Here is a 108,678-nt window from a genome sequence, read left to right as displayed (position 1 = left end):
ATGGCACTAATACTGTAGTGACTTTTATTCCGAAACGCTCGGGCAAAGTTCTCAGTATCTTTTTAATGAGTATTGCATCCGAAATCTTCTTCGCGAGACTTACCATGAAATTTTTAAGGTCGCTGATCTTGGTGTAAAACTCATTAAAAGGTTCATCATCTTGCATCTTTATTCATTCAAACTGAAAAACTAACATTTGAAGCTTGGCAGATTTGACAATTTTTGTGCCTTTATATGTAGTTTCCAGTATTGCCCATGCTTCTTGAGCAATTTCACAATGTGAAATTCGTGAGAATTCAGATGGTGAAAGAACTTGACAAAGAGTATTTAAGGCTTTATCATTGGAAAGACGAGTACGTGTTTCAACGGTAGTCCATTCTGCAATTGCTGTAGTCGGTGGGATCCACCCAAACTCAACAATGTGCCAGACGTCTATTGATTTAAAAAAGAATCTCATTCTCGCTTTCCGATAACTATAATTCGAGCCATCAAAGGCAGGAATAGAATTAAGATTAAGAGACATGATATAAAAACAAATAGGAGTCTACGATCCACTCAGGAATTTAATCCAAAAATGAGTGAACCTGCTCTGATACCAATTAAAAAATAAATTTGACTCCTAATGTGTGTGTGTGTGTGTGATCACAACCAAACATGCAACCAAAATGTGTGAAGTAGTAAAGCAATGAAGACAGATATCCTGGTGACGAAGTGGAAACTCTTTGGACAAAAAGAAAAACAACTTCGGGGCAGCCAAACCTAGGAAATCAACTATTCAGAAGAAAAAGCTAGTTACAAAGCAGTCGTACTCACATAACCTAATGCAGTAGTCGTACCTTTAACTCTGACATTTACCTTTACGTGAACGCCTCCCAACCAGACTGCCTGTCTGAAGGGTTCTTCAATGGATTATTTCAACTTAGGGCTCCTCCTTAAGTTGGGCTGTAATGATTGATCAAATCACACAAATACTCTAAGAGAGTTAGCACATCTAACAATTTCTGCCTAAACACTCTCTCTTAACATAATGGAATTCTATATAGATTCCTTACAAATAAGCAACCTAGAAGCCCCTTTAAACAGGCATAAAAAAACCTAGTTCTACTCAAACTCGGATTTCATAGGTGGCGTCTGGACCTTTTTGTAGACTTTTGTTCTCTCTAGCACGTGTTTGCTAGGCCGTCTAGACCTTCATAGGACTTTTGCTCTTGGTGGCTCCTGTCTGCTGAGCCGCTTGGACCTTCTTAAAACTTCTGCTCTCGGTGGCTTGCGTCCAGACTCTGGCATCTGGGAGTCCAAACGGGCTCTAGGGAAAACTGACTTTCTTAGCTGTAAAGTCTCCAGAATATTTCCTTCAACAAGAACATGCCTTCTTTAGAGATATTCTGTGCAGATTCAAGTCTTGATCAGTCCATTCTATATTGGAATTAATATTCTACAATATTCTTTTGGAAGATTCTGGAAATGCGGTGTCCCTCTTATAGCAATTCCTGGTATGAAAGCATTTTTGTCAACCAGAATGTAGCCAATAAAAATAAATCAACAAACTCCCCATTTGGCCATTCTGGGACAAAAACGACTTATACCAAAAATTAAAATTACTCATCGTTTTTGTCTCAGCAGGACAAAGGGTAAACAAAATAATAAAATAAATCACAATGGTTTAAACTCCTTCGTGGTCTGAGCCCTAATGTTGTTGATATGCCCTCATATTGATGTTGATTCGCTCCACCTTGGCATCTAGCACTTGGAATTGCTCTTCAACAAACTGTAAATGCTCAGTCAAACGGGTGTCCATAGACTAGAACTGAGCTTGCATAGACTGCAGCTGGCTCGTGATATGCTCCAGTGCACTCAATACCACATCACCGGAAGGTGGCCCCTGAGAGGAGAAGTTGCTGACGGCTCTGGATGGGCACGTGGAGCTGGATGATCTTGCTCTTCTGGATCCATATGCCTCTGTAGTTGAGCATTGGACTTCATCATTGTATGATTCTCAAAAGATCCGTCTGGTTTGACATTAGGCTCATATGCAGGAATGTCCTTGACAAACTTCAAGCAAATCCTTGTCACCAGGCAACCATAAGGTAATCACAACTTATGTTCCTCCAGCATCTCTATCATAGTTTGAACTATGTGCTTACAAAGACAAAAGGGAACACGTCTGATGATGGCATATAAAAATCTGGCCCTACGAATGGTGATATTGCTGTTTCTGGAGAGGGGCCATAAATTCTGAATCATGATACGAGCCAGGAGCCGGTGAGGAGATTGCAGCCATCCAATGGGAACGTTCCTCATCTCTTCATGCCACTCTTCAACCCGTTGAGGATCAAATAACATCCTCAAGTCTTCAATGGAGGGGGTTCTGTGATGTCCCGAATATAATTTATCATTTAAGAGTAAAATTTAGAGGATAAACGACTAAAGTTAATTAGATGACTAAAAAATGCAATAGGATGTGCATTGAATATTTTTAGAGTTCAAGAATTAAAGAAAAATAAATGAATAATATGTGGCGCGTTCGGGCAGCCTTAAATGGTCGCGCGTTCGGACGCCAAACCTGATGCGTCCGAACGGCACTTGAGGCCCGTCCGAACGGGACCTGATTTAAAGAGGCAGGTCGCCTCTTTTCTTCTCGGCAGAACCGAAAATTTCTCCCCGTCTCTCGGTTTTTTCACCTAAAAACAGTGATTTCTTGAAATCCAGCTGTCCAATCTTAGATCCGACTTCGGTAACGTAATCCTCAAAGCCGGATCTACTTTTTGACCGAACATTTTGAGGTAAATCGCTAAACTCACATTTTGGAGATTTTAATAAATCTTGTAGAAATGAGTTTAACTTAGTTTTTTCTTTAGATTTTGTGTGGTTTGGAGTTGCAAGGAGGTTCCCGAGCATTGGGTGTTGGCTTGGCGAACTTTTGGTATGTTTTTGATAAACCCTAACTCAAAGGTATTTTGTTAAAGTGTTATTTTTGTGTGTTTAATCCTAAGTAATGCTTATGAGTTTACAACATTGTGTTTAAGAAGTGATTAGAAATTATGAAAAAATATTTAGAAATTTTAGGGTTTAATGGGTAATTTATAACGTAGCTTTGAGCGATTCAAAATGCTACCTAGTGTGGTTATTAGTTAGAATACTAAATAATACAATGTGTTGTTTTTTAGCGGCATTTTGCGATTGAACTTAGAGTCGTTTGGAGTTGGGAGTACAAGTGATCTAAGGTGAATATTTTACTCACTGAGAAACTACTATTTTTATATGTTATGGATTTGTAAAATATATATTGTTTTATAATTCCGAATCGACTATATGATGAAATATATGTTTTGGATCATTTGAATAGTTTTGATTATGTTCAAATTATATCAATGATGTTTAGGAAATGATGCATGAGTGAAGTGTGTTGAATTGATTTAAAGTGTTTGAGTTTGTGCTGCGTTTGAGATTTAAATTATACAAATTGTTTGAGAACATGTCATGTTGAACTGTTTATGTTTTATGAAGAAAGCATGATTTGAATGATTTCAAAGTGTTTTGATGAAATGCTGGATTGTTTAGTTTTAAGAGAATATGGTTTAGCAAAGCATGATTTTTTAGCATGATATAGTAGTGAAACATATACTGATCAAGCACAGAGCATAGAGTATAGAGCATACATACAACAACAACTTAACAACAGAAGAACGCAGTAAACTCAGTAAAACAACAACAAACGCAATAAACAGTAAAACAACAGCTTAACAATAGCAGGGGGACCCAAACAACTCAAGAGAAGAATGAGGTGCGGTGGCTGGGAGAGAAAGTGATAGGTTTTAAAAACCTAGGTCATGTGCCCGAACGGTCAAGATGCCTGTTTGGATGGGCCAAGTTGATTAATTCACTGATCAACGTGTCCGGACTCTAGCAACCGAGGTCCGGACTCTCCACAAAAAAAAAAAAAAAAAAACTAAAAGTTGAGAAAAATAGCTGACAACGGAATTTTTTTAATGTTAGCTTCAGAACACGCATGTATTTAAAACTGATAATACAGTTAAATAGCAAATAAAAAAATGCAAATATATAATTGAGAGTCAAGTAATTAATGAGCCAAAGAATCTCTGCAGATGAATTTTTTTGAAATATTTTACTCTACTCTTTCTATGCGTGTCGTGTGTGGAAGCTTTCTCAACAAGGCATATGTTCACTGATAAAGTTGAAAACACAGAATTTTCTATAAGGAAAACATATATTTTTTGATTAGTCGAAATCCAAAACTTATCTTACTAGGGTTTAGTCACCCTCATCTGAGACACTCCCCTAAGTTATAGCCCGTTTTCTTTAACTTAGTCCATTAGTGATCGTTTCTTTCTGCAATGATTTGATCACTGACTCTTTCTATAGGGACAAGTATATGAACAGATTTATCAGCACAATAAAGCAGTGGATCTTTTTTATTTATCCATATTTTTTGAAAATTTAATGCTTTTTATCACTTGGTGTTGTAACCAAGAAAAAATGCCAGAATTTTTTGGTTCTAGGTTCAACTAGCGAGTTGGTCAATTTGACTATCTAGGCAAAAATTATCTCTTAATAAAATCTTCAGTGTCAAAAACCAGAGATAAGAGAATTTACCTTAAGGGAGCTTTGGATAGTGCACAAATTCATCGCATGAGAGGAATAAACTATCCAACTTTTTAGATGCAGTAGAGAAACTCAATAGATATCAGACTATAGATATCAATCAATTATATGTAAGCATAAATCATTAAGATATCTGAAAAGTTAAAACAAAAGAAAAAAACTTTTGAACTGCATCTTCCCCACCATTTTTTTATTCTTATTATTATTATTATTAATTTAATTTAACAAAAAAAAAAAAATTAAAACACACTAAAACATGCTTTTCAGAGAAGAAGATAAAATCTAATTCTAGCATGTAAGGTAAAAGCAAACCTATTCTCATAGAGATGTTTGAAATTAACAAGACAGAAAAGCAGCCACCAGACGTGTCTTTTTTGTCATCCTTATAAATACCTACAGAAGATTCTCTAAAAGAAAAATAGAGAATAAACAGGATAAAATAGTTCGAACCAAGAATGCAAACATAGTAAAAATATCAATGTTAAAATGATGCAATGCATAAAACTGGTCATAAATACCTAGGCATGCCATGTACTCACCTACTAGGTGAGTCCACTCTCCCTTAGAGGGTGAATTGTCTCATCCTTTCTTACCCATACCTTCTTGACCCTAGGAGCAAGGTTGAAGGCCTTGTCTAATATGTCCAATTTGCTCAGGGCACTCTGCATCATGCTTAATAAACCTTCATAGAGATGGTTATTGTTGGGCTCATGCGGCTTTAGCTTGAAGTACCTGGATTTGTTTTGTAAAATCTTGCCAAACTGTCTATTGGCAGGAATAAATCTTTGTTGTTGTTTCTGATGCCGAGGAGCTTGATGTGCCTTGGGTGGTTGAATGCTTGATTTAGCTTTCCTGAATTCTTCCTTCTTGACATTCGGCTTATGAGCACGAAGCTGTGGACAGTTGGGTCGGATGTGACCGCCGATGCCACAATGATAGCATGTGGGCAGGCTTTTTTTGTTGAGGGAACTTTTAACTGGTTCAACAGATACATTAATCTCTCCCCCAGTTATACCCTTGTTCTTATCCACATAGGCAATCTGGGGCTCTGGAACTGTAGGCTTTACAAACACAGTTTTAGAAGTAGAGGCAATATCAAAACTAGAAGCTACATACACGAGGCAAGTTTTGTCAGATGAGCTATTATGTACTGACAGCATCTGGGTTAGTTTGTTATTATTGATCCTTTCTAACTTCAACTATGCTTCTATCAACTCATCCTCCAAGTTCTTGTTCTTCTAAAGCAATGTGCTTTTTTCAGTCTTCAATTCATTTAGCTCCAGCTATTTTGTTGACTTGTCTCTCTCAGCTTCATGCACTTGACATATAGGATTTTGTAAGCCTCCTTGAGTTCTTCCTCATCACTACTAGTCTCAGAGTAAAAAGATTGAGACTCCTTAGGATCAGCATGGGGAGCAATAAAGGCCATAAGTTTTTGCTCTTTAACTGAAGTCCCTTATTCCTCTAAATCATCGCTGAGAGTAGTGTTGAGAACCTTTCCCTTTGCCTGCTTGAGATTCCCACAATCTGCCCGTATATGACCAATGTTTGAACGCTTATAGCATCTGGGACCTCTTGGATCCTTCTTGTCAGCTTCATCTTGTTCAGCTCCCTTGGGGTCATTCTTGAATTTTTCAGAAAACTTGTTTTTGAATTTCTGATTCTTCATCAGTTTTCTTAAATTCCTTGCAAGCATGGTGATTCCTTAATAGTTTTAAGTGCAATAGAATCACCTTCTTGACAGGGGGTAGGAAAAACTCATAGGTTTGAAAAGATCCTATAAGTTATCGCATCAAGATCCTTGCTATCTTCAATAGTAGTGACTTTTATTCTGAAACGCTCGAGCAAAGATCTTAGTATCATTTTAATGAGTTTTGCATCCGAGATCTTTTTCCCGAGACTCCCAATGGAATTTCTCAAGTCGTTGATCTTTGTGTAAAACTCACTGAAAGGTGCATGCTCTTACATCTTTATTCCTTCAAACTGAAAAACTAACATTTGAAGCTTGGCAGATTTTACAATTTTTGTGCCTTCATATGTAGTTTCCAAAATTGTCCATGCTTCTTGAGCAGTTTCACATTGTGAAACTGGTTAGAATTCAGATGGTGAAAGAGCTTGACAAAGAGAATTTAAGGCTTTATCATTCGAAAGACGAGTACGTGTTTCAACGGTTGTCCATTCAACCACTGCTGTAGTCGGTGGGGTCCACCCAGCCTCAACAATATGCTAAACGTCTATTGATTTTAAAAAGAATCTCATTTTCGCTTTTCAAGAACTATAATTTGTGCCATATTAGGTAGGAACGAAATTAAGATTAAGAGACTTGATATAAAAATAAATATGAGTCTAGGATCCACTCAGGCATTTAATCCAAAAACGAGTGAACCTGCTCTGATGCCAATTGAAAAATAAATATGACTCCTAATGTATGTGTGTGTGTGTGATCACAACCAAACATGCAACCAAAATATGCAAAGCAGTAAAGCAATTAACACTGATATTTTGGTTACGAAGTGGAAACTCTTTAGACAAAGTGAAAAATCACTCCGGGACAACCAAACCCGAAAAATCCACTATTCAGAAGAAAAAGCTAGTTACAAAGAATTCGTACTCACATAACCTAATGTAGTAGTTATACTTTTAACTCTAACACGTACCTATAAGTGAACGCCTCCCAACCAGACTGCCTGTCTAAAGGGTATTTCAATAGACTCCTTTACTTTAGGGCTCCTCCCTAAGCTAGACTTCAATGGTACGTTGATCAAATCACACAAATACTCCAAGAAAGCTAGCATATCTAACAATCTGCCTAAATACCCGTTCTTAGTACAATAGAATTCTATACATATTTCTTACAAATAAGCAACCTAGAAGCCCCTTTAAATAGGCTTAAGAAAACCTAGTTCTACTCAAACTCGAATTTCACAGGCGGTGTCTGAACCTGGCCTCTGACGTCCAGACCTGCAACTTAAAACTTCGAGTAATCACCGAAGCGCGTCCAGTCTTGCAAGACTAGCGTCCAGACGGTTGTATAAACTACATCCACAGTCCACAGTCTTCGCATTAGCGTCTGGACCTTCTTGTAGACTTTTGCTCTCTGTGGCTTGCATTTCCTGTGCCGTTTGGATCTTCATAGGACTTTTGCCCTTGGGGGCTCTCGTCCAAACGGGCTACAGGGAAAACCGACTTTCTGAGCTGTAAAGTCTCCATAATATTTCTTTGAACAAGAACTTGTCTTCTTTAGAGGTATTATGTGCATATTCATGTCTTGATCAGTCCATTATATATTGGAATTAATATTCTAGAATATTCTTTTGGAAGATTCTAGAAATACAGTCTCCCTGTTATAGCAATCCTTGATATGGAAGTGTTTTTGTCAACCATAATGTAGCCAATAACAATAAACCAACATTCGGGATACAATGACAGAAGTCTATTGCGACTGTTGTAGGTGTTGGACTAGTGGATAGTCTGTATTTTGAGTAGATATTTTATATGTATGGCTCGCATCGTATGTGACACGAATTTTGTACAACCATTCTTTTGCGCAACTAATATTTTAATTAAGCTTTAAACAGATAGACAATGTATTGGCTCTGTTGATATATCTACACTTGTTCGTCTATGAGATTTAATTCCCACTGCATAGTTGTTATACTACGATATATCAGGTACATGTGACGGGATGTGTACTATGAGTTGGTAATAATCGCTATCGTGTTTGGGATTGCGATTTCGTAGACAATAAGTGCGATTTTAAACCAAATCGCAGAACATAAATCGTTTGCGAACTGCATTTTTAAAAATTTGCGATTTGAAAACGCAGAAAATATGTTTTTTTAAATCGCAGGTAAGATGGTGCTTTTTTGAAAACGCAGAATTTTAAAGGCTAATTTGCGATTTTAAATGCAAAACTGCGATTTTGCCAAAAGCTTAACTGCGTGTTTAAAAATTACTTTTTTCAAATCGCACATTTTAAAATCGTGATTTTAAATCGTACTTTTTGAAATCACAAACCCAAACGGACCCTAACAAATAAAAAGGTTAGCCGAAACAGATCGAGAAGGAAAAATATTTTTCATATAAAATTTGGAGAATTTATTAGCAAGATAATAGGAACCAATATTTGAAATTACAAAACCAGCAGTACCATTTCATACTCCAACATGATCCTTGACATAATTTTCATGATGAATAGCCACTACACTATAGAATCGAATCCCTTCATTCACGGGATATGTTTTCTACCGTTACTATATATATAAAGCTCGACTTAAGTGATAGAATTCTTTATATGTAAAATTTTTACCATCATAGATGATACTGTGAACTACAATTCAAAAATCATGGAGGACATTGTAGGTCTTCCCGAACATCTATTCAAACCTCTTTAGGCCTGATAGGTTAGCAAGTTGGTATTTTCAGATATAAAGACTAATTAATAATGTTTTTTTTTTTATTATTGATAATGCCTCAATATAACTTAGTTAGATTTAAAAGAAAATATGAGCAAAGATTTATTGTTGATTTAAAGATATATTTATTTGTTGTTTGAGTTTTATTTTTTTAAAAGAGATATCTCAAACATTGTGGATTCAAAATGTAGTTAACTTTAATGATGCACTTGTTCTAACTCCAGTATCACTCGGTGATAAAAAATAAAATAAAAAAACGAGAGAGAGACAGAGAGAGAGAGAGAGCGTATATAAGAAAGAATTTTATTTCATTGAAGTTATTGATATGTTGTTACAACAAGGGAATAATGCATGGCAAGCACCATTCGAACCATCTAATGATTCATTATTGGCAATTACAAATATTGCTATAATTATTTTTCCATTAGAACTTTTTCTGAAGATAATTAATCACATTTCTGTCTAGTTGGAAGGCTTTGGCGAGAACATCAGCATTGATCGGAGGATTAGATCCAAAGACTGCATTTGCTATGGTGATGAGCCCAGGATTCTGGCTGCTAAGACTGGCAAAGGCTACGGCATTAGTATCCCCAGCATTAAACTGGAAGTGAATGAGACCAATTGGGAAGACAAAGACATCTCCTGCGTTAAGAACTTTGGTGAAAAGACGGTTATCTGTGTTGGATGTGACAAAGCCAACTAATAGAGTACCCTCTAGGACTACAAGAATCTCGGTTCCACGAGGGTGAATGTGGGGAGGATTTAGGCCGTATGGTGCAAAGTCAATGCGAGCCAAGGATATGCCTAAAGTGTTGAGGCCTAGTATTTTGTCCACATTCAGGAGAGTGACAGTCGATCCAAGTGGATTTGATGTGTCTCTGGGACTGTTTAGTCCGGAGAAGAAGAAATCATTGGCAGAGACAAGCTTGGGGTCCTTGCAGAACTTTCCATTCACGAATACTGCATGGAGAAGGAAAAGCTTGTTATATAAAAAGAACCGAGAATAAATATATTTGTATATGTAGAGTACTAACAAGAGGGGCAGGGTAAAAAAACAAAAATACAAGATTACAGATAGATGCTTCAAATGACTTCATACCTCCATAAGCAGAATCGTTGGTTGAAACGCAGAAATCTTGAAGAGGACTGGGGTCATATGCAGAGGCAAGGGAGCATGCCAAAGCCAAGACGAGCATGGTTACCAGATACCTAGGAACGCCTTTCATCATTTTTGAGGTTATCTCCACCTTCGAGTAGGCTGTGTATTCTTGCTTAATTATTGGGTGAGGGGTGAGAAATGTTGCATTGGAAGGCACGTATTTATGGATTAGAGTCACTGAACAGGTCTACGTTTTAACTTCCACGGAGAAGAGATATTAGACTTGGCAAGTCTTCAATGGTTATCAATTTTTTATTTAATGGGGGAACAATTCTTTAACAACTACGTACGTAATGAACGCATATATATAGAACATGCATGCAGCCAAATTTGACGGTTTTTGTTAATGGAATAGTTCAGTTCTACTACTGTTGCTTTGGTCAATTCCTCATTAGTGAATTTTGCATTGATCGATGTGTATATATGGAGTTGACCCTGTCCCGGCCCTCATGATTGATCGAGAGAATGTGATGTAAAAACAAAAATGAGTTGAACACGTATCCTAGAGACAACATGTCCTCTATATGTCTCTCGTTTGACCAAATCAACATTAACGTACGTGTATTGGAACATCCCATAACTCCGTGTCTTTTGCATATCGATCTGTTGTTATTTTGATTGTTTTGTTCCAGTGATGGAGTTGAAATGAGAAACAAATTAATCATTTTCTTCTCTTGCATTGAATCGTCCCAACACAATTAGTTATGATTGCGATTTCGTATGCCCAAGTGATTCTGTATGCACTTTATCACTACATAATTAATTATGATTGTTATTATTATTGTTTTTTCTTTTGATAAAAAAGGCTACACAAAGCCGCTAATAAAAAACCACTTTTACCTGTGTTTATTTTACGGTCGCTAACGAAAAACTTGATGAAAATATCAACCGGGCTGAACGAATAAACAAAGGATTTGGCAAAAGGTTTAAGTAAAGTTCTGTAAAGCGACGACATAAATAAATGGTCGATAAGCGGAATAATCGCATATTCCACCCGGCACTACTACAATATTGACTTTTATTTTGAAACGTTTAGGCAAAGATCTTAATATCTTTTTAATGAATTTTGCATCCGAGATCTTTTTTGCGAGACTTACTATGAAATTTCTCAGGTCGTTGATCTTGGTGTAAAACTACAAAGATTGTTATATTTATGAACATAAAGATTGAAGTTTAGTAGTGGATGATTATGAAAATAAAGATTGTTAGATTTTATGAACATGAAATGATGTTGTATATGGATGCTTGAATGTGATTGAGCTATTAATGAGAAATGAAAATGAAATAAGAATGTTGAGGTAAGAATGAGTAATGGACGTTGACCGACAAGGAGGGAATTTGTTTGCGGGAGTGATGCCCCCTTGTTAGCGAGAAGCTGGGGGAGTGAGGCCCCCAGTGCCGATCGATAAAGAAGAAAGTTCCTGGTGAGAGTAATGCCCAATTGTCAACATAAGGAAGATGTAAAAAGGAAATGGATAAGAAAGAATGCATTACATGAGTATTTATGAGATTTCTATTGATGTTTATGAGATGTTTTCTTGCTTAGAGATGCTCATATGTATGTGTTTATATATATATATATATGTGTGTGTGTGTGTATCTGGGTCATATGATATAAAAGATTAGTTAAGGAAAGTCAAGAGATATTTTCTTTTATGTGTTTTAAACTCCTCTACAGTGTTTATTTCGTTGTTTATGGATTTATGTGATAAACACTACCTTTTTGGAAAATCTATTGTAGCTAATGTTATAAACTCATGGTAGAAATATATAGCGTATAAAAAATGGCCCGGTGTTAAAGTTAGTGATTATTATATTTACCGAGAGTGTTAACTCACATTTTTGCCTATGTTATTGCATTAACCCCACAATTGCATAGAAATTGTTGTTGCATGTGTTGAGGACGAAGATGATGACCAGGTGGTTGGTAGCCATGTACTTGGGCCATTATGGTTGAGGTTAGGGCTGTAAACGAGCCGATCCTGAGCGGGTATTGCCTGTCCGGGATCGGCTCGTTTAATGAATAGTGAAGCTCGAGCTCGAGCTCGAGCTCGACACGAGCTTGGAAATGTTGTGCGAGACCGACTCGTTTAAAAAATATGGTGTCCGAGCTCGAGCTCGAACTCGACAATTTTAGTCGATTTCGAGCTCGAGTACTCGGCCCGAGCTCGGCTCATTTCATAATTGAAAATTATTCACTTTAACATAAATAAAATAAAATCACGAAATTTCAAATGGTCAAATTGCACTATCAGAAATCCAGCATTTTGCATTGAGCAATTGCCAATTAATCTAGAAAGACTAAAATCAATACAATTAACAACTAAAGAAATAAAATAAAATTACTTTCAAACAATTACAATTAGAAATATAAGAAATTACAATTATGAATTACAAATTTTCAACTACAAAAATAAAATAAAATTACACTTAAAACAAATACAAACATAAATATAAGAAATTACAATTAGAACTGTAATTTGATAGGTATAATAATAATGTTTAATTCTTTTGTGTGCTCTCCGATAAAACCTGTTGTAACACACTAAAAAAAAAATTAGTTAATTTTAACTCCCTTGCATTAATTACACAAGTTTTATGTACTTGGTAAAAATGTCAAGAGAGGTTAAATAACACAAATTAATGTGCATAAATCATTAAATAAAAAAGTATTCATTACCTTAAATCTGCTCTCAAATAAAATATGGAAACTGCAACACACTAAAAAAAATTAGATTAAATTTAACTCCCTTACATTACTTACACAAGTTCTATATACTTGGTAAAAATGCCAAGAGAGGTTAAATATATCACAAGTTAATGTGCATAAATCATTAAATAATAAATCACACATTACCTTAAGTCTTCATGTCTTGATGAAAATAATATTATACAAAATTTAAACAAAATAACATAGTCCACCTATCCCACATAGTCCTCAAACCAAATATATAGTTATATAACTTACATGACAACACTTCAAAAAATAAAAAGAGGCAAAGAACACTAACAATCAAATTGCCTCTGGCAAAGTTATCTCCACCTCCCCTTCATTTTGATCATCCTAAGATTAAAAAAAAAATTAACTATATAAGTAATTAGTATTTAGTACAATATAAAAGTAAAACTAAATTAACAAACACCATTAGAATATATAAAAATAAAACAAAAACATACCCCACACTTCTTTTTAAGCCCATACAATGATCTGACCCAATCAGCCCCACATAACAACTTCTGAACTGTCTCAGTTGATAATGATGCTCGATGTGGATCAATAACCCTTCCTCCGGCACTAAATGTAGACTCTGAAGTTACAGTTGTAATCGGTGTTGACAAAATATCTTTGGCCACTTTAGACAAAACATTATACTTCAGAGTATTCGCTTTCCACCAATCCAAGGCATTAAATTCGATGTTCTTGTTAGGTATATATACACCCTCCTCAAGATACATTTCTAATTCAGATTTCATAGGTTGAAGCACAGTTTCAGCACTTTTGAGAAATGACTCCCAAATTTCCACACCACCCTCCTCATCATGAACTGCAAAGACTGAACGATTACTTGAAGAGCTTTCTTGAACTTTGCTTGCAAGATCCTGTTCCTTGAGATTTAAATTATGTTCATGAAGATACACATCATATATCTCTTTCAAAATTCTTTGAACATATTCAATATTCTTCGTAGCTTCAGCCTCTTGATAAATCTTCGGAAAGCAGAATCGTATGAACACCAACTTAAACCTCGGATCCAAAATTGCCGCAATTGCCATCAATAAATTGCACTCGCCCCAGTATTTATCAAACTTGGCTTTCATTCGATGTGCCATAGATCTAATGTAGTCATTTCCATCATCACATTTATTAATTAGAACCTCTTTCATTCGCCAAATTTCAGGAAGGAATAAATTTGATGTTGGATAGTCACTACCAGATACAATCTTGGTTACTCGATTGAAGACTCCCAAAAGTTCACAGACAGATTTAACTTTATCCCAATCTTCTTGCGATGGCACCCAAATAAATTGATGGTCGTTGTATCCATACATAGAAAATACGTCCTTAAACTCATATGCAGCAGATAACATCAAATATGTACTATTCCAACGAGTAGGAACGTCCAAAAATAGCTTCTTAGATGACAAATGCAAGTTCTTTGCAGTTTCAGTAAATTGCTTTAATCTTCCCTCTGATGCTACCAAGAATTTTATTCCATCCCTCACACAATCAACAATATCACCAATCTCACTAAGACCATCCTGAACCATCAAATTAGTTATATGTGCACAACAACGCACATGAAACAACTTGCCCCCAACCACAAGCGATTTTCTCATATTAAAAACATCTCTCAAGTGCCTTAATGCTACATCATTTGCCTTGGCATTGTCTACGGTGATTGAACAAACTTTACTCTCTATACCCCAGTCTCTAAAACATTTATGAAGTGCATCAGCAATAAGAAGTCCAGAGTGTGGAGGCGGAATATTACAAAAGTTCAACACACGCCTATTTAACCGCCATTCAGAATCTATAAAATGACATGTCACAACCATATAAGAAACCTTTTGACAAGAAGTCCACATATCAGTTGTGATGTTAACTTTGGGGACCCGATTCAATAAAGTTCTCAACTTCTTCTTCTCAAATTCATAAGTGGCAAAGCAAAGACTCTTAGCAGTAGCTCGAGAAATTTTTTTCCAATGCGGGGTACAAGCTTTCATAAACTTATTAAACAACACATGCTCCACGATTCTAAAAGGATATTCATGATACAAGATCATGTGAGCTAAGAGTTCTCTCACCTTACTTTCATCAAATTGAAAATTTGAAATAATGTCCACACCACCAGACTCCTTACAATCAACTGACAAAACCTTTTGCTTCTTCTTTGAACCAGCATACTTCAAACATGACTCCAAGTGTCTACCTAAAGTAGATGTACAACTTGATTTTGATATGGTAAATTTACTCTTACACCATTTACATTGATTTTTTTTTACACCACAGACCTCAACTTGCTCAAAATGATTCCACACAGTAGAAGTCTTCCTCCTAGGCTTTCTTTTATATACATTCTTTTCATTTGGATCCTCATTAATAGCAGTATCTTGAACCAACTCAATGGTTGCATCAACAGTAGCACTATTACTAATTTCAAGGGAATCCTCGTTCTCATACTCTTCTTCTATAGGCTCAAGTTCATGCGAATCACTCTCCATGCCTTTTAATTTTTAAATTCTATATTAGATATTGTTATGAAAAAAGAAAAAACAAGTATTCAAAACTTAAATGTAGAATTTAAGTTTACATATCATATGATTGTTCATTGTTTTTTTGTTGATTGTTAAAATAGAGAAATTCAAATCTGTACAGATTGTTCATTTTCTTTTTTAATTGCCAAGGAATTGCAATTTTTTTTCATCTTCAAGTTTTGTTATTAAAAAACTGTATAACTTATAAAATTATAGTTTTCTGCCCCTAATTTTTTTAGAAAATAGATTGTTCATTTTTTTATAAATTGCTAAGGACATTCAAATTTTTTATGTTCAAGTTTTGTAATTAAAAAACTGTCTAACTTTTAGGATTATAGTTTCTGCCCTATTTTTTTTTTAAACAAAAACAGATTGTTTATTTTTGATAAATTGCCAAGGAACTTCAAATTTTTTATGTTCAAGTTTTGTAATTAAAAAACTGTCTAACTTTTAGATTACAAAAAACTGTCTAACTTTAAAGATTATAGTTTCTGCCCTTTTTTTTTAAAAAACAAAAACAGATTGTTCATTTTCTTTTTTAATTGCCAAGGAATTGCAATTTTTTTTCATCTTCAAGTTTTGTTATTAAAAAACTGTATAACTTATAAAATTATAGTTTTCTGCCCCTAATTTTTTTAGAAAACAGATTGTTCATTTTTTTATAAATTGCTAAGGACATTCAAATTTTTTATGTTCAAGTTTTGTAATTAAAAAACTGTCTAACTTTTAGGATTATAGTTTCTGCCCTATTTTTTTTTTAAACAAAAACAGATTGTTTATTTTTGATAAATTGCCAAGGAACTTCAAATTTTTTATGTTCAAGTTTTGTAATTAAAAAACTGTCTAACTTTTAGATTACAAAAAACTGTCTAACTTTAAAGATTATAGTTTCTGCCCTTTTTTTTAAAAAAACAAAAACAGATTGTTCATTTTCTTTTTTAATTGCCAAGGAATTGCAATTTTTTTTCATCTTCAAGTTTTGTTATTAAAAAACTGTATAACTTATAAAATTATAGTTTTCTGCCCCTAATTTTTTTAGAAAACAGATTTTTCATTTTTTTATAAATTGCTAAGGACATTCAAATTTTTTATGTTCAAGTTTTGTAATTAAAAAACTGTCTAACTTTTAGGATTATAGTTTCTGCCCTATTTTTTTTTTAAACAAAAACAGATTGTTTATTTTTGATAAATTGCCAAGGAACTTCAAATTTTTTATGTTCAAGTTTTGTAATTAAAAAACTGTCTAACTTTTAGATTACAAAAAACTGTCTAACTTTAAAGATTATAGTTTCTGCCCTTTTTTTTTAAAAAACAAAAACAGATTGTTCATTTTCTTTTTTAATTGACAAGGAATTGCAATTTTTTTTCATCTTCAAGTTTTGTTATTAAAAAACTGTATAACTTATAAAATTATAGTTTTCTGCCCCTAATTTTTTTTAAAAACAGATTGTTCATTTTTTATAAATTGCTAGGGAACTTCAAATTTTTTATGTTCAAGTTTTGTACTTAAAAAACTGTCTAACTTTTAGGATTATAGTTTCTGCCCTATTTTTTTTTTAAACAAAAACAGATTGTTTATTTTTGATAAATTGCCAAGGAACTTCAAATTTTTTATGTTCAAGTTTTGTAATTAAAAAACTGTCTAACTTTTAGATTACCAAAAACTGTGTAACTTTAAAGATTATAGTTTCTGCCCTATTTTTTTTTAAACAAAAACAGATTGTTCATTTTCTTTTTTAATTGCCAAGGAATTGCAATTTTTTTCATCTTCAAGTTTTGTTATTAAAAAACTGTATAACTTATAAAATTATAGTTTTCTGCCCCTAATTTTTTTAAAAAACAGATTGTTCATTTTTTATAAATTGCTAGGGAACTTCAAATTTTTTATGTTCAAGTTTTGTAATTAAAAAACTGTCTAACTTTTAGGATTATAGTTTCTGCCCTATTTTTTTTTTAAACAAAAACAGATTGTTTATTTTTGATAAATTGCCAAGGAACTTCAAATTTTTTATGTTCAAGTTTTGTACTTAAAAAACTGTCTAACTTTTAGGATTATAGTTTCTGCCCTATTTTTTTTTTAAACAAAAACAGATTGTTTATTTTTGATAAATTGCCAAGGAACTTCAAATTTTTTATGTTCAAGTTTTGTACTTAAAAAACTGTCTAACTTTTATATAGTTTCTGCCCTATTTTTTTTTTAAACAAAAACAGATTGTTTATTTTTGATAAATTGCCAAGGAACTTCAAATTTTTTATGTTCAAGTTTTGTAATTAAAAAACTGTCTAACTTTTAGATTACAAAAAACTGTGTAACTTTAAAGATTATAGTTTCTGCCCTATTTTTTTTAAAACAAAAACAGATTGTTCATTTTCTTTTTTAATTGCCAAGGAATTGCAATTTTTTTCATCTTCAAGTTTTGTTATTAAAAAACTGTATAACTTATAAAATTATAGTTTTCTGCCCCTAATTTTTTTAAAAAACAGATTGTTCATTTTTTATAAATTGCTAAGGAACTTCAAATTTTTTATGTTCAAGTTTTGTAATTAAAAAACTGTCTAGCTTTCAGGATTATAGTTTCTGTCCTAATTTTTTTTTAGAAAAAAAAAAAAACAAAACAAAACAAAAACCGATTGTTCATATCTTATAAAAAAACTATCTAACATAGAGCATACATTTCTAAATTCAGTAATAAAGCAAAACTCAGCATTATATAATCAGAAGATTCAGAACATACATTTCCAAATTCTAAACATTGTGAAAATTTGATAAGCATTATAAGCAGTTTTCAAACATAGAGCATACATTACATAATCACAACATAATTTGTAAAACATAACATATTGTTCATAGAAGGATTTGCTAATTATAAATTTATAATCATTAATCATAACAAAAAAAAATAATAAAATAACGTAAAGAAAAAAAAAAATGTGAAACCTGAGTTGTTTATTAACTTGCAAAATCAATGAGGACCTGAGGTAGTAGTCTAGTGGAGGATCTAAGGCTGAACGGACGTCCCTGATTCCTGAACAATCATACGGCATATCAACATTAACATTAGAAATTTAGAACTTAAAAATATTGACAGATTAGCTACTAAGTGAAAGAAAAAAAAAAAAAATTGAAAACATGAAAATGAAATGATGAAAGAGAAGTAGAGAACAAATATCTGATACTTAACTAACTGAGATTTGAGTCTTAATTCTTGAGTACTGAGGAGTTGAGCGGCTGAGTCTTTTGACTCTCTTGCTCTCAAATTTATAATTGAAATTTGAGAACAAGAGCATCACACGGTTCACACGATTCACACGCAACTCATGTAAAGTCCAGTACTTGACTATTACCACTTCAGTCAGATCAAGAGTGTTCTTGGTCGCTGGACTTGCTGCCATCGATCCGTGTGAGAAGAATAGAAAAAAATCACAAAAGTTGGGATTTGGCTGCGCAGTGGAAAGATGGAACATCAGATGATTTAGATAGATCGGTTTCTTTTGGTTTGATTTCAACTACAAATGTAAAGAAACTCTAACGGATTTCAAAACTAAATCCTGTGAAAAGATAGAAGCCACTCGATCAAAAAAGAAAAATAAATCAAAGGCTAAAAAACGAAGAAGAAGAACTGGATAGACGAGGGTAATTGAGAGAGAAAACTTTGCATTCAAAGCAAAGCATTAATTGTGTTCTGAACCATCAGCAACCACAATAAATTTTTTGCAGGTTTCCTGTGTGCAGACTGCAGCGTGAGAGACTGAGAGTGAGAAATTAAAAATAAAAGCTAAGTTTGAAAGGAATTTCCAAACAAATGAACGGTTTGATTAGAATTTGTCTTCTAATTTTTTGAACAATCAACGGCTTTGAATCATTCGGTCAGAGAAACTGAGGAACGAGGAAGACAAAAAAAAATAACGTCCATTTTTCAAAATCAAAATTTTAAATTTCAAAATTTTTTTATTTTATCTATAATTAATAATTAAACAAAAAAATCGTTTTGAAAATTATTCCCTACCCCCGTATACAAATAAAACCGGATCCACTTATAATCCTAACCGTTGAGTATTCTAATCAATTTCAAGATCAAAACTGAAGTCGTTGGATCTCATCTAATGAGTGTTAACACGTGATAATCGAAACACCAAATAATTTCTCAGAGTAATAGTTGAGTATAGCTGTAATCCATTGTTTCAAAATGAACGGCTCAGATTCAAATGATAATTTGCCATGGACGATCGGACGACCAGAAAAATCTCGAAGATTGAAGTGTCACGCGTGTCACGGCGTGTTTCTCGGGCCCTCGGCAACTGGAGCGTCAACGCGTCAGTCGTCAGGCGTCAGCGTCAAGTCCAAATTTTTTTTTTTTTTTTTTTTTTTTTTTTTTCCGTTTATCTTTAAATAAAAAAAAATTGTATGCACATGCTTACAAATAAAATTGGATGTAATTTAAATCCTAACCGTTTATTAATATAATCATTTTCAAGATCAAAATCTAAGTCGTTGGATCTTATCTAATGAGAAGTAACACGTGATATTTGCAACACCATATAATTTCTCGGAGTAAATAGTCGAGTATAGCTGTAGCCCATTATCTCCAAATGAACGGCTCAGATTCACGCATGATTTGGTTTGAATGATCGGACGATCTAGAAAAATCACGAAGATTGATGGAATACACGTGTCGGCGTCTCACGGTCTTGGCCTCGGCACTGCAGCTTCGTCACTCGACTCACTCCTCCGGCGTCAGGTCAGGCGCGTCAGGCGAGGTTACTTAGGGCATTATAACCTAGTTCCTAGACTCAGTAGACTGTTATCATTTGGTGAAAATCGGCTACACACGGGCAGACTGAAGACTACAGTTTTGTTATTATAAACGGTCACGATGCAGTGTAGGCCTGTAGCTGTTGAAATCATTTTTTGATGATTCAATTTAAGTCGTAGGATCAGATTAAATACCGTGTAATTCGTGTGTGAGAAACACTGTATAAATTGTTATACAATTCGTAATTTCAAGCGATAAAAACGATTCGTTTCATCTATCAAATATGTTATATGTACAATTGTACAAAATCAAATATGAACATTACTCAATGCTCATTTATTATTTTTGTTTTTTTTTTAAAAAAAAAAAAAACTACGTTTCAATTTTAAAACACAACATTAAAAAAAAAAAAAAACAAAATAAAGCATCCTACTCACACTGGGCCACTGGCTGAGTGGCACATCACACACTGTCTTTTAGCTCTTTTTTAAAAAAATAAAATTATTTTCTAAATTTTCATTAAGAGTAATTTTTTCATTTTTTCGCAAATGAAAAACATTGAAACTCCGGTAAGGCGGTAATAATTTGATGAGACATTGCACAAATTAAAAATAATAGTTATAATTTAAAAAATCGTATATAATATAAAGTACTACTCAAGAATTTCACAATATATTAATTTAATTGTATAGTTTATTCCCCAAGTAAAATAAATGAAATGACAATAAAAGCTTTTTCAGTTTTTCATATCTTTAAAATAAAAAAATAAATTTAAGGAAAAACAACTTTTATCTGTAATTTAATTTTTATTTATATATTAGTGATTGATAACAATTTTATAAAAAATGGCATCGTATGGAGAATAGGAAAACATAAATTCATAAAATAAAAATTGTATTATTCTGAAAATATTGACGAATTATAAAATAAGATAATTAATATATATGAAAAATTCAAAGTAGACAATACCACTAATGAATTTTATATATATATATTATCTAATATGTTGTGAAAGTATGCATTTGGCACGGATGGCAAAAGCTTGTGAATCAATAAAAATAACAAGTTCAATTAATCTTGACTCTTTAAGGTAGCCGGGTAGGTGCTACCATGGTATGTTGGCAACGCCCATAATGTCGGAATCGGAAATTCATGCTTGAGGAGGTTGAAATGAAACATGAGTTTTTCAATATCTTTTATAAATTATAATTATAAGATTACAAATTTACTATACTTACATGTGATGTGGTCCATGTGGATTTAGTCAATACTTACATTAGTTACATACTTAATAAGTTAATATAGATAGTCTAAGGTAGATATAAATCATATACATGATAATGAATCAATGATGTTTTCATATAATCTAAACACTATCATATGATCTCGAATAAAAAAATATTATCATTTTATTTTTGGCATTAAAAAAAAATGAACAGTCAATATAAAAACTAACTAACTTATATTAAGTTAAAACATTAACAATGTCTTACAATGATAATTATTATATTATCATATAGTCCTATATGGCTATATGATAATACTAATCAAATCATATCTAACAACTAACGGTTATATAGCACAAATGCACAATTTTAAATCATATGATCTAAATTATAAATTTATAATGATAATTCATAACTTGTGAATTGTGATTACAAGTTATGAATTATCATTATAATTAATATATAAGTAATTCCAATCCTAATAACTTAATTTTGGATTGTATGAATCACATTATTATTATATATGAATAATATCATTAAGTTTCATATGAATCATATGTGTCATTATATTATATGAATAATGTGAATTCATTGACTCATTGCATCTAAATATTACTAATAATTATTAAATACTTAAAATCATAAATCATACTTATTGGGTGTATGAGTGTATCTAACTAAGTATCTAAATACTAAATCATTATATTAGTATGAATTTGTATACTATAGTCTATATCATATATGAGTCATATGACACTATATAACTATAAATTCTATAATTATATATGTTACTAATATAGTAATATTACTAATATGTATATATATTTATGATTATAAATTATGAATCATATCATATCACTTGATTTATGGTATTATCTATGAATCTATAATAAGTAATTAAGTATGATTATTATAAATTTACGAGTAATAAATCATAATTATCAAATTTATCATAATTCATAATTACCTACAAATAATACTAATATTATATGATCCTATGATCTAAGTATTATCATATGATAGTTTATTTAACATATTAACATGATCTAACAATCCGTATGTAATGATTATTAAATATTTAATGATAGTACTCATAGCATATAGTAAAGTGATTACATATTTTATATTTACATCAATTACATGTCATATGGTAGTATGGTACTATGGTACAATGTTATATTATTATATAATCATATAATCCTCTAAATTATAATCTTATTATATTACATAAATAATTTGATTAAGTATCTAGATTGTCATTATATCATATGACTAACAATTAATTATTTATATTATTCATTTTTACTATTTTATATAAATATGACCAATTAATATATATTGACCAATAACTATTGTTATTTGTTACTTAATTTATGCTTACATAATATACATAGTAATTAGTAATGAATCTAATGATAGTATATTATTCATTATATATATATATATATATATATATATATATATATATATATACGAGTCGAGCCTTAATAAACGAGTCGATCCTTATACGAGCGGGTTCACGAGCTTTAGTCGAGTCGAGTCGAGTTTATACGAGTTTGCATCGTTTAATAATCGAGTTTGATTTTCGTGTTCACGAGTAGCTCATTTAATAATCGATTCGAGCACGAGTCGAGTTTATTCGAGCCGATCTTGAGTAAGCTCACGAGTAGCTCAGCTCGTTTACACCCCTAGTTGAGGTGATCGACTAAATGGCTTGTGTTTTGTGAGACTAACTAAATTAGTCTACCTTTTGTTGTACATCATTTTTATAGTGTATATACACTTATAATGTATTTTGTCTTGTGCTGCACGTGGCACTTATGTCTAGCCTGTGTATTTTGGTTATGTAATGTACAATATAAACCTTAAAAATATAGATGCCCTTTTGTCAGCTCTGACTGTTATGTGATGATGTAATATGTTTAGCTGATATATTGTGGTGATGTTATGTTATGGTTATTGTGATGCGCTGTTACTTTTCCTTGTTACTTCAAGGTACTTACGGGTAGGTGTGGCAATTTGTGTTAGGACATGTGCATAAGATTATATAGGTCAACTATAACTTGATTATTTTAATTAAACATGTCAAACCTTTTAACTATAACCATCTAATTTTGTATTGAGTTTGTGTGGGGATCGCGTGTCAAGTTTGAGTTATACAAAAGTATTGGTATAAGATTATATAGGTTAACCCTAACTCAACCCATTTAATTAAACGGATCAAACTCTTCAACCCTAATTATTTAATTTCGTGTTGGTTTCGTATCGACTTCACAGATCGTATCAAGCGTTCCTGGCCCTAATTGTGGGTCGTCACATGGACCACTTTAGCTTGGAAAAATAAGTTCAGTCCATGAATAACAAATTTAATTTGAGAACCTCCTTAGTCGATCGTGTGGGAAAAAATTACCAATAACGGTTATCAACAAATTCGTATGGCGAAAGAAGATATTGAGAAACCAACATTCGATACGCATCAAGGGCACTATCAATTTCTCATGATGCCATTTGGTTTGACCAACGCACCGTCAACTTTCCAATCAAAAAACTTTCCAATCTCTTTTGTATGAGACTTACAAGATCGAGCTTCTCACAACATATGTGCTTGTATTCTTTGATGATATTTAATTTATAACAAGTCGTGGGCGGAACATTTAGAGGATCTTAGGATTTTTCTACAACTTTTGATGGATAATCATTTAATATTTGTGAAGAAGGAAAAGTGTCAATTTCGTCAGAAACATGTAAACTACTTGGGACATGTAATTTCTAGCCAGGATGTATCAATGGACCTTGAAAAGATAGCAACGACGACAATGGTGCCATGGTCCAGGCAGGGTTTCAGGGGGTCACATGTTACTACCGATATGTAATGTTTTTGCCATGCATCAAAGATAATATTTTCAACTTATTCAAAAATCATGGAGAAGATTGTGGGCCTTCCCCAACATCTATTCACCCCTCTTTAGGCCTGATAGATTAGGAAGTTGGTATTTTGCGATATAAAGACTAATTAATAATGTTGTTTCATTATAATTGATAATGCGGCCTCAATATAACTTACTTAGATTTAAGAGAAAATATGACCAAAGGTTTACTTTTGATTTAAAGAAATATTTATTTGTTGTCGAATTTTAGTTTTTCTAAAAAGAATATTTGAAGGGCATGTATCCAGAGAAGTTAGGAGTGATATCTCAAACATTGTGGATTCAAAATGTACTTAACTTTAATCATGCACTTGTTCTACCTCCATTATCACTCCGTGACAAAGAAAAAAAAAAAGATAGAGAGAGAGAGAGAGAGAGTGTGTATATATAAAAAAGAATTTATTTCATTGAAGTTATTGATATGTTGTTACAACAAGGGAATAATGCATGCCAAGCACCATCCGAACCATCGAATGATTCAATTATTGGCAATTACAAATATTTCTCTAATTATTGTCCCACTAGAACTTTTTCTGAAGATAATTAATCACATTTCTGTCCAGTTCGAAGGCCTTGGCGAGAACATCAGCATTGATGGGAGGATTAGATCCAAAGACTGCATTTGCTATGGTGATGAGCCCAGGATTCTGGCTGCTGAGACCAGCAAAGGCAACGGCATTGGTATGCCCAGCATTAAACTGGAAGTGAATGAGACCAATTGGGAAGACAAAGACATCTCCTGCGTTAAGAACTTTGGTGAAGAGACGGTTATCTGTGTTGGATGTGACAAACCCAACTAATAGAGTACCCTCTAGGACTACAAGAATCTCGGTTCCATGAGGGTGAATGTGGGGAGGATTTAGGCCGTATGGTGCAAAGTCAATGCGAGCCAAGGATATGCCTAATGTGTTGAGGCCTAGTATTTTGTCCACATTCAGGAGAGTGACCGTCGATCCAAGTGGATTTGATGTGTCTCTGGGACTGTTTAGTCCGGAGAAGAAGAAATCATTGGCAGAGACAAGCTTGGGGTCCTTGCAGAACTTTCCATTCACGAATACTGCATGTAGAAGGAAAAGCTTGTTATATAAAAAGAACCGAGAATAAATATATTTGTATGTAGAGTACTAACAAGAGGGGCAGGGTAAAAAAACAAAAATACAAGATTACAGATAGATGCTCCAAATGACTTCATACCTCCATATGCAGAATCGTTGGTTGAAACGCAGAAATCTTGAAGAGGACTGGGGTCATATGCAGAGGCAAGGGAGCATGCCAAAGCCAAGACGAGCACGGTTACCAGATACCTAGGAACGCCTTTCATCATTTTTGAGGTTATCTCCACCTTTGAGTACTATGCTGTGTATTCGATCTTGCTTATTCGGTGAGGGGTAAGAAATGTTGCATTGGAAGGCACGTATTTATGGATTAGAGTCACTGAACAGGTCTATGTTTTAACTTCCACGGAGAAGATATTAGACTTGGTAAGTCTTCAATGGTTATCAATTTTTTATTTAGTGGAGGAACAATTCTTTAACAACTACGTAATGAACGACGCATATATATGTACTAAGAGAACATGCAGCCAAATTTGACGGTTTTGGTTAATGGAATAGTTCAGTTCTACTACTGTTGCTTTGGCCAATTCCTCATTAGTGAATTTTACATTGATCGATATGTATATATATATCTTAGTACATGCAGCCAAATTTGACGGTTTTGTTTGATGGAATAGTTCAGTTCTACTACTGTTGCTTTGGCCAATTCCTCATTAGTGAATTTTACATTAATTGATCGATATATATATATATATATATACATATACAGTGGTGGAGACTAAGTGGGGCCGGCAGGGGCGCCCGCCCCCCCTAAATGGCTGAGAAATTTTATTTTTTTTTTATAGATATTTTTTAAAAAAATTACATTAAAAAGAAGAAAAAAAAATGTTGATGCTAGCCCGCCCCTCCTGCCAATAACAAAAGGAAAAATAAAATAAAATTACATTTACATGGAAAAACCAACCGTCAAAGAAAATTTTATCAAAAAAAAAAAAAAAAAACCAACAACAATCATTAAATTCTCACTTGCTCAGGAAGAGGAACGGTCGAACGAACAATTTTGTGGAAAAAAAAAAATACAAATCTGCAAAAGCCAACCATAAGAAGCCATTAAGCCAAGAATACAAATCTTCTTCTTTGACCTACGGCATCTGCACCACCTCCTCACTCCTCGGCAGTCGGCAATATCTCGCATGGTAAGCACTAAGCAAGCCATCTACCTTTTTTTCTTTTCTTTTCTAGTACTGGGCAATGGGCATAGTGGATGAGACGAATAATAGACTGTAGATTTTCTTTCATTTGCTTTTTTCTTTCAAGATAACTAGATATGGGATGAAATATGTGGTTTACGACTTTTTAACGTTGCTAGATTTTTTTGTTTTTTTTTTTTTTTTTGTTTTTTTTTTATTTTCTTTCTTTCCTTTTTTTTTTTTTTTTTTTTTTTTTTCCAACTTATCTTGACTTTTCAACGTTGCCTTTTCAGATTTTTATTTTTTATTTTTTATTTTTTTGTTTTGTTTCGTTAATTTATCTGACTTTTCAGATTGTTTTTTTTTTTTTTCCTTTCTGTTTTGTTGACTTCTTTTCAGATTTTTTTTTTGAATAGTTGCAATGTGCGTGAGTCATGTGACTTGTCAGGCCCAAAACCGCATTTTTTTTCTTATTTTTTTTATTAAGTTAATTTTCTTTGTTTTGCTTTTCTTTATTACTTACAATCATTGCAAATTGCAATTTGCAATTTGAAGCATATATAGTTGTATTTGTTTGGATTAAGATAGGATAATCTATAGTTGTTGATAGTGTTTTTCTACAATGTTTAGCAGTCTTGTTCTGTTGGTGTGGTCTGCTATTTAGCTGCCTTTGTTCTTATTTGGATGTGTTCCAATTTTTTTTTTTTTTACTTGAGGATTATAACTCTGTTTTGGTGGTTTATAGAGAATTAATTCATCCAAAAAAAAAAAAAAAAAGATCTTTCATCTTTATTACTTAATAAATTGTAACTTTTATTTTTGTTCAAACTTCCATACTCGAATTCAGTTTATTTATTTATTCTTTTGACATCAACGTGATTATAAATAATTTTATTGACTCTTCTTTTTTATTATAGTTATTTATTTATTATTCTGATGAGAACAACATTGTCATTTTTTATTTTTATTTTTATAAGGTTTTCTTTATACTTTGTGATTGGTTCAACTGGCCAAGTGACAAATTTCAGTAGAATTTTTGCCACTCTCAGGTATGTTATTTGCTATTGTTTGTTAATTTGTTAGATTAATAGCTATCGGAATATGCTAATAATTTTATGTATTATAATAAAAATCTAGTATAAATTTTTTTTTTTTTTATTATTTTAATTTCGTCCTTACTAAGATAGATTCCTGGCTCCGCCACTGCTTATATAGATAGTATGTAGTAGCTGTAGTAGTAGAGTAAAAGACCTCTCAACTTGAGAGGACAAGTAATGTTTTTTTTTATTTTTTAAAAGATAAAGTTCTTTCATGTTGAAAGCAGTCAGTAGCAATGTAGTGGTAGTTATATGTGTCAGAAAGGTCATTTTATATTATTTAAATGATGGTTACCGATAAAATGAAAGAGGGTTGATTATATATTATTTTCTAGGTACAATACAATTTATTATGTTTAATTTGTAGGCTATGACTTTTTGAAATAGTTATTGGAGATTAAAATTCTCTCAAAATAACCTAATATCTTTTTCTGTGTTTTACACTATTTGATTCATTTCATTATGTAAGCACATGCGAATGCGACGTGAGCCCGAATTCACCATAAATGAGTGCTTTCACGGAATGAGTATGATATATGCCCACATCAGTTTACTTTGTAACAGTTCTCTTTCTCTTTAATTTCCACTGTTTTCAAAAGTAAATAGGCTCAGGCTTCCAATAGAATAGCCTCAACTGGAGCCTAAGAATAGCCTGAACGTAACTTATATACCGGAATCAGTTGTCCAAATAATTAGCATTGGGATTGTGACGGAGGGAAGAGGGCATCCATTCCCTAGCTGTTCAAGTGCCTTTTGACGGAGGAAAGGGACCGGGGCATTTACCATCACCTTAATTGGTTTATCGTGAATGTCACTGCAACAAAAAGTCGTTCCTAAAATTCGTTGCAGATGATCACTTTTAGCGACAAAAACATGTCGTTAAAAGTAGTATACGTAGTCGATATAAACTTTCCGGGATTCCCATATAATCTCAAAATTGGTAATAGAAACGATGACAATTAAGTCGTTGTCGATAACTTATTATCAGCGACAACATTAAAATGTTGACGCTGATAATTAACCAATTATCAATATCATGATGGCTATTAAAGTCGTCGTTAAAGACTAAAATTCTTGTAGTGCGTTATTCGGCCTTGTCCATGCGATCGTCAGCTTAAAGTAAATTCACCATAGTAAGAGATAAGTGGGAACTCTTTTTACTTCTTTATTCAGCTGTAATCTAGAGAGTTTCTTAATGGACAAGAAAATCTCCAATTACATAGGGTTATATTATTGTCTCCTTATTGTACTTGTTTGAACCTTTATTTGCCTTGGAACATAGCAGTGCAGCTTAGGCAAAAGGCTTCTGATTGTTGCAGTCCAAGTTGTCCCCGTAGCTTACTCCCAAGATGTCACAGTACCTTTTGTAGAACCCGATCCTATCAGCCACTCTACTGTCAGCACCCTTCCCACATTCCAGCCCACCATTGATTATGTTGGTAATGACACCGTAGCCCGAAACCCGACCAGCTGACCTGTCCGCAGCGGACGGTGTCCATTTTCCGATGATGACATCGTGGCTGGACGGCTTGTTTCCCTGTGGGGTCATCCAAAACCATATGGCTGTCTTGAATGATATGGTTGCGTCTGTGGCTACCAGATCCGGATTGTTTAGCAGATCAGCTCCAATGGCTTTCCCCGCTTGCCCGTAGTTGTAGTTGCTATCAAGGTCAACCAAACAATCAAAGTCGTCAGAAGTCGATCTCTGATATTATATGTAAGGATAAGGCTGACAATATTTCATACAACTCGCGAATCGGATATGAATTAAAAACGAAATTAATAGGTTAGAGTTAATGGGTTTGACTCATTTAATTAAATGGTTCAAGTTAAAATTTACATATATAATCTTATACCTATATTTTGAGTACTCGATGTGAACCCGACACTAAACGTTAGGGTGGACATTTTTTTATACGACCTGCAAACTCAATATGAACCCAATACAAAATTATTGGGTTAGGATTGAGGAGTCTAACCCGCTTTAATTAAATAGGTCGAGTTAAGATTGACGTATATAGTTTTATACTCATGCCTACGCACGACTCTAACCTAACACATGAACACGTATAATTGTTACCCCTAATTATACGTTTAATTGTGTGCCTGCGCGGAAGTAATGTTTAATTCAAAGACTCAAAGCACTATCAACAGACTCCCTAAACTTTATTTCCTTTTCTAAATGTAGGAAAAATCTCAAAAAGCCATCTGCTGCTGTTTCATTTTCTCTTACCTATACTAAAGGAAAGCTACCGTGATACCCAATTAAGATTCTGGGAATCAATTTATTTTTTCTTATCTTTATTAATTTATTTAATTAAGAAAAGTCTTTTTCTTTGTCTCTGATCTTTCTTTTAACATTAATTTGAAAGAATATTTAAATGAAAAGAGAAGCTATGTGGACGGTATTTTAATAAAAAAGCAAAAAGTAGTTTAATTTCTTTGATTTTTTTTTGAAAAAAGATCTAAAAAAAGCTGCCGGAAGTTCTTAGTTACTTACTGAGTGAGTTGAAGGGGTCCTCGGCCATAATATTGTTTGCCTGCAGCGCACGGCCATTCTTTGGACGGCGTACAATAGGCTGCCTTGTTGGTTTCCGTAATGAAGCAATAACCCCATGCATATGGGCCATCTGGTGCACTTGACCATCCTCCTACACAAAATATATATAATTAATCATCTTTTTTTGCATTTAAATCCAACAAATCCAACAAAAACAAAACTTTTTCACCTGTGGTCTCGTGAGAGGTTTGAGCCAAGAAAGCAGCAATCTCCCTTTTACGTGTATTAACATCACCATTTGTGCCAAAGCCACCAAAAGATCGTGTAGCAGTGATGAAAGCATTGTATGTGTAGAATCCGTTGCTCTTACATCGCGCATCGTTCCGATATTTAAGCAGTTGGTCGAAAAGCGCGGCGCTGATGATGCTGCCGACATCGCCTCCGTTAGGAGTGGCGGATGGGGTTTCGCCAGCTGATTTGCATTGGCTTTGGCAGCCAGTCTCACAGTAGTCAGCTGTGCTGCCACACCACCCATATTTGCTACAACATAGCCCATTTGGACATGCAGCTCCACCGGCCTGACTTCCACATTGTTCTGCTGAAGTTCCAAGCAAGAAAGCTAAGGAGAGAATTAAGGTATAAACCTTCATTTTTATCTATAGAGGTTGTATATGGTTTATAGAAGAGAATGGTCATGGGTATATATAGCCGCATGTGTAATGGGTTTTCCTTGACTATTCTATTCTAAATGGGTTGTGATGAGTGCAGAATAGTGTATAATTGGACCCCTTAATTTATATTTGTTACACCCTTAGTTTTGTTATTTTCTAATACTTTTTGTTAGTTTTGGTATTTTAGTGTTTTGCAGGTCTTTGAGAAATAATGTCGTTATTTTTGTGGAATTGACATAAAGATGCAAGGAAGGTCCAAATCAATTTTATCTCTAGACTTGTGGGGACCAAATCAAGCACATATCTCCCTCCATAATGGGCAGCAGCTCTACACGTTATTGGGAAAAAGGTTTTGGAAGAAAATCCTTCAAATTCCAAGATTTTAATGAAGTGGCAAAATCTTTTATTTATGGAAAGAATCCAGATTGAGCACGTCACTTTATTTTCATCATAACTTTCGGCTCAAGAATCGGATTGCATTGAATTTGGTAGCGTTGGAAAGCTAATGAAAAATAAAACAAATAAGTCAGAAATAGGTTTTTCCTATTTTGGAATTTTACTATGCCCAAATTGCCCCACAATAAAAGAGCATAAATCTGTGCGGATATAGAGTCTTTTTCCTACTTGGATTGGAATTTTAAAGGATGTGTATGAGTAGGGGACCATATCATGCAGATTTTCTTTTCAAAGCAAATGCCTTTCATGCACAAGTTGATTTTCTTTCCATATATTCCTGGTGATGGACGTGTGGACACTACAAAAAACTCTGCATTTAGTGGCGTGTCTACAGTAATATACTTTTTAACACTTCGCTAATTAGTGGCGTGTCAAAAGTAACACCTCACTAAAATAATTAGTGGCGTGTCAATACAACACGCCACAAATTTAGTGGCGTGTCTGACTGACACGCCACTAATTAGTGGCATGGTGAATTCAGCACGCCACTAATTTTTTCGTTTTCCCTCCGTTTTTTCCTACTCACCCCCTATTTATTTCTTTTTCCCCCCATTTTCTCCTTCTATCTTCTCTCTTCTCTCCTACACAGGTACTCCTTTCTTCATTTCTTTTTTCTTGTCTTCCTTTCTTCTTTTTTGTCTTCCTATTATATGTGTTTAGAGAGAAACAAATTTTCTATAAACACATAATTTTCACGATGGGGAGCTATATAAGCCTGTGAAAGCTGACGATTTCTTTTGGAGTTTCGAAGATCAGAAATCAATCTCCATTCTTATGAGCAAGAGAGACCGGACAGACTGGTGGAGGTCTTTGTTAAAGCGGGGCCAAGAGATTGATAACCAGAAAGTGGAACCGGAGCCAAGCAAGTTGTCTAACTTGGACTCAGAAACGCGTTCTGCTGTGGAGAAGATGATGTTTGATCAGAGGCAGAAGATGTTTAATTTGCAGATTTATTTCTGATTTTTCTCGTCAAATGGGTGAATGTAACAATGAGGATAATTATATCTCTAAGGAAGAGTCAGAAAAATGTTTTTATTTGAGGAAAAGTTTGACTGAATGATGGCTTAGGACGGCTAATGTCAGTTTGAAATAAGCAAAGCATTTAATACATCAAACTTAAACATTTAATACTTAGGTAAGCTACGCTCGTTTACAACCTTATGGCATCAAAAACAAGAACACAAATATTGACACATCAAACTAACACCTAATTTTAGAATAGCTCATTGAAATTTTAAGTGCACTAATGTGACCCATCAAACTATCAAAGTGTGCTAAAAATGCCAAATTTGTAGAAATATTCCTATAATACCCTTATTTTCTTAAAAACTAAAATAAAAAAATTAATAAAAAACTATTTGTTTAAGTGGAATATGGGGGGAAGATATTCTTCACTCAAGATACCTATTAATGCTCTGTTTCTTTGAGCGTAAAATATTTTCTGAAAAATATTTTCTATATTTTTCGGTATTTGGTGCAATCGAAAATGATGGTCAGTAGAAACCATTTTCAGTTTGACCGAAAAAACCTCTTTAATTTTGGAAAACGATTTACGGTTTTAAAAACCGTAAATCGTTTTCTGAATTTAAATTCTTCATTCTTACACGCACGTTTATAGGAATCCGCCACCGCCAGACATTGGAGTTTGTTGGCAACCTGAATCTGCCACCAAAGTCCTCGAATTTTGGGATTCGGTTGTCGGATTCCGATAAAACTGGTTGGAATACGGCCAGCCGGTGCCGAAATCTAGCAATTTGAGCCGGATTCTGACGACTCAAATTTTGGCGAAACTAGCCGGAATCTGGCAATTTCCATCGGATGCTGACCAACGTCCCAGGAATTCGGCAATAGTAGCTAGATTCTGGTGACCTAGATTCTAGTAAAAAGCCGGAATCCGACCGGCTAGTGAAAGAATCTGGCCATGCAGTGCTGCCGAAATTCGGCCACTATTGCCGGAATCTCGTCACCTGTGGTTTTTTGAAAAGGAATATAAAGGAATCATGTTATATGTCATCTTTTTTATTTTTTAAAGTTGATGTGACTTTTAAAATTACTATTGAATTTATTGAAGAATAAAATAAATAAATAATGTATAGCATTACTCAATAAAAAAAAAAGGAAAAATGGTTTTTTAACATCTCTTGTATATCTCCCATACATCTCTTTTCTAAATCAACCATTGAATTTGTAAGACCTACATGAATTTTTATAAGTCCTACAAATTTAATTGTTGATTTAGAAAAGAGACGTATAAAAAATATATAAAAGATGTAGATGTTACATGTCTCTAAAAAAAAAAGTGACTACCTGGTGCCATGTTTTGAAGCACTTGGATGTTCATAGTTGTTTGACACCTAAAATGTGCGTTATTTTATTAGATGGCAACATATATGTCACGTTGATGTTAAGAGAAGAAAACAAGAAGTAATAGCGGTTTACGAGAGTGTATGCCGTAGTCCGGTCAAGAACGAAATAAATTTCTAGATTTAAGATGTTTTAGGTTATTTTTCAAAGTATAGCTCTTTTGTCATCTTTGTTTCACCATATGTAGTTTCGACAACAACGTAAAACATCGATCCACCCATATAATCTACTCCCATGGTTTCGACAAAGTAGGGTGGATAATTCAGTACTACAATTTACGAGTTAGGGTCGAGGGGTTTAGCCTGTTTAATTAAATAGATTTAATCGATTATCAATGACATATTATCTTATACCCATATTATGACATGATCCGAACTTGATACACAATATATATATATATATATATATATATATATAATATTGACTGACAATTTTTTATACGATTTACGAAAACCCATAAACCCAACATAAAATTAGTGAATTAGGGTTGAGAGGTCTGATCGACCCGTTTAATTAAATGGGTCTGGTTAGGATTGATGTATATAATATAATCGATCATAAATCCTAGGGTTAAATAACCTTGAGTAAAAAAAAAAAAAATTGCTTGACATACTTTATGTACAACAAGTACTACTAATTAAATATTATATCGATAGTAGTAGCTGTAGTAGTAGAGGAAAAGACCTCTCAATTCGAGAGGACAAGTGATGGTTTTTTTATTCTTTTTTAAAAGATAGAGTTTTCCCATGTTGAGAGTAGTCAGTAGTAGTTTAGTAGTAGTTATACGTGTCAGAAATGTCATTTTATATAATTTAAATGATGGTACTGATAAAATGAAAGAGGGTTGATTATATATTATTCTTTACAATACAATTTATTTTGTTTTGTAAGTTGTGGCTTTTTCGAAATAGCTATTAAAGATTACAATTTCTCGAAATAGTCTTATATAGTTGTCTCGACACTATGTAAACCCATGTGAATGCGACCTGAACCTGAATTCACCATAAATGAGTGCTTTCACAGAATGAGTATGATATATGCCCACATCAGTTTACTTTGTAACAGTTCTCTTTCTCTTTTCCACTGTTTTCAAAAGTAAATAGGCTCAAGCTAGCTTCCAAAGAATAGACTCAACTGCAGTGGTGGAGACAAAGGGGGCGGGACCACCCTAAATGGCTGAGAATTTTTTTCTTTTTTTACAGATATTTTAAAAAACAATTCATTAAAAAGAAGAAAAAAAAATGTTGATGCTAGCCCGCCCCTCCTGCTAATAACAAAAGGAAAAAAAAAAATTACATTTACATGGAAAAACCAACCGTCAAAGAAAATTTTATCAAAAAAAAAAAAAACCAACAACAATCATTAAATTCTCACTTGCTCAGGAAGAGGAACGGTCGAACGAACAATTTTGTGGAAAAAAAAAAAAATACAAATCTGCAAAAGCCAACCATAAGAAGCCATTAAGCCAAGAATACAAATCTTCTTCTTTGACCTTCGGCATCTGCACCACCTCCTCGGGCCTCGGCAGTCGGCAATATCTCGTATGGTAAGCACTAAGCAAGCCATCTACCTTTTTTTTTTCTTTTCTTTTCTAGTACTGGGCAATGGTCATAGTGGATGAGACGAATAATAGACTGCAGATTTTCTTTCATTTGCTTTTTTCTTTCAAGATAACTAGATAAGGGATGAAATATGTGGTTCACGACTTTTCAACGTTGCTAGATTTTTATTTTGTTTTTTCTTTCTGTTTTGTTGATTTTCTTTCTTTCTTTTTTTTTTTTTCTCCAACTTATCTTGACTTTTCAACGTTGCCTTTTCAGATTTTAATTTTTAATTTTTTTGTTTTGTTTTGTTAATTTATCTGACTTTTCAGATTTTTTTTTTTCTTTTCTGTTTTGTTGACTTCTTTTCAGAATTTTTTTTTTTAATAGTTGCAATGTGAGTCATGTGACTTGTCAGGCCCACAACTGCATTTTTTTTTTTATTATTAAGTTAATTTTCTTTGTTTTGCTTTTCTTTATTACTTACAATCATTGCAAATTGCAAATTGCAATTTGAAGCATATATAGACTATAGTTGTATTTGTTTGGATTAAGATAGGATAATCTATAGTTGTTGATAGTGTTTTTCTGCAATGTTTAACAGTCTTGTTCTGTTGGTGTGGTCTACTATTTAGCTGCCTTTGTTCTTATTTGGATATATGTGTTCCAATTGTTTTTTTTACTTGAGGATTATAACTCTGTTTTGGTGGTTTATAGAGAATTAATTCATCCAAAAAAAAAAAAAGATCTTTCATCTTTATTACTTAATAAATTGTAACTTTTATTTTTGTTCAAACTTTCATACTCGAATTCAATTTATTTATTTATTCTTTTGACATCAATGTGATTATAAATAATTTTATTGACTCTTCTTTTTTATTATAGTTTTTTATTTATTATTCTGATGAGAACAACATTGTCATTTTTTATTTTTATTTTTATAAGGTTTTCTTTATACTTTGTGATTGGTTTAACTGGCCAAGTGACAAGTTTCAGTAGAATTTTTGCCACTCTCAGGTATGTTATTTTCTATTGTTTGTTAATTTGTTAGATTAATAGCTATCGGAATATGCTAATAATTTTATGTATTATAATAAAAATCTAGTATAAAAAAAAAACAAATTTTTTTATTTTTTATTTTAATTCCGCCCCTACTAAGATAGATTCTTGGCTCCGCCACTGTATATATATATATATTATAGGTATATGGAGTTGACCCTGTCCCTCATGATTGATCGAGAATATGTGATGTTAAAACAAAAATGAGTTGAACACGTCAGTGGAGTCCTAGCGACAACATATCCTCTATATGTCTCTCATTTGACCAAATCAACATTAATGTACGTGTATTGGAACATCCCCCTTAACTCCGTGTCTTTTGCATAACGATCTGTTTTTAGTTTGATGGGAGTTGAAATGAGAAACAAATTAAGCGTTTTCTTCAATGGACTCCTTTAACTTAGGACTCCTGTAATAACCCGCCTTTTATAAAAAGGCGAATTTTGATTTTTGCATGTGACGTTACGACGTCATCAGAGTTATAAATTAATAGTGAAATATAATTTTTTTTATTTATTTTTTTTAAATTCTTGGCAATTATAACACAATACATTTAGCTGACTAAAATTCTTCTAGACATTCATTGAAAGTCATTTTATTGTCCTTTACACTATTTATAATGAAACACGTATCACAAATGACACAAATGCATACATGGAAAGTTTACTAAATACAAGTAAATTCCTAAACGTGTTACTTACAAAATAGTACAAACATTGATAAGTACAAAGCACTAAAACCCTAACTACATAGCTTTAGATCTCTTAAGCTAGCAGTTAGTCCAATCCATATCTTCAGAACCTGCGCAATTATCAATGAGATGGTGGTTATTACTACAACCCCATAGTTCCATAAGTGAGTTAACTGTCATTCAATAATATAATGTATTATGCATTATTTAAGGACAGAGATAACATAATGATGTGGTGACAGTTTTATATGCAAAGTGTTAAAAGTTCAATTTAATTCTTTCACTCCACTCACATGGACGTTCTCCGATTAGCGGCTATCCTCGGGGCATGTTCTCCCCAACATTACTTTTTATTAACATATTCTCGTACTATCAGAGACCTCCCTCCTTTGGTACTTTGTATGTTGTTCCAAACAATATGATTATTATGGTTTTCGGTTCAAGCAAATATCTATCATGAACCTTTAGGAGCCGTTCTTTCCCAATATTAATAGATTTATTATTTCAGTATGCAATAATCATTCACATGCATCCAATTAAAATAAAATATAAACATAACACTATTGAAATCCAATACTACCCTCAGTAAGTAATTTATACTTACAGCCCTTTTGTGCAGTCTCAGTTCATCACCTGCATCAAATACATAATATGTGCATAGTAGGTCAATATCTTTACTCTTCAGAAATTCATGCCTAAACATGAATCCTAATCACACAGTATTATTACTGCAAATTAATTAACTCATCAAAATAAAATTCAACCTTCTTCCATAAAATACCAAAAATTCAGTTCTTTTAATAATACCAATTTTAACATTGCACTTCCACTTTTGATTTACAACATAAAATCAATACTTAGTCCAAAAACCCAACATATAATAACTAAATCATTTTATTAAGACTAAGCACCAACTTTAAGATAAACAACAGCATTTGAGTATTATCACAACTAACCAAAACATTATTTAATATCATCAATCATCAATAATAAGACACAAGCCCATTAATAGAATACCCATTTGATCAAGATATCAAACTTTCTATAAATTACCCAACAACACGTTTATTATAATAGACGCGTATCCGAAATACAAACCTCAAACCAATTGTTATCTTAAACCTAAGGATAATAACCCATTTAATTAAAATAGGGAATTCTTACTAAAAATCAGTTTAAACCAAACATGACAAGGCACAACAATTCATGCTTTAAAATCAATGGCCAAAACATTACTCAAATGAAACACTTCACACACGGGTTACCCAAATCCACAACCACATAATCAAAACCACCCCATGGCTAACACCAAAAACTCAACTCAGCCAAGCCTCAACCTAAATGATATCTCAACCGAATCTGCAACAAATATTTAACAGTAAACTAAAACACCCGAATCACATAATCAATTGAGTCATTAATCATCAAGACCGTAAACACTAAATTTCACCAAACATCAAACACCAAGAGGTTAAGAATCTAATACTCATTCAACCTTATAAACACCACAAATCATTCGGCCATTCACAAATACCCCAAAAGAATATAACTCAATCCTTTTGCAAAGAACAGTGACCAAAATCTAATTTAGACGTAACACTCTCTTCAAAACCATAAAGCTCTAAACAATTGAACATAACCCAACCAAAACAGGGAACAATCAAAAACCATACATGGCTAAACATCATAGATTTGGTCTACACAGTACACACGCACAATCAGGACAGTACTCGGCCAACAGCATGGGAATCGATCCAACCACAAAACAGGGGTACACGGCTGACACAATAGAATAACACTTCAAAATCCTTTACCAAAGCACAACCTACACCAAGTCAGGGAACAACTCACTGCCAACAGCCAACAACAGAGACAACAAGCCCAAACACACACACGGGTTCAACAGCAACCAACGAGAACCACCAAAAATACCCATGATCAGAATTACCCACACAATCGGTTCAAAAAACCAACCCTCAAAATACTCATAACTGGCCAAACCCACAAAATAGGGGAAACACACACTCACGGCGGGACAAGGGTTTTAACCCAAATCATCAAAATGACTCAACCAAGACATTACAACCAACTCACTGCTAGGCTGCCTGGACCTTCATAGGACTTTTGCTCTTGGTGGCTCGCGTCTGCTGAGCCGTTCGGACCTTCATGAACTTCTGCTCTCGGTGGCTTGCATCCGGACTCTGGCATCTGGGCATCCAGACGGGCTCTAGGTAAAACTAACTTTCTTAGCTGTATGATCTCCAGAATATTTTCTTCAATAGGAACTTGCCTTCTTTAGAGATATTCTGTGCAGATTCAAGTCTTGATCAGTCCATTCCATATTGGAATTAATATTCTACAATATTCTTCTGAAAGATTCTGGAAATATGGTGTCCCTGTTAAAGCAGTCCCTAGTATGGAAGTGTCTGTGTCAACCAGAATGTTCCTAATAAAAATAAATCAACAAACTCCCCCCGTTTGGCCATTCTGGGACAAAAACGACTTATACCAAAAATTAAAATTACTCCCCTTTTTGTCTCAGCGGGACAAAGGGTAAACAAAATAATAAAGTAAATCACAATGGTTTAAAAACCAATGAACAATAATCAAAGATGTTCATGAAAGTAGCTCAGTGAGAATAAAAGTGTATCAAAATACATGATAAAAAAAAAATAAAGTGACATAGCACTTTAAACTCCTTCGTAGTCTGAACCCTGATGTTGTTGATATGCCCCCATATTGATGTTGATTTGCTCCATCTTGGCATCCAGCACTTGGAATCACTCGTCATCAAATTGAAAATGCTCAGTCAAACGCGTGTCCACAGACTGGGATTGAGCTTGCATAGACTGCAGCTGACTCGTGATATGCTCTAGTGCACTCAATATTGCATCATCGGAAGGTGGCCCTTGAGAGGAAGAAGCTGCTGACGGCTCTGGATGGGCACGTGGAGCTGGATGATCTTGCTCTTCTGGATCCATATGCCTCTGTAGCTAAGCATTGGACTTCATCATTGAATGATTCTCAAAAGCTCCTTCAGGTTTGACATCAGGATCATATGCAGGAATGTTGACAAACTTGAAGCAAATCCTTGTCACCAGGCAGCCATAGGGTAATCACAACTGATGTTCCAATAGCATCTCCATCATAGTTTGAACTATGTGCTTGTAAAGGTAAAAGGGAACACGTCTGATGATGGCATATAAAAATCTGGCCCTACGAATGGTGATACTGCTATTTCTGGAGAGCGGCCATAAATTCTGCATCATGATACGAGCCAGGAGCCGGTGAGGAGATTGCATCCATCCATTGGGAATGTTCCTCATCTCTTCATTCCACTCTTCAACCCCTTGATGATCAAATAACATCCTCAAGTCTTCAATGGAGGGGGGGTTCCACATGATCTGGATAAGGAAGTCCAGGACCAACAATTACAGGAATGTAAGTCACATCACTGATGAGATCAGCATCAGCTGTGATTGATTGGCCATGGACTTTGATCTTCAGGATGGGACACATCAGGATAACCTAGTCAATTTTCAAGTTAGCATAAAATTCTCGCAAAAGTCTAGGATAAATTGTCTTGCAATAGTACATGCTTTGCCAATTGTTTTCCTGAAAAATATGGTTGATGAGGTCAAATGGAGGCACCATCACATACTGTCTTACAACGGCATGTTCTATCACGATGGTTTATTGTTCGATCCTTGCCTTTGCAGCGGCAATCTCAGTCTTTGACCTTCTGCTAGAGGTATCTATAATTTAGAACAAAAACAAATATATGCAGAATATGTACCAATAATCTAAACAATTAGATCCCACTTGCATATCAGACACAGTATGACCAAACTAATAGCATAAGCACGCAGAAATAATCTAGTCCAATAATAATTGCACATGCAAAACTAATATAGGGCAAAAAAAAAAATATCATGTGCATGAATGCAATTAAATACCAAAAATATGATCATAGTAATGCAATAAATATTCCAACCTCAGCAAGCAAGCAATATGAATATTCTCATGAATATTTAACAAAATTATTCCAACCCCAACAAGCATTTAATCTCAAAAACAATTTTCATAATAGCAGAATATTCCAAAATCCATATATTCTCATAAACAAATAAAAAAAAATGTAAGGGAAAGAAGAACATACCTAGAATATTGGTGAGAAGAGATAATGCAAAAGACAAAAAAATAGAAAAAATAAAAAAATCGAGAGAAACCACAAGAACTTGAGAGAAAAACAAAAACAACTCAACAGAAGAATGAGGTGCGGCGGATGGGAGAGAAAGCGATAGGTTTTAAAAACCTAGGTTGCGCTTCTGGATGGTGAAGATGCCTGTTTGGATCGGCCAAGCTGATTAATACACTGATCAGCATGTTCAAACTCTAGCAACCGAGGTCTGGACTCTCCATAAAAAAAAATAAAAAATAAAAAAAAAACAAAAATAAAAAAAACTTAAAGTTGAGAAAAATAGCAGACAACGGAATTTTTTTAATGTTAGCTTCAGAACACGCATGTATTTAAAACTGATAACACGGTTAAATAGTAAATAAAAAAAATGCAAATATATAATTGAAAGTCAAGTAATTAATGAGCCAAAGAATCTCTGGAGATGAATTTTTTTGAAATATTTTACTCTACTCTTTCTATGCGTGTCTTGTGTGGAAGCTTTCTCAACAAGGCATATGTTCACTGATAAAGTTGAAAACACATAATTTTCTATAAGGAAAAAATATATTTTTTGATGAGTCGAAAGCCAAAACTTATCTTACTAGGGCTTAGGCACCCTCATCTGAGACACTCCCCTAAGTTACAACACGTTTTCTTTAACTTAGTGCATTAGTGATCGTTTCTTTCTACAATGATTTGATCACTGACTCTTTCTATAGGGACAAGTATAAGAACAGATTTATCAGCACAATAAAGCAGTGGATCTTTTTTTATTTATCCATATTTTTTGAAAATTTAATGCTTTTTATCACTTGGTGTTGTAACCAAGAAAAAATGCCAGAATTTTTTGGTTCTAGGTTCAACTAGCGAGTTGGTCAGTTTGACCATCTAGGCAAAAATTATCTCTTAATAAAATCTTCAGTGTCAAAAACCAGAGATAAAAGAATTTACCTTAAGGGAGCTTTGGATAGTGCACAAATTCATCTCAAGAGAGGAATAAACTATCCAACTTTTTAGATGCAGTAGAGAAACTCAGTAGATATCAGACTATAGATCTCAATCAATTACATGTAAGCATAAATCATTAAGATATCTGAAAAGTTAAAACAAAAGAAAAAAACTTTTGAACTGCATCTTCCCCACCATTTTTTTATTATTATTATTATTATTATTATTATTATTATTAATTTAATTTAACAAAAAAAAAAAAATTAAAACACACTAAACACATGCTTTTTAGAGAAGAAGATAACATCTAATTCTAGCATATACGGTAAAAGCAAACCTATCCTCATAGAGAGGTTTCAAATTACCAAGGCAGAAAAGCAGCCGCCAGACGTGCCTTTTTTGTCATCCTCATAAATACCTACAGAAGATTCTCTAAAAGAAAACTAGAGAATAAACATGATAAAATAGTTTGAACCAAGAATGCAAACATAGTAAAAATATCAATGTTAGAATGATGCAATGCATAAAACTGGTCATAAATACCTAGGCATGCCATGTACTCACCCACTAGGTGAGTCCACTCTCCCTTAGAGGGTGAATTGTCTCATCCTGTCTTACCCATACCTTCTTGACCATAGGAGCAAGGTTGAAGGCTTTGTCTAATATGTCCAATCTGCTCAGGACACTCTGCATCATGCTTAATAAACCTTCATAGAGATGGTTATTGTTGGGCTCATGCGGCTTTAGCTTGAAGTACCTGGATTTGTTTTGTCCAATCTTGCCAAACTGTCTATTGGCAGGAATAAATCTCTTCTGTTGTTTCTGATTCCGAGGAGATTGATGTGCCTTGGGTGGATGAATGCTTGATTTAGCTTTCCTGGATTCTTCCTTCTTGACATTCGGCTTATGAGCACGAAGCTGTGGACAGTTGGGTCGGATGTGACCGCTGATGCCACAATGATAGCATGTGGGCAGGCTTTTTTTGTTGAGGGACCTTTTAACTGGTTCAACAGATACATTAATCTCTCCCCCAGTTATACCCTTGTCCTTATCCACATAGGCAATCTGGGGCTCTGGAACTGTAGGCTTTACAAACACAATTTTAGAAGTAGAGGCAATATCAAAACTAGAAGCTACATACACGAGGCAAGTTTTGTCAGATGAGCTATTCTGTACTAACAGCATCTGGGTTAGTTTGTTATTATTGATCCTTTCTAACATCAACTGTGCTTCTATAAACTCATCCTCCAAGTTCTTGTTCTTCTAAAGCAATGTGCTTTTTTCAGTCTTCAAATCATTTAGCTCCAGCTCATTTTGTTGACTTGTCTCTCTCAGCTTCATGCACTTGACATATAGGATTTTGTAAGCCTCCTTGAGTTCTTCCTCATCACTACTAGTCTTAGAGTAATAAGACTGAGACTCCTTAGGATCAGCATGGGGAGCAATAAAGGCCATAAGTTTTTGCTCTTTACTTGAAGTCCCTTATTCCTCTAAATCATCGCTGAGAGTAGTGTTGAGAGCCTTTCCCTTTGCCTGCTTAAGATTCCCACAATCTGCCCGTATATGACCGATGTTTGAACGCTTATAGCATCTGGGACCTCTTGTATCCTTCTTGTCAGCTTCACCTTGTTCACCTCCCTTGGGGTCATTCTTGAATTTTTCTGAAAACTTGTTTCTGAATTTTTGATTCTTCATCATTTTTCATAAATTCCTTGCAAGCATGGCGATTCCTTAACGGTTTTAAGTGCAATAGAATTGCCTTCTTGACAGGGGGTAGGAAAAACTCATAGGTTTGAAGAGATCCTATAAGCTATCGCATCAAGATCCTTGCTATCTTCAATAGTAGTGACTTTTATTCTGAAACGCTCGAGCAAAGATCTTAGTATATTTTTAATGAGTTTTGCATCCGAGATCTTCTTCTTGAGACTCCTAATGGAATTTCTCAAGTCGTTGAGCTTTGTGTAAAACTCACTAAAAGGTGCATCCTCTTACATCTTTATTCCTTCAAACTAAAAAACTAACATTTGAAGCTTGACAGATTTTACAATTTTTGTGCCTTCATATGTAGTTTCCAGTTTTGCCCATGCTTCTTGAGCAGTTTTACATTGTGAAATTGGTTAGAATTCAGAAGGTGAAAGAGCTTGACATAGAGCATTTAAGGCTTTATCATTCGAAAGACGAGTACGTGTTTCAACGGTTGTCCATTCAGCAACTGCTGTAGTCGGTGGGGTCCACCCAGCCTCAACAATATGCTAAACGTCTATTGATTTTAAAAAGAATCTCATTTTCGCTTTCCAAGAACTATAATTTTTGCCATATTAGGTAGGAATGAAATTAAGATTAAGAGACTTGATATAAAAATAAATATGAGTCTAGGATCCACTCAGGCATTTAATCCAAAAATGAGTGAACCTGCTCTGATGCCAATTGAAAAATAAATATGACTCTTAATGTATGTGTGTGTGTGTGTGTGATCACAACCAAACATGCAACCAAAATATGTAAAGCAGTAAAGCATTTAACACTGATATTTTGGTTACGAAGTGGAAACTCTTTAGACAAAGTGAAAAATCACTCCGGGACAGCCAAACCCGGAAAATCCACTATTCAGAAGAAAAAGCTAGTTACAAATAATTCGTACTCACATAACCTAATGTAGTAGTTATACTTTTAACTCTAACATGTACCTATAAGTGAACGTCTCCCAACCAGACCGCATGTCTAAAGGGTCTTTCAATAGACTCATTTAGCATAGGGCTCCTCCCTAAGCTAGACTTCAATGGTACGTTGATCAAATCACACAAATACGCCAAGAGAGCTAGCATATCTAACAATTTCTGCCTAAATACCCTTTCTTAGCACAATAGAATTCTGTACAGATTTCTTACAAATAAGCAGCCTAGAAGCCCCTTTAAATAGGCTTCAGAAAACCTAGTTCTACTCAAACTCGAATTTCACAGTCGGTGTCTGAACCTGGCCTCTGGCGTCCAGACCTGCAACTTAAAACTTTGAGTAATCACCGAAGCGCGTCCAGACTTGCAAGCCTAGCGTACAGACGGTTGTATAAACTACATCCACTGTCCGCAGTCTTTGCATCAGCGTCTGGACCTTCTTGTAGAATTTTGCTCTCTGTGGCTTGCATCTGCTGTGCCGTTTGGATCTTCATAGGACTTTTGCCATTGGGGGCTCGCGTCCAGACGGGCTACAGGGAAAACTGACTTTCTGAGTTGTAAAGTCTCCATAATATTTCCTTGAACAAGAACTTGTCTTCTTTAGAGGTATTATGTGCATATTCATGTCTTGATCAGTCCATTATATATTGGAATTAATATTCTGGAATATTTTTTTGGAAGATTCTGGAAATACGGTCTCCCTGTTGTAGCAATCCTTGATATGGAAGTGTTTTTGTCAACCATAATGTAGCCAATAACAATAAACCAACATTTGGGATACAATGACAGAAGTCTATCGCGACTGTTGTAGGTGTTGGACTAGTGGATAGTCTGGATTTTGAGTAGATATTTTATATGTATGGCTCGCATCGTATGTGACACGAATTTGGTACAGCCATTCTTTTGTGCAACTAATATTTTAATTAAGCTTTAAACAGATAGACAATGTATTGGCTTTGTTGATATATCTACACTTGTTCGTCTATGAGATTTAATTCCCGCTGCATAGTTGTTATACTACGATATATTAGGTACATGTGACGGGATGTGTACTATGAGTTGGCTATATGATTATTCTTCATGCCACCGTGCGAATCCATCTTGTATAAAAAAAATAAAATTGGGTCGTCACAGCTAAGGTAAATTTCGTCTTTCTTTATTCTCGATTCCTCTCTCCTCTGTACATTCTCTTTTCATGTACAACTTCTACACTCTAACGTACTACCCCCTTGTTTTTTGAGAATGCCCTCACTTTACAGAGAGCCAATATGCAGTTTCTGCAATTCTATATTTTCTTTTAGATCCTAATTTTCCCAAGGGCTAAAATCCATGTGTGAGTGTAGTGCAGATTCAAAATCATATGTATAGTACAAAATGCATACATACATAACATATGTGTAAGTGGTTAACCAACCCCTCCCCCTCCCCCGACCCCGACTTACAAGATCATGGGTCAAACTTTCAACTCCCGCTAATCATGGCGTCTTGGTGTAGAAAAAAAAAAAAACTCAAAGTAATAATCGCTATCGCATGCAAACTGACTAACAAATAAAAGGTTAGCCGAAACAGATCGAGAAGGAAAAATATTTTTCATATAAAATTTGGAGAATTTATTAGCAAGATAATAGGAACCAATATTTGAAATTACAAAACCAGCACCATTTCCTACTCCAACATGATCCTTGACATAATTTTCATGATGAATAGCCACTACACTATAGAATTGAATCCCTTCATTCATGGGATATGTTTTCTACCGTTACTATATATATAAAGCTCGACTTAAGTGATAGAATTCTTTATATGTAAAATTTTTACCATCATAGATGATACTGTGAACTACAATTCAAAAATCATGGAGGACATTGTAGGTCTTCCCGAACATCTATTCAAACCTCTTTAGGCCTGATAGGTTAGCAAGTTGGTATTTTCCGATATAAAGACTAATTAATAATGTTGTTTCTTTATTATTGATAATGCCTCAATATAACTTAGTTAGATTTAAGAGAAAATATGAGCAAAGATTTATTGTTGATTTAAAGATATATTTATTTGTTGTTTGAGTTTTATTTTTTTAAAAGAGATATCTCAAACATTGTGGATTCAAAATGTAGTTAACTTTAATGATGCACTTGTTCTACCTCGAGTATCACTCGGTGATAAAAAAAAATAAAATAAAATGAGAGAGAGACAGAGAGAGAGAGCGCGAGAGCATATATAAGAAAGAATTTTATTTCATTGAAGTTATTGCTATGGCATTACAACAAGGGAATAATGGCAAGCACCATCCGAACCATCTAATGATTCATTATTGGCAATTACAAATATTGCTATAATTATTTTTCCATTAGAACTTTTTCTGAAGATAATTAATCACATTTTTGTCTAGTTGGAAGGCTTTGGCGAGAACATCAGCATTGATCGGAGGATTAGATCCAAAGACTGCATTTGCTATGGTGATGAGCCCAGGATTCTGGCTGCTAAGACCAGCAAAGGCTACGGCATTAGTATGCCCAGCATTAAACTGGAAGTGAATGAGACCAATTGGGAAGACAAAGACATCTCCTGCGTTAAGAACTTTGGTGAAAAGACGGTTATCTGTGTTGGATGTGACAAAGCCAACTAATAGAGTACCCTCTAGGACTACAAGAATCTCGGTTCCACGAGGGTGAATGTGGGGAGGATTTAGGCCGTATGGTGCAAAGTCAATGTGAGCCAAGGATATGCCTAAAGTGTTGAGGCCTAGTATTTTGTCCACATTCAGGAGAGTGACAGTCGATCCAAGTGGATTTGATGTGTCTCTGGGATTGTTTAGTCCGGAGAAGAAGAAATCATTGGCAGAGACAAGCTTGGAGTCCTTGCAGAACTTTCCATTCACGAATACTGCATGGAGAAGGAAAAGCTTGTTATATAAAAAGAACCGAGAATAAATATATTTGTATGTAGAGTACTAACAAGAGGGGCAGGGTAAAAAAACAAAAATACAAGATTACAGATAGATGCTTCAAATGACTTCATACCTCCATATGCAGAATCGTTGGTTGAAACGCAGAAATCTTGAAGAGGACTGGGGTCATATGCAGAGGCAAGGGAGCATGCCAAAGCCAAGACGAGCACGGTTACCAGATACCTAGGAACGCCTTTCATCATTTTTGAGGTTATCTCCACCTTTGAGTACTATGTTGTGTATTCTTGCTTATTGGGTGAGGGGTAAGAAATGTTGCATTGGAAGGCACGTATTTATGGATTAGAGTCACTGAACAGGTCTATGTTTTAACTTCCACGGAGAAGATATTAGACTTGGTAAGTCTTCAATGGTTATCAATTTTTTATTTAATGGAGGAACAATTCTTTAACAACTACGTAGTGAACGACGCATATATATGTACTAAGAGAACATGCAGCCAAATTTGACGGTTTTGGTTAATGGAATAGTTCAGTTCTACTACTGTTGCTTTGGCCAATTCCTCATTAGTGAATTTTACATTGATCGATATATATATATATATGGATCGGGGTTGACCCTGTCCCTCATGATTGATCGAGAATATGTGATGTTAAAACAAAAATGAGTTGAACACGTCAGTGGAGTCCTAGAGACAACATACCCTGTGACGTCCCACATCGCCTGGGAATGAGGATGTGCTTATATGTATAAATGCACCCTATATGACACAACGCGTTTTAAAGCCGTGATGACAATGAACGTATCAGAACTCTGCAGTTAAGTGAGCCGCTGCGAGAGCAATCCCAGGATGGGTGACCTCCTGGGAAGTCTGATATGGGGAGCCAAAAGCGGACAGTATTGTGTCATTGGGGGTGGATCGTTACAAATGGTATCAGAGCCATTGCCCAGTCTGAGATGGTGGGAGCGTGCACAAGCCCAAGAGGGTTGCCGGCGGGCACTCGCTGAGATGCCAAGAATGGGGTGATCCCATGAGGGTCGCCAGCGAGGACGCTGGGTCCCAAGGGGGGGTGATTGTGACGTCCCACATCGCCTGGGAATGAGGATGTGCTTATATGTATAAATGCACCCTATATGACACAACGCGTTTTAAAGCCGTGATGGCAATGAACCTATCAGAACTCCGTAGTTAAGCGAGCCGCTGCGAGAGCAATCGCAGGATGGGTGACCTCCTGGGAAGTCTGGTATGGGGAGTCAAAAGCGGACAGTATTGTGTCATTGGGGGTGGATCGTTACAAATGGTATCAGAGCCATTGCCCAGCCTGAGATGGTGGGAGCGTGCACAAGCCCAAGAGGGTTGCCGGCGGGCACTCGTTGGGATGCCAAGAATGGGGTGATCCCATGAGGGTCGCCAGCGAGGACGCTGGGTCCAAAGGGGGGTGATTGTGACGTCCCACATCGCCTGAGAATGAAGATGTGCTTATATGTATAAATGCACCCTATATGACACAACGCGTTTTAAAGCCGTGATGGCAATAAACCTATCAGAACTCCGCAGTTAAGCGAGCCGCTGCGAGAGCAATCCCAGGATGGGTGACCTCCTGGGAAGTCTGATATGGGGAGCCAAAAGCGGACAGTATTGTGTCATTGGGGGTGGATCGTTACATACCCTCTATATGTCTCTCATTTTGACCAAATCAACATTAACGTACGTGTATTGGAACATCCCTTAACTCCGTGTCTTTTGTAATATCCAAGACATTATTTAATAATTGAAATATAAAATTAGAGTAAATAAGTGATTAAAGTTAATTTAGTGTTTGTAAAAAAGCAAAAGAATAGTTTTAAAGTCCAAAGAAAAAGAAAATAGAAATAATAGAAAAGAAAAAGAAAATAAAATAAAATAGAAATTAGAAAAATAAAGAAAAAGAAAAATAAAAATCAATTAAAATAAAGAAAAGTCAAATGTTTATTATAAAAAGAAAAGAAGATTAAAAAGAAAAAAAAAGAAGAAGAAAAGAAACAGGTGGGCTAGGGGCGTGAGATTGAAATGAAAAGAAAAGAAAATTGAAAAGAAGAATAAAATAAGTAAAGATGGAAAATCAAACAGTAAAGAAACAAGAGGCATTGTTCGGATAACTGCAGCCCATGTGCGCGTGTCTTAAGAAAGAAAAGGGCACATACGGCATTTAAAAAAAAAGACACGGCCTGTGTCATTGTAAAAGTGGCAGGAAGCTCTTTCCACGCCATTTGTCCGGATCCCCAACACCATCTCTCATTTTCTCTTTAATTTTTCATAGAAAAATCGTGATCTACGAAGATGTAACCGGCCAAACTCAAATCCGACTTCGGTAACGTGATCTACGAAGCCCGATCTACGTTTTCACCGATCGTTTTGAGGTAAAATACCAAACTCGTGTTCTTGAAATTTTGGGTTAAAATCTTAAAATGTGAGTTTAATCTAGTGTTTTCTTTAGGTAATGGGTTGCTTGGAACTTGCTTGAGGATGCCCAAACCATGGGTTTTGGTTTGGTGAAATTTTGGTAAGTTCCCTAAAGCCTAACTTTCTGGTATTTAATTTTAGTGGTATTTTTATGTGATTAACCCTTAGTAAATGCTATTGGGTTAATAATATTGTGTTTGAGGTAGTGTTTTATAATTTTGGGTTTAAGTTTAGAAACCCTAATTTGATGGGTTAAATTAATTTAGGGTTTTTAAGTGTTAGAACCTATATTGTTAATTTGTAAAAATAAGTATTTATGGGTTAGGTACTAATGTTAGTAAAAATAAATAATTATGAGTATTTAATTTAAATAGTATTTGTGAGGTTAACCCTAAGATTTTCTTATGGGTTAATGTTATTTTAAATACGGTAGTGTTTTATGTAAAAGTTTAATAAATATAATTCAAGGGTCAATATTATTGAGAAAATGTTAGTGAGAAATAATTTAGAGATTAGTAAATATAATTTTAGGGCTAATATTATTATAAGTGTTAATGAAAATAATTGATCGGTTAGTGATATTAATTGCGGGTTAGTAATTAATATTATGAGTAAATAGTTAAATAGTGATTTTAATATCTAACCCTTAGTAAATACTTTGGGTTAGTATTATTTGAGTTTTAGTTAGTGTCTAGGACTTAGGGGCAGACGTTTGGAACCTTTAAAAATATTTTGGGTTTTCCAATGGTTTAACCTTGAGCGATTGAAGTGATAATTAGAGTGTTAATTATTTAAAGTGCTAAACAGTGCAATGTGTTATTCCACAGTGATACATTGTAAGGTGGTGTCTAGGAGACCCAGTGATTAAATCTGCGCAGCCAAGGTGAGTATTCTACTCACTGAGAAACTACTATTTTTATATATTATAAAATTGCAAAATATATGCGTTTTATAAATCCGAACCGACTGTACGTTGACAATATGTTTTGGATGTTTTAAGTAGTTTCAATTATGTTGAAGTATCAATGATGTTTATGAGAAATGATGTGTGATTGAAAAGTGTGATTTAAACTGATTTGAAGGATTTGATTGTGAGTTGTTGTTGGGATTTAAATTATGCAAATGTTGATTGATGAATTGAGTTGTTAAACTGTTTATAGATTTACATTAGAAGCATGAGTTTAAAGCATGTTCATGAAATTAGAAAGTATATGTATATTGTTTTGAGGCATGAGCATATGAACGCCAAACGTGCATCGAAGTGAGGTTTATAGCCCACGGGAAACTATACTTGGGTTAATTCCCATGAGGCTTGGATTAATTTCCATGAGGCTTGGATTAATTTCCATGAGGAACTTGGGTTAATGATGAGTGCCAAAAAGTGTATATTTGGACCCCTTAATTTACATTAGTTAAACCTTTAGCTTTGTTATTTTCTAATGCTTTGGTTAGTTTTAGTGTTTTTATATTTTGTAGGACAATAAGAGAGAAATGATATAATTCAAGCAAAATACAAGGAAATTCGGATGCAGCAGACTACTAGATTTAGACTTATCATAACAGGACCAAAAGATATCCGTTTTGAGAGTTTCTTAGGTCTAAATTGAAGTTCAAGATGTCAGCTTTCCAACTCAACAAGTTTCAGCCAGTTTGGAGATGCGTGGAAAAAGATATGGCTGTTTTAATTTTAGTCGTTGGATCATCCCGAAAATCCGGAAGTTTGTCCATTTCTCTTATTTTATTTTATTTTGTCCTATTCCTTGTCTCCCCAAGCTGCACGTGAAGAACAAAGCTGGACAGCACACATCTCCATAATGGGCAGCAACTCTACACTTATTGACAACAAAGATTGAAGAAAATTCAACAAAGTGGAAAAGTCCAAAACCAATATTTCAACAAAGTGGAAAAATCCTTGAGTTATGCATGTTACTTTCATCATAACTTTTGACTCGAAAATCGGATTGCGTTGATTTTGGTGGCGTTGGAAAGCTCATGAAAAATTCAACAAATAAGTCTGAAATAGGTTTTTTCTATTTCGGACTTTTACTATGCCCAAATTGCCCCGTAATAAAAGTGCGCAAATCTGTGCGAAATTGGAGTTTGTCTTTTCCTGCTTTGATTGGATTTTCTATAAGTAGAGAGAGGAGAGTAGATTGTGGGAGTGTGTGGTAGATTGTGGTAGAGAATAGAGTAGAAATTCTGTAATTAGGTTTAATTTCGTGCTTCTTGTAGTTTGAATCAGTAGTTTATTTTCATATACTTTCTCTTTGTAAAGCTTCTTCTTTTATTTCCATGGATGTTCATCATGTTCTTGTGGTGTTCTTAGTCATGGAAGGCTAGTAACCTCAACTAGGGTTGAGGATGAAACCTTTCCATTGATGACACTCACAATCTTGGTGGACCACTTGCTCTTTTAATGATATATCTTGTTAGTTGTTCAAGTTCCATTCATTTAAAGCTTTATCTTTTGGAATGAATGTGATTATTGGAGGATAGAGGACATTTTATGTGTTTCAACCGACTAATACATTGTTTTATCGGTTTGAATGATGATATCCATTGTGATTGAATGATACATTGGATGTTTTGATTTCAATTGTTACTCTTTGTGATTTGTCAATGAGTTGGATTCATTTAATGGTTCTTTGGGATATGGTTAAAAGACTTGAATAACACCCTAAGCTTAATGTTCTTTGGTTGTTCAAGTGGAAACCAAGAGTGTGAGTTGTAGGATTTGGTTTGGTGGATTCTTTAACCTTAGTTCCTTTTAAATTTGCATATTTCTTTACACTTCTTTTCATTAGTCTTTTGTTCTTGAATCAAGCATCAAACCTTTGGAACTAGGTTAAAATGAGGTTGATTAGGCAAAACACTAATATTTGACCATTTCCTTGTGGGATCGACCTCGCACTTGCAATACGCTATATTGCATAACGATTCGTGCACTTGCGAGTATAATTTAAGACACATCAGTTAATTCCCATGAGGCATGGATTCATTTCCATGAGGAAACTTGCATGAGCATGTATAGCATTGTTTTTATGAGTGTGGTGTTTTTACATTATGAGTAGTTTTGCTAGACGTATTATTATACATAAGAGTCTCAATGGAAAAGAGCTTATGTATATTTTTATCGGATGGTTGCATGATTTAAATGCTATTGTTTTTTAAGTCCCAGCTGCATAGTATGCTTTAAATGTTTTCTAGTAGTCGGTGTTTACTATATCAGCTATGAGGGTTTTCAAACAAAAGTTTACAAAGTTGGTGGCTGTTATAGTGTACGCATGACTAGAAAAAAAAAGTTGGTTCTTTTTGAAAACTTAGTGAATAGTATACCTCTGAGGTCTTAGTGTATTTATTTATGCTAAGACGGTGGGCTCATAATTCCACCTGTACGGATGCGGCAACCCCCGCAACCGTGCAGACGTTTATACTTTGGTTGCAGGTTTTGCGGATATAGATATTGACTCGTCCACCTAGCATATGGGATGCTATGATTGGAGCACATCGCGACAGTCATAAGTCACAGATTCATGGGTAGTCCGCATTTGGGTATTTTATTTATGGCTCGTGTCATACGTGGCATATGTATTTGTTGAGCCTGTATTTTAGTATATATAGTCAATGTAATATGTTTTATAAGCCTTAAATAGATAGACTTGTAAATGGCTCTTCTTGTAATTAACTTTTATGTGTTAGATGTATTTCCACTTATGATATGTGTTCCGCTGCACATTGATTATTATATTCCGCTGTTAGGTGTAACTCTGATTGTCAGGTGCATGTTATGGGGCATGTGTCATATGTTGGCAGAGCGACATGTAGACGTGCCACTGTGAAGATCCGTTTGTATGTTTTTTTTTAAAAAAAAAAACGGGTCGTCACATCTTTTGGATATCGATCTGTTTTTATTTTGATTGTTTTGTTCTGCTGATGGAGTTGAAATGAGAAACAAATTATGTGTTGTTTTCTTCTCTTGCATTGAATCGTCCCAACATAATTAAGATTGTGATTTTGTATGCCCAAGTGATGTATTCACTTTCTCACTACATAAGAATATTCGTAGGGATTGTCGACACCATGAGAAGAGCTTAAGGTCTTTTTTTCGTTCGTTTTGAGGCTTAGGTGGAAATGACGGTGTTTTCAATGAATAGAAGACAACACTTTCGCTCTTCGAAACTATCGTGTTTAATTTCATCTAAGTTAAGACAACGTGTATGGATCTAAAATCCTCTTTATGATGTTTTAGAAAAGTACAGGTTGACTTAAAAAAAAAAAGGAAAAAAAAAGACAACGTGTCTGTATAAATGAGTCTAAATTCATTTCATCTAAATTAAGACCTTGTCACGTTTTCTGAAGCATCGAAATCTCCAAATTTAGTATGCCGCAATAAATGAGTTGGTTTAGCGTCGATTTTCCGAAGCGACTAGTGTTGGTTCAAAAAGAGTTGCATTATTTGCACCCACACATATTATATACACTCATAATGGGTGTGCGTACAAAAATCATTTTTTGTTTTAAAAAAACCATTAATTAGTTAAAGAGTTGTGTTATTTGCACATACTCACTTTGTACACACATTATACACATACTCATATGGGTGTGGGCCCCATGTGGGATGCATGTATGGGTTCCATACCCATTGTGAGTGTGTGTAACAATGTGCTTACAAAATGAATGTGTACAAAAATTATTTTCTTTAGTTTTAGTATGTTTAGTGGTAGCTTCTTGTTATTATTATTTTTTAAAAAGAAACAATGCCTCAAATTTTTACTGAATAACTGCGGTTACACAAAGCCGCTAATTAAAAACCATTTTTAGCAGTGTTTTTTTTCGACCGCGGGTCTTCGTCGGAAATCCCCTGGAACTGCCGAAAATCATCCCAAAATCGTCGGAAAACTGGTCCTAGAGGGTCGGGTTTCACGGGGCGTGGGCCACTGGGTCACGGGTTGCACGGGTTTCGCACACATATGGGTCATGGGCTCATCGAAGATCGCATTGCTGGCGTTCTCTGGTCTCGTCGGCGCCACCCACCGGAGGATCGGGCTCCATCTCACTCCCAATCTCTCGGCTCTCTCTCTCTCTCTCTCTCTCTCTCGGTCTCATCTCTCTGTCTCGATCTCACTCTCTGCTCTCAACTCCCTCTTTGATCTCCCTCTCAATCACTCCATCTCACTCTCTCGTCTCTCTCAGTGTGATCGGGTGAGAAGAACAAAGAAGAAGGAAGAAAAAATAGAAGAGAAAAGAAGAAAGAAAAGAGGAAGGGGGGGAGAGGGGGGGCTGTTGACCGGTTTAGGGGCTTATTCTATTTCTTTGTTTTTCTTTTATTTCTTAAATTAAAAAGAAGGATAAGATATCCCCCAATAGCCAATCCGAGCATGACATGTGGCATGGATAAGATTACATTTTTGTTTAAAGCCTCCCACTACCTTAATTTATGATATTACCCTCACAATGTTATAACCCTATCTTTTAACAATTAATATCTAACCCCACATTTATTTTAACTACCTTTTACCCATACAATCAACTATTTATTTAACTAGGACCCATTATTATTAATTTATTTCCTAGATACCCATTGGTAATATTTTATTATTCTAATTCCGTTATTTTATCTTGGGAAAAGTACACATAACCCCCTCAAACTACCACATCATTGTCAATGTACCCCCCAAACTACCAATTGTGTTAATCTCCCCCCTTAAACTACCAGAAAATGTCAATGTCCCACTAATGACAAAAATGCTCTTCATAAAATTATTAAAATAAAATAAAAACTAAAAAAAAATTATTAAAAAAATATAAAATAACAAAAAATTATTCCAACAAAAAAATTAAAAATTAAAACTGTATTTTATTATTTTTTTAAAATAATAATTTCAGTTTTTTTTTTCTTTTTTTTCTTTTTTTAAAAAAAAATTGTTCTTTTTCGATTTTTTAATTAAATAAAAACTGGTTTTTTTTTTTTTCATTTGTTTTATTTTTTTTTAAATAAATAAATAAATTTAAGTTATTTTTTGTTTTTTCGTTTTTTTTTTCTTTAAAAAAAATTGTTCTTTTTCGTTTTTTAATTTAATAAAAACTGGTTGTTTTTTTTCATTTGTTTTTTTTTTTAAATAAATAAATTTCAGTTATTTTTTGTTTTTTTGTTTAAAAAAATTTGTTATTTTTCGTTTTTTAATTTAATAAAAACTGGTTTTTCTTTTTTATTTTTTTCATTTGTTTTTTTTTTTTTAAAAAAAAAAATCAGTTATTTTTTGTTTACTTTTTAAAAAATAAAAAATAAAAAATTTGTTCTTTTTTTTAAAAATATTTTTTTTTCGTTTTTTATTTAATTTAATTTAATTTTTAATTTTTAATTTTTTTAATTTTTTTAGTTTTAGTTTTAATTTTTTTGAATTTATGAGGACATTTTTGTCTTATTTAAAAAAAATTTAGGATCATTTTTGTCTTTTTGTTGGTCTTAGGGGGGACATTGACATTTTCCGGTAGTTTAAGGGGGGAGATTGACACAATTGGTAGTTTAGGGGGTACATTGACAATTGAGTGGTAGTTTGAGGGGGTTATGTGTACTTTTCCCTTTTATCTTAGACTCATTTTATTTTGATAATATAATTATCACCTAGAATCTATTATTAATCACATCTTATTTAATAAACATAATTTATTAATTGCAACATTTCCTATTTTATTTCTTGGTCTTTACATCTTTCATCACTTTTGTAATCATACTCATAAATTTTAAAAAAGTGTCAATTTAGAGTATCCAACTTACAATTTTTATTTTATTTTTTGTTTATTTTCTTTTAACTTCCACCCTCTATTATAATTTCCCATTAAATCCTAAAGGAGAGGTGTCGAAATTTCTAAAATACCCCTATTATTTTAGGAAATAGAAGAACAAAAAATTGTAAGGATTTAACCGTTTCTTAAGATAGATTTAACATAATTTGCAAAAATATACATTCCTAAATAAATGATTTTTTTTTTTTTTTTTTTTTTTTTTATTTTTTTTTTTAAAAAAAGGTATTTTGGAAATTTTGGCATGATTTAACGAAAAATCCTAACGGACAAATGAAATTAAAAAAAAAATTGAAAGATAGATACACTGAATTAACACTTTTAAAACTTAAAGGTATAATTGTACGTAAAAGTGATGAAATATCAAGGACAGTCAGTGAAACTTTCTCTATATGTTAAGTACCCTGTTGCTCCAATTTTGCTTTTCTAATGATTCAATCGATTGTGAGGTTGGAGTTTAAAATACGCCTTTCCAACCAAAATAGTTTTAATCGGTATTTCCAACCGAGTAAAACTACGCCTGCCCGTATTGGCTTCTAAACTTTGTTTATTTTTTATTTTGAAAAAGTTAACTATTGTAATTAATTGGATTTTCCAAAATTTATAAATAAATTGAAATGGTCATATTAGGGTTTTCAGGTAGACAGATTCACACGAGGAACAAGAAAATAAAATACAATTTTAGGATGATTATCAGGAAGATGCTGAACGCATCATTGATGCAGCATCAATTCTTAAGTTGTTCCTGAATAGGTCAATTGTATTTTTAAACATAAATCATTTAACTATGAACTTTTAAATTTTTGGAACAAAATCTTACGTAATCGAAACATCATGAATTGACTGATCGAGTACTGCGTGCATAGTAATATATTAACATGCACTGGCTAGCAGGCAGCAAGAGTAGTATACTTATAACAGAACACATTTATCTATAAAAATAAAAAATAACCTAACACATTGACAATATAAGAAAAATGACTATTTTATTAAGAAAAATGAATAACTTTTATTATAAATAGAAGAAGGTGAAATATAATATTTTAGGTTATGTACGTTCGACACGTGAAATGACTATTCTATTAAGAAATAGAAGAATATAAAATGAAATACTCATTATCATGATTCATGAGGGAATTATTATTCCTGAAATTGAGGAATAGTATTCGACTCAGATTTGAGAGGAAAAGTTATTCCTCAATTTAAGAAATAGTCATTTTCTATGGGTGATAAGAATTTTTATTCCAAGTGTTAGATCATTATCATATATTTCATTTCCTAATAAAAGCATATATGTGAAAAGGGATAGAATCTTTATTATATACTTTAAAACTTAGAATGACTATTCTCAAGAAAATGATGGGCCGTGAGAATGGCTATTTTTTTTTAGTTCCTAATTTTCCTGAGCGCTAAAAAACATGTGTGATTGTAAAACAGATTCATAATCATATGTATAGTATGGAATAATGATCATAAATACATAACATATGTTTAAGTGGATAACCCCCAATTACAAGATCCTGGGTCAAGCGTTCAACTCGTGCTTAACATTGCGTCATGGTGTCAAAAAAAAGAAAGGAAAAAACTATAATTCAAAGTAACAAAGGCAATCGCGTGCAAACTGGCTAACAAATTAAATAAATGGTTAGGCGAAATAGATCGACAATGCAAAATATTTTTCATATGAAATTTGGAGAATTTATTAGCAAGATGAGAGTAACCAATATTAGAAATAACAAAACCTGCACCATTTCCTACTCCAACCTGATCTTTGACATAATTTTCAAGATGAATAGCCACTACACTATAGAATCGAATCCCTTAATGCACAAGATATGTTTTCTACTGTTACTATATACAAAGCTCGACCTAAGTGCTAGAATTCTTTATATGTAAAATTTTTACCATTAAAGATGATATTGTGAACTACAATTCAAAAATCACGAGGACATTGTAGGGTCTTCCCTAACATCTATTCAAACCTCTTTAGGCCTGACAGGTTAGGGAGTTGGTATTTTCCGATATAAAGACCAATTAATAATGTTGTTTCATTATTATTGATAATGCCTCGATATAAATTAGATTTAAAATAAAATATGAGCAAAGGTTTATTATTGATTTAAAGATATATTTATATGTTGTTGAATTTTATTTTTTTAAAAGAGAATATATGAAGGGCACGTACCAAGAGAAGTTAGGTGTGATATATATCTCAAACATTGTGGATTCAAGATGTAGTTAACTTTAATCATGCACTTGTTCTACCACCATTATCACACCGCGAAAAAAAAAAGAAAAAGAAGAAGAAGAAGGAAGAAACAGAGAGATAGAGTAAGAAAGAATTTTATTTCATTGAAGTTATTGCTATGGTGTTACATCGAAGTGAATAATGGCAAGATCCATTTGAACCATCTAATGATTCATTATTGGCAATTACAAATATTTATCTAATAATTGTCCCACTAGAACTTTTTCTGAAGATAATTAATCACATTTCTGTCTAGTTGGAAGGCCTTGGCGAGAACATCAGGATTGATTGGAGGATTAGATCCAAAGACTGCATTTGCTATGGTGATGACCCCAGGATTCTGGCTGCTGAGACCGGCAAAGGCTACGGCATTGGTATGCCCAGAGTTAAACTGGAAGTGTATGAGGCCAACTGGGAAGACAAAGACGTCTCCAGCATTAAGAACTTTGGTGAAGAGACGGTTATCTGTGTTGGATGTGACAATACCAACTAATAGAGTACCCTCTAGGACTACAAGAATCTCGGTTCCACGAGGGTGAATGTGGGGAGGATTTAGGCCGTATGGTGCAAAGTCAATGCGAGCCAAGGATATGCCTAAAGTGTTGAGGCCTAGTATTTTGTCCACATTCAGGAGAGTGACAGTCGATCCAAGTGGATTTGATGTATCTCTGGGAATGTTTAGTCCGGAGAAGAAGAAGTCATTGGCAGAGACAAGCTTGGGGTCCTTGCAGAACTTTCCATTCACAAATACTGCATGGAGAAGGAAAAGCTTGTTATATAAAAAGAACGGAGCATAAATATATTTGTATGTAGAGTACTAACAAGAGGGGTAGGGTAAAAAAACAAAAATACAAGATTATAGACAGATGCTTCAAATGACTTCATACCTCCAGAAGCAGAATCGTTGGTTGAAACGCAAAAATCTTGAAGAGGGCTGGGGTCATATGCAGAGGCCAGGGAGCATGCCAAAGCCAAGACGAGCACGGTTACCAGATACCTAGGAACGCCTTTCATCATTTTTGAGGTTATCTCCACCTTCGAGTATGCTGTGTATTCTTGCTTATTGGGTGAGGGGTGAGAAATGTTGCATTGGAAGGCACGTATTTATGGATTAGAGTTACTGAACAGGTCTATGTTTTAACTTCCACGGAGAAGATATAAGACTTGGTAAGTCTTCATTGGTTACCAATTTTTTATTTTAAGGGGGAATATTTCTTTAACAACTACGTACGTTATGAACGCTTATATATACACTAATAGAACATGCAGCCAAATTTGACGGTTTTGGTGAATGGAATAGTTCAATTCTACTACTGTTGCTTTGGCCCATTCCTCATTAGTGAATTTTAAATTGATATATATATTATAGGTATATGGAGTTGACCCTGTCCCTCATGATTGATCGAGAATATGTGATGTTAAAACAAAAATGAGTTGAACACGTCAGTGGAGTCCTAGAGACAACATATCCTCTATATGTCTCTCATTTGACCAAATCAACGTTAACGTACGTGTATTGGAACATCCCTTCGTGTCTTTTGCATGTCGCTCTGTTTTTATTTTGATTGTTTTGTTCCATGCAGTGATGGAGTTGAAATGAGAAACAAATTAAGCGTTTTCTTCTCTTGCATTGAATCGTCCCAACATAATAAAATAAGATTGCGATTTCGTATGCCCAAGTGATTCTGTATGCACTTTCTTACTGCATAATTAATTAAGATTGTTACTATTATTATTTTTTCTTTAAAAAAAAAAAGGCCACGAATTTTCAACCAAAGAACTCGATGAAAATATCAACCGAGCTGAACGAATAGACATAGGATTTAGCTGGTTCAAAAAAAAAAAAAAAAAGACAGGATTTAGCAAAAGTTGTGAGTAAAGTTTTGTAAGGCGATGACATAAATAAATGGTCGATAAGCGGAATAATCGCATATTCCACATGGCAGTATTACAATAGTGACGTTTATTCTGAAACGCTCAAGCAACGATCTTAGTATCTTTTTAATGAGTTTTGCATCCGAGATCTTTTTCGCGAGACTTACCATGAAATTTCTCAGGTTGCTGATCTTGGTGCAAAACTCATTAAAAGGTTCATCCTCTTGCATCATTGTTCCTTCAAACTGAGAAACTAACATTTGAAGCTTGTCAGATTTTATAATTTTTGTGCCTTCGTATGTAGTTTTCGGTATTGCCCATGCTTCTTGAGCAATTTCACAATGTGAAATTCGTGAGAATTCAAATGGTAAAAGAGTTTGACAAAGATCATTTAAGGCTTGACCATTGGATAGACGAGTACGTGTTTCAACGGTAGTCCATTCAACAACTGTTGTAGTCGGTGGGGTCCACCCAAACTCAACAATATGCCAAACGTCTATTGATTTTAAAAAGAATCTAATTCTTGCTTTCCGATAACTATAATTCAAGCCATCAAAAGCAATAATAGAATTAAGATTAAGAGACTTGATATAAAAACAAATAGGAGTCTAGGATCCACTCAGGAATTTAATCCAAAAACGAGTGAACCTGCTATGATACCAATTGACAAATAAATATGACTCCTAATGTGTGTGTGTGTGTGTGTGATCACAACCAAACATGCAACCAAAATATGTAAAGCAGTAAAGCAATTAACACATATATTTTGGTGACGAAGTGAAAACTCTTTAGACAAAGAGAAAACAACTTTGGGGAAGCCAAACCCACGAAATCCACTATTCAGAAGAAAAAACTAGTTACAAAGCAATCGTACTCACATAACCTAATGCAGTAGTCGTACCTTTAACTCTGACACATACCTATACGTGAACGCCTCCCAACCAGACCGCCTGTCTAAAGGGTTCTTCAGTGGACTCCTTTAACTTAGGGCTCTTCCCTAAGTTAGACTTCAATGGTTGATCAAATCACACAAATACTCCAAGAGAGCTAGTACATCTAACATAGTGCAAAGACAAAAGGGAACATGTCTGATGATGGCATATAAAAATCTGGCCCTACGAATGGTGATATTCCTGTTTCTGGAGAGCGGCCATAAATTCTACATCATGAAATGAGCTAGGAGCCAGTGAGGAGATTGCAGCTATCCAATGGGAATGTTCCTCATTTCTTCAAGGCCTTGAGGATCAAATAACATCCTCAAGTCTTCAATGGAGGGGGGTTCCACATGATTTTGATAAGGAAGTCCAGGAGGTACAATTATAGGAATGTGAGTCACATCACTGATAAGATCAGCATCAACTATGATTGATTGGCCACTAGGGGCGGGCGTCGGTTCAGTAGGCTGTTAATTCGGTCGGTTAACCGACTTTTGTCCGAATGCAATCGGTGAATTTATTTTGGTTAAGTCGGTTAAGCGGTTAATAGGCGGTCGGTTAAATCGGTTAACATTCGGTTAAAATGAGTAATGAAACGACGTCGTTTTGATTTTTCTAAAGGAAAAAAAAATGATCAAACGTTTCATTCTCACTAAAACGACGTCGTTTCGTTTTATGTCGATTCGGTTAATCGGTCGGAATAAAAGACGGTTCGGTTCGGTTCAGTTACCGCTTAAAAGGCTACTCGGTTTGGTTCGGTAGCCGCTTAAAAGGCAGTTCCGTTCGGTTCGGTTGCCGAACAGAAAAATTAGTCGGTCAAGTCGGTAGGCGGTCGATGGTGGTTCGGTTTGGTTCGGTAAGCGGTCAGTAGGTGGTAGGCAGATAATTTGCCCACCCCTATTGGCCACAGACTTTGGTCTTCCGGATGGGATGCATCGGGCTAACCTTGTCAATCTTCAAGTTAGCATAAAATTCTCGCAAAAGTCTAGGATAGACTGTGTTGCAAGTGTACAAGCTTCGCTAATTATTTTCTTGAAAAATATGGTCGATGAGATCAAATGGAGGCACCATCACATCCTGTCTGACAATGGCCCATTCTATCATGATGGTCCGTTGTTCGATCCTTGCCTTCGCAACTACAATCTCAGTCTTTGTCCTTCTGCTAGACATATCTGTAATATAGAACAAAAACAAATATATCTAGAATATGCACCAATAATCCAAATAGTTAGATCCCACTTGCATGTCAAAAACAATATGACCAAACTAATAGCATAAGCATGCAGAAATAATCTAGTCCAATAATAATTGCACATGGAAAACTAATATAGGACAAAAAAATAAAAATCATGTGCTTGCATGCAATTAAATACCAAAAATAGGATCATAGTAATGCAATAAATATTACAACCTCAGCAAGCAAGCAATATAAATATTCTCATGAATATTGAACAAAATTATTCCAACCCTAGCAAGCATTTAATCTCAAAAACAATTTTCACAATAGCAGAATATTCCAAAATCCATATATTCTCATAAACAAATAAAAAAAAATTGTAAGGGAAAGAAGAACATACCTGGAATATTGGTGAGAAGAGATAATGCAAAAAAAAAAAAAAAAAAAAAAAAAAAAAAAAAAAAAAAAAAAAAACCAAAAACCCAAAACCAAAAACTCAAGAGACACCATGAGAACTTGAGAAAGAAACAAAAACAACTCCAGAGAAGAATGAGGTGCGGCGGCTGGGAGAGAAAGTGATAAGTTTAAAAACCTAGGTCGCGCGTTCGGACGGTCAAGATGCCTGTCTGGACAGGCCTAGCTGATTAATGCACTAATTAGTGTGTTCGGACTCTAGCAACCTAGGTTTGGGCTCTCCACAAAAAAAAAAAAAACAAAAAAACCAAAAATAGATAAAAATAGCAGACAACGGAATTTTTTTAATGTTAGCTTCAGAACACGCATTTATTTAAAACTGATAACAAAATTAAATAGAAAATTAAAAATATGTAAACATATAATTGAGAGTCAAGTAATTAATGAGCCAAAGAATCTTTGCAGATGAAAAATTTTGAAATATTTTACTCAACTCTTTCTATGCGTGTCGTGTGTGGAAGCTTTTCTCAACAAGGCATATGTTCATTGATAAAGTTGAAAACACTTAATTTTCCATTAGGAGCTCTCTGTTGTGTAATTACTATGTGTTTGATTTGAGGAAAGACTTAAACAGATAGATGTAATATGGCTCTTTGGTTATGATTATTTGTTATAGAGGTTCATGTTATGATTTCCACTATTTAGGTTTATGTTTTTCACTTCATTGATGGATAGATGTCATACTCTGATTATCAGGTATATGTTATGGGGCATGTGTCATATGTTGGTTGGGGGACACATTGTCGTGCCATTGTGATGACTCGTTTTATGTTTGTATAAAAAAAGAAAAAAAAAAAAGGGGGGGGGGGGGTCGTCACAGCAAATGGTATCATAGCAGTTAGCTCTAGGATTTTTTAGAAAAGCAGAAATCTATGTTTGTATTAGAATCTAGGATAACAAAGAGCCTTAGGAATTTAAAAGCTTTAACAAAGACAAAAAGATTTAAATTAAGATCTTTGTGTGCATTGCATAATTATGGTAATGCATATGTTTGGATTTGTGTTGTGTACGTAGCATAGCTCTGTGTAGACAAGCTATGCCACTTAGACAATGACCTCTTCCTTTGTTCGGAAGTGTTGCATGTGTCTCGATTGATTCAAGTGCAACACCTGCCTTTGTCTCATCCACGTATGTGGAGTCATGTTGGTAGAGAATAAACCCTTAGGTCAAAACATGCGTGGTCACTCTTGTGATGACACTATGATGGGTAGTCCTAGGTGTCTAGTAGCTTAGTCTTTTAGAAGAGTCTAGCATGATTGTGTTAGGCTATAGGCGATGTAAGAGATAGCTTCTCATGAGGCTAGACTAATAACCGTCCTTTAAGAAGTGATGACTTATTCTTAGGGCGCATCGAAGGAGACTCGAATCTTGAAGAGCACCTTCAATTCAAGGAAGCTGCCTAACTACAACTACGAGGATGAACCATAGCAAGGAGACGACCATCAACCAAGATAACTACTCAAATGACGAGAGATGCATCCTCTAGGGATTCGACCTATTGGTACGAGTTAGAATAATAAAATGTTAATGTGAAGCAAGCTAAACAAGTAAATAACTAAACATGATAAATCTTTAGATGTCTTTTTTTAATAAATCATGAATTTAAGAACAATTTTAAAACAGGTAGTTAAGTTAAATATGACTATTTAATAAAATTTAAGGCTAAGCCAAAATACCTTTGAAACATGATTTCAAACATAAGAATTAACTTAAAAGTTAGTAGTTCAAACATGCTTTATGTGTAAAGTATAGTGTTTAACACAAATGATTATTAAAGTAAAGAAGATAGTTCGAATATGAACTTCAATATATATTTGTACGTGTTAGAGAATGCTGTTTGAATTAGGTCCAAGTGTTAGAAAGAAGTTAATTGCTAGTTGATCTTTGGTGAAATAATGGTGTCATAGTAAGTGTAAAACAAATATTAAGTGTAAATTTATGGTTTGAAGGTACAGATGCTGGTGAAATAGTAAGGAGTTAACAAAATTGGATCGATAAAATGTTGAGAATAAGCCACCAATCAGGAATAAGGAGCAAGTTAAGGCCTTGTAATATTAGGTTAAGTTTGAAAATTTCAATGGTTTACCTATTTGAGGATGCTAGTACCTAAGATTTAAAGAGAAATAGATCATAATATCACTTAGTGAGCCCACGCTAAATCTTTGGTGTCTTATAGGTCAAAATTGAGGCCAATTGGAGATGATCCAAGTATGATTTTAAGAGTTTATAAAGTAAACGATATAGGAGATTCATGTAAAGCAATTAAATTGTTGTTGAGGTTGCTTAAGGAATAAATTTCATGACTAGAGTCTTGGGGATAGTTTGCCACAATGACTAAGAGTTTGAGGCTCTAAGGATAAATCAAAATATATTGTATAGAAGAATGAGAATGATTCACCTTAAGTCATAGTTTGGATAAAGAGTTTTAAACTAAGGAGGTGAGAGTTAGTGAACTGACTTGGACTTGTAATAAAAGAGACAAGTGGTACTTGTAAGGTTTTGTATAGTAAAGTGATATATGAGTTAAAGTGATTGAGGATTTTAGAGGACGATGTAAGCTCATATGAATAAAGTATAAGTTAGCTGAGTGTTGGGACTAGATAAGACTTTGAGACTGAGGATAGGATGCTTGATGCAAATTATTTTTGAGGACCGTTGGGATAGTTTCATGTAAGCATGTGAGATTAAAAGAGTTGTCTACAAATTTCGAGGACGAAATTTTTCTAAGGAGGGGAGGATGTGAAGACAAAGAAATTAAATAGGAGATTTATCAATTAATAAATTGTATTTATTAAATAGATGTGACTAATAATTGTATTTCAGGTAATAATAATTATATTATCAAAATAAAATAAACTTAAGATAAAATAATAGAAAGTATAATAATTATTATAGTGGGTTCTAGTTGAATAAATAATTAATTACATTAACAAAACTGTGGTTTAAATATATGTAGGGTAAAATATTAATTATTAAATGAGAAGATTTTTAATATAGTGGGGTCCTGTAGTAATTTAATAAAAGTTGGGGCTTAAATTAAAGGAAATCTCCCCCTTGCCACTTGTCAGCTTGTGATTGGTTTGGAGAAGATTGCATGATCTCTTCCCCTTATTTCTTCACCAAACACGTCTCTTCCTATCTCTATTCCTCTTTCTTTTCTTTTCTCCCTTTTCTTCTCTCATCTCTTTGGATTGCACGACAGTTCCTTTCTTTCTTTCCTTTTCCTTTCTTTCCCTCTTCCTCTTCTCCCCCACACGCACATTACCCATCCCCTATTTTAGTGCTCGAACCCCCTCCTCCATTTCTCCCTTCTCCTCTTCCCTTTGTCTTTCCTCCTCTCTTCCCTCACTATCTCGCACGCACAACCCTTTCCCTTTACCTTCTTCTTCCTCTCTTCATCTTCCTCTTGTACACCCACACACACCCTGCATCTGTGAGAGAGATGAACTGAGATTGAGAGACTTTGATGAGCAGAATGTAGAGTTGGAGATCTTGATTGGAAGATAGAGCCGTGATTTTCGTGGGTCATGCTACTTGAAGGAGAATCAAAGAAGGTAAAATCCCTAACCCTATTTCCCTGCATTTTTTAGAATACCCATTGCCTAAATAGCATAAATTTGTATCTTTATCTTCTGGCTTTGATTGGGAAGAAATTTAGGGTTTCATATTTATTTTTGGGGGAGTTGGCCAAATGGTGTATGTCTCTTGGGATTTTGGTTTTGTGATGCTATATTTTGTGTTTGATGATTTTAAAATGAGGTTTTGGATTTGTATTTTAGAATCATTGTTGATGGGTCTTTCCGTTTGGTCTTTTTGGCTATTGATTGAGGTGTGATTTTATGGGATTACTTTAGTTTAGAAATTCTGAATTTTTGAAGCCAAAATTGATTGGGTTTGTTGGTGAAATTTTCTAGATTTGTTGTTGGCTGAATGAGTCTTTGAAGTTTGATTCTAGGTGAATGACCATATGATATTTGCTGTGGATTTGTAAATGTGATTGATGATTTTAGTTAGGTTATTGGAACTTTAAATGGGCTTACATGGTGGCCGGATCGATTGAGTTGTTGTTTGGGTTTGTGTTGAAGGGGTTAATGCTAATTGAAAATGGTTGAATGGTTTGGTTAGTCTCTTGTAGTGGCCATGTACGAAAAGAGTGATTTTAACGGGTGTTCTTGATGGATTCAAATCTGGATTTTGGATTGATAATTTGATGATGTTGGATTTTTTATTAAGTTCCCATAGTGTTGTTTTAATGACATTGGAGTTGGTTTTTGGCCTTTGATGCTTGTGGGTGCCTAGGCCCTTGATTTGGAGTTGATTTGGGATTATGAGGCATGTGGGACCTTGAAAGTGAATGGTCGTTTAAGGATGATAATTGTTATAAGATGTTGGTAGAAGTTATTATTGATTGGGCTATGTAAATTGATGGTTAAGCATAGTAGCTGATGGCTAATGCTTTGAGGTGAACTAAAGGAAGAGTCTAATAGAATAAAAATGAAATATGTAAGGATTATAGTATGGGCGTCATAGTTCATGGTAAGGAGCTATTAATTTAGTAAATTAAATAGGATAAGTTCCATAATCTAAATTACCTAAATGGTTAGTAATTAATAAAGAGTAAGTGTTAAGCAATAGGCTCTATAAGTTAATTATCGGAATGATTACCAAATTAGAAATAAATTAAGGAAATATATATATATATATATATATATATATACATATAGGCTTGAAATCCGTTTAGAGTAGTAATTAAGTAACTAATCCACCTATTCATGTACACTAAGTATTTTAGTGTATCATTGGATTGGGTTTAAGCATCATATATTTTCATGTATACATGTATATAAATATATACATATATATGAGTTAAATATATATTGTTATCTTAGTAGGTGAGTAACAAGTTGTAAAAGCATTAACAATGATAATGTGGCATGATAACAATAATAATAATAATAAGTAGTTAAATAAGATAGCAAACGTGTCATGAGATAATAAGATGAATAAAATGATAACCTAATAATAGTTTAGGAAACTTAACTAGACTTAGACACGGGTAACGCAACGGGTGAGCACACGGATAGTTTAAATGCCATAGAATGAGTTCCATAGTATAGTCTAACATTATAAGTATTTGCAAGATTGTGTCACAATTGGAGACTTCGATTGGTTTTCCAATATAGAGTTTGAGTGACTAGAATCTAGTGGAAGTTAGAGTCAAGAGTCCAATGCAGCTAAGATGAGTATTCTACTCACTAAGAAAACTAATTTTATACAATTATGGAATTGCAAAATATATATTTTTTACAAATCCGAACCAACTGTATGTTGAATTATATGTTTTGGATAATTTGAGTAGTTTCGATTATGTTCAAATCATATTTATGAATTGTTGCATGAATGAAGGGTGTTGAATTGATTTAAAGTGTTTGAATGTGTATTGTGGTTGGGATTTAAATTATGTAAAGTAGAATGATAACAATGCATGTTGATTGATTCATTGTTTGAAGAAAGCATTATTTGCAAAGAATAGGTTATAGAGTTGGAATTGTAAAGCATTTGCATTTTGCATTATCAACGAAGTTAGTTATCTTTGTTAAATCTAGTACCCAGGTTCCCTTCTTAGGAAGACACCCATATTCCCAAGCAACTTTAGCACCTTTGGTGCTCAAGTTAGTGCCCTTCCACAAGAATGATCTAAGGTTTGTTCAACGTGCTTGATCACTATCTTAGGAAGGATAGATAAGGAAGCTCAATAAACTTGGACGGCGAAGAGTCGTCTTCACCAGTTCTAATTTCCCAGCATAGAAAGGGTTCTACACATCCAACTTTTAGGCTTAACCTGATTTTATCCACTAGAGTTCTACATCTGAACCATTGAGTGAGGAAGAGATCAATGGCACTCTAACATATCTAACTGGGAGAGTATGAACACTATAACCTAGGGTTCTCAATGTTTATTCTCCTGCATTCACTGGTATACCACACATGAGGACATGAGAAAGGCGTGATAGTTCCTTGAATAGATTAAGGCACTGAGTGACTTGGGAGATAGAGTTGACTTCAGCCTACAGAAGATGAAGAGGCCATCTGCCAAATATAAGTGTGATATTTAGTGACTAAGATTATGCCTTTCTGAGTGTTCCAAGTCGTAGTTAAATCTAGAAAATTAGAGTGTTTTGGTATGGGATTTTCAAGTAGTTGGTCGGTGGAATCCAATGAGTTTGAGTTGCGGGTGGTGGGAGGCGAAACAGGGCTTCGTATTCGTGTGTATTGTAAAGGGAGGAAGAGGTCTATTTTTTTGGAAAGGGATGAGCTAGCTTGGTTGGTGAGAATCCTTGAGGATCTGGTTAGAGAGGAAGACTCTCGGGTATTTTGGAACCAATCTTTACAGGGGTTCCCTTGGATTCTAGCTCAACGTTGCTTCAACAGACATGGTGGTTTTCTGGTGGTTGAGGAATTCATTGGTAATAGAAGAAGTGATTCGATTATCGTCCCGGAAGGTAAAACTGGTAAAGGTTGGGAGCTTTTTGGCTCAGAGTTAAGAAGGGTGTTTGAATTCTTTAGAGCTGGGTCCAAACCAGTGGCAGTAGATATTAAGGCCCAAGCGGGGAAGGAGAAGAGGAGAAGTTATGCAGAGGTGCTGGCAAGGTCGGCACCACCAGTGGAAGAGCCTTTTGGTGTTGTTTCAGAGCAGGTAGCCAAGGTGCCGAGGTGGGTAAAGGAACTTTCGGAGGGGAGGCATTGTGAGGGGATGCCCACGTCCAATTCTGGACAAGTTTCAGTGTTGGGCAAAATGCGGTTCATAGCTCCGGCAGCCTCTTCGGCTTAGGTTAATCTTCCGACAAAACTTCCTTCCTCAAACGGTGTTGGTCAGGATGCTGAGAAGGGGTATGGGGCTTCTGACATGACTTGCCTTCTTGGTGATAGAATCAATTTTCTCAGCCTAAGAGATACGTTGCTGCAGCTAAAAGTAGATGTTGGTGCTTGCTTGGAGAGGGTAGATGGGTTGTTGGGCAGTGTGGAAAATCTGGCAGAGTTGTCCTTGAAATCTTGTCCAACGTGTATGATGGATAATTATTTGGGATCTCAGCTTAAAAGTGTAGAAACTTCTTTTGGTGGGAATGGTTTAGAGGCTGGTGTTTTCTCTAGTTATGTTGGGAGATCAAAGCCCAAGTCCAAGACTAAGCCTAAGCCTAAGCCTAAGCCCAAGCCAAGGACCAAGGCAGTTTTCAGGTAAAAAATGAAGTTGGACAGGGGCGTGGATCCTAGAGGAGTGGCTCCAGCCCAGCTAATTTCACAAGCCCAACTGGAGCTAGAGGGTGTGGATCAGCAGTAGCAGGTATGTCTTGAGCCCGATCCTAAGGGCAAAGCTATTGCCTAGCCAATTTTTCAAGTCCTTTCTTGCTTGGACCGGTTGCCAGTGAGAAGTGAAGCGGGTCAGTCTAGCGAATTAGAGGCGTCGACATCTTCCTGTGTTCCTCTGATTGTGCCGAGATCGTCGTTGCTCTCTAGTATCTCTCTTTCGGTGGGTGGAACGGTGGGTCCTGCGGTTTCTCCAGATCCGGTGGATTTGATGTTTGTTGTGACTAACGGCGAGCCAATGGAAGTCATGTCACCAGCGAGGGTCCAACCGGAGCTGAACCTAGCGGTGAGAGAGAGCATGGTCGACACTCTGGCAGATTTTTTTTCAAGTGCTGAAAAATTTGCTGAGTGCGGTGTCTGAAGGTAGGGCTCAGATGTCTAGGCTTTTTGGTCCTTGCGCAGGTAGTGGCGAGGGAGGATCATTCGCTTGGAAAGGGAATTTTTCAAGGGAGCTGGCTGTCTCTGGGTTGAACGGGTGGGGGTTGCCGTTGATGCCTCTTCAGGATTATCCTTGTATGCAGGCAAAGGATGGTGTGGGGAATTCCAACAGCCAGCATACTGGATGTTCAGATTTGGTGGTGTTTCAAGAGGGTGATCAGCCTAATGATGTGGCAGATAGTGGGAAGGTTTTCTGGGACGTGGATGTGGTGGAGAGAGAAGGTTCGGTGGGTTCAGTGTCTCCTCTAAATACCTATTCCAATTCAGAGAGGGATCTCTCAGGTTACTCTGATTGGGTCATTCAGCGTGCGAATGAGATTTATCCCATTTTAGAGATTTCGTTTGAGGGTCATAAGTTACAATTGCTGGATTTCTTGTTGTTTATTGAAGAGGATCGTCGTTTAGGTGAGGAGGGTGCTCTGTATGGTGGGGGAAAGAAGGGAAAAAGGGAGGTTCAGAATTTGGAGTGTTCCATTAACTACGATGCTAGAGGTTCATGCTCAAGCCGCGGGAAAAGGAAGACGAGAGGGCATCGAGTTGTGTTATGAAGCCAAGAATTCTGTCATGGAATGTGAGGGGGCTGAATAAGAAAAACAAACGACTAAGGATTAGTAACTTGCTCAGAGATTGGAAGGCAGATATCATTTGCTTCCAAGAAACAAAGATTCATGGTATTTCGAGTAGCTTTGTGCGCAATCTCTGGGGCTGCAATCATGTGGATTAGTGTTGTCTAGACTCCTGTGGGGCATCATGAGGTATTTTGATCATGTGGGATAATAGGGTGGTGGATAAAGTTGATGTGTGTTTGGGGGTTTTTACTCTCGCTGTTTCCTTTAGGAATGTAATGGATCGTTTCGTCTGGGCTTTCGCAGGTGTTTACGGTTTGAATTCTGATATGGATAGGAGTCTGCTCTGGGATGAGTTGGCTGGGATTCTTATTTGGTGGAGCTTGCCGTGGTGTATAGGAGGCGATTTCAATGTTGCTCGTTTCCCTAGTGAAAGGTCTAGTGAGGGTAGTAGGTCTGCTATGAGAGAGTTCTCTGATTTTATCTCTGAGATGGGTATCGTGGATTTTCCTCTTGCTGGGGGTGCTTTTACTTGGTCACGTACTTTTGATCCCCCTGTGTGGTCTAGGATTGATCGTTTTCTAGTCTCCCCTGATTGGGAAGCTCGGTTTCCTGTGTCGTCTCAAAAGAGGCTTCCTCGCCTTTATTCAAATCACTTTCCGATTCTTCTTGATTGTGGTGACTTCTCTAGTGGGAACAGGTCTTTCAAATTTGAGAACATGTGGCTTAAAGCAGAAGGATTTGTGTGGAAGGTGAAACATTGGTGGGATTCTTACTCGTTTCAAGGTACTCCTAGTTTTGCCTTAGCTTGTAAACTAAAGGCATTGAAAAAGAATTTGAAGATTTGGAATGAAGAGGTTTTTGGTAAGGTAGAGAGGAACAAGATGAAGTTGTTTGAAGAAATTCAGGCTTTTGATGCTATTGAAGAAAGTAGGGCTTTAGTTGTGGAGGAGCTTCAGAAGAAGACAGAGATCGTCAGAGAGATAGAGAGGTGTTCTCTTTTGGAGGAGGTGAGCTGGCGGCAGAAATCTAGAGTCTTGTGGTTAAGAGAAGGGGACAAGTGTACTAAGTTCTTCCACTCCATAGCAAATTCAAACAGAAGGTTCAACTCTATTGACTCTTTATTGATTGGAGATACTCTTTCTTCTAATAAGACAGAAATTGGCGATCACGTGGTTGAGTTCTATCAAAAGCTATTTCATGAGCCGAGTAGGTGGAGGCCTAGGGTGGATGGTATTTCCTTTGATTCTATTTCATATTCTGATGCCAGTTGGTTGGAGAGAGCGTTCGAAGAGGAGGAGGTCAAGAAGGTAGTGTCAGCTTTGAATGGTGATAAGGCACCGGGTCCGGATGGCTTTTCTTTGGCCTTCTTCCAAGCGTGCTGGGATGTCGTGAGAGTGGACATTATGAAGGTTTTTGATTAGTTTCATGCCAGAGGTCTGTTTGAGAAGAGCCTGAATGCTTCGTTTATTTCTCTTATTCCGAATGTTCCAAGGGCTAACTCCATCAAAGATTTCCGGCCTATTAGTTTGGTGGGAGGCATCTACAAGATTATTGCTAAAGTTCTAGCAAACAGATTGAAGTCAGTCTTGGAGAAGGTCATTTCCAAATCTCAGAGCGCTTTTATCAAAGGAAGACAGATTCTTGATCCGATTCTTATTGCTAATGAATGCATTGATAGTAGGCTCAGATCGGGGGTTCCAGGCATCATTTGCAAAATGTACTTGGAGAAAGCTTACGATCATGTTAACTGGGAGTTTCTTTTGTATATGTTGAGGAGGTGTAGCTTTGGGGAAAAATGGTGTAGGTGGATAGCTCATTACATATCAACTGTGCGGTTTTCGGTGTTTATCAATGGCTCCCCTTTTGGTTTTTTCAGTAGCTCTCGAGGTCTGAGACAAGGGGATCCTCTGTCACCCCTTTTGTTTGCTTTTGTGATGGAAGCCTTGAGCCGTATGATCTCAGTTGCAGTTTGTGGGGGTTTGTTGGAAGGTTTTAAAATAGGTGACGTAGATTTTTCGCATCTTCTGTTTGCAGATGATACTCTGATTTTTTGTAGTGCCCTTGATTCTCAGTTACGTAATTTGAGGAGTCTCTTCCTCCTCTTTGAAGTAGCTTCGGGGTTGAAGGTTAATTTGGCTAAGTCTAATTTAATTCCAGTGGGGCATGTTGATCAAGCGGAAAGGCTAGCCAACATTTTAGGGTGTGGGTTTGCCACTTTGTCGGTTAAGTATCTCCGTCTTCCTTTAGGGGCCTCCTATAAGTCCACGCATATTTGGGACGGGGTTGTTGAGAAGATTGATCGTCGTTTGGCTAGTTGGAAAATGATGTATCTCTCTAAAGGTGGTAGAGAAACCCTTATTAAGAGTACCTTAGCCAATGTGCCTACTTACTTTTTGTCTCTGTTCCATCTCCCGAGGAGTGTTGCCGCTCACTTAGAGAAGCTACAACGGGATTTTCTTTGGGGTGGTTTGGGTGAAGAATCTAAATTTCACTTGGTGAGGTGGTCGAAAGTCTATTCCCCAATTCCAAATGGGGGGTCGGGTATTCGAAATTTGTTATTGTTCAACCAAGCTTTGTTAGGTAAATGGTTGTGGCGGTATGGTAGAGAGAGAGAAGCTTGGTGGAGAGTTGCGGTGGATGCCAAGTATGGTAGTTTGTGGGGTGGGTGGTGCTCCCGCGAGCTTGTAGGTGCTCATGGGGTGGGGCTGTGGAAGAATATCAGGAAAAGGTGGGGGAGTTTCTTTGGTTTCTCTAGATTGGAAGTGGGGGATGGGGTTAGGACAAAATTTTGACATGATCTGTGGTGCGGGGATAGGGTGTTGAAGGAAGCTTTTCCTGTTCTTTTTGGTATTGCTCAGATGAAGGATGCTTCCATTGCGGATAATATGGAGGTTTTGGGAGGCTCTATCCAGTGGAATGTGAGCTTTGTTAGAGAGGCGCATGACTGGGAAGTGGGTGTTTTTGCATCCTTCTTTCATGTGTTACATTTAGCCATGGTGAGTAGAGATCGTGCTTACAGGCTTAGGTGGGTCCCTTCCGAGAAAGGGGTGTTCAAGGTTAAATCCTATTTCAGCTCCTTGGCCGGTGGTGAGGTTAGTCGGTTCCCTTGGAAGAGTGTGTGGAGGACTCAGGCTCCTTCGAGGGCGGCATTCTTTGCATGGTCGGTAGCCCTTGGTAATATTCTTACAGCGGATAATCTCAGGAAGCGAAAGATCATCATTGTGGATAGATGCTACTTGTGCAAAAGAGACGGGGAAACTGTGGACCACCTTTTTCTTCATTGTGATGTGGCTTCTACTTTGTGGAATCATGTCTTTCCTCGGTTTGGTATGTCTTGGGTCATACCTAGGAGAGTTGTCGATTTATTTTCTTGTTGGTGGAAGGCGGGTAGGTCAAGGAGTGCGGCAGTTTGGAAGATGGTGCCTCTATGCATTCTTTGGTGTGTATGGAAGGAGAGAAATACTAGGTGTTTTGAAGACTTGGAGAATTCCATGGACAATATTGTTTAATCGTTTTTACATTTGTTGTATCTTTGGACGGAGGCTTTGTTGTCACCCGTGTCTATTAGCTTTTTTGATTTTCTTGTTCATTTTTCTTTGCCTTCTTAGGCGTTTCCTTGTGTATACTTCCAGTGTACTTAGAGGGGCGCCTTACGCTTTTTTTCCTTATATAAAATTTCATTTACATATAAAAAAAAAAAAAGAATTGTAAAGCATTAAGCATGTGCATAAAACCCGAGGGTAAGCTTCTTAATGAATTTAAAGGGTAAGCCTCATAATAAATTTTGAGGGTAAATCTCATAAAGAATAATAAGACTATCATGAGTATGCATAGCATAGTTTACATGTGTGTGTCGTTTTTATGATATGTATATTTCTATTTGCATGATTTAAAGGCATTGAGCTTTGATATACTTAGATTACTACGCTACTGGATTTGAGTAATGTAAGTGTCTTGCAGTAGGTAGGTGGAATGTCATTTGTTCTTCAGTAAAGATGTGCTTGCATATTAGAGTTTCACTCTAGTGCTCGCATGATCAGCTGTTGTTCAAAGGCACGAAGCTGTAAGGCACTTGACACGAAGTTACTTACATTTGGCAACGTTGTATCTTTGTATTGCTGAGTAAGATGCCATTGATTTGTGCTTGATGTACTTAGATTACTACGCTTGTTGTGAATTTTAATTGTATTCGCAAGTGCACGAATCGTTTGCAGTTAATGGATTGCAAGTGCGAGGTCAATTCCACAGGGAATTGTTTTTTTTGAAAACAAATTTATGACTAAATTAATCTAATCCTAACCTAGTTCCAAAAATTAAGAAATTGATTTTGCGAATAAAAATCAAGAGCATAAACAAATTTAAAGTGAATTTAATCAAGTAAAAAAAGCACTAAGGTATTGGAATCCGCACTCACAAATTCAAAGCAACATATTACCATGATCAATAATATTTCCTAAAGTTCTCACAATAAAATCTTAAGTATGTTTTACTTTTGCTTCAAACAATTAATCAAAACCATCCCATGTATCCATTCTTTACACAAATCACAAAAGAAATCAAATTTAAATTAAATCACCAAGTGTATCCGTAAATCGCAGCAAGATATCCAGTTTAAATTAAAACATTAATTGTATCCGTAGAATAAATTACAAGGGATATCCAATTTTTTTTTTTTAACAAAGAAAACCAAGCACAAACAATTTTATGAAACTATCTTAAATCATCAAATGTATCATCGAATCACAAAAGATATCGAAAAATCATTCCACAAAAATGAATTGAAGTAAAACAATTGGAAAATCATACTCATTAAAATTGGAAAATATTACATCACCTGAGAATAGTGTTGCTAATCATACGTGAGGCTTCATCCTCAACCTTAGTTGAGGGTTTAGCCTCTTATGACTAAAAATAAAATGTTAACTTGTATTAAAAACATCAAAAACAAAAACTTAAAAAAACAAAACGTTGCAAGAAGAACGGAGACGCATGAACTAAATAAAAATTTGCTCTCTATCTTCACACACTTTTTCTTGAGACTTAAAGGTCTATTTATAGGGGTAAAACAAGCCCTAGAAGCCCTAGATATTCTAGAAAAATCAGAGGTTAGTCTTCTAGTTTGATTAAGAGACTCAAAACTCAATCCAAGAAGGAAAAGGACTCCAAATTCGTCCAGATTTGCGGTCTTTTATTGCGGGGAGATTTTGGCATAGTAGACGTCCAAATTAGGAAAATCCTATTTTACAATGATTTGTAGTATTTTGGTTTAGCTTTCCAACGCCGCTTGATTCACCTTAATCCAATACTTAAGCTGAAATTTATGGCCAAATATGCAGAATCTGAAATTTAATCCAATTCGATTTTGACTCCAATTAGAGAAATTCCGATTTAATCGTTTCATTGATTTGGTTAAACATAACCACATCATCTTAGTCTTCTCAAAGTGTGCTTTCTTCCAAGCTTTACATTTTTCACCTTAAAGCTACCATTTTCTTTTAACAACCTACAAAACACTAAAAACACAAATCTAACACAAAACATTAGATAAAGACACAGCTAAAAAATTAACTAATGTAAATTAAAGGGTTTAAATATTCAATATTTGGCACTCATATACGCTATTGGATTTGGGTAATGTAAGTGTCTTGCGGTAGGTAGGTAGAATATCATTTGTTCTTCAGTAAAGATGTGCTTGCATATTAGAGTTCCACTCTAGTGCTCGTATGATCAGCTGTTGTACAAAGGCACGAAGTTGTAATGCACTCGACACGAAGTTACTCACATTTGGCAACGCTGTGTCTTTGTACATTTGAGCCACCAAATATAAAAGTATTATAGTAGGTGGGAATGTATGCAGTTGCTTCGAAGGTGGGATGACTGGAACTTTTATATATGTTCACAGCTACATAGTATGCTTTAAATGTTTTCTATTAGTCGGTGTTTGCTATATCAGCTACGGGGGTTTTCAAACAAAATTTTTGTAAATTGGTAGCTGTTATAGTATACGCGAGACTAAAAATGAAAAGTTAGTTATTTGCGAAAACTCAGTGAATATTATACCTCTAAGGTCTTAGTATATTATTTATGCTAAGACGATGGGCTCATAATTCTACCTGTACGGATGCGGCAACCCCCGAAACCGTGTAGATTCTGATGTTGTGACTGTAGGTACTCCGGTATTGTGGATGCTTTGGTAGCAGTGTACTCAGGATGTTATGATTGAAGCTCGCCGCTATGGTCATAATTGCTGTACATTCGATAGAAATATACATAAGCTCTTTTCATTTAAGACCCTTATGCATATTAACACGTCTAGTAAAAACTACTCATAGCATTAAAACATCACTCATGAAACAATACTATACATGATATGCATGAATTGAGTTTATTGCTGTTTAACTGTGTTTACTGCTGCTTTACTGCGTTCTGTTACTGCTGTACTGCTGTTGTATGTATGTTCTATATTACATGCCCCATGCTCTATGCTCTGTGCCTAACCAGTATATGTTTCTCTACTGTATCATGCTGTTACTAAATCAAGTTCCCTCAAAACTAAACAAGTCCAACATTTCATCAAATACTTTGAAATCATTCAAAACATAGTTTCTTCATAAAACATAAACAGTTTCAACATGACATGTTCTCAAACAATTTGCATAATTTAAATCCCAACCACAGTACACTCAAACACTTTAACTCAATTCAACACATTTCAGTCTTGCATCATTTCTTAAACATCATTGATATAATTGAACATAATCAAACTATTCAAATTATCCCAAAACATATATTTCATCATACAGTCGGTTTGGATTCATAAAACAATATACATTTTACAAATCCATAATACACAAAAATATATTTTCTCAATGAGTAGAATACTCACCTCAGATCGCTTGTACTCCTAACTTCAAATGACTCTAAGTTCATCGCAATATACCGCTAAAAATACAACACATTGTGTTATTTAGTATCCTAGCCAATAACCGCTCTAGGTAGCATTTTTAATTGCTCAAAAGCTACACTACTATGTTACCCATAAAATTCAAGGGTTTACTTTACTACTCATTAATTAACTAAACCTATACATAAAATTATTCTTAGTGTGAAGACCAAGAAATAAATAGGTGACTTAGCAAATTAATAAATTATATTTATTAATTAGATGAGACTAATAATTAGATCTTAAGTAATAATACGCATGTTATTAAGATAAAATGAGTTTAGGATAAAATAATGAAATTAGAATGATAAAATACTAATGAGTAATCGGGTAACAAATGACTAATCGTATGGGTAAAATGTAGTTAGATTAAAAATGAGGTTGAATATTAATTAACAAAAGATAGAACAAATATTAGGTGTGGCACTGCAGTAATTTTATAGAAGATAAAGCCTTAAGATAAAAGAGAATCCCATCCAATGCCATGTGTCACTTTGTTGTGGCTTGGGAGATGCCTTATCTTTTGATATTAATAAAAGAAAAGAAAAAGGAAATAAGAATATGGGACAAGCCCAACCGGTCTTCCCCTCTCTCTTTTCTTTCACTTTTCTTTCTTTCTCTCCCTCTCTCCTCAGCGCAGCACTCACTCTCCCTATTCTTTTTCTTTCTTTCCTTTTCCTTGCTTTCTCCTCTTTGTCACTCACGCATGCACAAAACGCACTTGCCCCTGTTTCTTCATGTTAGCCGAAACCCACAGCCCTTCCACTTCCTCTTCTTTTCTTCGGGTCACACGCAGCTTCCATCTCTTCTTCTCTTCTCCTTCCTCTCGTCTTTCTCTCGCACCCACAAACCCGCACGTCACTTCCCCTTCCACATTTTCTCTCCGTCACACACGCCCATCCCATGAGTGAGGCCGTGAGGTGTGATTTTTGGAGTGGGTTGTTGGTGGGTTGGAGCTAATGACACCGGTGAGGCTAGAAGTGGTGATTTTCAGTGATTTTCGTGGGTTTTGACTGCTGGAAGGGAAATCAGAAACTGGTAAAAATCTCTAACCCTATTTCTTTGTGTTTTGAGTTACCCATTGTTTAATAGCATGAAATTGGTATCTTATTTTTAGAGTTTTGATTGGGTCTTGGCTGAGATGAAATTATAGGGTTTTGAAAGCTACTCATTTTGATGAATAATCTTATGGGTTTTGATTTGGGTTGATTTTCAGTGGTTAATGTTTAAGATTTTTGGTTGCAAAAATGAATGGGGGTTTATTGGAGATTGTAGGGCTGATTTGGGATTTGATTTTAGTTATGGCTTGTTGATTTTTTTCTAGGTGGCTGAATGGGTCTTTGGTGATTTTTATTGAATGTTTTCTGATGATGGGCTGATTAGGGTAATTTTAATGGGCTGATTTGGTGTAGTGCCTTTTGGGTTGATTTAGGTTGAAATCTTAAGAGTTTTATGGGTTATTGATTGTGCTTGTAAGTTAGGGTTCATGCTAAGCAAAAATAGTTTTATTTTGGAAGGTCCCAATTGGGGCTTTGTTGTTGATATTCTGTTTAAATGATATTTGGATGTATTGTTGTAGGGATTGGTTTAACCAATTGGGGCTTTAACGTGATATTGGAGTGGTTTGACATTTTAATTTGATGGATGTTTTGGTAGAACCAAATCTGGTTGGATTGGTAGTTTAGCGATAATTGGCTAATGATTAATTATTAAGGGTTGAGATTAATGTTTATAGATGATTGTTTGGTGTTTGGGTATTGTTGTTGTTGGAATTCTGGGTGATTTTCATGTTGGTGGATGCCTAAGAATAGTTAGACTTGGAGGTTTATTAGAGATGGTTTATGTTATGATTATTTGATGATGTTTTCTTGAAGTTCGAGTTTGTAGAGATTGTGGAAGAGCTCCTAAGTGGATGGTTGTAAGATATTGTGTTAGATTGTTGATGGTTGTTTGTATGTATGTGGCTAATTAGAGATGCTTTAGGTGAAAAGGGTGTAGTTTTGGAGAATGTATGTGTCTATGTGGTTTTAATAGAAGATCTATGTATATGCCTCAAGCGTTAGTATATATATATATATATATATTGTAACCTAATCTAAAATGAGTGGTTAAATTGATATATTATATAAGATTTATGTTCTATAACCTAAACTACCTAGATGGTTAGTAGCTAATAAAAGATAAAAGTGTTGAATGTAATAACAATGGTGTTTAAGGATAAGAAATAAATTAAGATATAAACCTAGAGCCTAAGACTAATATCATAGGCGACAAATGATGATGTAAACTACCCAAATAACCCTAAGTTAATATGTATAAGCTAATAGACTCATAGAACATATAAATGTGATATAAATCAATTATGTAGCAACCTAGTGACTAATTCACTTATCTATATATACATAGTACTTATGTGTATCATCGGATTAGGTTTAAGCGTTGTATGTGTATACATATAAATGTATATGAATCAAATATACATTGTTAATATAATAAATAGACAAGTAAAATAATAGAAGTATCTTAAAGATAAATAAGTGTGATAAAATATGAACCTACAAGCGAGGATTGACCTAATAGTAGTTAAAGGAACTTAATTGGTTCTGGAGATAGAGTAGTGCGACATGTGAGTACGCGGGTAGTTTATATGTTATAAAGTATGGGGTTCAATAGTGTAGTCTAACAATATCAATGTTTGCAGGATCGTGTTCAAATTGGAGATTTTAATTGGTTCTCCAATGTAGAGTCCAAGTGACTAGAGTCCAAGGGAGTGTTCGAGTTGGAGTCCAATGCAGCCAAGGTGGGTATTCCACTCACTGAGAAAATATATATTTTTATATGTATTGGATTGATAAAAATATATATTTTGTTTATGAAACTGAACCAACCATATGATGAAATGTATATGCTTTAAGATGACTTATTAGTTTCGATTATGTTTAAACTATATCAATGATGTTTAAGAGATAGTGCAAGAGTGAAAAGTATTGACTAGATTTAAAGTGTTAAGTTCTGCGGTTGAGATTTAAATTATGCAAATTGTTTGAGAACATGTCATGTTGAAATTGCGTAGATTTGATAAAGAAACTAAGTTTTGAATGATTTCAAAGTGTTGGGTAAAATGCTGGATTTGTTTAGTTTTAAAATGACGTGATTTAACAACTGCATGATTTCAGCGTGACACAGTAGTGCAATATATACTGGTCAAGCACGGAACAATGAGCATGTAGTATAGAGCATACATACCAGCAATATCAGTATATCAGCAGCATAACAGTATTAGCAGCATATCAGTATCAGCAGCATAACAGTATCAGCAGCATATCAGTATCAGCAGCATTATTAGCCCTAGTTCATGCATAGCATATATATCATTGTTTTGTGAGAGATGTTTTTATGTTATGAGTAGTTTTACTAGACGTATTGGTATGCATAAGAGTCTTCATGAAAAAGATCTTATGTATATTTCTATCGGATAGTCATGTGTTAAGGTCATACATTGAACTTGAAAGTACATGGATACATGACTACCCAGGTGCGAGTAATGGCATGTCTATGAGTAGGAAGGTTGACTGTTCTTGTTCATCAGGAAAGACGTGTTAGCATGATTGAGTTTAACTCTAGTGCTCTCATGATCTACTGACGTCAAGGCATGAAGCTGGAATACGATTAGAGATGGTGTTGCGAGTGTTTTGTTGAAGGATGTTATCCTAGTATGGAAGAGTAAGATGCCATGTTCTTTGCTTAAGACCTATGTGTATACGTGATATCTGTGATGGAGTGATCGTGTGCACATATGTCTGAGCGACCGGTGAAAAGTATTATTATAGAGGGGTCTATATGTAGAATCTTCCAAGCGGTAGATTGGAACTTCTACATATGTTCACAGCTATATAGTATGTTTTAAATGTTTTCTGAATAGTCGGTGTTTGCTGCATTAGCTGTTGGTAAATTGTGGCTAATATAGTGCTCGCACGACTAAAAATAAATAGAGGTTGGTTCTTTGTGAAAACTCAGTTAGTCTTATACCACTGAGGTCTTAGTATGAGGTATACTAAGGCGGTGAACTCATTATTTCACCTATGCGGATGTGGATACCACCACAACCGTGTAGACGATGTTTCTTTGGCTGCAGGTACTTCGGTATAGTCGATGGGTCGGTAGCAGTGTGCTTGGGATATTATGACTGAAGCTCGCCGCAACAGTTGTAATTGTGACGTTTGTGTCACTTATTCTTTGTTAAGCCATTATTGTTATAGTGTTAATAAGACTCAAACAGATAGATGTTAAATGGCTCTTTGTTGTAATTAATTTGTAATAGATGTATAAGTTGTAATTTCCGCTATTCAAATTTACGTTATCCGCTGCATAGATAGATGTATGTTATACTCTGATTATCAGGTACATGTTATGGGGCATGTGCCATATGTTGGCTGAGCGACACGTAGTCGTGCCACTGCGATGACTCGTTTTACGTTTGTATAAAAAAAAAAAAAAAAAAAAAAAAACGGGTCGTCACACTTATATTTACAATTAAAATCTCCAATTTATGCAAATTACAAGCATTAGGACCTAACCCCATAAATATCTATTTTTCATGAAAGCTATAGGTAATTTGGAATTAATCAACACACTAAATGCAATAAATCAAGAAATTAACATTCTAGGGTTCAAGCACCTAAAAGCCCTAATTTAATTCAACTCATCAAATTTAGGGTTTCTCACCTACTCTTCAACAACGCTAAAATTGAAGTTTAGTCCAACAATAATCAACCCAAAGCTTGAATATCATGAATGAATTTATTGCAAATAAAGACCCCATGTCCATTCCAATAATTTCATTACATTCCTAAAATTAACCTAACTTTGAGAAGTATTAGGGATTACGAAATTACCTCCAAATAATCGATAGATTGGAAGTTCTAACACCAATAATTGTTACCCAAAGCTCAAAATGAGGGAAACTTCGATTTGGAACAACACCCATGCCAAAAACCGAATATCGTGTTAAAGACATGAGTAAGAAGATGAAAAACACATAAGAGGTAGAGAGGAGAAGAGACTTACGGTTCAGCCCAAAAAAGAACGAAAATATAACTTCAAATGCTGAGACTCATAGCTTGCCCATAATCCATGTGAAAGAACAAGAGAGGAATGAAGAGTTTGAGAAGCTTGAAAAATAGGCTAGTTGTGCGTGAAGACTTGAGAGCTTGCTTCTTCCTTTCTTTTTGTTTTGAGTTAAGTGAAGAGATGCTGAGTGCAACACGTGAGAAGTGAGAAAAATCAAAAGTGTTGTCTTAAGTGTATAAAGAAAAGAGAAAGAATAAGCCTAAGGTTTCCTATTTTTTTTTAAAAAAAACTAACGTGTGCTTCTTTTGTTGACCAGATCTGCTCGTTCTTTTACACATATATTTTTGCTTTTCCTTTTCTATTCTTTGTCTGATTGTTTTATTTGTTTGCTTTAAGTTTACCTTCCATTTCCTTTTCTTGTCTTTTAGTCACCTTACAATTTCCCTTTTTCTTTTATCTTTTATTTATTTATATTTCCTATTATCATTTATTTATTTTACTCTTAAAATGCCAACTAATATTCTGGACATTACACATGCCTATAAGTCAACGCCTTCCAATCAGACTACCTGTCTAAAGAGTTCTTCGATAGACTCCTTTAGCTTAGGGCTCTTCCTAAGCTAGACTTCAATGGTACATTGATCAAATAACACAAATACTCCAAGAGAGTTAGGACATCTAACAATTTCTGCCTAAACCCCATTTCTTAGCATAATAGAAATTACAGGTTCCTTACAAATAAGACGCCTATAAGCCCTTTTAAATAGGCTTCAGAAAACCTAGTTCTACTCAAACTCGAATTTCAAATGCGGGGTTCAAACCTGGCCTTTGGCGTTCGGACCTGCAACTTAAAACTTCGAGTAATCACTGAAGCGCGTCCAGACTTGCAAGCCTAGCGTCTGAACAGTTGCATAGACTACATCCACAGTCCGCTGTCACCGCATCAACATCTGGACCTTCTTACAGACTTTTGCTCTCTATGGCTCGCATCAGCTGGGCCATCTGGACCTTCATAGGACTTTTGCTCACGGTGGCTCGTGTTTGCTGAGCTATTCGAACCTTCATATAACTTCTACTGTTAGTGGCTCATGTCCGGATGGGCTATAGGGAAAACTAACTGTCTGAGCTGTAAAGTCTCCAGAATATTTCCTTCAACAAGAACTTGTCTTCTTTAGAGGTATTATGTGCATATTCATGTCTTGATCAGTCCATTCAATATTGGAATTAATATTCTGGAATATTCGTTTGGAGGATTTTGGAAATACGGTGTCCCTGTTATAGCAGTCCTTGATATGGAAGCGTTTTTGTCAACCATAATGTAGCCAATAACAATAAACCAATATTTGGGATACAACGAATGAAGTCTATCATGACGGTTGTAGGTGTTGAACTAGTGGATAGTCTGTATTTTGAGTAGATATTTTATATGTATGGCCTGCATCGTATGTGACACGCATTTTGTACAGCCATTCTTTTGTTTAACTAATATTTTAATTAAGCTTTAAACAGATAGACAATGTATTTGCTCTGTTGATATAATCTACACTTGTTCGTCTATAAGATTTAATTCCGCTGCATAGTTGATATACAATGATATATTAGGTACATGTTATGGGATGTGTACTATGAGTTGGCTTTGTGATTATTCGTCATGCCATTGTGCGAGTCCGTTTTGTATAAAAAAAAAAAAAGGTTCGTCACAGCTAGGTTTCATCTTTGTTTATTCCCGATTCCTCTCTCCTTTGTACAATCTTTTTCATGTACAACTTCTATGCTCTGACGTACTACCTCCTTTTTTCTTTTTCTTTTTGAGAATGCCCTCACTTTACAGAGAGCCTATATGCGCTTTCTCCAATTCTATATTTTCTTTTAGTTCCTAATTATCCCAAGGGCTAAAAACCATGCGTGAGTGTAAAGTAGATTTATAATCATATGTATAGTACAAAATGCGTACATACATAACATGTGTAAGTGGTTATCCCCCCCTCCCCCGACCCCCACTTACAAGATCATGGGTCAAACGTTCAACTCCCGCTAAACATTGTGCGTTGGTGTAGAAAAAAAAAAACTCAAAGTAATAATCGCTATCACGTGCAAACTGACTAACAAATAAAAGGTTAGCCGAAACAGATCGAGAAGGAAAAATATTTTTCATATGAAATTTGGCCAATTTATTAGCAAGATAATAGGAACCAATATTTGAAATAACAAAACCAGCACCATTTCCTACTCCAACATGATCCCTGACATAATTTTCATGATGAATAACCACTACACTCTAGAATCGAATCCCTTAATGCACAAGATATGTTTTCTACTGTTACTATATATACAAAGCTCGACTTAAGTTCTAGAATTCTTTATATGTAAAATTTTTACCATTAAAGATGATATTGTGAACTACAATTCAAAAATCATGAGGACATTGTAGGGTCTTCCCTTACATCTATTCAAACCTCTTTAGGCCTGACAGGTTAGCGAGTTGGTATTTTCCGATATAAAGACCAATTAATAATGTTGTTTCATTATTATTGACAATGCCTCGATATAACTTAGATTTAAAAGAAAATATGAGCAAAGATTTATTGTTGATTTAAAGATATATTTATTTGTTGTTGAGTTTTATTTTTTTAAAAGAGATATCTCAAACAGTGTGGATTCCAAATGTAGTTAACTTTAATCATGCACTTGTTCTACCTCCATTATCACTCCGTGACCAGAAAATAATAACAAAAAAAAAAAAGGAGAGAGAGACAGAGAGAGAGAGAGTGTATATAAGAAAGAATTTTATTTCATTGAAGTTATTGCTATGGCATTACAACATCGGAATAATGGCAAGCTCCATCTGAACCATCGAATGATTCAATTATTGGCAATTACAAATATTTATCTAATTATTGTCCCACTAGAACTTTTTCTGAAGAAAATTAATCACATTTCTGTCTAGTTGGAAGGCCTTGGCGAGAACATCAGCATTGATGGGAGGATTAGATCCAAAGACTGCATTTGCTATGGTGATGACCCCAGGATTCTGGCTGCTGAGACCGGCAAAGGCTACGGCATTGGTATGCCCAGAATTAAACTGGAAGTGAATGAGACCAATTGGAAAGACAAAGACGTCTCCAGCATTAAGAACTTTGGTGAAGAGACGGTTATCTGTGTTGGATGTGACAAAACCAACTAATAGAGTACCCTTTAGGACTACAAGAATCTCGGTTCCGCGAGGGTGAATGTGGGGAGGATTTAGGCCGTATGGTGCAAAGTCAATGCGAGCCAAGGATATGCCTAAAGTGTTGAGGCCTAGTATTTTGTCCACATTCAGGAGAGTGACAGTCGATCCAAGTGGATTTGACGTATCTCTAGGAATGTTTAGTCCGGAGAAGAAGAAGTCATTGGCAGAGACAAGCTTGGGGTCCTTGCAGAACTTTCCATTCACAAATACTGCATGGAGAAGGAAAAGCTTGTTATATAAAAAGAACGGAGCATAAATATATTTGTATGTAGAGTATTAACAAGAGGGGCAGGGTAAAACAACAAAAATACAAGATTGCATACAGATGCTTCAAATGACTTCATACCTCCAGAAGTGGAATCGTTGGTTGAAACGCAAAAATCTTGAAGAGGGCTGGGGTCATATGCAGAGGCCAGGGAGCATGCCAAAGCCAAGACGAGCACGGTTACCAGATACCTAGGAACGCCTTTCATCATTTTTGAGGTTATCTCCACCTTTGAGTATGCTGTGTATTCTTGCTTATTGGGTGAGGGGTGAGAAATGTTGCATTGGAAGGCACGTATTTATGGATTAGAGTCACTGAACAGGTCTATGTTTTAACTTCCACGGGGAAGATATAAGACTTGGTGAGTCTTCATTGGTTACCAATTTTTTATTTTAAGGGGGAACATTTCTTTAACAACTACGTACGTAATGAACGCTTACCTACGTACGTAAGTAGGTATATTTTAAAAACGCACAATTTTAAGGGGGAACAATTTCTTTAACATGCAGCCAAATTTGACGGTTTTGGTGAATGGAATAGTTCAATTCTACTACTGTTGCTTTGGCCCATTAGTGAATTTTACATTGATATATATATATATTATAGGTATATGGAGTTGACCCTGTCCCTCATGATTGATCGAGAATATGTGATGTTAAAACAAAAATGAGTTGAACACGTCAGTGGAGTCCTAGAGACAACATATCCTCTATATGTCTCTCATTTGACCAAATCCACATTAACGTACGTGTATTGGAACACCCCTCCGTGTCTTTTGCATGTCGCTCTGTTTTTATTTTGATTGTTTTGTTCGATGCAGTGATTAAATAAGATTGCGATTTCGTATGCCCAAGTGATTCTGTACGCACTTTCTCACTACGTAAGATTCGTAGGGATTGTCGACGCCATGAGAAGAGCTTAAGGTCTTTTTTTGTTCGTTTTAAGACCAGGGCTGGGTCAACTATAAGGTGAGATAGGCGGTCCCAAGTGGAATAGGGCCCCCAAATACAGGTTTGTCTGAGAGGAAAAAAAAAAAAGAAAAAGTCTGATCATAAGCTGAAACGGTTTCTTCCCAATGGAATAAGGCCCCCCAAAAAAAAAAACTCAATCATAATTTGAAACGGTTTTGAAAAATTAAAATAAACATGATCTCTTCTTTGGAGACTCTCTTCAATAGAGAAATAAATAGTTAGAAGCCCAAGAAGACAACAATTAAAACCAAAAAAAAAAAAAAAGTACATTTTCTCTCTTATTAGGAAACTCAACTAAAAGGATGTGGACTACAAGAAAGCCAATGAAGAGAGTGGGGCCCACGGAAAAAGACTAGTTGAAATATAAGTCATAATTCACAAAAACAACCATCATTGAGAGTGAGGAGCACAGAAAAAGGCATCGTTTAAAATTCTCGCCTTAGGCCTCAAAATATATTGAGCCAGTACTATTTGAGACTTTCGCTCTTCGAAACCATTGTGTTTAATTTCATCTAAATTAAGACAACATGTCTAGCTGTATAAACGAGTCTAATTTAATTTCATCTAAATTAAGACCTTGCCGCATTTTCTAAAGCACCGAAATCTCCAAATTTAGTATGCCGCTATAAATGAGTTGGTTTAGCGTCGATTTTCCGAAATGACTAGTGTTGGTTCAAAAAGAGTTGCATTATTTGCACCCACACATATTATATATATACACTCACAATGGGTATGTGTACAAAAATCATTTTCTTTAGTTAAGTATGTTTAGTGGTAGCTTCTTGTTATTATTATTTTTTTAAAAAAGAAACAATAACCGCGGTTCCACAAAGCCGCTAATTAGAAACCATTTTTAGCGGTGTTTTTTCGACCGGCACTAACGAAAAAGGTCGATGAAAATATCAACTCAGTTGAACGGATAGAAAAAGGATTTGGCAAAAGTTGTAAGCAAGGTTTTGTAATGCAACGACGACATAAATAACTGGTTGATAAGCTGAATAATCGCATATTCCACATGGCGCTATGACAGTAGTCCTCGATTTACGTAGCAGAATATGCAGGCATCTTTTTATTTTTATTTTTTATTTCGACAAAATTTAAATTGCCCGAGTGCTCTAAATTGATTACACTTCATTTATATTATAAATTCATTACATACATTACGACACAACATTGTCTTTCTTACAAAAATGCCAAAGACGATAACATATTATATACGACTGATTTTCATAAAACTCAGTCGTACTTCGGATGCAGATTCTAAGTAGGCAGGGCTCCTCCTAGCCCACAGGAACAGTAATTTGGTTATAACTTTTTTTATAAGTGTCGAAATTGCGCGAATGACCTCAATCCGAAAACTCTTTCCGGGCTACATGCCGTTATTACCCAGGTAAAGATCAATGAGGTAATTTTTGAGCTCTAAAGCCATCGTTTTCACCTCTAAAACCTTATTTCATGCTATCCTATGCCTTCTGTACAATCTCTTTTCATGTACAACTTCTACCAAAAGTTTCTTCAGAACGCTCTCACTTTACACATAGCCTATATGCAGTTTCTCCAGTTCCCTATTTTCTTTTAGTTCCTAATTTTCCCGAGCGCTAAAAAACATGTGAGTACTGTAAAGCAGATTCATAATCATATGTTTAAGTGGTTAATCCCCAATTATAAGATCCTGGGTCAAGCGTTCAACTCGTGCTTAACATTGCGTCATGGTGTCAAAAAAAGGAAAAAAAAAAAAAACTATAATTCAAAGTAACAAAGGCAATCGCGTGCAAACTGGCTAACAAATAAAAGGTTAGGCAAAATAGATTGACAACGCAAAATATTTTTCCTACGAAATTTGAAGAATTTATTTGCAAGATGAGAGGAACCAATATTAGAAATAACAAAACCTGCACCATTTCCTACTCCAACCTGATCTTTGACATAATTTTCATAATGAATAGCCACTACCGTTACAATATATACAAAGCTCGAATTAAGTGATGATAGAGTTCTTTATATGTAATATTTTTACCATCAAAGATGATATTGTCAACTACAATTCAAAACTCATGGAGAAGATTGTAGGTCTTCCCTAACATCTATTCAAACCTCTTTAGGCCTCATAGATTGGCAAGTTTGTTTTTTCCAATATAAAGACTAATTAATAATGTTATTTCATTATTATTGATGATGCCTCAATATAACTTAGTTAGATTAAAAGAAAATATGGCCAAAGATTTATTGTTTATTTAAAGATATATTTACTTGTTGTCAAGTTTTATTTTTTTTAAAAGAGATATCTCAAACATTGTGGATTCAAAATGTAGTTAACTTTAATCATGCCCTTGTTCTACCTCCATTATCACTCTGTGACCAGAAAAAAAATAAAAATAAAATGAACAAGGAGAGAGAGAGAGAGAGAGAGAGGATATATGAAAGAATTTTATTTGATTGAAATTATTGCTATGGCGCTACAACAAAGGGAATAATGGCAGGATCCATCTGAACCATCTAATGATTCATTATTGGCAATTACAAACATTTATCTAATAATTGTCCCACTATAACTTTTTCTGAAGATAATTAATCATATTTCTGTCTAGTTGGAAGGCCTTGGCGAGAACATCAGGATTGATTGGAGGATTAGATCCAAAGACTAGGTCTCTGGGCCTTTTGGGTTATGGGTCTTCGTGGTTCAATGGGTCTTCGTCTGAAATCCCCTGGAATCGCCGAAAATCATCCAAAAACGCCGGAAAACTGGTCCTAGAGGGTCGGGTTTCATGGGTCATGGTTCACTGGGTTACGGGTTGCACGGGTTTCGCACACATATGGGTCAAGGGTTCACCGGAGATCGCATCGCCGACGTTCTCTGGTCTCATCGGTGCCACCCACCGGAGGATCAGGCTCCATCTCCCTCAATTCTCCCGATCTCACTCCCAATCTCTCGGCTCTCTCTCTCTCTCTCGGTCTCATCTCCCTGTCTCGATCTCACTCTCTGCTCTCAACTCCCTCTCTGATCTCCCTCTCAATCACTCCATCTCACTCTCTCGTCTCTCTCTGTGTGATCGGGTGAGAAGAACAAAGAAGAAGGAAGAAAAAATAGAAGAAAGAAAAGAGGAGGGGGCGGGGGCGGGGGGGGGGGGGGGGGGGGGCCTGTTGACCGGTTTAGGGGCTTATTCTATTTCTTTGTTGTTTTTTTATTTCTTAAATTAAAAAGAAGGATAAGATATCCCCCCATAGCCAATCCTAACATGACATGTGGCATGGATAAGATTACATTTTTATTTAAAGCCTCCCACTACCTTAATTTATGATATTACCCTCACAATGTTATAATCCTATCTTTTAACAATTAATATCTGACCCCACATTTATTTTAACTTCCTTTTACCCATACAATCAACAATTTATTTAACTAGGACCCATTATTAATAATTTATTTCCTAGATACCCATTGGTAGTATTTTATTATTCTAATTCCGTTATTTTATCTTAGACTCATTTTATTTTGATAATATAATTATCGCCTTGAATCTATTATTAATCACATCTTATTTAATAAACATAATTTATTAATTGAAACATTTCCTATTTTATTTCTTGGTCTTTACATCTTTCATCACTTTTGAAATCATATTCATAAATTGTAAAAAGTGTCAATTTAGAGTATCCAACTTATAATTTTTATTTATTTTCTTTTAACTTTCACCCTCTATTATAATTTTTCATTAAATCCTAAAGGAGAGGTGTCGGAATTTCTAAAATACCCCTAGTTTTTTTAGGAAAATGAAGAACAAAAAATTGTAAGGATTTAACCGTTGCTTAAGATAGATTTAACAGAATTTGAAAAAATATACATTCCTAAATAAATAATTTTTTTTTTTTTTTAAAAAAAAAAAAGGTATTTTGGATATTTTGGCATGATTTAAAGAAAAATCCTAACGGACAAGTGAAATTAAAAAAAAAATTGAAAGCTAGATACACTAAATTAACACTTTTTAAAACTTAAAGGTATAATTGTACGTAAAAGTGATGAAATATCTAGGACAGTCAGTGAAACTTTCTCTATATGTTAAGTACCCTGTTGCTCCAATTTTGCTTTTCTAATGATTCAATCGATCGCGAGGTTGGAGTTTAAAATACGCCTTTCCAACAAAAATAGTTTTAATCGGTATTTGCAACCGAGTAAAACTACGCCTGCCCGTATTGGCTTCTAAACTTTGTTTATTTTTTCTTTTGAAAAAGTTAACTATTGTACTTAATTGGATTTTCCAAAATTTATAAATAAATTGAAATGGTCATATTACGGTTTTCAGGTAGACAGATTCACACGAGGAACAATAAAATAAAATACAATTTTAGGATGATTATCAGGAAGATGCTGAACGCATCATTGATGCAGCATCAATTCTTAAGTTGTTCCTGAATAGGTCAATTGTATTTTTAAACAGAAATCATTTAACTATGAACTTTTAAATTTTTGGAACAAAATCTTACGTAATCGAAACATCGTGAATTGACTGATCGAGTACTACGTGCATAGTAATATATTAACATGCATTGGACAGCAGGCAGCAAGAGTAGTATACTTATAACATAACACATTTATCTATAAAAATAAAAAATAACCTAACACATTGACAATATAAGAAAAATGACTATTTTATTAAGAAAAATGAATAATTTTTATTATAAATAGAAGAAGGTGAAATATAATATTTTAGGTTACGTACGTTCGACACGTGAAATGACTATTCTATTAAGAAATAGAAGAATATAAAATGAAATACTCATTATCATGATTCATGAGGGAATTATTATTCCTGAAATTGAGGAATAGTATTCGACTCAGATTTGAGAGGAAAAGTTATTCCTCAATTTAAGAAATAGTCATTTTCTATGGGTGATAAGAATTTTTATTCCAAGTGTTAGATCATTATCATATATTTCATTTCCTAATAAAAGCATATATGTGATAAGGGATAGAATCTTTATTATATACTTTAAAACTTAGAATGACTATTCTCAAGAAAATGATGGGCCGTGAGAATGGCTATTTTTTTTTAGTTCCTAATTTTCCCGAGCGCTAAAAAACATGTGTGAGTGTAAAGCAGATTCATAATCATATGTATAGTACGGAATAATGATCATACATACATAACATATGTTTAAGTGGTTAACCCCCAATTACAAGATCCTGGGTCAAGCGTTCAACTCGTGCTTAACATTGCGTCATGGGGTCAAAAAAAGGAAAGGAAAAAACTATAATTCAAAGTAACAAAGGCAATCGAGTGCAAACTGGCTAACAAATTAAATAAATGGTTAGGCGAAATAGATCGACAATGGAAAATATTTTTCATATGAAATTTGGAGAATTTATTAGCAAGATGAGAGTAACCAATATTAGAAATAACAAAACCTGCACCATTTCCTACTCCAACCTGATCTTTGACATAATTTTCATGATGAATAGCCACTACACTATAGAATCGAATCCCTTAATGCACAAGATATGTTTTCTACTGTTACTATATATACAAAGCTCGACTTAAGTGCTAGAATTCTTTATATGTAAAATTTTTACCATTAAAGATGATATTGTGAACTACAATTCAAAAATCACGAGGACATTGTAGGGTCTTCCCTAACATCTATTCAAACCTCTTTAGGCCTGATAGGTTAGGGAGTTGGTATTTTCCGATGTAAAGACCAATTAATAATGTTGTTTCATTATTATTGATAATGCCTCGATATAAATTAGATTTAAAATAAAATAAGAGCAAAGGTTTATTATTGATTTTAAGATATAATTATATGTTGTCGAATTTTATTTTTTTAAAAGAGAATATATGAAGGGCACGTACCAAGAGAAGTTAGGTGTGATATCTCAAACATTGTGGATTCAAAATGTAGTTAACTTTAATCATGCACTTGTTCTACCTCCATTATCACACCGTGAAAAAAAATAAAAGGAAAAAGAAGAAGAAGAAGGAAGAAACAGAGAGAGAGAGTAAGGAAGAATTTTATTTCATTGAAGTTATTGCTATGGTGTTACAACGAAGTGAATAATGGCAAGATCCATTTGAACCATCAAATGATTCATTATTGGCAATTACAAATATTTATCTAATAATTGTCCCACTAGAACTTTTTCTGAAGATAATTAATCACATTTCTGTCTAGTTGGAAGGCCTTGGCAAGAACATCAGGATTGATTGGAGGATTAGATCCAAAGACTGCATTTGCGATGGTGATGACCCCAGGATTCTGGCTGCTGAGACCGGCAAAGGCTACAGCATTGGTATGCCCAGAATTAAACTGGAAGTGTATGAGGCCAATTGGGAAGACAAAGACGTCTCCAGCATTAAGAACTTTGGTGAAGAGACGGTTATCTGTGTTGGATGTGACAAAACCAACTAATAGAGTACCCTCTAGGACTACAAGAATCTCGGTTCCACGAGGGTGAATGTGGGGAGGATTTAGGCCGTATGGTGCAAAGTCAATGCGAGCCAAGGATATGCCTAAAGTGTTGAGGCCTAGTATTTTGTCCACATTCAGGAGAGTGACAGTCGATCCAAGTGGATTTGACGTATCTCTGGGAATGTTTAGTCCGGAGAAGAAGAAGTCATTGGCAGAGACAAGCTTGGGGTCCTTGCAGAACTTTCCATTCACAAATACTGCATGGAGAACGAAAAGCTTGTTATATAAAAAGAACGGAGCATAAATATATTTGTATGTAGAGTACTAACAAGAGGGGCAGGGTAAAAAAACAAAAATACAAGATTACAGACAGATGCTTCAAATGACTTCATACCTCCAGAAGCAGAATCGTTGGTTGAAACGCAAAAATCTTGAAGAGGGCTGGGGTCATATGCAGAGGCAAGGGAGCATGCCAAAGCCAAGACGAGCACGGTTACCAGATACCTAGGAAAGCCTTTCATCATTTTTGAGGTTATCTCCACCTTTGAGTATGCTGTGTATTATTGCTTATTGGGTGAGGGGTGAGAAATGTTGCATTGGAAGGCACGTATTTATGGATTAGAGTTACTGAACAGGTCTATGTTTTAACTTCCACGGAGAAGATATAAGACTTGGTAAGTCTTCATTGGTTACCAATTTTTTATTTTAAGGGGGAACATTTCTTTAACAACTACGTGCGTAATGAACGCTTATATATACACTAATAGAACATGCAGCCAAATTTGACGGTTTTGGTGAATGGAATAGTTCAATTCTACTACTGTTGCTTTGGCCCATTCCTCATTAGTGAATTTTACATTGATATATATATATATTATAGGTATATGGAGTTGACCCTGTCCCTCATGATTGATCGAGAATATGTGATGTTAAAACAAAAATGAGTTGAACACGTCAGTGGAGTCCTAGAGACAACATATCCTCTATATGTCTCTCATTTGACCAAATCAACATTAACGTACGTGTATTGGAACATCCCTCCGTGTCTTTTGCATGTCGCTCGGTTTTTATTTTGATTGTTTTGTTCCATGCAGTGATGGAGTTGAAATGAGAAACAAATTAAGCGTTTTCTTCTCTTGTATTGAATCGTCCCAACATAATAAAATAAGATTGCGATTTCGTATGCCCAAGTGATTCTGTATGCACTTTCTTACTGCATAATTAATTAAGATTGTTACTATTATTATTTTTTCTTTAAAAAAAAAAGGGCCACAAATTTTCAACCAAAGAACTCGATGAAAATATCAACCGAGCTGAACGAATAGACATAGGATTTAGCTGGTTCAAAAAGAAGAAGAAGACAGGATTTAGCAAAAGTTGTAAGTAAAGTTTTGTAAAGAGATGACATAAATAAATGGTCGATAAGCGGAATAATCGCATATTCCACATGGCATTAGTACAATAGTGACTTTTATTCTGAAACGCTCAAGCAACGATCTTAGTATCTTTTTAATGAGTTTTGCATCCGAGATCTTCTTCGCGAGCCTTACCATGAAATTTCTCAGGTCGCTGATCTTGGTGCAAAACTCATTAAAAGGTTCATCCTCTTCCATCTTTATTCCTTCGAACTGAGAAACTAACATTTGAAGCTTGTCAGATTTTTTAATTTTTGTGCCGTCGTATGTAGTTTTCAGTATTGCCCATGCTTCTTGAGCAATTTCACAATGTGAAATTCATGAGAATTCAAATGGTAAAAGAGTTTGACAAAGATCATTTAAGGCTTGACCATTGGAAAGACGAGTACGTGTTTCAACGGTAGTCCATTCAGCAACTGTTGTAGTCGGTGGGGTCCACCCAAACTCAACAATATGCCAAACGTCAATTGATTTTAAAAAGAATCTAATTTTAGCTTTCCAATAACTATAATTCGAGCCATCAAAAGCAATAATAGAATTAAGATTAAGAGACATGATATAAAAACAAATAGGAGTCTAGGATCCACTCAGGAATTTAATCGAAAAACGAGTGAACCTGCTATGATACCAATTGAAAAATAAATATGACTCCTAATGTGTGTGTGTGTGTGTGTGTGTGTGTGATCACAACCAAACATGCAGCCAAAATATGTAAAGCAGTAAAGTAATTAACACATATATTTTGATGACGAAGTGGAAACTCTTTAGACAAAGAGAAAATAACTTCGGGGAAGCTAAACTCAGGAAATCCACTATTCAGAACAAAAAACTAGTTATAAAGCAGTCGTACTCACATAACCTAATGCAGTAGTCGTACCTTTAACTCTGATACATACCTATACGTGAACGCCTCCAACCAGACCGCCTGTCTAAAGGGTTCTTCAATGGATTCCTTTAACTTAGGGCTCTTCCCTAAGTTAGACTTCAATGGTTGATCGAATCACACAAATACTCCAAGAGAGCTAGTACATCTAACACAGTGCAAAGACAAAAGGGAACACGTCTGATGATGGCATATAAAAATCTGGTCCTACGAATGGTGATATTCCTGTTTCTGGAGAGCGGCCATAAATTCTACATCATGATACGAGCTAGGAGCCGGTGAGGAGATTGCAGCCATCCAATGGGAATGTTCCTCATCTCTTCAAGGCCTTGAGGATCAAATAACATCCTCAAGTCTTCAATGGAGGGGGGTTCCACATGATTTGGATAAGGAAGTCCGGGAGCTACAATTATAGGAATGTGAGTAACATCACTGATAAGATCAGCATCAACTATGATTGATTGGCCACTAGGGGTGGGCGTCGGTATGGTAGGCGGTTAATTCGGTCGGTTAACCGACTTTTGTCGGAATGCAATCGGTGAATTTATGTTGGTTAAGTCGGTTAAGCGGTTAATAGGCAGTCGGTAAAGCGGTTAATAGGCGGTCGGTTAAGTCGGTTAAATCGGTTAACATTCGATGAAAATGGGTAATGAAACGACGTCGTTTTGATTTTTTTACTCCAACATGATCCCTGACATAATTTTCATGATGAATAGCCACTACACTCTAGAATCGAATCCCTTAATGCACAAGATATGTTTTCTACTGTACTATATATACAAAGCTCGACTTAAGTTCTAGAAGTCTTTACATGTAAAATTTTTACCATTAAAGATGATATTGTGAACTACAATTCAAAAATCATGAGGACATTGTAGGGTCTTCCCTTACATCTATTCAAACCTCTTTAGGCCTGACAGGTTAGCGAGTTGGTATTTTCCGATATAAAGACCAATTAATAATGTTGTTTCATTATTATTGATAATGCCTCGATATAACTTAGATTTAAAAGAAAATATGAGCAAAGATTTATTGTTGATTTAAAGATATATTTATTTGTTGTTGAGTTTTATTTTTTTAAAAGAGATATCTCAAACAGTGTGGATTCAAAATGTAGTTAACTTTAATCATGCACTTGTTCTACCTCCATTATCACTCCGTGACCAGAAAATAATAAAAAAAAAAAAAGGAGAGAGAGACAGAGAGAGAGTGTATATAAGAAAGAATTTTATTTTATTGAAGTTATTGCTATGGCATTACAACATCGGAATAATGGCAAGCTCCATCTGAACCATCGAATGATTCAATTATTGGCAATTACAAATATTTATCTAATTATTGTCCCACTAGAACTTTTTCTGAAGAAAATTAATCACATTTCTATCCAGTTGGAAGGCCTTGGCGAGAACATCAGCATTGATGGGAGGATTAGATCCAAAGACTGCATTTGCTATGGTGATGACCCCAGGATTCTGGCTACTGAGACCGGCAAAGGCTACGGCATTGGTATGCCCAGAATTAAACTGGAAGTGAATGAGACCAATTGGAAAGACAAAGACGTCTCCAGCATTAAGAACTTTGGTGAAGAGACGGTTATCTGTGTTGGATGTGACAAAACCAACTAATAGAGTACCCTCTAGGACTACAAGAATCTCGGTTCCGCGAGGGTGAATGTGGGGAGGATTTAGGCCGTATGGTGCAAAGTCAATGCGAGCCAAGGATATGCCTAAAGTGTTGAGGCCTAGTATTTTGTCCACATTCAGGAGAGTGACAGTCGATCCAAGTGGATTTGACGTATCTCTAGGAACGTTTAGTCCGGAGAAGAAGAAGTCATTGGCAGAGACAAGCTTGGGGTCCTTGCAGAACTTTCCATTCACAAATACTGCATGGAGAAGGAAAAGCTTGTTATATAAAAAGAACGGAGCATAAATATATTTGTATGTAGAGTACTAACAAGAGGGACAGGGTAAAAAAACAAAAATACAAGATTACAGACAGATGCTTCAAATGAGTACTTCATACCTCCAGAAGCAGAATCGTTGGTTGAAACGCAAAAATCTTGAAGAGGGCTGGGGTCATATGCAGAGGCAAGGGAGCATGCCAAAGCCAAGACGAGCACGGTTACCAGATACCTAGGAACGCCTTTCATCATTTTTGAGGTTATCTCCACCTTTGAGTATGCTGTGTATTCTTGCTTATTGGGTGAGGGGTGAGAAATGTTGCATTGGAAGGCACGTATTTATGGATTAGAGTTACTGAACAGGTCTATGTTTTAACTTCCACGGGGAAGATATAAGACTTGGTAAGTCTTCATTGGTTACCAATTTTTTATTTTATGGGGGAACATTTCTTTAACAACTACGTACGTAATGAACGCTTATATATACACTAATAAAACATGCAGCCAAATTTGACGGTTTTGGTGAAAGGAATAGTTCAATTCTACTACTGTTGCTTTGGCCCATTCCTCATTAGTGAATTTTACATTGATATATATATATATATATATATATATATATATATATATATATCATAGGTATATGGAGTTGACCCTGTCCCTCATGATTGATCGAGAATATGTGATGTTAAAACAAAAATGAGTTGAACACGTCAGTGGAGTCCTAGAGACAACATATCCTCTATATGTCTCTCATTTGACCAAATCAACATTAACGTATACCGTGTATTGGAACATCCCTCCGTGTCTTTTGCATGTCGCTCTGTTTTTATTTTGATTGTTTTGTTCGATGCAGTGATTAAATAAGATTGCGATTTCGTATGCCCAAGTGATTCTGTACGCACTTTCTCACTACGTAAGATTCGTAGGGATTGTCGACGCCATGAGAAGAGCTTAAGGTCTTTTTTTTTTGTTCGTTTTAAGACCAGGGCTGGCTCAACTATAAGGTGAGATAGGCGGTCCCCAAGTGGAATAGGGCCCCCAAATACAAGTTTGTTTGAGAGAAAAAAAAAAAAAAAAAAGTCTGATCATAAGCTGAAACTGTTTCTTCCCAATGGAATAAGGCGCCCCCCCAAAAATAGGTTTGTTTGGAGAAAAAAAAAAAACTCAATCATAATCTGAAACGGTTTTGAAAAATTAAAAGAAGCATGATTTCTTCTTTGGAGACTCTCTTCAATAGAGAAATAAATAGTTAGAAGCCCAAGAAGACAACAATTAAAACCAACAAAAAAAAGTACATTTTCTCTCTTATTAGGAAACTCAACTAAAAGGATGTGGACTACAAGGAAGCCAATAAAGAGAGTGGGACCCACGGAAAAAGGCATCGTTTAAAATTATCGCCTTAGGTCTCAAAATATATTGAGCTAGTCCTATTTGAGACTTTCGCTCTTCGAAACCATCGTGTTTAATTTCATCTAAATTAAGACAACGTGTCTAGCTGTATAAATGAGTCTAAATTAATTACATCTAAATTAAGACCTTGCCGCATTTTCTGAAGCACCGAAATCTCCAAATTTAGTATGCCGCTATAAATGAGTTGGTTTAGCGTCGATTTTCCGAAATGACTAGTGTTGGTTCAAAAAGAGTTGCATTATTTGCACCCACACATATTATATATATACACTCACAATGGGTATGTGTACAAAAATCATTTTCTTTAGTTAAGTATGTTTAGTGGTAGCTTCTTGTTATTATTATTTTTTAAAAAAGAAACATTAACCGCGGTTCCACAAAGCCGCTAATTAGAAACCAATTTTAGTGGTTTTTTTTTCGACCGGCACTAACGAAAAAGGTCGATGAAAATATCAACTCAGTTGAACGGATAGAAAAAGGATTTGGCAAAAGTTGTAAGCAAGGTTTTGTAATGCAACGACGACATAAATAACTGGTTGATAAGCTGAATAATCGCATATTCCACATGGCGCTATGACAGTAGTCCTCGATTTACGTAGCAGAATATGCAGGCATCTTTTTATTTTTATTTTTTATTTCGACAAAATTTAAATTGCCCGAGTGCTCTAAATTGATTACACTTCATTTATATTATAAATTCATTACATACATTACGACACAACATTGTCTTTCTTACAAAAATGCCAAAGACGATAACATATTATATACGACTGATTTTCATAAAACTCAGTCGTACTTCGGATGCAGATTCTAAGTAGGCAGGGCTCCTCCTAGCCCACAGGAACAGTAATTTGGTTATAACTTTTTTTAGAAGTGTCGAAATTGCGCGAATGACCTCAATCCGAAAACCCTTTCCGGGCTACATGCCGTTATTACCCAGGTAAAGATCAATGAGGTAATTTTTGAGCTCTAAAGCCATCGTTTTCACCTCTAAAACCTTATTTCATGCTATCCTATGCCTTCTGTACAATCTCTTTTCATGTACAACTTCTACCAAAAGTTTCTTCTGAACGCCCTCACTTTACACATAGCCTATATGCAGTTTCTCCAGTTCCCTATTTTCTTTTAGTTCCTAATTTTCCCGAGCGCTAAAAAACATGTGAGTACTGTAAAGCAGATTCATAATCATATGTTTAAGTGGTTAATCCCCAATTACAAGATCCTGGGTCAAGCGTTCAACTCGTGCTTAAGATTGCGTCATGGTGTCAAAAAAACGAAAAAAAAAAAACTATAATTCAAAGTAACAAAGGCAATCGCGTGCAAACTGGCTAACAAATAAAAGGTTAGGCAAAATAGATTGACAACGCAAAATATTTTTCCGACGAAATTTGAAGAATTTATTTGCAAGATGAGAGGAACCAATATTAGAAATAACAAAACCTGTACCATTTCCTACTCCAACCTGATCTTTGACATAATTTTCATAATGAATAGCCACTACCGTTACAATATATACAAAGCTCGAATTAAGTGATGATTGAGTTCTTTATATGTAATATTTTTACCATCAAAGATGATATTGTCAACTACAATTCAAAAATCATGGAGAAGATTGTAGGTCTTCCCTAACATCTATTCAAACCTCTTTAGGCCTCATAGATTGGCAAGTTGGTTTTTTCCAATATAAAGACTAATTAATAATGTTGTTTCATTATTATTGATGATGCCTCAATATAACTTAGTTAGATTAAAAGAAAATATGGCCAAAGATTTATTGTTTATTTAAAGATATATTTACTCGTTGTCAAGTTTTATTTTTTTTAAAAGAGATATCTCAAACATTGTGGATTCAAAATGTAGTTAACTTTAATCATGCCATTGTTCTACCTCCATTATCACTCTGTGACCAGAAAAAAAATAAAAATAAAAATAAACAAGGAGAGAGAGAGACTGAGAGAGGATATATGAAAGAATTTTATTTAAAAAGATTGAAATTATTGCTATGACGCTACAACAAAGGGAATAATGGCAGGATCCATCTGAACCATCTAATGATTCATTATTGGCAATTACAAACATTTATCTAATAATTGTCCCACTAGAACTTTTTCTAAAGATAATTAATCATATTTCTGTCTAGTTGGAAGGCCTTGGCGAGAACATCAGGATTGATTGGAGGATTAGATCCAAAGACTGGGTCTCTGGGCCTTTCGGGTTATGGGTCTTCGTGGTTCAACGGGTCTTCGTCTGAAATCCCCTGGAACCGCCAAAAATCATCCCAAAATCGCCGGGAAACTGGTCCTAGAGGGTCGGGTTTCACGGGTCATGGGTCACTGGGTCACGGGTTGCACGGGTTTCGCACACATATGGGTCACGGGCTCACCGGAGATCGCATCGCCGACGTTCTCTGGTCTCGTCGGCGCCACCCACCGGAGGATCGGGCTCCATCTCCCTCAACTCTCCCGATCTCACTCCCAATCTCTCGGCTCTCTCTCTCTCTCTCGGTCTCATCTCCCTGTCTCGATCTCACTCTTTGCTCTCAACTCCCTCTCTGATCTCCCTCTCAATCACTCCATCTCACTCTCTCGTCTCTCTCTGTGTGATCGGGTGAGAAGAACAAAGAAGAAGGAAGAAAAAATAGAAGAGAAAAGAAAAAAGAAAAGAGGAGGGGGGGGGGGGGGGGGGGGGGGGGCTGTTGACCGGTTTAAGGGCTTATTCTATTTCTTTGTTTTTCTTTTATTTCTTAAATTAAAAAGAAGGATAAGATATTCCCCCATTGCCAATCCTAACATGACATGTGGCATGGATAAGATTACATTTTTGTTTAAAGCCTCCCACTACATTAATTTATGATATTACCCCCACAATGTTATAATCCTATCTTTTAACAATTAATATCTGACCCCACATTTATTTTAACTACCTTTTACCCATAAAATCAACTATTTATTTAACTAGGACCCATTATTATTAATTTATTTCCTAGATACTCATTGGTAGTATTTTATTATTCTAATTCCGTTATTTTATTTTAGACTCATTTTATTTTGATAATATAATTATCACCTAGAATCTATTATTAATCACATCTTATTTAATAAACATAATTTATTAATTGCAACATTTCCTATTTTATTTCTTGGTCTTTACATCTTTCATCACTTTTGTAATCATACTCATAAATTGTAAAAAGTGTCAATTTAGAGTATCCAACTTATAATTTTTATTTTATTTTTTATTTATTTTCTTTTAACTTCCACCCTCTATTATAATTTTCCATTAAATCCTAAAGGAGAGGTGTCGAAATTTCTAAAATAGCCCTATTTTTTTAGGAAAAAGAAGAACAAAAAATTGTAAGGATTTAACCGTTGCTTAAGATAAATTTAACAGAATTTGCAAAAATATACATTCCTAAATAAATAATTTTTTCATTTTTTTATTTTTTTAAAAAAAAGGTATTTTGGAAATTTTGGCAAGATTTAACGAAAAATCCTAACGGACAAGTGAAATTAAAAAAAAATTGAAAGATAGATACACTAAATTAACACTTTTTAAAACTTAAAGGTATAATTGTACGTAAAAGTGACGAAATATCAAGGACAGTCAGTGAAACTTTCTCTATATGTTAAGTACCCTGTTGCTCCAATTTTGCTTTTCTAATGATTCAATCGATCGCGAGGTTGGAGTTTAAAATACGCCTTTCCAACCAAAATAGTTTTAATCGATATTTGCAACCGAGTAAAACTACGCCTGCCCGTATTGGCTTCTAAATTTTGTTTATTTTTTCTTTTGAAAAAGTTAACTATTGTACTTAATTGGATTTTCCAAAATTTATAAATAAATTGAAATGGTCATATTAGGGTTTTCAGGTAGACAGATTCACACGAGGAACAATAAAATAAAATACAATTTTAGGATGATTATCAGGAAGATGCTGAACGCATCATTGATGCAGCATCAATTCTTAAGTTGTTCCTGAATAGGTCAATTGTATTTTTAAATAGAAATCATTTAACTATGAACTTTTAAATTTTTGGAACAAAATCTTACTTAATCGAAACATCGTGAATTGACTGATCGAATACTGCGTGCATAGTAATATATTAACATGCACTGGCCAGCAGGTAGCAAGAGTAGTATACTTATAACAGAACACATTTATCTATAAAAATAAAAAATAACCTAACACATTGACAATATAAGAAAAATGACTATTTTATTAAGAAAAATGAATAATTTTTATTATAAATAGAAGAAGGTGAAATATAATATTTTAGGTTACGTACGTTCGACACGTGAAATGACTATTCTATTAAGAAATAGAAGAATATAAAATGAAATACTCATAATCATGATTCATGAGGGAATTATTATTCTTGAAATTGAGGAATAGCTATTTGACTCACATTTCAGAGGAAAAGTTATTCCTCAATTTAAGAAATAGTCATTTTCTATGGGTGATAAGAATTTTTATTCCAAGTGTTAGATCATTATCATATATTTCATTTCCTAATAAAAGCATATATGTGATAAGCGATAGAATCTTTATTATATACTTTAAAACTTAGAATGACTATTCTCAAGAAAATGGTGGGCCGTGAGAATGGCTATTTTTTTTTAGTTTCTAATTTTCCCGAGCGCTAAAAAACATGTGTGAGTGTAAAGCAGAATCATAATCATATGTATAGTACGGAATAATGATCATACATACATAACATATGTTTAAGTGGTTAACCCCCAATTACAAGATCCTGGGTCAAGCGTTCAACTCGTGCTTAACATTGCGTCATGGTGTCCAAAAAAAGAAAGGAAAAAACTATAATTCAAAGTAACAAAGGCAATCGCTTGCAAACTGGCTAACAAATTAAATAAATGGTTAGGCGAAATAGATCGACAATGCAAAATATTTTTCATATGAAATTTGGAGAATTTATTAGCAAGATGAGAGTAACCAATATTAGAAATAACAAAACCTGCACCATTTCCTACTCCAACCTGATCTTTGACATAATTTTCATGATGAATAGCCACTACACTATAGAATCGAATCCCTTAATGCACAAGATATGTTTTCTACTGTTACTATATATACAAATCTCGACTTAAGTGCTAGAATTCTTTATATGTAAAATTTTTACCATTAAAGATGATATTGTGAACTACAATTCAAAAATCACGAGGACATTGTAGGGTCTTCCCTAACATCTATTCAAACCTCTTTAGGCCTGACAGGTTAGGGAGTTGGTATTTTCCGATATAAAGACCAATTAATAATGTTGTTTCATTATTATTGATAATGCCTCGATATAAATTAGATTTAAAATAAAATATGAGCAAAGGTTTATTATTGATTTAAAGATATATTTATATGTTGTCGAATTTTATTTTTTTTAAAAGAGAATATATGAAGGGCACGTACCAAGAGAAGTTAGGTGTGATATATATCTCAAACATTGTGGATTCAAGATGTAGTTAACTTTAATCATGCACTTGTTCTACCACCATTATTACACTGCGAAAAAAAAAAAAAAAAAAAGAAGAAGAAGAAGGAAGAAACAGAGAGATAGAGTAAGAAAGAATTTTATTTCATTGAAGTTATTGCTATGGTGTTACAACGAAGTGAATAATGGCAAGATCCATTTGAACCATCTAATGATTCATTATTGGCAATTACAAATATTTATCTAATAATTGTCCCACTAGAACTTTTTCTGAAGATAATTAATCACATTTCTGTCTAGTTGGAAGGCCTTGGCGAGAACATCAGGATTGATTGGAGGATTAGATCCAAAGACTGCATTTGCTATGGTGATGACCCCAGGATTCTGGCTGCTGAGACCGGCAAAGGCTACGGCATTGGTATGCCCAGAATTAAACTGGAAGTGTATGAGGCCAATTGGGAAGACAAAGACGTCTCCAGCATTAAGAACTTTGGTGAAGAGACGGTTATCTGTGTTGGATGTGACAAAACCAACTAATAGAGTACCCTCTAGGACTACAAGAATCTCGGTTCCACGAGGGTGAATGTGGGGAGGATTTAGGCCGTATGGTGCAAAGTCAATGCGAGCCAAGGATATGCCTAAAGTGTTGAGGCCTAGTATTTTGTCCACATTCAGGAGAGTGACAGTCGATCCAAGTGGATTTGACGTATCTCTAGGAATGTTTAGTCCGGAGAAGAAGAAGTCATTGGCAGTGACAAGCTTGGGGTCCTTGCAGAACTTTCCATTCACAAATACTGCGTGGAGAAGGAAAAGCTTGTTATATAAAAAGAACGAAGCATAAATATATTTGTATGTAGAGTATTAACAAGACGGGCAGGGTAAAACAACAAAAATACAAGATTGCATACAGATGCTTCAAATGACTTCATACCTCCAGAAGCGGAATCGTTGGTTGAAACGCAAAAATCTTGAAGAGGGCTGGGGTCATATGCAGAGGCCAAGGAGCATGCCAAAGCCAAGACGAGCACGGTTACCAGATACCTAGGAACGCCTTTCATCATTTTTGAGGTTATCTCCACCTTTGAGTATGCTGTGTATTCTTGCTTATTGGGTGAGGGGTGAGAAATGTTGCATTGGAAGGCACGTATTTATGGATTAGAGTCACTGAACAGGTCTATGTTTTAACTTCCACGGGGAAGATATAAGACTTGGTAAGTCTTCATTGGTTACCAATTTTTTATTTTAAGGGCAAACATTTCTTTAACAACTACGTACGTAATGAACGCTTATATATACACTAATAGAACATGCAGCCAAATTTGACGGTTTTGGTGAATGGAATAGTTCAATTCTACTACTGTTGCTTTGGCCCATTCCTCATTAGTGAATTTTACATTGATATATATATATATATATATATATATATTATAGGTATATGGAGTTGACCCTGTCCCTCATGATTGATCGAGAATATGTGATGTTAAAACAAAAATGAGTTGAACACGTCAGTGGAGTCCTAGAGACAACATATCCTCTATATGTCTCTCATTTGACCAAATCAACACTAACGTACGTGTATTGGAACATCCCTCCGTGTCTTTTGCATGTCGCTCTGTTTTTATTTTGATTGTTTTGTTCCATGCAGTGATGGAGTTGAAATGAGAAACAAATTAAGCTTTTTCTTCTCTTGCATTGAATCGTCCCAACATAATTAAATAAGATTGCGATTTCGTATGCCCAAGTGATTCTGTATGCACTTTCTTACTGCATAATTAATTAAGATTGTTACTATTATTATTTTTTCTTTAAAAAAAAAAGGCCACGAATTTTCAACCAAAGAACTCGATGAAAATATCAACCGAGCTGAACGAATAGACATAGGATTTAGCTGGTTAAAAAAAAAAAAAGAAGACTGGATTTAGCAAAAGTTGTAAGTAAAGTTTTGTAAAGTGATGACATAAATAAATGGTCGATAAGCGGAATAATCGCATATTCCACATGGCAGTATTACAATAGTGACTTTTATTCTGAGACGCTCAAGCAACGATCTTAGTATCTTTTTAATGAGTTTTGCATCCGATATCTTCTTCGCGAGACTTACCATAAAATTTCTCAGGTCGCTGATCTTGGTGCAAAACTCATTCAAAGGTTCATCCTCTTGCATCTTTATTCCTTCAAACTGAGAAACTAACATTTGAAACTTGGCAGATTTTATAATTTTTGTGCCTTCGTATGTAGTTTTCAGTATTGCGCATGCTTCTTGAGCAATTTCACAATGTGAAATTCGTGAGAATTCAAATGGTAAAAGAGTTTGACAAATATCATTTAAGGCTTGACCATTGGAAAGACGAGTACGTGTTTCAACGGTAGTCCATTCAGCAACTGTTGTAGTCGGTGGGGTCCACCCAAACTCAACAATATGCCAAACGTCTATTGATTTTAAAAAGAATCTAATTCTTGCTTTCCGATAACTATAATTCGAGCCATCAAAAGCAATAATAGAATTAAGATTAAGAGACATGATATAAAAACAAATAGGAGTCTAGGATCCACTCAGGAATTTAATCCAAAAACGAGTGAACCTGCTATGATACCAATTGAAAAATAAATATGACTCTTAATGTGTGTGTGTGTGTGTGTGTGTGTGTGTGTGTGTGATCACAACCAAACATGCAACCAAAATATGTAAAGCAGTAAAACAATTAACTCATATATTTTGGTGACGA

General features: G+C 34.9%; 6 protein-coding genes, 2 long non-coding RNA genes and 4 pseudogenes across 8 annotated transcripts; 2 read left to right on the top strand and 10 right to left on the bottom strand.

The window, feature by feature from the left end:
* Window positions 1-9,325: 9,325 nt before the first annotated feature.
* Window positions 9,326-10,332, bottom strand: LOC133882103 (germin-like protein subfamily 1 member 11). Its single transcript, XM_062321205.1, has 2 exons — window positions 10,138-10,332; window positions 9,326-9,998 (listed from the first exon to the last, which is right to left on the bottom strand). Exons 1-2 carry the CDS (start codon window positions 10,265-10,267, stop codon window positions 9,463-9,465), a joined length of 666 nt encoding a protein of 221 aa, XP_062177189.1. The 5' UTR covers window positions 10,268-10,332; the 3' UTR covers window positions 9,326-9,462.
* A 2,878-nt stretch (window positions 10,333-13,210) lies between these two features.
* Window positions 13,211-15,420, bottom strand: LOC133881058 (zinc finger BED domain-containing protein RICESLEEPER 1-like). Its single transcript, XM_062320022.1, has 2 exons — window positions 13,375-15,420; window positions 13,211-13,261 (listed from the first exon to the last, which is right to left on the bottom strand). Exons 1-2 carry the CDS (start codon window positions 15,418-15,420, stop codon window positions 13,211-13,213), a joined length of 2,097 nt encoding a protein of 698 aa, XP_062176006.1.
* Window positions 15,421-24,746: 9,326 nt separating this feature from the next.
* On the bottom strand, window positions 24,747-25,756 carry LOC133882143 (germin-like protein subfamily 1 member 7). The gene is made up of 2 exons (XM_062321251.1): window positions 25,555-25,756; window positions 24,747-25,417 (listed from the first exon to the last, which is right to left on the bottom strand). The coding sequence occupies exons 1-2, from the start codon at window positions 25,682-25,684 to the stop codon at window positions 24,882-24,884; spliced, it is 666 nt and encodes a 221-aa protein (XP_062177235.1). The 5' UTR covers window positions 25,685-25,756; the 3' UTR covers window positions 24,747-24,881.
* A 3,087-nt stretch (window positions 25,757-28,843) lies between these two features.
* On the bottom strand, window positions 28,844-30,852 carry LOC133882137 (endochitinase-like). The gene is made up of 3 exons (XM_062321244.1): window positions 30,432-30,852; window positions 30,203-30,353; window positions 28,844-29,363 (listed from the first exon to the last, which is right to left on the bottom strand). Exons 1-3 carry the CDS (start codon window positions 30,850-30,852, stop codon window positions 28,994-28,996), a joined length of 942 nt encoding a protein of 313 aa, XP_062177228.1. The 3' UTR covers window positions 28,844-28,993.
* Window positions 30,853-47,092: 16,240 nt separating this feature from the next.
* On the bottom strand, window positions 47,093-47,980 carry LOC133882471 (germin-like protein subfamily 1 member 7). The gene is made up of 2 exons (XM_062321659.1): window positions 47,805-47,980; window positions 47,093-47,667 (listed from the first exon to the last, which is right to left on the bottom strand). The coding sequence occupies exons 1-2, from the start codon at window positions 47,932-47,934 to the stop codon at window positions 47,132-47,134; spliced, it is 666 nt and encodes a 221-aa protein (XP_062177643.1). The 5' UTR covers window positions 47,935-47,980; the 3' UTR covers window positions 47,093-47,131.
* A 1,888-nt stretch (window positions 47,981-49,868) lies between these two features.
* Window positions 49,869-53,851, top strand: LOC133882333 (uncharacterized). The gene is made up of 4 exons (XR_009902654.1): window positions 49,869-50,089; window positions 50,167-50,232; window positions 50,960-51,015; window positions 53,557-53,851. It is a non-coding gene; the product is annotated as an uncharacterized LOC133882333 (long non-coding RNA).
* Window positions 53,852-59,383: 5,532 nt separating this feature from the next.
* Window positions 59,384-60,271, bottom strand: LOC133881938 (germin-like protein subfamily 1 member 11; annotated as a pseudogene).
* Window positions 60,272-79,433: 19,162 nt separating this feature from the next.
* LOC133882326 (uncharacterized) lies at window positions 79,434-83,381 on the top strand. Its single transcript, XR_009902652.1, has 3 exons — window positions 79,434-79,998; window positions 81,662-81,760; window positions 83,075-83,381. It is a non-coding gene; the product is annotated as an uncharacterized LOC133882326 (long non-coding RNA).
* A 3,422-nt stretch (window positions 83,382-86,803) lies between these two features.
* Window positions 86,804-87,802, bottom strand: LOC133881912 (germin-like protein subfamily 1 member 11; annotated as a pseudogene).
* A 6,687-nt stretch (window positions 87,803-94,489) lies between these two features.
* LOC133881057 (germin-like protein subfamily 1 member 11) lies at window positions 94,490-95,427 on the bottom strand. The gene is made up of 2 exons (XM_062320021.1): window positions 95,275-95,427; window positions 94,490-95,227 (listed from the first exon to the last, which is right to left on the bottom strand). The coding sequence occupies exons 1-2, from the start codon at window positions 95,425-95,427 to the stop codon at window positions 94,625-94,627; spliced, it is 756 nt and encodes a 251-aa protein (XP_062176005.1). The 3' UTR covers window positions 94,490-94,624.
* A 2,988-nt stretch (window positions 95,428-98,415) lies between these two features.
* LOC133880843 (germin-like protein subfamily 1 member 11) lies at window positions 98,416-99,425 on the bottom strand (annotated as a pseudogene).
* Window positions 99,426-106,069: 6,644 nt separating this feature from the next.
* On the bottom strand, window positions 106,070-107,086 carry LOC133882922 (germin-like protein subfamily 1 member 11; annotated as a pseudogene).
* Window positions 107,087-108,678: the final 1,592 nt, after the last annotated feature.

This window comes from Alnus glutinosa, chromosome 11 (genome assembly GCF_958979055.1).
Source record: "Alnus glutinosa chromosome 11, dhAlnGlut1.1, whole genome shotgun sequence".
NCBI lineage: Eukaryota > Viridiplantae > Streptophyta > Magnoliopsida > Fagales > Betulaceae > Alnus > Alnus glutinosa.
The sequence above is the reverse complement of the archived record's forward strand: the minus strand, read 5'-3'. Positions and strand labels throughout refer to the sequence as shown.

Excerpts from the sequence above, each read along its gene's own strand:
- LOC133882143 (XM_062321251.1), bottom strand. The coding sequence starts at position 25,684 with ATGATGAAAGGCGTTCCTAGGTATCTGGTAACCGTGCTCGTCTTGGCT. Across the intron at positions 25,418-25,554 it reads CAACGATTCTGCATATGGAG|TATTCGTGAATGGAAAGTTC; the intron begins GTATGAAGTCAT and ends TTCTACATGCAG.
- LOC133881057 (XM_062320021.1), bottom strand. The coding sequence starts at position 95,427 with ATGATGAAAGGCTTTCCTAGGTATCTGGTAACCGTGCTCGTCTTGGCT. Across the intron at positions 95,228-95,274 it reads TGAAGTCATTTGAAGCATCT|TACTCTACATACAAATATAT; the intron begins GTCTGTAATCTT and ends CCCTCTTGTTAG.
- LOC133882471 (XM_062321659.1), bottom strand. The coding sequence starts at position 47,934 with ATGATGAAAGGCGTTCCTAGGTATCTGGTAACCGTGCTCGTCTTGGCT. Across the intron at positions 47,668-47,804 it reads CAACGATTCTGCATATGGAG|TATTCGTGAATGGAAAGTTC; the intron begins GTATGAAGTCAT and ends TTCTCCATGCAG.
- LOC133881058 (XM_062320022.1), bottom strand. The coding sequence starts at position 15,420 with ATGGAGAGTGATTCGCATGAACTTGAGCCTATAGAAGAAGAGTATGAG. Across the intron at positions 13,262-13,374 it reads GGCTTAAAAAGAAGTGTGGG|GATGATCAAAATGAAGGGGA; the intron begins GTATGTTTTTGT and ends TTTTAATCTTAG.
- LOC133882137 (XM_062321244.1), bottom strand. The coding sequence starts at position 30,852 with ATGAAGGTTTATACCTTAATTCTCTCCTTAGCTTTCTTGCTTGGAACT. Across the intron at positions 30,354-30,431 it reads AACCTCTCACGAGACCACAG|GAGGATGGTCAAGTGCACCA; the intron begins GTGAAAAAGTTT and ends TATTTTGTGTAG. Across the intron at positions 29,364-30,202 it reads GGACCCCTTCAACTCACTCA|CAACTACAACTACGGGCAAG; the intron begins GTAAGTAACTAA and ends TGACCTTGATAG.
- LOC133882103 (XM_062321205.1), bottom strand. The coding sequence starts at position 10,267 with ATGATGAAAGGCGTTCCTAGGTATCTGGTAACCATGCTCGTCTTGGCT. Across the intron at positions 9,999-10,137 it reads CAACGATTCTGCTTATGGAG|TATTCGTGAATGGAAAGTTC; the intron begins GTATGAAGTCAT and ends TTCTCCATGCAG.